The sequence below is a fragment of the Syngnathoides biaculeatus genome, chromosome 3, assembly GCF_019802595.1.
Source record: "Syngnathoides biaculeatus isolate LvHL_M chromosome 3, ASM1980259v1, whole genome shotgun sequence".
Classification (NCBI taxonomy): Eukaryota; Metazoa; Chordata; class Actinopteri; order Syngnathiformes; family Syngnathidae; genus Syngnathoides; species Syngnathoides biaculeatus.
Genome location: NC_084642.1, coordinates 27,058,600 through 27,180,495, shown reverse-complemented (window position 1 = coordinate 27,180,495; position 121,896 = coordinate 27,058,600). Strand labels below are relative to the sequence as shown.

The following is a 121,896-nucleotide window of genomic DNA, read 5'->3' as shown; positions in this document are numbered from 1 at the left end:
GGTGTGATTGTGAGTGTCTCCATGTGCCCTGTGATTGGCTGGCAACCAGTTCAGGGTGTAGCCCGCTTCTTGCCCATTGATAGCTGGGATAGGCTCCAGCACTCCCGCAACCCTCGGGAGGATAAGCGGCTTGGAAAATGAATAAATTAATGAATAAATAGTTTAAATAATAAAAACAGCCCATGAGGTGGATTTTTATTATAATTTGTCATCTCCCAGTCTGGATGCAAGGATGGCTCTTGTACAGTTATGCAGTTCAAACTTTGAAAGATGAAAGTTCAAAGAAATGTGTTTTATTTTACATGGGAAAAAAAAATCCAATAAAAGTAATCAGAGTATTGTGGCTATGACTGAAAACATGTTTGGAGTCCTGTCACCACTGGCCAGTTAACTGAATCAAAAGGTGCAGAAAGATTTTTCACATTCACGGGAAGCTGGACCTACGACAGTCATTGGAGTGCAGAAGAGGAAAAGTGCTTCAGTGGATCGAAGAATCAATGCAGCGTGCGGACACCTAAAAACCAAATCTGATGTGAGGGTGCTGAAATCACAGATTTGAGTAGACAGAAGAATCAACACAGCCATTAAAGTATACGGTTGCGCACCATTTCTGACTTACGCGCAGGTGAGAATATTGCTCGTAAAACATTAGCACAAGAGTTCAACTGTATTAATCTGAAAACAGTTCACAGGAAACAAATTAAACAACAAGTCCAACTTCTGCACAATCTGCTCACCCATGTCTCTCTCAACAGCTACTGTATGTTATTTACCTCTTTCAATTGTAACTACTTTTACACAAGAGTGTTGGGTTTTAAAGGTGCTCAGAGACTGCGGGTGGGTGGGAGAGTTGTCTTAGTGTTTATTTATTTATTTATTTTTATCAGTGGTCTTGTGAAGCACTTCATGTTTCTTTTTAAATGTTTTTATAATTTTAAATGTAACATCCTACATGAATACATTTTAATTGATTAAAGTCCAAGTGGCCAAATACAAGTATTTGTCAAAGTAAATTTCTGAAAGTGTCAGTTTTTTTTTTTTAATGCAAGCTTAATTATTATTATTATTTTTTATGCATACTGGTCATTTTTGTATGAGCAATTAAATGTACGAAAAAGTTTTTTTTTTCTAATTCATGTGAGTCTTCAAATGTGTTTTGTGGAAATACTACTAGTACTAACAACAGCTCCAACAGGGATAAAAGAATAAGCCTTTGAAATTCATGTATATGAAGCAGAAAGAATTTTCTTGATTCTGTCATTTTGCAGTAGAATTACAGAAAATGGATGTGGCTCAATATATTGAAACAACTCTGAATGACAACAATTCCTACTAATGCACTCATGATTTCATGTTAAACATTTGTATTTTAATTTTTGTTAAAGAGATGTGTGGTGTATTCTCCTTTCATTAAAATTATTGCATCATATGATAAGTTTTTAGCAGTTATAATATTTTTCTGATTTTAAATACATGTAACAATAGCATATAGCTCCACCCATAATATAGCAATTTGAGGAGCATGGTCCTCTAATATTCTTAAAGATACCGAATAAATGTTGCAAGACTAAGCACTACCTTTCAACAACAAGAAACCTTAAGAACCTGACTCACGGTGGTACTCGGGAATGCTGCTTGGGCGTTGCCTCATAAAAGCAAACAGTTGCTTTAGGGAAGTGACAAATAAATTTCATACAGATGTCTACCATTCTTAACTGTAAAACCTTTTTATTAAGATGCACTCCAAAGCCACAAAAACCTTTTGACATCTAAAGTCTCACATGTATAAAAAACGTATACAATGTGTTACAGTCATGAAATTATGGACTGCTCCAGAGGGAAAAAAAAAAAAAAAAAAATATATATATATATATATATATATATATATATATATATATATATATATATATTCTGCATGGTACAACATTTTGAACTGAGGAAAAATCTTTCATTATTTTTATCACACCACCTAATGATGGAAAATATACATTTTTACAATACAGGCCAATTAAAAAAATCTTTTACCAGTTTAATTACATTTTTGCTCCTGAACCTCAGCATACAGCGTCGGCACATCAGGGTTGCAGATGTCACCTTCATTTTTCACACATGATGGTATGCTGTCATCACATGAGGAATGAGCAATATTTCTTTTAATTTAGTTCATCTGTTCTCTTCGGAAACATTTCTTTTCTTGGATTTGTATACCGTGGGTCTCACATTTGAGGTTGAGATTCATATTTTGAACAACAACAATGACAATGACAAACAAAAACATCTATACACCAATCAATACATGCAGTAATGTTACAAGGCCATCATAATCTTCAAATTTAGAATTGTACTTGGAAAAATGAAAGAACTAATTAAAATTTTGATAAAATACTCATTATTTATGATTTATTTTACAAAGTCCCAGAGCCACAGCAAATTGATGAAAGATCCCAATGCTGCTCTACAGAGCCTTAAGGTGCAGACCCCTGATCAAGAAGAAACCGTCCGTTCAAATGTTTATCTGAAAGGTGTTTGATGGGATTGACTAAAGTATTACCCTCTGCAAAATTAAAGATTTTGATGATGTCATATCATAGAACACAATCAGCTACTGCCATCATCATTGGGATACATTTTTCATTTTGCATTTGTAACCACAAACATCTAATTTGCAACGAGATGAGACCAGACAGCATTAACTGTTTATCGATACAATGTAGTTTTTGTGGTGAAGAATAATTAGTGGCATCTAATATCACATTTCAGGTTGACGCTGAAATTGCTACATTGTAGCTGTCTTTTCTTCATGTAATCTAAATGGGCTCGCAATTAAAATGTGATTGGGGATTTGTGGAGTCATTGTTGAACAATAGAGCAATCATTTTTAAGATCTTTTTAATGAATTGTAGACTAAATATTAGCTGATAGGTGTGGTCTTCTCTATTCCCCCCTTATAAAACACCCCGTGAGTGTATAATTCTTTGACCTCCGCCTTCTCGGTCTCTTTGCTCTTGGCTCTCTGTCCCTCCTGACGAACATCCCTGAAGCTGCGCGGGGTCTTTGGTCAACCCATTCCCCTCCACTTTTTCTTTGTCTTATTGCCACCACGTGCACAAGCGACCCCGGACCATGATGTTTTGAGGCTTCAATCGTTTTTTTTTTTTTTTTTTTTTTTTTCCCAGCCTTGTTCTGTTGGCATAGCTCCAAGGAAAGAAAAAAAAAACTCGGCATCTCTGCCTGTTCCACCTGCAGTTAAGACCAAGAGCAGGGCCTGCAAGAAGTTGAAACGACAGGAAACATTATGAGCAGACCACAACCGGACAACATTTTTGCATCGCTTTTGTTTTACTTTTGTATGTCTTCATCTTCAGCTAAACCTGCCCCCTTTCTTCCCGAGAACACATTGAAACCTAATACTTTTAGTCCACCAACACATGGCTATTTTTCTTAACATATGTCCATTCTATTTCCATTATTATTCTTTTTTTTTTGTGGGTCCCTCCGAATATTAGCCATAGTTACCTCTTCTAGATTTAATTAAAATTTATATAACATTTCACTTCCTGGTTTCCATTCCAAACTCTTTATGTGTGATTGAGATTATTAGTGAAAGTGTCAAGGTCTACATTTTGGTTAGATTGGTTTTGTTTAATGTTTCTCATGTTCCATGATGTCCATCTCTTGTGTGGTTACTTTTGTTGGTCCATTGAGCGTTGGCCTCACAATTTTGAGGACCAGGGTGTAAATCCCAACCCCGCCTGTGTGGCGTTCGCATGTTCTCTCCGTGCCTGCGCGGGTTTTCTCCGGGCACTCCAGTTTCCTCCCACATCCCCAAAATATTTATCTATTGGAGACTCTAAATTACACCCAGGTATCATTGTGGTTGCGACTGTTGTCTGTCTCCATGTGCCCTGCAATTGGCTGGCAACCACTTCAGGATGTACCCCGCCTCCTGCCCGGTGATAGCTGGGATTGGCTCCAGCACTCCGGTGACACTTGTGAGGATAAGTGTCTCGTGGCTGGATAGAGTTTTTTTGATTCCTTAACTCCTGCGTTGACCACCTGCTTCCCTAAACTTGGATCCTCTGCGTCTTTGCCTTACTTTCCTGACCTTCACTCTCCCCAACCAAGAGAGAAACCACTGTAATCTTGATTTTAATTTAATTCATGAAACAGTCTTTAATTAATTAGATTGATAGAGGTTTGTCTTCATTTTTCCTAAAATTACTCTTATAAAAAGAGACATGGTGCCCTTTTATGAAACAAAGATTTGATTCTAATGTTAAATGTTATGTTGAGCGACAGCAGAAGGAAACACAGGTGCTTGCTTCTGACATTTTTTTTTACCAAATTTATCAACTGGAACACTTCACAAATTATCAATCTATTCAAACAAATCACAATTGTTTTCATCCATCCATTTTCTGAGTTGCGTAACCTCACAAGGGTCAGAAGAGTGCTGGAGCTTCTCCAAGCTGTCAATGGGCAAGTGGCAGGGTACACCCTGAACTGGTTGCCGGGCTATCGCAGGGCACATGGAGACAGACAACAGTCGAAACCATAATGACACCTGGGGGTAATTTAGAGTCTCCAATTAATACATGTTTTGGGGATGTGGGAGGAGAGAGTTCACGGAGAAAACCCACGCAGGCATGGGGAGGACATACAAACTCCATGCAGGTAGGGCCTGGACTTGAACTTTGAGGCCAACGTTCTAACCATTTGCACCACCGTGCCACCTTATGTTAAGCAATAAAATGAAGATCCCCTCATAAACAATACTAGCTTATTAAAGCACACCCTGGTCTTATTTTCCTTTCCACCACATCTCATAGAGGTTGCATCATAGTTTAATCAAGTATGGATTTAATGCATTTTAATAGACTTTATAGTCGAAAAAAAGTTTAAAAACAAATAGGAATGGAACACAGAAAACAAACAGCAACAATGTAGAATATCAGGCATTTTATGTTATTTATTTTTTCTTGACGCTGTTTTTTATATCTCACCTGTAATCTCTTTCATGTTAATGTCAGCTGAAAATAGAGTATTTTTTAGCAGAAATTGTTTGCACACATTACATACTTCACCCCCCCTGTTTTTAACTTTAGGCTATATTTGCTAAATATACTCAAAGAGTATATATCAATTGCTAGCAATATGTCTCCAGTCAGCATATTTGATATCTCCTTGAAAGCTTTTTTTTTCTTCTTTATTTCTGAAGTAATCGCTGAAGTCGGAAATACAAACCCCATATTCCGACAAAAACAATATTACATGCAATAAATTAAAGAAATGTTTACCACACACTGAGCCTTCAGCTACACCCCCTCTGTGACCTGATCATTTGGTCCACCAACCTTCATAAAGAAGTCTCTTGCAATAATACTGCGCTCCAGTCACAGCTCTGGGCAAACTGGAGACCCGAGTCAGCTTATTGACACCTGAAAACTATTTGATGTTTACAACAAATTAATAGAATTAAATTAAATTAATTGAATATTAAAATATTTGAACAGAGAGATTGCAGTTAAAAATCACAATAGAAATTTTTAAATTGGTGTTGACAATGATGACTCAGATGGGGGCTTTTGTTTTCCATTAAAAAATAAAGTGTTTATTGAAGTGGAAGTTTTGAACACTCTGTTATATACTATCGTCACTGGAAAGTGTACAATAGAGACGCTGTCTTCCATTTGCAAACTAACATGGCTGCAAATTGATAATGTATTCTACAACTCCCTCTCCATTTATGCTACATCAATTACTGTGCACATCTTTGATATACCTCCTGTAAATGAACTGAAGTCTCGGGACCCCTTTGATTGTGTAAAATGTGCTGCGTGTTCGCTGTTACACATCTTTTAGCTATGTCAGTCTCTCGGATGAAGGTTGCAGTTCTGGAATTGACCTGGGCTTGACTGTATTGAAATCACAAAGACCTTTCAACTGGTAAGCAAATTTCCTCCTTTTATACACATTCTACCCTAATGAATAACTTTAAGCAGGGGTGAAGGCGGGATGATGAAACTGGGGCAAAAAAAAAAAATATATATATATATATATTCATCCATTTTCTTAGCCGCTTATCCTCACAAGCGTCGCGAGATTGCTGGAGCCTATCCAAGCTGCCAAGGGGCAGGAGGTGGGGTACACCCTGAACTGGCTACCAGCCAATCGCAGGGCATATAGAAACAAACAGCCGCACTCACAATCACACCTAGGGGCAATTTAGAGAGTCCAATTAATATATATACACACAAACACTGTGTAAACAGTAAACACACACACCGACACGCACACACACAAACACAAGGTCCCAGCTAACTTGGGCAGGAAGTGGAGATGCAACCGTTGTTAAATGATGAACTAATTGTTACTAGTCACAGTTTTTGGTTAATTTTCACTGACCACACCCAACTCTGATAACATCCCGAACTGTTCAATCAAAAAATCACTTCCACAGAATCCACTGAGACTCCAAATTTAGAGCTTGCACCAGAGTCGCAGCTTTACAGTGTACAACAAAACATGTAACAACAGTGATTACAAGAGGAGTAAATAGTTGGAGTCAAGGGAGCAACAGACCGGAGTTGTCAAAATCGTCATCCCCTTCCTCAATACCATCTGCTTCCTTGGGCATGAGAGCAGTATGCTTTTGCCTTTCTTTTTTTAAAAATAAATTTAAAATTAATGTATTTCCAGAGTAGCCTACATTTCTCCCCACTTTGATGATACTCAGGGCATTCTGCTTTCATGTGAGATCAAGCAGATGTACCTAACGTTATGGCTAGTAAGTGTATATCATGAGTCATAACCAAATAAAATGTCCAGCCAGGAAACAAATGCAAAAAATAAACAAGTGTACTGCATAGCACAAACACAATTAGAGGACTAGGATTGGGTATTCATTTCCACTGTTGCAATGTAGTAAACATTAAATCTGCAGCATGTTTGTTCAATCCACAAGATTTCATCCAATTAAGTCATATGCTATTTTGAATATTTTCATGTACTCTTCAAAGTGAAAGAAGAGATGTGTACTGTAGACAATGAACCAAATCATTTCACATTTGCTTCCAGTGTATTATATTTAAATTAATAAAAGTAATAATGGAGACAAGTCTTTCTTGCTTGCTCACTCACTCAATTTTTGTCTTTCACCCTCACTCTCTCCCTCTTGTGTGCAAGTAACCCCCCCCCCCCCCACCTCCACAGTTGTTGCCCTCTTTTTCCACTAATAAGAGTTAGGTTGCATAGTTTCCAAAGCTTCTTCAAGCATGTGTAGCCTTTTTGGAGTTAGAAGTCTAGGCTGATCATGTTTGTGGGTCGCTCTAATTAGTTGCGTATCCCACAAGCAATCTCTCTGATGTGATAATGTGTGTTATGGATTGAGAATACACTAGTAAACAAGCTCATTGTGCTTGGTTTGTATAAAGAGGAAAAATGTGACAATAATTGACTACTTTTTGCAATACGAATTAAACAGGGAATTTGACTGCGGTAACAGGCTTTTACAGTTTCGTGTGGTATTGAAGTGAATGAAAAATGTCGTGAAGGTAATGTCACGACCACATATGAATTCTATCTTTAATTTCTTTAAAATATGTGACGCTAAGAGAAATCCAACAGATGTATTATAATATTACCTCCAGGTTTCCCCCAAAATCCACCAAAGGAGAGCATCTTCAGCTGTCTTCAGCCAGTGTTGCCCTTCTGTGCTGTGTTGGGATCCCCTGCGCATCTGCCACCTTTACAAATGATGACAAAAAAAAAACAGTCTGTGCAGCTTCTAAGTGCAAATGTAGATGGAAATCTACCTGAACATCTTTACAATCACTGTCTGCAATATTTGCACGAACAAGAATAGCACAGAATGAGGTGGACATTGTTTTGTTTTGTTTTATTTTCTAGTACTGCTTTGATATAATATGAATGAGTCAATGACAGTGTAGTGGTTTACTCGTTTGACTTGTGTGCAGGCTTCAAAGAGCTAGAGTTAATAGATATTTTTGTTCCTTCATAATGATCAACCTCAATTGCTCAGGATTTTTTATACATTGATACCTTGACTAGCTCCAATTTAGGAATGTTTCCAGTTGATTCATGGCTTGGTCATTTTACTTTATTTCTTTGGTTTGTGTTGCAAGCACAACAGATATGCACATTAGTCAAAGTTAATCAAAGTGAAGTCCTGCCCCACTGTGGGAAGCAGAACCTGGGCCTCAAGATGCCAACAAAGTGTCAATGATCAATATGTCCTGGAGTTCACATCAGTTATTGGAGTTAGCTAACGCCCGAATGCTGCATTCACACTGAGCACGATTTGGATGTTTTACATAGCTTGAAGAGATGTAAAGTCAATCCAAATGGTACAAAACACATGTGACATGAAGTGAATCAGGAGAAAGACCAAATATTTAATTACAGTGAAGAAAATAAGTATTTGAAATCATGGAGGGGTCTGAAATTGTCATCATAGGTGCATGTCCTGTGAGAGAGATAATCTAAAAAGAAAAATCCAGATACAACAATGTATGATTTTTTTAACGATTTATTTGTGTGATACAGCTGCAAATAAGTATTTGAACACCTATCAGCGAGAATTCTGACCCTCACAGATCTGTTAGTCCACCTCCACTCCATGTATCATCCTGAATCAGATGCAACTGTGTGAGGTCGTTAGCTGCATGAAGACACCTGTCCACACCATACAATCAGCAAGAGTCAAACTTGTAACATGGCCAAGACCAAAGAGCTGTCCAAAGACACCAGAGACAAAATTGTACAACCCCACATGGCTGGAAAGGACTACAGAGAAATTGTCAAGCAGCTTGGTGAAAAAAGGTCAACTGTTAGAGCATTTGTTAGAAAATGGAAGAAGCTAAACATGACAGTCATTCTCAATCAGAGGAGATCCCCATCCAAGATATCAACTTGTGGGGTCTCAATGATCCTTAGAAAGGTGAGGAATCAGCCCAGGACTACGCAACAGGAGTTGGTCAATGACCTGAAAAGAACTGGGACCACGGTTTGCAAAGTGACTCTTGGTAATGTACTAAGACGTCATGGTTTGACATGAATTGTTCCCCTGCTTAAACCAGCACATGTCAAGGCCCGCCTTAAGTTTGACAATGACCATTTGGATGATACAGAGGGTTCAAGGGAGAAAGTTTTGTGGTCAGATGAGACCAAAATTGAACTTTTTGGTCATAATTCCACTAACCGTGTTTGGAGGAAGACGAATGATGAGTTCCATCCCAAGAACACCATCCTAACTGTGAAGTATGGGGGTGGTAGCATCATGCTTTGGGGGTGTTTTTCTGCACATGGGACAGGACAACTGCACTGTGTTAAGGAGAGGATGACCGCAGCCATGTATCATGAGATTTTGGGGAACAACCTCTTTCCCTCAGTCAGATCATTGAAGATGGGTCGTGGCTGGGTCTTTCAACATAGTTTATATGGTTTATAATGACAGTGTGCTTATGCACTGCCCACCACCGGATTTTTTTTTTTCCCCGAAAGACATGCCTCTGTCGGAAAGCATTGCTGGCGAGCACACATAAGTGGGGACAAATGAAAAAAATTAAAAACCTGCAGACCAGTTGATTGTGAAAACTTGGAATGCACTTCCCATCATGTACCACACACTGCGGAATGTGAATATTGCTGTACTGACAATGCTTGGTTATAACTATGCATATGAAAAGTCTTTCTCACATTAAAAAAAAATATTAAGACAAACCTAGGTTCATGAATAACGGATGGAAGTCTCAAAAGCTGCATGAAGTTTCATTTAATGACATATGAAACAGACGACTAAGCCATCAGCAAAGAAGTCGCATTTAGGGTAAAAAAGTACTTTTGTCATCATTGGTTAGCAACAGCATAATGTTATTTAAATGAATTTAGAGATTTATAGTATTCTTAAAGTGTCGGTCTTACATAAAATACACAAATCCACTAGAATTTAGTTTGAAAAATATTGGATGGCTTCATTTTAAAATATTTGCGCTTTCAGCCTAAAAGGTTCCCGACCCCTGGTCTAAATTGTCCATAGGTACAGTATGAATGTGAGCATGGAAAAGAAAGAGAATAATGAGCCACAAGCTGTGACTAAAAGAGATTGGAAGCCACCTGCTGAAATTATAAAACCAGCACCACACTGAATGAGGACTGATCAGAACAAATAAATGTCTACAATCTGCACAAAAAGAGGTCTGTAACTATAATACAGTAGCACAAATGGGGAAAAAAACAAATGCCTTTTAAGTCATGTTTCAAATTTTGAGTTCAGATCAGACTATTTCTGTATTTATCTGTAGTGTACAAATGGGTGGGCTGCTAAATCCGTTCCATACATTTGGCCAAGGTCTGCCCAATTTTGGTTAACCTAAATGAGATTTTACATGTAGCCCATATTTGTAAGCAAACATGACTTTTTGTCCTCAAGGGCTACACTAGGTGTGGGACCAGACAAAGCACAGCTAAAATACCCCTATGACAGTATATGGTAATAGATTCAGGTTTCCCTTGTCTTGACATGAGTCACTGGAACCAGGCCTGGAGGTGGGGCTCAAAGGCGAGTGCCTGGTGGCCAAGCCTGCACCAATGGGGCGTGGCCGGGCACAGACCACAAGGGTAATGTAGGTCCACCTTCCCATGGGATCACCACCTGTGGGAGGGGCCATAGTAGTCAGGTGCAGTGTGTACAGGGAGGTGGCCCAAGCCAGGAACTTTGGTGATCCAATCGTTGGCTAGAGAAGCTGGCTATAGGGAAGTTTAATGTCACCTCTCTGGTACAGAAGGAGATATAGTCGGGTTCACCTCCACTCATGCCTTGGGCTCTTGTACTAATCCTCTTGATGGGTGGTGGACTATCTTCCAATCTGGAGTTGCCCACGGTGAGAGGCACCAAGCAGGTGTGGGTAAACTTGTTGCCACAGCCTGGTCATTGTGGTTCACCCCAGTGGATGAGAGGGTAGTTTCCTTTTGCCTTCAAGTAGGTGGACAGGTCCTGATTGTTGTTTGTGCCTATGTACCAAACAGCAGTTCAGATTAGAAACCGTTTTTAGAGTCCTTCGAGGGAGTGCTGAGGGTGTGATTCAATAGTTGAATCGGAACTGGTTTATGTACTGTTTTTTTAAATGAACCCAATTATCTATGAATAACCGGGTCCGAGCGTGGTGGAACAGTTGGCGGAAGGTGTCTGGTGTTCTATGTGACAGAAGAGTATCCACCATGATGAAGGGCAAAGTTTATAAAACAGTGGTGAGGTCAGCCATGGTTTACGGATTAGAGACGGTGGCCCTGAAGAAAAAAAAGAAGCAGAACTTGAGGTAGCAGAAATGAAGATGCTGAGGTTCTCGCTTGGTGTAAGCAGGTTAGGATGGAGCTGCCAGGCAAAAGAGCGAGAGGAAGACCAAAGAGAAGGTTGATGGATGTGGTGAGGGAAGACATGAGGACAGTTGGGGTTAGAGAGGAAGATGCAGGAGAAAGGGTAAGATGGAAAAAGATGACACGCTGTGGCGACCCCTAACGGGACAAGACGAAAGAAAAAGAAGAATCTATTACAAACATGTTTTTGAGGGCAAAGAAGGCAAGGCAAAACACGGAGGACCCAAGTGGAGAAGCAAGGAGGCTAAGGTAGGAGTGCACCAAAATCAAAAAATGTTTTAACTAAAAAAAAAGTCAAACATGGATCAAATAGGTTATGCTGAATCAATAAAAGTCCAAACATGTAAATAAAATAACAAAGAAACACCAGGGCACAAAGAAATCAGGAACTAAGACACGACTGGGGATAAAATGGATGACTTAGTCATATGACAATGACAATTAAACGACAAGAACTGAAAAAAAACAGGGAACTACTGTAAATACGTACCAATTGATGACGGGACAAGGAGGAACACTTGGAAAAGAGACATGTGGCTGAGCACCAAAGCCAGAAACCATGGGACCCGGGAAAACATTAAACAAAACAAAACACAACTTACCCAAAAGATAAATGAAGACTTCCACAATATTTTTCACAACATTAATCTGTGGATATATCATTGCACATTAGCACAGATGAATTGGTTTGATTCTGTCCTATTTCTAATGTATTGTAATTTTGCACTTAAATGTTTTCCTTTGTCATATACAGTGATTACAGAAGAAACGTTTGAAACGTTTAATTATAAAGGATTTCCTGCAGAGCGATCAGAAGTGCCAGGATGATAAAAATAAATCAGCAAGTACAAAAATCAATACAAATGTTCTTTGGCCTGACAGTTTTCAATGATGTTAAGAACAACTCGGGTTATAGCAGACAGCATTTTGTTTTAGCCCTGGATTTGATTGACAAATAATGGCCCTGCAGTCGTTGTTTTTCTTAGCTTGGCACACAGTGTGTAACAGATACCCATCTCACCGGCTTGTGGCATTGGAGAATAATTACCGAGGGCCGCCTGAGGTAAGGCCTGGCAGAGAGTTTGTTAGCAATGAGGGGGAAGGCTGTTGCAGAGATGCAGGGGAGAGTGGATAGCCTCACATTGTACAAGTGCACATTCAGGCAGACTAAACAGTTTTCCTAGCACAATCTCTTTTTGCATACCATGCCTCCCTCACAAGCTGTAGGCACAAAAACAAGGCTTTAATATATTTGACCATTTGTATTGAGGTTGATGTAAAAGGTACCACAAGCAACTTAATGTTAACCTATATTATTTTCAACCAACAGAAACAGTTGCGAATTTTTGTTTTAAATGGAGCACAAGAGGACAAGAGAAAATCAGAGAAAGTGAAGAGCTCATTTGTGATGTGTGACTGGTTTGTTTATTTTCCTCATTGAGTTAATTGGAAAAATTCAATTCATAGTTGCTTCATGGGTTTCCTTATTTTTGTTTGGAAAATGCAATATTTATATAGAGACTTGATCTCTTAATCTACATCCAATTTTGGTCTTCATATCTTGTTCTGTCACAGCACATGCAATTGCTATTTAATTTGATTATTTCTTAACTCAGCATGGGCTTCCCACACAGAATTCTCAAATATTTGTCTCTGTCGTATTGTCTTTTGTTATTTTGCGCTGTGGCATTTCTGAATTAAACTTACTATGGGATAAAAATGTTGAGCGAAAACATTTTTAAGTGCTTTTCCCAACATTAAAAACATATGTTGGAAAGCACTATCATAAACAACTGCAGGGATATCACATGCTGAATATAGAATTGTTCATGTACTCATAATGTACCAGAAACAGATATGTGCACAATTAACAGATATCGTAGCAACTCGAAAGAGAAAGTCTTGAACTAAAATTTGAAAGAAGCTAAGATGAGGTATCTTTATGATAAACTTTTCCATTCTCTCTCTACTGTATTGAAAAAGACTTCCTTCACTTGCAGCAAACTTTTGCTCTTGAGAATTTCAAAAAACAGAGGGATGTGGATAAGTATTTGTAGCATTACCGCTATGCTGTGAGGTAACACTATGCACGGACCCCATGAGGATGCTGGGAAACGGATTGCCAGGATCAAAGGGAACGTAGAACACAGCAGAAAGAGGGATCTCAGAGCTTAAAGGCTCATTAGCAATATTACAAAGGTAAGGCTTGGAATTAGGTGTCTGGGATGTAATGCTGAGACAGTTTTAATATAAAACCCAGGAAAGCATAGCTTATACATGTTTTACAGGCATAGGTAGGGGATTTGGCTGTAGTTAAAAAGCACTTGTCTTATGTCATGAAGCCTTTATGATTAGTCACACTGCAAAATGTTTTTGACCTTGAAACAATGTTGCATAACTCGATCCTGATTGTTGTAATTATCATATTACTTTAGTGTTACTCATTCCATAAACAGTGCAAGGAGTTACATGTGCACATTCCATACAAAATTTTACACTCCTTTAAAATGAGGGGAACAAAAGTCTTGTCATACTCTCCAGAGGCAAAGTTTACCCTTTGTTTCCAGTATACAGATGAATCCACTGTCACATCAAGATGCCAGGGGGTAATTTAACCATGCCAAAAAGTCCAATATGCCATAATACAGACACTTTGCCAAAAAAAAAATATCACAGTAAAGTTTATTTGTTTACATAATTCCATTCAAAAAGTTAAACATTCCTAGATTATGGATTCACGGCCTAAAAGTGTAAACTTTTTGAAGTATTTATTTGTTTATTTTACCTGATTTGGGGTATCAGCTCATAAAAGCCACAAAGTCAGAATTCCAAAAATTTGAACACAGTACTGTACAGTACGTGTTAAAAACTAACCATTCTGTGTAATATTCAACTGACACACTACATGTCTTAAAGGCGACATATAGACTTTTTTTTTCCAAAAATTACAATAGTGTGAAGAAAATAAAGAAACATCCATCAATTTTCTGAGCCGCTTGTCCTCACAAGGGTTCACACGCACTGGCCTATCCCAGCTATCATCGTGCAGGAGGTGGGGTACACCATGAACTGGTTGCCAGCCAATCGGAGGGCACATAGAGACAAACAACTGTTGCACTCACACTCACACCTACAGTAAGGGCAATTTAGAGACTCCAATTAATGCATGTTTTTGGGATGTGGGAGGAAACCGGAGTGCCCAGAAAAAAGGCATGCAGGCACGGAGAGAACATACAAAGTCCACACAGGCATGGCCGGGATTTGAAACCCGATCCTCAGAACTGTGAGGCCAACGATCTAACCAGTTCCACAACTGTGCCCCCCATGCACTGGACATTGCACCCCAAATCATGGCTCACTGTGGATATTTCACACTGGAACTCAAGCAGCTTGGGTTCTTTTCTTTCCCGTCTTGCACCAAACCCTTGGACCTTGACTCCTGAATGAAAGACAGACTTTATTTGAATCAGAAAAGAGAACCTTGGACCACTGATCAACAGTTCAGTCCTTTTTCTCCTTGTCCCAGTTGTCACGCCTTCTACGTTGGCTCAGACTCAAAAGTGGCTTAACCCGAAGAACTAGGAGTAGGATGTCTGAATGTGATGTTTTGTTTTAAAGGTGACTTCAGCCTCACACCATTCTTTCTAGATTTCTGCAAGATTCTTGAATCCTCTTTCTTTGAAAAACCACTGAAGCCCACTGTCATCTCTTTTGGTGGTGCATCTTCTGTCATTTTGTCCTTCCACTAGACTTTCCATTGATATGCTTATACACAGGTCTCTCTGAACAGCTAGCTTCCTCACGTATGACCTTTATGGTTTAGCGATCCTGTGTAGGGTATCATGGTCTTCTGGCCTGTTGTCAAGTATGTAGTCTTCCCTCATATTTAACTCAACTGAGACAGTTGAACCAAACTGCAGCAATTTATTGACACCTCAGGAAACCTGTGTAAGGGTTTTGGATTTAGTAGATGAGCAATTGCATTTCACTTTTGCTCCCTGTTACTTATCATTATGCAACACAAGTGCATAAAATTGTAAAATGTGTTTTAGTGTGAAAAAATATTTTCCCAAGTCGTGGCTAAATATGTGATAAGTGCTTAAAGTTCTCCAAAAAAGAGTGTCAAATTCAATAGGTGGGTTCATGACACTGAGCGTTTAGTTCAGACAGTAGGGTTATGTATTTAGGCAATTAAGGAATACTGTAATTCATATAAATCCTCCTCACTTCCATTGATCCATCTATCCATCCATACATCTATTCTCTGTAGCACTTATCCTCACTTGTGTCATGGGCATGGTGGAGCCTACCCCAGCTATGTTCGAGCAAGAGTTGGGACACACCCTGAACTGATCACCAGCCAATTAGAGGGAACACCCACATGACTTATTAAAGAAAGACTTTACCCAAAATTCACATGTACAATCAACCCTCCTGTATGAAGTAATATTATTATTACATATATTTTGGACATTAATTGAAAAAAAAATGAAAATAAAGAACATTTTTTAAATCCAAGCAAAATCAGGATATGTGCCAGCTTTCACAGCCAGACCCGGAAGAAACATCCTTGACCACGCCCCAGACATCGCCCGTGCTTAGCATTACAGACCATTCATTCTAGCTAGGCCAAGATGCTGACGTGTTGTGCACCAAACTGCAACAAAACTGAGAAAATGCACCCAAATTTGTCCTTGTTTAACCTCCCGTGGGGTCAACCTGACAGGATAAAGCTGTGGCTGTCACAGTTGAGGCTCGTTCATCAGCCAGGAAAATTTGCACGCATCTAACCACTACTGGTTATTAGCCACACTGCTATAGCCTCTTGTGCCGGTACAATATAAGCAACGATTGGCGGCATGGTGATGCAGCTGTAAAGCATTGGCCTCACAGTTATGAGGACCCGGGTTCAATGCCGGACCTCCCTTTGTGGAGTTTGCATGTTCTCCCCGTATCTGTGTGGGTGTATTCTGCCTCCTGCCCGTTGACAGCTGGGATAGGCTCCAACAATCCCAAAACCCTCGTGCGGATAAGCAGCTAAGAAAATCGATGGATGGATGTATACGTGTAATCACTTTAGGGAAGTCCCAATTTTTTTTTGCATTTTATGTACTACATATAAATAAACTGTTAAATAGTCCTACGCTGTACTCAGAAAATAAGGTCACATTTTTGATAAACTTTGGACATAGCAATCATGTGCTCACATAGCATTCACATAGCATTCCAAGACTGTTAAAAATGTGTATTCACTAATTCTCCAATGGATGTACAAGTGATCCTTTCATCAAACTGTCATGGATCATAAGCAAATTGATATGTAACACGTCTTCGTCCAAACAACTTCGTACCTATTATCTAGTATCAAGCATTTATGTTATGGGAACATGTTGGTTGTGATCCAAGTTCATTCCAATATGCTCCATTTTTGGTTTGACCTTTTCAAACTCACGACACCACTGGCATTCTGCCACAGTTGGCATTAGGTCATAAAGAGAACACAAACACCAGTGTTTAGAAATGAGCCTGTCTGGAAGATCGCCAAGGTCCATGTTATGTGATTGTGCTCCTCCATCAGCGTCACGCCCACTGTCCAACACGTCAAAGTTCCGCCCGTGTGTATTCTGGCTCAAACGCATAGGCTTGAACATTGTACATTGTTATTTTTGTTTTGTTTTCTCAATGGTGGGAGTAGTAATAACACGGAGCATCGACTCCCTGTCATACTCGCTTTATTAGCTCTTAGCACACAACACTTCCCGGTCGCTGTTAATCAACACTCGCCTCTCACCAAAATGCATGCGCAGTCCGTCTCACCCACACATCAACACACACGCCCACCTGCACCGAGCCCGCAACATATGGCTTCGTGATATCCTTCATAAACACCATCTCGTTCAGGGAACATTTTTTGAATGCTATTCACCACACACAATGGGACATACTGTACACTGTGTATCAGGGTGCTCAATTCGTCGATCGCGATCAACTGGTCTTGGTCAATTGTGTGACGGCGCGTGCGAAAAAAAAAAGACGTTACACGATCATCCACTTCGTCACTTGATTCAGGTGTGGCCAATACATCGAGCACACGCGCATAAAGGCGCGTTCTATCAAGCTGGCCTCCTATTTACGGCGATACGCACCTGAACTGTCCCACCCCCCTGCCGCCGGTCGATCACGAGAGGCTGGCTGCTTGAAATGTAGATCTTGGGGTAAAAAAGTCTGGCCACCCCTGCTGTATATTCTCTACATCTAAACCAACTCCTGAGAAAAGCATCAAACAAATCCCCGCGGTCCCTATAATGGAATTATTGTTCGTCATCGCCACGCTCCCTCTCCAACACGTCAAGTTCCGCTTGTGTGTATTCTGGCTCAATTGCATAGGCTTGAACATTGTACATTTTGCTATTTTTGTTTGTTTGTAATTATTTTTCACAAAAATCGGCCACAAAATGCCAGATAGTAGACGTTCTCTGTTCAGTGAAATGTATCTACAAGCAACAGGAACCGCTGCAGGCGTGACAAACGCTGATTGGCTGTCATTTCCAGCCGGGCTCATTGAATGTCTGTGCGAGAGAGGAATGTTGATAATATTTTTCCAACATAGAGATGTTTCTTGGTGAAAACCGTGGATTACTCCGGCATCAAAAGAAACATTGAACCCTCATCTACTAACTTTTAATGAGTGCTCCCATTCCTATTACCTTCGTCAAAGTCTTCCTTTAAATAAAAGGACTGACATGACTGTTATAATGCTATATGACAAAAATATGCTATGTTGGTGAACGGTATTGAGCTTTCTATGGCACTGCAGTCTTACCGAATGTTAGCTGTGTTCTGAATGTATGGTGGTGAGCATGAAAAGCCAGCTGTTCACATACCAATTTGATATGTTGGGAAAATTTGCATGGATTACAATGAGATCAGGCATGTATTGACAGCTTCCATATGCACTGTACATGCCCATGGGTGACACTCCATTGGAGTACGAGGTATTTAACATGTTGGAGTAAAAAGTGAGAGAGAAATAAGATTGCACCATCTGGATAGCAGCATCAGAATTCAGGGGAGGGTGATGAAGAATTTCATTCACCTTGTGGCTACACTTTGGAAGCAGAGCACTCATTAACGTCCGTTAACAAAATGCTGAGACATGACTTTGCAACTCATGGTTGTGTGTCGTTAGTATTTTTTATTTTACACACAAGAGGGTGTGAAACCTAGTCATAAAAAATGCACCACCCTGATCTATGTGTATTGTACACAAAGATCTATGTCATACATTTTAGCTCTGTAAAGAAAAAAAAATGTATTTTTGTAAAGGCAAACTTTCTGATCCAACTCTTGGAATGGAACTCAGGAATGTAAAGATGTACTGAAAGTGTCTGTTAATATAAGTCAAAGCACTTTGTATCTGAAAACCTCAGCAGAATGCTTTAAATAAAAACAAAAGTCTGAATACAGTCCATATAGTTTTCTGACAAATGTTCTGAGTATTCACAAACTATTTTAACTGAGAATGTTTTCAGTTTCATATGCAGAAAGCAAAAGGAATTTACACATTGTAGAATGTGTTTAAGCGCCAAAAAAGTTTGGTCGAACAGAAGAAACTGAAAAATTGAATGAATGGAAACCATTATTTGAAACAAATGTGATGATGATAAAATCATTGGACAAATAGAGGTTACTCTTTGAGACTTACAAAAGGGAAACATTTAAGCTCTGAGTCAGCACTAACAGCATGCTGCCCGAGGGGAAGATTACTTCCTATTCAAAACATTTTACAGCATGTTGTTGTAAGGATGTTTTTCACATATACATGAAAACAAAACTTGACCCGTGATACTCGTATGATTTGACTTATGCTGGCATTTCATTACACTTCAAGTCAAACGAGATGCAGAATGTTCCAAATCCCCATTCATCTTGCCTTGGCTGACTGCTACAACTGGATGAACCATACAAAATACAGTCAGTACTCCCAGTAACGGAAGATGTTGTCCCCCAAAAAAGAGCGTGGGTTGATTCATTTATAAAAACCAAACACTTTTGAAATCCAATAAATCTTTTGCTCACTCTTGTTTGGTGGCAAACTATCATATCCCCATTGCACGTGTTATTCAATTGTTAATACTCAAGCATAAGGTTATGTTATTTGTGCTCCATGATGGCCACACTCTCCTTGTTAACATGAGTCTCACGGTACATTTAGATACAATGCTACATGATTCATCTGTGAAGTCAGGGTCAGGCAACATATGCACTGTATTACCCAAGTGTGAAACCAAACACTTGAGATTTTCTGTCAATTCTGAAGCAGTTAAGATGATTCTTGAGCTGCCAAATGTTAACTCGAAAGTAGTGGCAATGCAGTAAAAAGAGAATCATTTCAGGTTCAAATTTAAAATTCAAATTTAAAAAAAACATAGATGATGTAAAACTTGTATACTGCATCTATCCTGAAGAGATCTGTACTAATATAAGGAAAATATTAAAACATTTATTCCTCAGTAAATAGGAAAATATGCATTAATCAATGTTTTCTGGTGAAATCATCCTGCATACGGTTTTATGCTAGGTAACATCTTAAAAACAGTACATCTAGACTTACATGAACATTTATCTAGAATAGATGAGTTAAGATTTATTCTCTTAAACAGTAGAAAAAAAAGATGGCCTCAAAATCATCATCCACTGGTGCAACAACATTCTACAAATGAGACTTAATACCCTGCACTTCTGACTTTGGTGGGAGGAGCATGGGATCAATACCCTCTCAGTGATGTTGTCGATACACGTATTTGCCCTGCGACTGACTGGTGACCAGTTCAGGGTGTGGTCTGCCTTTCACCCAATGCTAGCTGGTATAGACTCCAGCACTCCCGTGACTCTTGTTAGGTTAAGTGGCTTGGACAATGGACATGGACCCTGCACTTCTGGAAAAAAAAAGTACCATATCTAAAATGTTATTCAAGAAAAACGCTAAAACAACAGAGCAATTGTTGCAGTGGCTAAAAGAGATATGAATCTCAATTTCCTTTTCAATTTTCTGAATTGTATTCGAATCAGATGATCTATTTTTCTTTTTATGAGTCTTATCTCCTTCCTCCTTCATTTTTATATCATCATCCTTCCTCTTTACTTCCTTTCTTTGGTCCTCCTCCCTTTGTCCCTCCTTCCTTCAGCCTTTCATCTTCACTCCCTTTCCCTCCTCTCCATTTGTATTTTCATAAATCTTGCTCCTGTCCTCCCGCCATCCGTTAATTTTTCTTCTTCCTGTCCTTCCTTCCTTAATGCAATGCACCATAGATATGTGTGATAGTTTTTGTGCTTTAGATACTAAATGTAAGGTGAAGTATTTGATAGAATACCGTGAGATACATCACACAAGCAGAGAAATCTTTTTTTTTTTTTTTGGAAAGGTCAACATAATCATGTCTCCAATGGTCAGTTCGTTTAACAGACAACTATAACAGGAAAAGTAGTCTTATTGTATATGAAGAAAGGTGTTTAGGTCTTCTGTTGACTCACACAAAAACACAACACACAATTGATGTTCCAAAGGGTAAAGCCCAGTAATGAGAACATTTTCATCGATGGCCATTTTTCTTCATCCAAGAACATGAAGCATGTCCTCACTTCTTATGTGGAGCCACAGATGAAGTGAGTATGTTTTATTAAACATCAGCTCAGGTCAGTTGAGTGCCTTACTGTTAAATAAAAAATATATTTTTTTTTCAGTCACTTGTTAATCATATATATATATATATATATATATATATATATATATATATATATATACACAGTAAATGTTTATATTGCTATGATCTGTTATCAACTTTGTCCAGCAGTGGAGTCAGGCAGGGGGGTGGGACGGTTCAGGCGCGTATCGCCATAAATAGGAGGCCAGCTTGATAGAACGCGCCTTTATGCGCGTGTGCTCAATGTATTGGCCACACCTGAATCAAGTGACGAGGTGGATGATTGTGTAACGTCTTTTTTTTTCACACGCGCCGTCACACAATTGACCGAGACCAGTTGATCGAGATCGACGAATTGAGCACCCTGATATACAGTGTACAGTATGTCCCATTGTGTGTGGTGAATAGCATTCAAAAAATGTTCCCTGAACAAGATGGTGTTTACGAAGGATATCACGAAGCCATATGTTGCGGGTTCGGTGCAGGTGGGCGTGTGTGTTAATGTGTGGGTGAGACGGACTGCGCATGCGTTTTGGTGAGAGGCGAGTGTTGATTAACAGCGACCGGGAAGTGTTGTGTGCTAAGAGCTAATAAAGCGAGTATGACAGCGAGTCGATGCTCCGTGTTATTACTACTCCCACCATTGAGAAAACAAAACAAAAATAACAATGTACAATGTTCAAGCCTATGCGTTTGAGCCAGAATACACACAGGCAGAACTTTGACGTGTTGGACAGTGGGCGTGACACTGAAAGAGGTTAGCGAAGAAGAAGTGGGACACTGAGAAGACTGAGGAGAGGTGAAAGAAATACATTGAGATACAACATAGAGCAAAGTTAGAGGTGGCAAAGGCTAAACAAGATGCATATGATGACATGTACACCAAGTTGGGCCGAAAGAAGGCTAAAATGATCTCTCCAGGTTGGCCAGACAGAAGGATAGAGATGGGAAGGATATGCGGCAGGTAAGGGTAATTAAGGATAGAGATGGAAAGTGTTGACTGGTGCCAGTAGTGTGCTAAATAGATGGAAAGAATACTTTGAGAAGTTGATGAATGAAGAAAATGAGAGAGAAGGAAGAAGGTAGAAGTGGCAAGTGTGAAGGACCAGAAAGTGGCAAGTTAGAAAGGCATTAAAGAGGAGGAAAAATGGAAAGCCACTTGGTCCTGATTACATACCGGTGGAGGTATGGAAGCAATTTGGAGAGGTGGCTGTGGAGTTCTTGACCAACTTATTCAACAGAATACTAGCGGGAGAGAAGATGCCTGAAGTATGGAGGAAAAGTGTGCTAGTTCCCATTTTTTAAGAATAAAGGTGATTTGCACAGATGCATTATTTGTCTTGGGGATGCGAAATGAAAAGTACAGAGAAGGTCAGAAGGAGCTAATTGTGTCTTTGTGGAGCTAGAGAAAGCCCATGATAGAGTATCAAGAGAGGAACAGTGGTACTGCATTCTTAAGTCTGGTGTGGCAGAGAAATATGTTAGAATAGTGCAGGACATGTATGAGGGTAGCAGAACAGTGGTGAGGTGTGCTGTAGGTGTGAAAGAAGAATTTAAGGTGGAGGTGGGACTGCATCAGGGATCAGCTCTGATCCCCTTCCTGTTTGCTGTGGTAATGGATAGGCTGACAGATGAGATTAGACTGGACCATGATGTTCACAGATGATATCATGATATGCAGTGAAAGCAGGGAGCAGGTGGAGGAACAATTGGAAAGATGGAGGCATCCACTGGAAAGGAGAGGAATGAAGATTAGCCGAAGTAAAACAGAATATATGTCTGTGAATGAGAGAGGGGGGTGAAGCTTCAGGGAGGAGAGATAGGGAGGGTGGAATACTTGGGGTCAACAATCCAGTGGAATGGTGAGTGTGGTAAGGAAGTGAAGAAATGGGTCCAAGCAAGTTGGAACAGCTGGCGAAAGGTGTCTGGTGTGTTATGTGACAGAAGAGTCTCTGCGAGGATGAAGGGCAAAGTTTATAAAACAGTGGTGCCTGATGTACGGATTAGAGATGGTGGCACTGAAGAGACAACAGGAAGCAGAACTGGAGGTGGCAGAAATGAAGATGGTGAGGTTCTCACTTGGTGTGAGCAAGTTGGATAGGATTTGAAATGAGCTCATTAGAGGGACAGCCAAAGTTGGATGTTTTGGAGACAAGATTCGAGACTTCGATGGTTTGAACATGTCCAGAGGTGAGAGAGTGAGTATATTGGTAGAAGGGTGCTGAGGATGGAGCTGCCAGGCAAAAGAGCGAGAGGAAGACCAAAGAGAAGGTTGATGGATGTTGTGAGGGAACACATGAGGGCACTTGGTGTTCGAGAGGAGGAAGCAGGAGATAGGCTTAGAAGGAAAAAGATGACGCGCTATGGCGACCCCTAACGGGATAAGCCGAAGGGAAAAGAAGAAGTATGCCAGTCAGTCCGTTCACAAACATACTTAATATACGGCTGTAGAAACTTGTTTTTACTTGAGTCAAGATTATACTGTTTGAGTCCATACGGTAGTATATTAAAATAAGCATTAAATAATGACTTTGCTGACAAAGCATGTGCACACTTCCACATCAGGTGCAACTGAGTGACTTACAAATTGACATCCCAACATGGAACGTGGTGATTGGCTTATCATAAACTCTATATAGGGGTACCGAGGCTCATGTATAACAAACAACCCTTAGTCAAGTGACCTATATCCTTTCCTTTAGCTCACAGCTCTGATTAAACAAAATATTACAAAGAGAATAAAAAAATGGTTTTTTTTCTGACCACATTTCCCTCGTTATTACTCAAAATTCTGTAAGCAATCAATGAAAAAAACATTACCACACTGTAAGTAAATTGAAAAGTTAGAAAAGGTGTAAACATACCATAAAGTGTTATCTATAATGACCCTCTTTCTTTATTTATTTATTTCTAAATTGGGCATTGATTTGCTGGTCATTTTTCCGTGTCGGTTTCGGTAGTTTGGTGCTCACCGGAATGGCTGTGCATATCTGCCGTGACATCAAATACCCAGCAGGGGAGCCCAGTGTTAGATCACGGGGGACGTTCTGAGGGTCAGCAGATTGAGGAACACATGAGATTTCTCAATCAACTACTTGGCACTGCAGACCGCTTTCTCTGTATGCCTGGTTCATTGAGAATATTCAAGGGTGATAGTGACATGGATAAAATCCCATTATTTGGCAAAATTCTTGAAATCCTAACTGGAGAAAAGGGTGTGTGGTGTTTCATTGACTGAGAAATGTCTTTTTAACCTGGCAATCACAACTGTTGATGATATGATATGATCCATTTTGAACATACCAGAATATACATGGGATCATCTGCCACTCTACTCAAAAATGTTTGTGGTGACTGTGGACCACAGCAGATTTGGAACAGGGTGAAGTTCTAGCAATTGTGCTGGTGAAGGCTACTGCTGTTGTGTACTGAGTATCCTTAGATCTTAACCTTAATCCTTAGAGATGTCATTTTACATAGTGTGCCAAATGATGAGGCCAATAGCGCTGACGTTGGTTCTTCAACACGTGGGTGCCTTTTTGTGATCAATGTTCATGTAATCTTTGTATAAGGGCTGGGGAATTATAGGTTAGGATCCAATGTAGGTTCATCTATGTAAGGGAAGAATAATTTTGCAGAAATTTGGAGTTTGATTTCTTTGGTGGGACAGCCTGTTTGAATTGCTGCACTCAGTATTTGTAGGATTTCATCATCTGCTCTTTGCCTTCAGATTTCCTTCAGCCAGACTGTGGAGAAGTACTGTAGTTCACTGACATGACATCAAATGCGTCATTTTCACTAGGAGTCTAGGAGACCTGTGTTGGAGCCCTTGATAGAGTGTCTGCCAGATACATCTATGTTCCTGTCTAACATACACACCCGGTGTCATAGCATTGCTGCGTTAGGAAGACATCAGTTCCTTTTTAGTATTATTGCTATGGGGTGGTGTTCGATTTCCAGATTTTCAGAATTTTGGACACATCATATGAAGAGTTTGTTTTCAAAACGAGACATGGGCATTTTTTTCAGATTTACGAAACCGGCGCCAAAATTATCCAGCTCCGAATGGATAATTTTGGTGCGAGTTTCGTAAATCTGAAAAAAATGCCCATGTCTCGTTTTGAAAACAAACTCTTCATATACATAATCCTTGCACTTTGCACAAACACAACACCAAGGAGTTCCTTCTCAGTTTGAGTGTATAGTTTCTCTGTGTACATAAGACTACTGGACGTGATGCAAATGCCACTAGTCTGCCTTTTTGGATGCATGCAGCTCCAAGTTCATTGCATCATGTGTCACATTTATGTGTGATCAATGCATTGATGTTGCAGTAAGCTAAAACAGGTGCAACGGACAGACATTATTTGAAGTGGTCAAATAACTGCTGATGTTGTTCATATCATTAACATGCAGTTTCCTTGTCCGTTATTTGCCTCAGTGGTGTTGCAATATCACTGAATTTTCAGATGAACTTACCAAGATAGTTTATCATGCTGAGAAATGCTGTAGTGAAGTCACATCTGTGGGGACTGACATATCAGGGTTGCTAGATTTTTTTTTGAGGGGTCAGCTTTCAAAACATCCCTCATGAAGACGTTGCTTACAGAGTTCACTTGGTCCAGGTAAAATTTGCCGTTGGCTGGATTTAGTGTGAGTTTGACTTCTCTCACATAGTCAAACACTCCTTTTAGGTTGGTATTGTGTTCAGCTATACCATGGCCACCGCTGAATAACATTACTGTACTGTACTATGCTGACACCATGTAAAAGCTTGTTTCTGTGTGTGAGTCAAGCACCATACTGTGTTGAGTTCAAACTCTAGTTTGTTAAAAAAAAGCAAAAAAAAAAAAAAAAAAAAAACATGACCGTGCTCACATAACATGTGCACACTTGCGCATAAGGTGCAACTGACGGACTGATTGGCATCCCAACATGAAACATGGTGATTGACTTATATAAACTATGCATCGGGGTACAGTGGCTCATGTATAACAAACAACATTTAGCAAATAATCTACACTGGCTCGTCGTAAAGTGAAAATTATTGTCTTCTAATTTGAGCGGTTTGTCATGCACCACATCAAGTACTCTCTCTCACTCTCTTTAGACACCTTCCAGTTTGCATATCAGTCCAACTGATTAACCAAAGATGCCATCTTCATCACCCTCCAAACTGCCCTCACAAACCTAGACAGAACGCTGTCCATACACTTCAGCTTGGTGTTCATTTACCATCATCCCCCAACAACGGATTCACAGTGTGGACCAGCTGGGGCTCAACACATCAATGCGGAACTGACTGCAGGACTTTGTGACAGAGAGACTGCAGGCACTACAGCTTAGCAGTAACACATTCAGCACCACCAACCTGGACAGAGGGGATCCCCAAGGAAGTGTGTCCTCGCTTCACCCTGCTGGCCCATCACTGCACATCGACATATAGCTCCAACCTCTTCATCAAGCTTGTAGATGACGCATCTGTGATGGTCTCTTTAACAACGGCGATGAGACAGTCTACAGGAGTGAGGTGAGCCACATCGCCAACAAGCTCTCCCTGAATGTGGAGAAATTCAAGGATATTGTTATGGACTTCAGGAGAATGCACTCCCAGCATAATCCCCTGAATATCAACTGTGCTGTGGTGGAGAGGGTGCACATAACCAAATTCCTAAAATCCCACGGCACTGAAGACCTCTTATTAAGGAGCAACATTTCATCACTGCTCAAGAAATGTTACCAGTGTCTCTACTTCCTGAGCAAGCTGCTAAGAGGGAGAGGCCAAATGCCCATTATGTGCTTGTTCTACAGAGGGACCATAGACAGCATCCTTACCAACTGCATCACTGTGTGGTACAGAACCTGCACCATATCCTGCTGCAAGATTCTCCATCCTAAAGTGAGGGCAGATGTGAAGATCATTGGAACGTCTCTTCCCTCCCTGCAGGACATTTATAGCATCTGCCTCACCCCCAAGCTCTCTGCATGGCGGGAGATGTCATTGATCCATACCACACCCTCTTCAGTCTGCTGCCAAATCAGGGCGGCACGGTAGTTCAGCTGGAAAGTGTTGGCCTCACAGTTCTGAGATCCCGGGTTCGATCCCAGCCCTGCCTGTGTGGAGTTTGCATGTTCTCCACGTGCCTGTGTGGGTTTCCTCCCGGCACTCCGATTTCCTCTCATATCCCAAAAACATGCAACATTGATTGGACACTAAATTGCCCCTAAGTGTGATTGTGAGTGCGGGTGTTTATCTCGATGTGCCCTGCAATTGGCTGGCAACCAGTTCAGGGTGTGCCCTGCCTCCTTCCCGTTGACACCTGGGATAGGCTCCAGCACTCCCTCAACCCTCGTGAGGATAAGCGGCTAAGATACGAGATGGATGGATTTCAAAATCATGAAAACTCCCACTCAGACACTGTTGATGCATCCATTGAATGTGCTGAAACCATGCTCTGCTCAACTGTCCATCAAATACAGTACTCCTAACTACAAAACTGGAAAAATTGATGCTACTTCATTCGGCAACATACTTACAACTACACGTAATTACAGTAAGCCACAAAAATATATTTGCTTAAACTGTAATAAAATTTTCTTGCGACACATTTTATTTGCCCACACTCATCGTAAAATGGTGTTCTGATTGATATTGTATTTGTGAAATAAGGCACTCACACACACACACACCTCACCTTTTACTGTCACCCAAAATTAACATGACCGACAACTATCGGGCTTCTATAGCAAACATCATGTGACCAAACCCGGAAAAAAGGTAGCAGACTCACCGTGTATGTTGTATGATGGTTTAAAACCAAAGTTACTTAAACCTTATTCAAATTATCATGTACTCATGTACATGTGCTCAAGGTGGCCACCTGCTGTTGGAATGCCCTGAGTGAAAAGATGGCACATCAAATAAGTGAGGGGTTGACAAGAGTGGTTTAAGAGTGCGAGTGGCAATACATATACATGAGTAGAATTCTTGACAAGCCAGCGGGTTGCAGAAGTTTGGCCTAGGAACATGCTTACTTGGCGGCCACTTTGGTGAGGCAATATTCCCATCAAAAGAAATGCATTTACAATGAAAAAAATATAACTTGCTCATTTCTCAACCAATAATCACAAGGTTCATGCTTTTTCTCAACGGCAATGTGGAAACAGAGGACGAAAAAATGGGTGTTGCCAAGGTGAAAGGCAAAAGGAAATTCTTATTAATTGGAAGTAAGTTTCATAGACGTAAACTGCATGTATTTTTATGTGAATTTCGTATTTTGTTGGTTCATTTCCATGATCACAGTGATTTTTTTTGTGCAACTAATAAGTGCTTCATTTTGTGCGCAGATAAAATAGAAACCTGTTTTGAGCTGGAAAGAAACCATATTTTCATTTTCCAATTACAACGGGTTCCTTGAATTCCCATAGGAAACATGTGGGGTTCCGAACCTCCAACAAGGTTCAGAACCACTGACCTAGTTAGATGAAACAAATTCCAAATAAATCCTGCTGTCATTATTACACTTTGAGCAACCTCCCTGAAGAGAGAATCAGCATAAACCTGAAAAGTCTACTTCTTTTTGGACCTGCTTTCTCACCTTCTCCAACTAGGCAGGGTTTCCTTTTTTTAATTTTTTTTTTATTTTTTGTTTTTATTGTTAACGTCTGATTCATCCCTACTTCAAAATCTTGCTTGAGAATTCTGACAACATTGACGATTGAAAATAAACCTGTAACACATTTTGGCAAAGTGATTAATATTGCAAAAGGAGAAGCAGTTGCAGGTCCATCAAAAATGCACTGAATAATTAATCACGAAAGCTAAGTGCAAAATCAATCTATGCTCATAGTTACTTTTCAGGAAGTGAGTAGCCAGATTCTGAACATATGCACTGTAAAGTGTGCCTGGATTAGAGCGAAATTACCATGTAAGATTCCAAAGAAATTCGTCTGGCATGCAAGTTATACTGTATGTGGTGCCAAATCACAACACATATTATCCCCATATGCGGACTTTCTATATGGGGAATGCATACTGTATGATATACAGCATCTGAAATTACTATTTAACACATCACCACATTTTGTATTAAATATATTTCCAAAGCTGATATTGATGTGAAAATGTTACTAGAATTTTGAAACAACCCAAATATACCAGGTAAAACCTCAATTGGTTTCCAGCCAATAGCAGGGCAGATAAAAACAAACAACCATTCACACCTACAGGAAATGGAGTCTTCAATTATACTATTCAAGTTTTTGGAATGTGGGAGGAAACCTGAGTGCCCAGACAAAATTCATGCTGGCACGGGGAAAGCATGCAAATTCCATCCACACAGGCGGGGCCAGGATTTTAACCCCAGTCTTCAGAACTGTGAGACAGATGCTCTAACAATCCTCCATGCTGGCAAATGATTAGATGTACCCTCTAACAAATGCCATCATTATGTTTTGCAACAATTACTCTGTCTGTGATCGTCTTGAGGAAGATCTTTTCACGACCACAACATGGGGTTGAACCCAAATGCATAACCCAGGAGGCGCAGAGGCAGCTTGGGAAGCGTCTTTATTCAGTCCGGTGTCGAGAACGCAAAGGGCAATCCATGGAAGCAGCAGTAATGGAATCAGCAGGCGTATGAGGCAGGTCAGTAGGCAGGCAGGAGTTGGTACATGAGAGAGCAAGAACAGGATCAGGAAATTGCGGGAACAAGGCATAAGGCCAAACCGTACGTGTGGTCCTATATGTATCAGACGCGATTGCTTGAGACAAGGCGCAGGTGTGCGGCTCCGCTGATTGTGGCAGGTGCGTGCCACATCGGGGACCAGCACCTGCCAGGACAGGGACCGGCAGGGCCATGACAGGTATTTGCTCTTACCTATCATGAGATGTGTCTTGACACATACCTTCTGAGTGAGACCTATTTGTAGGCCGTCATTTAGGACTCAACACACAGCTATTAATATACACCTACTGGTAATTTCTGATTTTAATTGTTTTATTTTCTTTGCATGCGTGGATTACTTGGTGCCATGGTGGCTCAGCTGGAAAGTGTTGGCATCACAGTTCTGATGTCCTGGGTTTGATCCTGGACCCGCCGGTGTGGAGTTTGCATATTCTCCCTGTGCCTGCGTGGGTTTTCTCTGGGCACTCAGGTTTCCTCCCACATCCCAAAAACATGCAACATTGACTGGAGACTCTAAATTGCCCCTATGTGTGATTGTGAGTGTGGCTGTTTGCCTCCATGTGCCCTCCGATTAGCTGGCAACCAGTTCAGGGGTACCCCGCTTCCTGCCCATTGACATCTGCGATAGGCTCCAGCACTCCCTGCGACCCTTGTGAGGATAAGCGGCTAAGAAAATAAATGGATGGATGGATTGATTACTTGGGTCATTCCCAACATCTGGTGAAAGTTTCAGGTCTATAGCTCTTTTTCAAGTATATTTCATGAGAAAATTGTGAAGGGTCAATTATTTGGATGAAAGTATTGGATACGAAAATGATATTAGTAGTTATAATAGGAGTATTTATGATGGTAAAAATATAACATCCCGTACATATAATTGGTTCGATTACACAAAGCATTCTATTATTATCCTTATAAACATTTCAGGTATATTATCAGTAGATTTAAAGCTGAGAAGGAGCACGAGCGGCAGAAAGAGAGCGCGCGCGCGAGAGAGAGAGAGAGAGAGAGAGAGAGAGAGAGAGAGACAGAGAGAGAGAGAGAAAGAACTAGTGCCATTCTTTTGAAATTCCTTCAGATTAAACAGTCCAAACAATATCCAAATTTGGGAAAATGGTTTCAAAATACATACAGTATCCATTATGTTAATTTACTAAGTATAATTAACTGTGCTACAGAGTGTTGGCATGTGGTAGACCACAAAATAATTTGTGTTGGGCATACAAAGCACTAAATATGCCAGCAAAATACCAAGATACTGTAAAGTACAAGACAGCTGTATCAAAGATTCTACCTTTACAGGGTTGGTTTTAATCATTACACTGATACATGTATGCCATTAACAGCATCCTTTTTAACCATGCACAAAACCCCCGACACCCACTAATTCTACGGGGACATGATTAAGATGACAGGTATCTGTTACCTTGAAGCAGAGTAATACAATCTAGCTCCAGGCTTTATGTCACATTGTAATATATACAAAGCCCGGTGAATCTACCCTCTAGAAATCCCCCATGCCCTTTATCTGCCAATCCCATGACTTTCATTGGCTGACTTGAAGGATGATACCCCTAATGTTCATGACAAATTAATCCACCGGGGGAAACAAATGACAGTGAGCCCCCAGTGGGTCATCCTTTTGGCTAAGTATGTCATTTTACATTTGCAGGAATTCATGTGGAGACCTGCATTCAAAAGCAGGAGAGTTGAGCAAAGTGTGATAGTGCACTGGTAAATATTAAAACAATTGAAACTAAAATTATTTACCTGGGTGTATGACTTAAATGCCGATCAAGTTTTCTGTTTGAGAAGCTCCAAAGTGCTTGCAAAGATGCACATCATATCTTAGTAGAGTGCAATGGCCAAGAAGTACACTTTTGTCTTATCACTTTCCAATTCAGTGATTTCAAACAATGTATTCTGATGAAGATGGGATGCAATACAAAATTTTACTGTGTTATTGTCTTTAATGAAATTGACTGAAGTTTACTGTAATATCTGACTGACTGAGCCTTTGTTCACACTGCAGGTCAATTCTGATTTTTTTTGCCCAATGTGATATGTATGACCTATTTTTTACGTGTCAATGTGAGCAGCATTAAAATCCGACCCAGGCCTCTTTAAATGTAGATATATGAATCGGATATGTTTGTGCGGCCAGACGTTCGGGAGGAGTGTGTCCAAACTATACGTCATCAAAAGGCCACAAACGTCACAATTGTTCGACAAAACAGATGCCACAACAAAAAATCAAAAACAAAACAGTCTTTGGTGAATGGAAGAGAAGTGCTTAAAGAAAATGTAACTACATAAAACAAATATAAAAAAACTTTCAGGGTCCGGATTTGCGTGCATAAACACGCCACCTTGCAGTTGTGCACATGCGCAATGTAACATCCGGTTTTATACAAATGCATGTGACATCACAATTGTATTCTGTCCACAATAGAAGCCAATTTTGTCTTTGCAATGGGAATGACAGCACAAAAATATCAGCTATTTCACAGAAAAACAAAATGGGGATCATACCCTGCAGTCCTGTGTGACCTAGGACTATAAGGTACTTAGTCAATGGAGCATTTATAGTACCAAGTACTGTCTGTCTGTCTGTCTGTCTGTCTGTCTGTCTGTCTATCTATCTATCTATCTATCTATCTATCTATCTATCTATCCATTTTCTTAGCCGCTTATCCTCACAAAGGTCGCAGGAGTGCTGTTCCACTCTGAACTGGTTGTGTGTGTGTGTGTGTGTGTGTGTGTGTGTGTCTGCATGCGTGTGCATGTGTGTGTGTGTGTGTGAAAGTATTCGGCCTCTTTGAACTTTTCAGCCCTTCAGGCTTCAAACATAAAGATATAAAATTTATTTTTTTTGTCAAGAATCAACAAGTGGGACACAATCATGAAGTGGAACTAAATTTATTGGATATTTTATACTTTTTTAACAAATAAAAAAAGGAAAGGTGGAGTGTGCAATATCATTTGGCCCATTTACTTTCAGTGCAGCAAATAAACTCCAGAAGTTCAGTGAAGATCTCTGAATGATCCAATGTTGACTGATGATGATGAATAGAATCCACCTTTGTGTAATTAAGTCTCTGTATGAATGCAAAAATATTTCCCAAGCTTTAAATATCTCAAGGAGCACTCCGCAAGCAATCATACTGAAATGAAAGGAGTATCAGATCACTGCAAATCTACCAAGACCCAGGCGTCCCTCTAAACTTTCACCTCAAACAAGGAGAAAACTGATCAGAGATGCAGCCAAGAGGCCCATGATCACGCTGGATGAACTGCAGAGATCTGTAGCTGAGGTGGTAGTGTCTGTTCATAGGACAACAATCAGTCGTACACTGCACAGATCTGGCCTTTATGGAAGAGTGGCAAGAAGAATGTCACGATCAGAACGCAAGGTTGGACCCAAATGCACGACTTAGGAGACGTAGAGGCAGTTCGGGAAATGTCTATTCAGTCCAGTGTCAGGGATCAAACAGGCTGTCCATGGGAGCAGCAGTAACAAAGTCATCAGGTGTGAGAGGTTGGTCAGTGGGCAGGCAGGGGTCGGTACACGGGAGATCAGGAACGGAATCACAAGAGCGCAGGAACGAGCCATAAGTCAACGATCTGGCAAAGGCCAGACCGTACGAGGAGTCCTATTTGTATCTGTCATAATTACGGGGAACGAGGCACATGTGTGCGCCTCACTGATTGCTGCCGGTGTGTGCCATGTTGGGGACCGGCAAACCCAGGACAAGGACCGGCAGGACCATAACAGTACACCCCCCCCCCTTAATGGCTGGTCCCAGACAGCCCAGGCGCCACAGGGTGGGAGGTGTGAAAGTCCCTGATGAGGTTGTGATCGACCACGAACTTGGACGGGATACATGAACGTTCCTCGGGACCATAATTCTCCCACTACACCTACACCAGATACTGGATACCCATCCCCTGGCGGCGGGATGACAGGAGCCGGCGCACAGAGTAAAGTAAGCCTCCATCAACCATGCGGGGGGTGGGGGCGGAGGGGGATCGGCCGAAGGGACCAACAGGGATGGCCGAGCCAGCTTGACAAGTCTCACATGGAACTACGGGTGGACACACATTGTTCTGGGGAAGCTTCAGAGTGACCGCAACCGCGATATTCACCAACGAACCTGGGAGCTAGGTTGCAAGACTCCATCCGTAGTGGGAGGCCTTTCGTTGACAGGCAGAAGCACTGGCCTATTTCAGATGTTGGTGCCTTCCTCCTTCTGCGGTCCGCTGCGGCCTTGTAGGTGCATGCCATCCGCAGCAGCATCCTCCTGGAATGGGGCCATACATGTCGATGCAGAGGGAAGAGATTTGTGAGCGTACTCCACCCAGCAGGACTGCCGGCTCCAGATGCTGTGGTCACGAGAGGCCAAGCATCGAAGTCCTGTCTCCAAGTCCTGTTTGACCCATTCAGTCTGGCCATTGGACTCCGGATGTTGGCCCAAGGTCAGACTTGCCGTGGCCCCAATACTAGAGCAGAACTCCCTCCACAATCAGGAGATAAATTGAGGGCCCCTTTCCAACATCACATCGGGGGGCAAGCCGTGGTAACGGAAAACCTTATCCAACAGGATCTTGACTATCTGTTTTGCGGAGGGAATCTTCATCAGCGGAATGAAGTGGACCATTTTTGAGAATCAGTCCACCACCGTGAGGACGGCAGTGTGACCCTGCGAGCACAGGAGACCCGTCACAAAATCCAGGGATATATGGGACCATGGGTGCTAGGGAACGGACAACGGACGTAGCTCCCCAACAAGCCATTGACGAGAGGGTTTGTTGGCCGCACAAACCAGGCATGCGTTGACGAATTCTTGTATGTCCTTTCTGAGGTTAGGCCACCAAAAACGTTGCTCCACCACTGACTGGGTCTTGGATATGCCCAGACGACACATCGTCCAATTCGTGTTGGCCCAGTCGATCACCTGCCCCCTTGGTAGGGGCACGACAAACAGTCTGTTGGCAGGGCATCCGGCCAGGCTGGGAGTATTCTTCAGTGCCTCTTTTACAAGGGTCTTGATCTCCCATGTGAAGATTGAGATAAAGCAGGATTCAGGCAAAATCGGGTTGTGCCCAGCTTCAACCCGTTCCCCCTTGTATAAAAAGGCATCGGGCTTGCAGTTCTTGGTCCCTAGTCGGAAGGACATCGTGAATCGGAAACGGATAAAGAAGAGTGCCCACCTGGCTTGTTGGACATATAGCCTCTTGGCAGACTTGAGTTACTCGAGATTTTTGTGGTCCGCTAGTACCAGGAACTGAACCTGGGACCCTTCCAGCCAGTGTCTCCATTCCTCCATAGTGGTCTTGACTGCAAGCAACTCACAGTCTCTGACGTCATAGTTGCGGAGTCAACCTCTTGTAAAGGAAGGCACAGGCGTGTAGTCTCCCGTCCCTGGCGGTCTTCTGGGAGAGTACCGCCACTATCCCCGAGACCAATGTGTCCACCTCAACGACAAACTGTCTCTCTGGGTCAGCCAGGACGAGGACTGGTGCTGACGTAAAGGTGGCCTTGAGTTTGCTGAAGGCCAACTGGCAGAGTTGTGGGGACAGGTGAGGGCATGTAAGGGGGCAGCTATGGAGCTGAAGTTTCTGATGAACTTCCAATAAAAGTTAGCGAATCCGATGAACATTTCAACCTCCTTGCGGTTCGTGGGGGTGGACCACTGAAGAATGGATTCAACTTTGCTGGGGCCCATGGGGATCTCCGCCTCCGCCCGCCGTCAGTGACTCCTCCACATAGTCCCTCATGGTATGGTGTTCCAGGCCTGTAAGAGAAAACAGCCTCCAACGCGGGGGTGAGGTGCCAGGCAGTAATTCAATGGCACAATCATACGGCCGGTGAGGCAGTAGAGACTTAGCCTTTGCTTTAGAGGATACTTTTATTAAATCGGAATAGCAGGGAGGCACTAGCGACAAGTCCGAATCCTGTTGCGAGTCCCGTGGCGCGACCGGCAGGTCCCCCTTCTCAGGGGATGCGAAGCACACAATGCCACATTTCGAACCCCGTGATTTGATTTGACTAGAAGGCCAGTCAATGAGGGGTTAAGTTCTTTGAGCCAGGGTGTTCCCCAGAATGATGTCACTATTCTGGTAGTGCGTGTCAGGGAATGTCATGTCCATAGTTTGTGTACGGTGGGCTATACGACACAAAAACTTGTCGTTTGCCACATAAGCGTGCCGGAGTCGCTGTGTCTTAAATCTTTCCAGGCCCAATAAGTTGACTACTCATGGGTTCAGGAGGTTCGCGTCTGACCCTAAGTTGATAAACGCCGTAAGCTGTACATGACCATCAGTTAGCACTTAGAGAAACCTGAAGCAGGGACCGGGTCAAACCGCCCATTGTGTAGTTAACACTCACCGACGTGGATACCTTGAGTGTGGGTCATGCGGGCCTGACAGAACACCGTGCCACTAGGTGGCCCAATCACCCGCAATAATAAAACCAACCCTCTCGCCGGCATTGTTGCTGCAAGTTGGGGGAGCCATGGACCCCTCGACTTGCATGGGCTCCATCTCAACAGCCTAGACCAGTTAGCGCGCGGTCTGTGGTATGAGGTACGCGTCGACCCTCCCTTGTATTGCGAGCCTCTTGTCAATCCTCAGGGCAAGGGGGATGAGCGAAACCAGGTTTGTGGGCAGTTCCACTGTGACGAAGTGATCTTGAATCCCGGGCGAGAGCCCCTGATAGAACGTGTCGAGGAGTGCTCCCTCAATTCAATAGTGTAATCCACAACTTTATGTTGCCCTTGCAAGATCAAAGAAGCTGCCACCTCACATTCCGGGGAAGCGTATAGGAGTACCTGCATCATAACACACACAAGAGAGGTCCAGGTGTGGCAGCTATCAGAACCGCGGCTCCATTTGGCTGTGGCCCAGGCCTCTGCTCTCCCCGTCAGGTGGGATACCACAAAGCCTATCGGGAGTGGTCAATTGGTAAGGCACAGGGCTGCAATTGAAGAGTTTGTTTTCTAAACGAGACATAGGCATTTTTTTCAGATTTACAAAACTCGCGCCAAAATTATCCATTCGGAGCTGGATAATTTTGGCGCGAGTTTCGTAAATCTGAAAAAAATGCCTATGTCTCGTTTTGAAAAGAAACTCTTCAATTCAAAATGTTACATTACCCGTGTCTCCAGAGAACCGCTCGGGTCGGGAGAGTGGCGTACACACGGTCCACTGGGCGTCCGTGACCGGCAGTGGAGCGGGCGCAGACGAACTTGGGCTCGGGGCGGCGCTGGCTGTCATCGGACTGGCGTCGGCAGCACTGGACATGGGCGTGAACCACAAGTCCAGCCGAGCACATATCTCCTGTAACCTGTGATTAGTTACCTGGAGAGCGCCTTGCTGCTCGGCGATATGTCTGCCTTGGATCTGCAGGGACAGATGAATCGCAGCAGAGTTAGCTGGGTCCATGTTATGGCCAGATTGTTCTGTCACGACCAGAACACGGGGTTGGACCTAAATGGACGTAGAGGCAGTTCGGGAAATGTCTTCATTTAGTCCAGTGTCGGGGGATCAAGCAGGCAGTCCATGGTAGCAGCAGTATGAAGGTCGTCAGGTGTGAGAGGCAGGTCAGTGGGCAGGCAGGGGTCGGTACACGGGAGATCAGGAACGGAATCACAGGAGTGTGGGAATGAGGCATGAGGCCATGATCTAGCAAAGGCCAGACCGTACAAGGAGTCCTATTTGTATCTGCCAGAATTACGGTGAACGAGGCGCAGGTGTGCGCTTCACTTATTATTGCCGGTGTGTGCCGTGTTGGGGACCGGCACAACCAGGACAAGGACCGCCAGGGCCACGACAAAGAAAGCCATTTCTCAAAGATATAAATAAAAAGTCTCGTTTAAAGTTTGCCACAAGCCACCTGGGAGACACACCAAATGTGGAAGAAGGTGCTCTGGTCAGATGAAATCAAAATCGAACTTTTTGGCCACAATGCAAAACGATTTGTTTGGCATAAAAGCAACACAGCTCATCACCCTGAACACACCATCCCCACTGTCAAACATGGTGGTGGCAGCCTCATGTTTTGGGCCTGCTTTTCTTCAGTAGGGCCAGAGAAGATGGTTAAAATTGATGGGAAGATGAATGGAGCCAAATACAGGACCCTTCTGGAGGAAAACCATTTGGAGGCTGCAAAAGACCTGAGACAGGGACGGAGATTTATCTTCCAACAGGACAATGATCCAAAACATAAACCCAAATCTACACTGGAATGGTTCACAAATAAACATATCCAGGTGTTAAAATGACCAACTCAAAGTCCAGACCTGAATCCAATCGAGAATTTGTGGGCAATGGTGAAGACTTCTCTTCACAAACGCTCTCCATCCAACCTCACTGAGCTTGAGCTGTTTTGCAATGAAGAATGGGTAAGAATTTCAGTCTCTCAATGTGCAAAACAGATAGAGACATACCTCAAGAGACTTGCAGGTGTAATTGCAGAAAAAGGCAGCGCTATAAAGTATTAATGCAAGGGGGCCGAATAATAATGCACGCCCCACTTTTCAGGTTTTTATTTGTTAAAACAGTTTAAAATATCCAATAACTTTTGTTCCACTTCACGATTGTGTTCCACTTGTTGTTGCTTCTTGACAAAAATGTTTAATTTTATATCTTTATGTTTCAAGCCTGAAATGTGGCGAAAGGTTGAAAAGTTCAACGGGGCCGAATACTTTCACAAGGCACTGTATATACATGTATGCCATTGCCCTTTTTATTACCCTTCACTGACATTTTAGAGATTGTGGCTACATTTGAAGAATAAAATGTTGCCTCTATAACAACCAGGTTCTCCAACATGTACGACCTGTTCACCTGGCTCTGAACTCAGGCTAACTTATTTCCTTTTTCTGGGGTTTACCAGTAATCTCGTTTTACTGAGCTCTCAGGACCTTACCGTCTTGTTAGCACCAGTGCAAAGAACAAGTCCATTCATTATTTGGAGCCTGATGAATGACTTGGTCAGACAGCAAGGGAAAGCCAAGGTGTAAATGTTCAACCTCTCATAAATCACATTGACAGGCAAGTCTAGACCTTAACCTACATGTACTCAAGAGTGATGATCCTTTGTTTAGTTTTCCCTCGTCCTGTTGAAAATTATTTTACAATAGTTCTACAGGACTGCCTCTTTCTGCTATTAATAACATGTGTGAAACTTGGTGCACTAGAAATCTGAAAACTTAAGACATACTTTTGGAAGTCAGTTTTTAATTAAATTGACAATCTCATCAAGTGTTTCTAATGTTGATCTAAATAAACAGTGTTATCACTGGATAGTAGCAGAAAGCCTGTTGACAACAAGTTAGAAGGAAGGATTTGTGGACATGACTTTCTATCTGGCAGGTTTGGGATAAACATGGTGTGATATATTTCTTACTTTTGTAAATATCAGACATCTTTTTCCACAAGTGCATTTTACAATTTTGGGAGTGCAGCTGTGTAACCTTTCCACATTATCTATTTCAAAATGCCATCACACTTGTCAACATGACATCGTCGTAAGGTCAGCACCCCAATCTATCCTCCTCCTGAGGTTACCTGGTTTAGTTTTGTCTCAGTCTCGGAGGAAATTGGAAAATTCTACTCATTGACATCCAGATAGATTGACATCCAGAATGACTCATTTAGGGGGGGAAAAAAACTCCACTAGACTTTAGAAGCTTTTTTTATTTTAAATGCAAAGCAGCTTGGTTTAGAAAGTTCTTAACTAGCAGCCAAAGAACACAAGATGAAGTTTGTGATAGACATAAATTGTTGGAAATTAAATACAAACACCAAATACAAATTTAAAGTTCATTTTTAATTTTAATTGTCCAAATCGAAGAATACATCCAAATGGATATGACTGGAAAAAAGTAGTTAGTGTTAGCACTTCCAAGCACGCAATAAAGGACACAATAGATTTGTCAACTTATTGAAAACATATAAGAAAACTCACTTTACCTGTATTATGAATTAATACAATTTTCCCCAGGACAGCTATAACAAAATGTCAGCCTTCAAAAAGTCATTTTTATGCGCATTAGTGAAGGATTGCACTTTTTCTGCGGCCTAAGTGCCCCTTTTAATGTCTAGCGACCTAACTATACTTAACTTCATTACTGAAACAAATGGTTATGCAGTGTCTATGGGTACACACAGACCAAATTACCAAATCACACAAGTGCAAGTCATTCGGAAAAAGTGTCCCTCATCAAAAACAGAACATAATTACAATGACATGTACATTTACAGTCACATCAAACCAAGTTTTATGTCATAGCGAGTTGGACAAATGTGGCACATTGCGGACGTAATATGTCCATGCATATAGTAACTTTTATGCTACCTTGTTCCGTTAGCAGAAAGACAAAATAACTACGGGTGAATTATTTGTTCCACCTTTTTAATTGCAGGTCCAGCATACCCTTATTTGAAAATGAGGATCATGATTCAGAAGTGGGTAGTAAAAGGTTCACCGACAATTAGTACGTATGCTCCTGGATGGTCTTGGTGTCACCCAGACTGCCACATGCTTATACCCCGGGTGCACATCCACCCGGCCACTTTAATTGGACAGATGCTCAGTATTAACATTCATCTACGCATAGCCACCTCTGTGAGTATGATGGCTCTTTAACTGTGACAAATATGAGGCCAATTTATTGGTCTCCTTGGATAGTAAATAAAAGGTTAGATGCAGCACCAAAGCTTTAATTGCATTGTTGGGGAAAGGTGATTTCCAGCTATGGCAGCTCTGATGAGCTCACAAGAACAAACAGACAGTTTGTTTGCACACACGACGGAGATTACATTTTCCCAGCAGTTATATTTAATACCAACCAATATTGGAAGGACAGCTGGTTACTGGAACTTATAATGAAGTCAGAACTTAAAGTAGATTACTCAAGTTAGTCCTACCCAGTTTGCAAAACACATTTAACTATCAGTTAACCCTTGAGTGTCTCCAATCAAATCAGAGTCATCAAATCTCATAGTATATTATTACAGCATAGCAGTCCCATTGAGCACTGATTGCGTTTTACTTGGACAAATCAAGTAAATTGACCTGCAATTCATTGGCCATAAGTGCAGGGTGAGGGTTTGAGGCCAGTATAGGGTAAGGGTCGCCTTGAGGTGGTATAAAAAAGATGCATATAACAACCCAGCGATATTAAGTCACAGAGAAAAAAACACAATCATAAATGCATCGCTGGAACTGAAACTTTGCTGTGAAGTTTCTCATATCTAATCACAGTATGAATGAGGTTTGGAATCACAGACCTATTATCGAGCACTCAGCGTAAAATCAATCAAATTTTAGAATGATTGAGCATTGACTCCATATTCATTACCCATGTGTAATATAACTAAAAACGTAAATGAAAACAATTTCAAACTCTCCATTCAAACTTCATCTGTGTGTACGAGTGTCTGTGATCAGAGATCTGAGAGAAGTAAAATTAAGCAAGGCAAGATAACCAAAGATGACATCATGAAGCGCTAGAAGTGAAAACTCTCATGCAAAACTCTATAATTGGTGTCTTCGTTGTCATGAGGGCAGAAGACTACCAGAAGGATAGAGCACAACTGGGGATAGAGGCAATAAACAAGAGGGAGCAGATGGTCTACTTGAGAGGACAGACACTCCAACACATGTAACAAAGTGGACACCATAAAAGTGTGTGCGTCTATTTTTGCAACAGATCCCAGCCCAAATGTTTCAATGCAAAATGATGTTTTCCAGTTGTCACTGTATTCAAGACTTGTTTTAAAAGATTGAATTCATGTCAGAGGTCAGTTGTAATCAATCGAGCTCTAGCACTGTAATATGCACACTAGCAAAAGATTTAAGTTGCTTAACTTACATCCTGTCCAACAACATTCATGTAATGAGGCAAAAAAATAAAAAATAAACAGCTGTTTGACTTTTACAAATAAGCTTAAAAAAGGGTCCATTCCGTACCAAGTGTACATATAAAAGATTATCTCAACAGATTGGGTTTTAGGATAAATTGCCACAAAACCATTTAGATGGATAAGATAAATGGGTAAATTATGGATTTAGACAATTGAACTGGTTTCACACCTTGCTTTTTTTGCTCAGAATCCATTGATTGGATTTTAATGCCACGCCCCCGTTACCCATTCATTGCCATTTAAAATTATTTTGGTTTGTCACCACGACCAAACCAAACTTATTGTCCGTAAACTTTGATTAATGTCTTTACACTTCAATGAATAAATGCCACGTGTAGGGTAGCATCAATTAGAGTTAAACTAAAGTGGGCTATCAAAAGTGAATTTTGGCAGCAGCCACATATTGCAAGATGATTTAATATAATCTGCTCAAAACAGACTGCTCAAGTCTTTAACACATGATTTAGTATGTTCTTTTCAAGAAAAGAAAGGCTTAGAAAATGCATTGCAATAATAAATGGCACTTTTATGTTGAAGTCTTGATTGATTTTCCCTGGATCTACATCTAATTGTCTTCTTATCACCATCGTTATACAAGGTATTTAAACCTGTTGACAAATAAGGTTAAAATGCTTTCCTTATAATCCAATTTTCCCTGCTAAAACCACAGCTTGTCTAGTTCTATCTATAACGAAACTGTGTTACATATCAGTGGTGTGTAAAATTACTTCTAGCCGTTTGATACACCTCACCGTCCTGAAAAAAGCTTCTGTTTTGCAAGACAAGAGGTTGTAATTTCCCTGAGAGCAATTTCATGCATTTTGCTAGGCTTAACAAATTGTAGAAAGCTTATGGTGTGCACACTGTCAATAATATATTTTTGTCAGGGAAAAAGATTTCTCAACCCAATACAACAACAACATACTTGAATTGAGCAAAACCATCCAAATGTTCTAGGCAGGACACACTCTACTGCAATATGATTGGGCATATTGCATCTCAGTAGGAACGGAAATACGTTACTTCAGTGTGGCGGTGTTATTATGAATTCCACAGAGCCAAACCCACCCTAAGTCTAACAACGCTGATTGTTGTGATTTTGTAGAAATGTGACACAGATTTATGGAATGGTCTTTATGGAATTTATGGAATCTGCAAAGCCTGCCCTTCCTGTCTGGATGCATTAGGGTGTGTTCTGCCTGGATGCAGCAGTCTACCATATTCCAGCAGAGCGTGTCCTATTGAGAAATCAGTGGGATTCATAACAACTGTCATGGCATGGTAAGGTCACTGCCATGGGGGGCCCTTCCTGTCAGGGGTGTGGCCAAGCCACTCCTCTGGGCGGTGCCACCTCGGACAGCTCCCACAGCTGTGGACCATTTGGGACACTAATGAACTAAGTACTTAAGTGGTTACTGTGTCATTGGCATTTGCCAGTTCGTTGCTCATGCTTCACTGCATACTGGGACATACTGCTACTGTGCGTAAGTAAGTGTAGATCAATCTCTTGTCAGCGAGTCGGTGCCCTTTTAGTTTACCACGTCTTGTCATGTTTTTTCGTTTGCCTCATTGTCATTGGATCCCCTTTATGTTTCTGGACATTCATACTGGCCTAGCGTTTTTGTGCTTCTATTTGTGTTGGATGGCCTTTATGGTATTGACATGTTTTGGAATATTACCACTGCGAACATTATGCCTTTCCCTGGAAGTCCTGCATTTGGGTCTGCCCCCATGCCGATCGTCTATGACAATAATGGGTCGGGGACGGTGTCTTGCTCAAGGGCACCTCGACATTAGCCAAGAAGCTCAATGGTATACCTCCAACAACTATTTGCCATTTTTACATTTGTCCACGGTGGGAATTGAATCATGGACTTCCAGCTGCAAGGCCTGAATTTTGGGAAATATATTTTTTTAGTTATACAGTATATGTTATGCTACAGATAATTTAATGGAGTAAACCATTATTCAGCAAGATGTTTTTAACCTGTATTGAGAATATTGGACCACTGATATGCATTAGCACACATTAGATGGCACCGTAAATAACCAAGTAATTGTGTTTTATCAATGAAGTGATGAATGAAAATAAAAAAGTCCATTAGCAGGGGTGTCAAACACATTTTTGTAAAAGGCCACATTATAGTTACGGTTTCCCTCAGAGGGCTGTTCTGAAACCATAAAAATCTCAACTATAATCGGCTCATATTTTCAGACAAAATGTATGAAGTAGTTTTTCAAATAAAAAAATTAAGAGTCATCGGTTTGTCAACCATTGTTCATGCTTGGTAACTTAAAAATGTTTATAATATATAATATCTCAATGTTATCATTTATGATATGTAAAAGTAAGTAAGTAACTTTCTTTTGGCTTGTCCTTGTTAGGGGTTGCCACAGCTTGACATCTCACATGAACGCTCATATTTGTTTGGCACAGTTTTTACGCCAGATGCCCTTCCTGGCACAAACCCTGTAGGAGTGGAGGCCCCAGTGGGATACGAACTCACGACCGCTGGTTTACCAAACCAATGCTCTAACCACTGAGCTATGGGGCCTCCATCATGTATGATATGTGACAATTAAAAATTTTGGTACAAATTTTCACAAGAATGGAAGTTGACACTGATGATTTGCCGACGCAGGCCATATAAATTCATGTTGTAGGCAACATCTGACCGTCGGGCCATGAGTTTGACACCTGTACATGAATGGAAGGAAATTATCCAGTTTAAAGACTCCAGCCAACAAAGCACTCCACAAGATGTTTACAGTATCTAGGTTTGTTCTCCATATGACACCGCCCACAAGACATTTGCTGCTAGGTATGATACATGGATGGATGGATATCATCAAAACAACATGGAAAAGGTCAAGTTACCGGTTCTAAGTCATTGCTCATCTGGCGTAAGGCATGGCGGCAGGGGTCGTTCTTGTTGGTGAGAAGGATTTTCTAATCCCACTGGACAGCTACTACCTACATGAAGATGGGCAGCCCTCATACAATGAGGTGCTGCCCTGCCACGGTCTCCTTTCCTCATTGGGTGCATGCCTTCCTGCTTTGGACAGTTCGGGGTAGGCAGGATGGATGAGAACGGCCAACGACTGCTTGAGGTGTATGCAAAGCGCAACTTTTGAATCGCCAATTCCTTCTTCAAGACCAAGCCCCAGCATAAAGTCTCCATTAGACACCCACGTACGAAGCACTGGCACCAGCTGGACCTTGTCCTTGTTTGACGCTCTGCAATCAAAAATGTTTTTCACACATACTCTTTCCACAGCACAGACTACCGTACTACAGAATGTACATGCTCTGACAGCGTTGACTCAAATGGCTTGGCCACGTCCGCCGAATGCAAGATGGCCGCATCCCCAAAGAAATCCTGTGCGGCAAGCTTGTTGCTGAGGCAAGAGCAACCAACAAGACAGACAAGAGGGACCTGAAGGCCAACAACGTGAACCCAGAGACCTGTTAGAGCTTGGCAGACGACCGCTCAAAGTGGAGAGAGGACCCGATTCAGCACCTCAAAACGGGTGAAGCAATGCTGATGGAGGCTGTTGCAGAGAAGGGAGCTTTTAGAAAAGAGTGTAGCAACTCCAACAGACCACCGCCATCCTTCACATTTCACCTATGCCAAAGAGACCGTCACTCACGGATGGGTCTTCACAATTACAGAGGTCAAACATTTCCTGTAGATGTTCACCAGAATTGTACACACTGCAGGAGGGATTTTGGCTCACTCCTCCACACCTCGTGTAGTCCTGGGCTGATTCTGCACCTTTCTAAGGATCATTGAGACCCACAAGGTGATATCTTGCATGGGGCCCCACTCCGATTGAGATTGACCGTCAAAATTAGCTTTTTAGCTTTTAGCTAGCTTTTCTAATGTTTGCTCCAACAGTGGACGTTTTTTCACCAAGCTGCTTGGCAATTTCTCTGTAGCCCTTTCCAGCCATGTGGAGTTGTACAATTTTGTCTCTGGTGTCTTTGGACAGCTCTTTGGTCTTGGCCATGTTACAAGTTTGAGTCTTACTGATTGTATGGGGTGGACAGGTGTCGCTAATGACCCCACACAGGTGCATCTGATTCAGGATCGTACATGGAGTGGAGATGGAATTTTAAAGGCAAACTAACAGGTCTTTAAGGGTCAGAATTCTAGCTGATAGACAGGTGTTCAAATACTTATTTGTGGCTGTATCACACAAATAAACCGTTAAAAAGTCATACATTGTGATTTCTGGATTTTACTTTTTAGATTATCTCTCTCACAGTGGACATGCACCTATGATGATGATTTCAGACCCCTCCATGGTTTCTAAGTGGGAGAACTTGCAATATAGCATGGTGTTCAAATACTTATTTTCTTCTCTGTATATATATATTGGGGGGCTCCGTTGATCAGGGTCGATCAACACTGTATATATCCATCCATTCATTTCCTTTGTCGCTTATCCTCACAAGGGTCAGAGGAATGCTGGAGGCAATCCCAACTGTCAGGAGGCAGGGTTCACCCCGAACTGGTTGCAAGCCAATCGCAGAGCACATGAAGACAGACAATAGTCAAATTCACAATCACACCTAGGGGCAATTTAGAGTGTCCAATTAATGTTGAATGTTTTTTGGGATGTTGGAGGAAACTGGAATGCCTGACGAAAACCCAGGCAGCCACGGTGAGAACATAAAATCTACACGCGCAAGGCCGGGTTTGAACCCCCATCCTCAGAACGGTGAAGCCAATGCGCTAGAGCTACCCAGCACTCCTGTGACCCTCGTGACGATAAACGGCTCAGAAAATAGATCGATGGATGGATGTTTCTGCCAAATGTTAAATGAAAAGTGTAGACATACATTTTTAATTGGATATTGTTGGTCTTTAGATGTCAACCAAGATACCCAAATCAGTTTCTGAGTCCTTAGAGGCCAATTTTTAACATTCTGACAGGGCAAAAAAAAAGCATCTTGAAAAAAAAAAACAATAAAATTGACAGTGTTTGAGGGCATGCTCTGTATACGCTCTTCTCCTCGTCTTCCATTCTGGACATGGAAACGTCAATACAAGGTTGACTGGCTCACCCCCACATTATGTGAATTACAGTAATTAACACTAGAGGGGATTTAAGCTTTTCTGACTGATCTTGAACAATGAAAATGACTCACTTTTACAGTTGACTTACTGTACAATCCTTGCTGACAGCAGATGATGTTGATTTAATGAAGTTGATTCTTGAGGCAATTGTGACCAAGTGGTTGCATGTTCATGACAACAAAATGTATCTTTATTTTAATGTGCAGTTTAAGGAAGAGGCGCAAAACATTTGCTAAGTATGATCAGATAGATAGATAGATAGATAGATAGATAGATAGATAGATCAAAGGACAGTGCAACAGCCTTGCTACAGATACAGAAATTATTGCTTTGTGTGGAAATAACTTTGCATGGTGATTGAACAGATAACAGTCTTCAATATTTTGTGACAGGCATGGACTTCCACGTGAATGAGATACACAATTGAGTGGTTGTGCTTGGATAACTGAAGATGAACCTTAGAGCATGAGCCAGGAGTGCAATATCTCAGTAGGGGGTAGTGTGCCACGCAAGATGTCTCCATAAAAGGGGGACAAAATAACATTATGTTTTACAGTATTTAAAAAGTTGACAATTTGTTTGATTTTATCCATGCATCCATCCATCCATCAATCCTCACAAGGGTAGCGGGGAGTGCTGGAGCCTATCCCAGGTGTTAACGGGCAGGAGGCAGGGTGGATCCTGAACTGGTTGCCAGCCAATCGCAGGGCACATGGAGACAGACAACAGTCACACTCACAATCACACCTCAGGGTAATTTAGAGTGTCCAATTAATGTTGCATGTTTTTGGGATGTGGGAGGAAACCGGAGTGCCCGGAGAAAACCCACACAGGCACAGGGAGAACATTCAAACTCAACACAAGTGAGTCCGGGATTTAACCCGGGACTTCAGAACTGTGAGGCCAATGCTTTCCACCTTTATTTATAACATATTTCCTTTTAGAAACATGGACAGAATGCCCAGTGGGTGGGTTTGGAAGAATTGTACCAAACTGTATTAATATTCAGTTGAACAGTTCCTAAATTGTAGTGCTAAAGTGCTTATGTCCTTATGATTCAATGACATCAAGTAAATAACAAAGCTATTATTCTAACAAATGTAGTCATCACACTCACTCATCAAAGCTCACATTTTTTTATTGGGTCAGTAAGATAAACTGTGATTGATTGTCAACCAGTACAGGGTGTACCTCACTTCTTGCCCAAAATCAGCTGGGATAACTTACAGCACACTCACATCAGCATAAGCGCTGTCGAGAAAAAGATGGATAGATATTATTATAACAAAGATTCTTAAAGACAGTGAGAGAGTGAGTGTGCTGTGCATATGTGAATAATGTCCTCTCTTGCATATTTTGGTACAAGAGATGGTTTAGTGAATTAGTTGTTGACAGAAAACATGGTGAATACTTGATGTAGAGTTGCTGTTATTGAACTATAACCCTGTCTACTCAACTCGTGAGTTTGCAACTTTCCTCTTCACCGGTGTTTACAAGCTAACAGGAATGCCGCACTGCTAATGCTCACTGAATAAGTAAATGAAATTGAAAAAAAAAACACTCACACCCTTCTTTAGAAAAGCTATACTCAACTACAAACTCTTGAAATACAAAAAGGACCTCCGATGTCCTACCAGGAAATATTACGTTTTAGATCACAACTCTTATACCCTAAATAACACATGGTATGCCAAACCTATGCAGATTTGGGCTTTTCTGATCACTACTTAATACATTTAATACCAACATACAGCTAAAAACTTAAATTTGCCAAGCCTACGCTGAAAAGCTAAAGATACAACTTTAACACTGTCTAGATAGGAAATAGAACTTCTGAGGTGTCTAGACTGCACAGACTGGTGTGTCGTTGAAGATTCAGCTGGCAGCCTGGACGAATATACAAAGACTGTCACATCGTATATTAGTTTCTGTGAAGAGGTGTGTGTACCAACATGGTAATTTTGCACATTCAATAACAAACTGTCGCAAACTGGGAATTACAGTCCCTCAGGACCTGAAGTTGGAGATCAACATTGACTCCATCCTCAAAAAGGCCCAGCAAAGGACAAACTTCCTGCGGCTTCTGAGGAAGTATGGCCTACCACTGTCAGGAGTGTGGTGTACCACTGCCTTGCGTCCGCCTGCCCTTGGGAGCAGCATCTTCACCTACACCTCGATGATCCTAATTATGTCATGCATTTAAGCCTGGTTTCATCATCATTTGTAGCCAGTTTGATGCGTGAGTACACGGGCTTCTGGTGAATGTATGTGCTTCATTGTCACATCCCAGTGTTCCTGTGCCTCGTTGTTAAACTTTGTTTTGTCATGTACCGTGTTTTTTGCCTTGAAGTGATCCACCCTTGTTTCATGTTTTTTGGATCTTGCCTTCTGCCTCGCTTTTTTTGATACCCGTTGATTTTTTTTTAACTGTCTTCACGTGTACGGACCTCTGCCTGGATTAAACCATATTTCCACGTCCTTGCCTAGGAGTCTTGCATTTGGGACCTAACCCTTGTTCTTCCTCATGCTACAGAACCTGTTGAGGCTGTTCTACACACTAGTCATCAAATCTGTCCCATGTTTTTCCATCACTGTCTGGTTTGGTGCTGCGACAAAAAAGAAAAAACTCCAAATGCAACAGACAATTAAAAATGCGGAACACATTTTCGGTACCCCCTACCGACCCTTGGGAACATGCAGGCTGCCAGAACAAAGATAAGAGCATGCAAAATCCTCTTGGACCCGCCACATTCAGGTCATGACCTTATCCAGCTCTTTCCCTCTGGTAGGCTCTATTTAACAATGCAAGTTAAAACAAGCAGATAATTCAACAGGTCTTTTCTCCACACAAGTCATTTACTCTTTGTTGTCATCGTACACAGTATATTTGAATACAAAAGGGAGTTTCCTTTTTTTCTTGTGTCTCTTTTGAGATAAAACTGTAAATAGCTGATGTCCAATTAAGTAAGGTACTATATTTAAAAAAACGAAATAAAAAAACGTCACCTGCATGGGAGAGAGAACACATAATGCCCCGACCTGACGAATTTGGTGTTTCACAATTGCACATTCAAGTCCAAGTTCAAGTAATTTTATTGTGAGATGCATTATACATATGGCATTCAACATTCCTGAAATAACATTCCTCTCAGACCTGCGGTGTTGTAATAAACAACTAAAAAGTTAATAAAATAAACCAAAATCAAATAATTTGGTCTGTCTAAAATGTGTATATTGTGAATTATACTATAAACGTAAAAAAGATGGTCAATCTGACTAAATTAACAAGAAGTAACTGTAATTCCCATATATACAGTACATACATGCGTGGTATTGACATAATGAACAGCAATGTACACAGTTGAGTATTTTGGACAGTATATCAAATTACTGACGCCTATAAACAGTGTAACAGAATAATCAGAATAATCTATGTCAGACTACTCCAATGAAATCTTGTATTCAAATACCATAATACCACCACATCCCATTTCTTACAATCATTGAGCTCTATCTTGTCAACACAAAAGTGCCCTTATACACTTGTTACCTTATGTGTTGGTGGACACAGGTGCTCCAAGCAAAAAGAGACATTTATATTAGGCTTGCTTGAGGTATGTTCATGTACTTTTACGAACAATACAGATTGCAAGCAGGCACCAAAATGATACATAGCCTAGCAAGCTACTGCTAATGCTCGTTGTTGTGTGATTGCGTGTAAACAGAATGGCACTGTTGAACACATGACCTGACCAGAGCAGCGAATCTCAACCTTTTTGGAGCCAAGGCATATACATTATAGTTGAAAAATATCATGCCACACAAACAAACAAAAATGTCACAAAAAGTAGATTAATTGCTGTATATACTTACTGCCATTTAATAGAAGACCATTACTTTGTTCTGTCACTATATCTCACTGGCATAAATAGATGAACAAAGATTCAGTATTTATTGTAAATATATATATTTTTGAGCAATTAAGTAAACATTTATATCCATTAAATGAACATGTCATTTGAATACTCATTGCTCCAACTTGTGATCAGACGGGTGATTGGTTCTCGGTTTATTAAAATTGGTGATCGACCCCATAAATCCTGATCGTCTAAGGACTAATAATCCAACAACAAAATAGGGGCTAGTGAAAATGTTGAGTTGCTAGTAACTCTGGGAAACCAATAGACACCATGGCTGATGAGCAAAAAAGTTAAAATGTCAAACCCTGCTGACAGGGGAGCTCCAATGGACTCTACCAGGGCCACGGAAATGCCGCAAAGATCCACTGCATCCATATTTTATCCTTAAAAAGCCTTGAGAGAATGTGAAAAAAGCGAGGGACCCGATCAGAACAAGATGGGTCTGGAGGGAATGTAGCAGCATCTGTAGTGCCTTTTAGCCTCCGGGACTCAGCAACCCCTTCTCCCATCGGCCCATCACATATGCAGTGATAGACTGGGAAAACTTCACATGGCTTGAATATGGAGACAAACATGGCCAAAGTCCCATAGATGACTCTGTTTGGGAAAAACAGGGATGGCATGGCTGCTGGTAACATAACTTAAAGGTACACTCAGGGACCAATCCAGGGTTAAAGATATTTTTTAATTGAAAACATATGTGATGATCATTAATGGCTTCTCTTGTGCTACATCACTTTGTCAATGACATTGAAATCTTCTCTCTCCTCCATTCTGACACTTTTGAAGAATGTGTTTTAGTATTGAATAATACGTGTGTCTGTGTGACATATCTATGTGTGTCTGATTCACATCAACATCCACCTTTAGAGGACAACTTCTCTTTCATCTGCCCTCTCTAAGAATAATCACAATCAATGACATCCTTCACCCACAAAGCTTGCACTCATTTTTATGATCTACTTTCTTCTCTTACACATATTCTGAAAACTGGCCCTGCAAAAATATTACCTGCATGTTTCATAGAATAATCAATGCACTTCTGGTTTGTCTGCATACTAGTGATCTGTGATTTACTATGTATGACAAGTTTATAACACTGTGTAATATTTCATAGTTACCCTAAATTATTGAATATTGCTTTTTTCTTTTTAGGTGGTCACATTATTGGTGTCTTCATGAAATTCTGCACTGCTACAGTAGTTGCCTTCAGGGCACTGTACCAGAGACCTTCACTACTCAAATTCAAATTTTAGATGGCCACAAATCATTTTTTCAATGAGTCAAATACACATTTAGTGAAGTAGAGCAAGGCTGCGTTCCTTGCCCTAAAAAAAAAAAGAAAATTTCAATTTTATTCAATACGCCAACAAAAATATAATACAAATAACTAAAATGGCTTTTGCATGACAATAAATAATTGAATATATTAATAACATTACTCCCATCATAAATGCAAAACAACTATATCAGGAGGGGCTCTCTTTTTAAATAAAAACTGTCACGTCCCATCAGAACGATTGTAGAACCCAAATGCAGGACTCGGACGATGCAAGGTAGTTCAAGGAGAAACGTTTATTATATGCCGAGGTCGGGGATCGAGCAGGCAGTCCGGTGCAGCAGCGGTAGTTGGGACGTCGGGCGAAGAGAGCAGGTGACCGGCAGGCAGGAGTCGGTACACAGGAGAACGATCAAGGCAGGCAGAAGTATCAAAGGAGTCAGGCTTACAAGGTTGGTCGGAGAACGGACGAAGGTAGGTTCACACAGGTTGTCGATCAGGGATACGAGTGCTGGAACGGGACATGAAGCTCACCGAACGGGCGGGCACCAGTCGTCATCGGGGTGATATAAATACACAGACTAATCAGCCCGCATGAGACGCAGGTGTGCGCCTCAATCATGACAAAAACAAAGGAACCGCTTTGAAGAAAGAAATATATATTTGTACACCAAACTTCAAATGTGTGGCAGTGTATGTGTGTTCTTTTCTAAGAGAGAAATAATATTCTATCAAATATTGGTAAGTGGACCTGCACATAGAATAAATAATATTTAAAAACACTTTAAGGTTTTTCCAGGTTTTTTTTTTTTCTCACCCCACTCTACATGCCATTTTGGCCTCCAAATGTGATATGATTGGAACATCCATCCATCCATCCATCCATCCATCCACCCCAGCTGTCGTCGGACAGGAGGCAGGGTACACCCTGAACTGGTTACCAGCCAATCGCAGGGCACATAGAGGCAACCAACCAATCACATTCACAATCACACCGAGGGGCAATTTGGAGTCTTTAATTCATGCATATCTTTGGGATGTGGGAGGAAACCGGAGTGCTTGGAGAAAACCCATGCAGGCAGGGGCAGAACATGTAAACTTCACACAGGGGGAACCTGGGATTTGAATCTCGGTCCTCAGAACTGTGAGGCCAATGCTCTACAGCTGCTCCGCTGTGCCGCCTGATTGTGACATATATTCTTAGATTTAGGCCACATAAAATCTTGTTTAGGGCCACCAAAATCCTAGCGCCGCCGCTGATGCTGACACAAGCATTCACCACCATGAGTCAGCCCTTCCCTAATATGTAATTATTGAGTGCCATCAGGAGCTATTCGCCGCTCTTTCCACTACCTTGTCCACAATACCACTTCAGCATGCAGTCAGCCATCAATCTATGGCTATGACCCCCATCATTTCATCTGTGTATGCATGAAATGTTTTACATCTTTGCTTCTTGTAATGTGATTCTGTTGATTTCATCAAGCTGTTGTCTCCAACTCTCACTGGAGTGGTTCGCAGCTGAGTGTGAAGTGGCTGGGATGAAAATCACCATGGTCCTCGGTCGGAAAAGGGTGGCATCAAATATCCAGGTCAGGGATGAGATCCTGCCCCAAGTGGAGGAGTTCAAGTATCTTGGGGTCTTGTTCACAAGTGAGGGAGGAATGGAGCGGGAAATCAACAGGTGGATTGGTGCCGCGTTTGCAGTGTATCGGTAGTTTGAGGTAAAGAAGGAGCTAAGTCAAAAGGCAAAGCAGTCTATTTACTGGTCACTCTACATTCCTACCTTCACCTCTGGGTCATGACTGAAATAAAACAACAAGATCCTGGATACAAGCAGCCGAAATTGGTTTCTCATGCAATTCCATTTCCTTATTGGGGTTGCAAGTTGGATTTAGTTATTGAATAATAAAATAATAAAGGTCACCACAAATCATTATAGCTGAGTGGGCCCTGGACCACTTTGTACAGGAAAAGTGTACCCCCAAGGTAAAAAAAAAAAAAAAAAAAGGTTAAGAACCCCTGTGTAAAACACTCTAATAACAATTAATTCATGGGTAATGCCAACAAGGCATTTAAAGTATACTACATGTTGCTACTCACTTTGTCATTATAACACACAATATTCCGCAGATTGAGTAAAAGTTTCTGCTTCAAGCCAAGACGTCACTACCCATGCACAAGTGACAGCTCGAATAACAAATCAATCAACAAGTCAATCCACCACTCGGGTTTCCTCCCACATTCCAAAAAACATGTATTGATTGGAGACTCTAAATTGCCCCTATATGGGATAGTGACTGTTGCCTGTCTCCATGTGCCCTGTGGTTGTCTTGCAACCAGTTCAGGGTGTAACCTGCCACCTGCCCGATGACAGCTGGGATAGGCTCCAACACTCCCGGAACCTTCGTGAGGATAATCAGCTCAGAAAATCAATGGATATTTGGAATAACACGGGTGACTTTTCTATAGGCTGTCTGTGTATCGAGACAAGTCGTGGTCATCGCATGCTGACCCAGAAAAATATTTTTTAATTTGCTGCCTAGCTCACATAAACAATGAATGGGCTGGTGACGACGCATTTCACTGTGGCAAGTAAAGCGTGGCTTACAACCATATTGCTACTTCTAGAATATCTATTCATCTCCTCTTGAAAAGGTCATAACAGTTCAGGGGCCACAAATAGGTATTCGACAGAATGCAAATTTAGTCCCCCTGATCTATAGCATGGTTTCAAACCACAGCCTCTCCCTTCCCAAATCCATTTTCCCACTGTCCTTTCATCATTGGGAACACGATCATAAAAGTTCTTCCCCCTTACTACAAAAGCAAATAAAATTCTGTATTATAACTCAAGAATATTTCGAGCTTCTTCAGACTTTCTTTCTTTTCCTGATATTTTTTTTAATCACTCACTGAACAAAATTCTAACTTTTATGAGAATAGAAATCAATACATTTGATTCTATTTCTATATATTTAACAAGAATGGGATTACTCTGAATGTACTAAAATGCATTCCGGTAATGTCAGCTACTTTGTCTGTCACTGTGCTGCAATGGGAAATTCTGAGGCCTTAATAATGGTAAAGGCCATGTTGCACTTTCATCTTTTCACACAAAATGATTGGCAGCATGAAGAGGGCCATGGTGCACATGTGGAATGTTTTTGAAAGCATAACATTGGTCTTGAAATGCAAGATTAAAAAAGGATAGATAATCTACAGTACAAAGGATCTATGCCAGCAGTCGGCAACCCGCGGCTCCGGAGCCTCATGCGGCTCTTTCATCCTTATAATGCGGCTCTGATTGGCTTGGGAAAATAAATTACTATTTTTTTTTTTGTATTTAATTGAAGTGCGTTTTATTTGTGTTAGTTTTTATATTATTTTAGTTCTAAATTTGAAGATTGTGATCTTGAAATATTAAAATATTAATTAAATTATTTGATTTTATTTTTTCGTCGCTCAAAATAGACGTCACACTGCGGAAGCGGGTATACCCGCTGAAACGCCGTCTATTTTGAGCGACTTTCAAGCCCGGCAAAGCCAATGGAGAAACATGCTGCGGTAAAGTAGTAGAAGTTTTTTTTTTCTTCATTTTAGATGTGCGGCTCCCAGTGTTTTCTTTTCCGTGGAAACCGGGTTCAAATGGCTCTTTCGGTGTCAAAGGTTGCCGACCGCTGAGCTATGCCAATAAATAAAATAAATGATCGACAGTGAGGCACTTAAGCACTTGAGTCCACAATCAAAATATTTAGACGGGCCACAATACACAGCTGGCGCAGCTGCAGGGCTTTGGCTTCATAGTTCTGAGGTCTGGGGTTCAAATCCCGGCGCCCCCTGCATGGGTTTTCTCCTGGCAATTAGGTTTCCTGCCACATCACCCCCCCCCCCCACACACACACACACACACACACACACACACAAAACATGCATTAATTGGACACTCTAAATTACTCCTTAGTGTGATTGTGAGTGCGACTGTTGGCTGGCAACCAGTTCAGGGTTATACCCTGCCACTTGTCCGACGACAGCTGGGGTGGGCTTTTATTCGGGCTTCTGTCACTTTCCATGACAGTTTGCTAGCATACTAATTATGTATAGATAAATCCACAATAACTCACATTTATATTGAACAATGAAATAATAAATGCTGTAGAATAATCTGTTTTAATCAAACACAGCTTCATAAGGAAAGCACATCAAGCAAACGTTTACTATATAAAAATCCACTATTAACACTTTAGTAAATCTTCTAAACAGACATATCGTCAAAATAAGAACATTCATATTTCAAAAGATTTGTGACTGCTCATATTTCCTTCAATTTCTCAGTCTTGCACTTCCCTTTTTGCATTTATTTTGGCCTCACTTCCCTTATCAACATTATACCATTATGCGTGACAAAATGCCTGAAACGCATAGTACCATGCTTATTTGCATCTCATTTTATTCCCATTCAGTAAATTGTGATTATTCAACATATTTCTTTTCATAATTGAATTTCATTCAGTGGAAAAGGGTGAACTGACTCAGTGAGACTGTTTAGCCTGGGTGTGTATGTGTGTGGCTGTGAGTGACAGGCTGAGTGTGGGGGCTGAGCGATGGTGGGGGATTTGTGAGATAGGCAGTTACTGGCGATCTAAAAAGAGGTGCAAGGACATAAGCTGTTTGTTTTGCCCCGTGAATTGGGAGATGGCCAACTGCTTAAATGTCACATGATTGTAACAATAACTCTGATGAGACAGCTCATCTGAAAAGCCAACAGCTGTGGCTCGGTGTGTGTATGTGTGTGTGAGTATTGGCACATGTTGAAGTCCTCCAATAATTTGTTATCCTAACTCTAGTGCAGGTAACAAGTAGGATTTTGAGGGGGCAGGACGTTGGGCAATTTTACAATTTAATAAAGCAGAAAATGAGAGTCTTAATGTGGGGAAGAAATCAAATGACAAACCACATTCCCAAAAGCAGAACAGATGGCCTAAATCCAATACATCAGATTTGTTTGCATCCCCATTATCAACAGCTGCAGAGGATATTACAACTTAAAATGCATGGTCATCGACAACCAGATTTTTTCCTATCTCCCAACTGTATAATCAATATATATACGCAATATATGATAAAAATCATACTTTTTTCGGAAGATATTATGCTCAGTTTTGATTAATGCTGTTAAATGGAGGGTCAATTAAGCATTTTTTTTGCCATTGTGGTTGTAGTTTTTAGTGTTGGAGAACTACAGTACATCGCTTTACAAAGATAACTGGTGTTAATGTTTTCATCTCATGTAGCGAAATAAATTAACCAAACAAGAAATCTCTCTCTTGATGCATTGCAGTTCTATACTTCACCAACAAAAGTTTATTAAACCAGCCAGCAGCTCACCAAGGGAGGCAAACAAACACCACTGAATGATTCAATCAGGTTGCACAGTATACAGGGTTCTGATGCTAGTTTTTATTGGTTACTGAGGAACTCTTGGGCTGTGGTTCCAAATCATATCGCAGGTGAATATCATTGCATGAACACAAACTCAGATGTGAGCTCCAGACTGCCTCTGCTGCAACTATCAAGATAACAATATAAATATAATGTTTCACCCAAAGTCAGCTGTAAGCGCCAACATACATGCGACCCTTGGAAGGCTAAGTCAGACACTCACATTCACATGTCATGCCCAGAGATAAAAAGTTCTGGGTGTGGTCCACCAGTCATGCCCACAGATATAAAGATATGGGTGTGATTAGGGATGGAATCTTAAGACTTTAAAATAACTTACTGAGTTGTTATACCCAAGTATGTAGTTGTTACCTAAAACCATAATGATAATTTATTGACACTGCACAGACTGAGACAGACATTTTGAAAGAGGTCAATAGAAATTCAATTTCAAAACTAAATATTCATGTAATCAAATTATTTTATTTCATCATGATGTATTGTTATAATCTCATGTAATTTACAGCACTATCTATTGTCAATCCATTGATGAAATCTAGCAGTGTATGATCTATATCTTCCTAAAGTATGTAGAGGGGAAAAGTTTTCAACTTCAAGATCAGGCGGTACCACGGGGGAAAATGACCGTTCGCATTTACATATATGGACAGACTAGTCTAACATTAGAACTTAGATCAAGTCAAAGTAAATCACAATCTCATACTTATTATAGTTACATATTTAAATATTACCTGTTTTATATCCCAGAAATAATTTCAATGTAACTCAGGGGTGCCCAGATTCCCCCCCTCCCAAGATCTGCTTTTCAAGCAGCGAGTCATTTTTTTTTTTTTTGGGGGGGGGGGGTGCGCGCCGTCACACGATCAACCAAAACTGCCATTGACGCATTGAGCACCCCTGGTGTAACTGAATTTCCCTTGACATGGCTCATGATGTTGATGACTTTCGACGTAAATGCGCTCGCAGTACGTGATGCAACTCGGAACATGTGCTTTTGACATCACTTCTGTACATAGTACAGTTAACTAGCATTTCCTGTTTCCAGGTGAATACTAATTGTTTAGGAGCAGGCTTGTTTAGTTAACAACGTTTATGAAATAAACAGGTAAATTAATGTCAAGACTTCACAAAATAAGCTACATCTCTCATTATCTATTTTTTCTACTCATAAAGAATTTCACACAGGAGATTTTTCGTACTCGACTGTGCAGATTTGCGAGTGCGATGGCGTGCGGACGCGAACGCACTCATCAAATGCGAGTGACTAATAAGTGATTCAGAAAATGGATTGATGGATGAATGGATGTGGTTAAAAAGTCATTACAAATGTTATTGTGAGTTTTTCAGCTGCTAAAATTATTGCATGAAAGTATGTATTCATGCCATCAACGAATGGGGCTATCATTCCTAGCATCCCCTGAAAGGCCTCAGGATGCATCCTGGAGAAATTTGCAATGGATACATGATCAAGATCTTGAAACCTGGTGACAAAGCACCGTCTTTATCGTATAAAAATAGGGGAATTCATCCACAGTCTCTCCTTTTCTCTCGGACTTCCCTTCTTTGTATTCTAAGCCGACAGTGTTTCAAAATGTTGTTACCTGATAAGAGTGCAGGGGTTGCATATTTTATGTTGTAGCAAGTTGAAAGGTGTGCAAGGATCACTTGCAAACTGTAATTTGTTTCGGATTTTCCGGTTCTGTCCAGTTCAGCCCCAGCCCTCTGTGTTTGGCGGGCTTCTAAACGCACAATACTACCATCCTCAGCTCAAATTAAATTAAAGCTTTTCAATAGCATACAATTGTTTAAGAACAAAACACACATTTTTTTCTGTACTGTGTGAATATTGTTGCTGTGACAATTTCCCTCCATCCACCACAAAGAAAGAAACACAGGTCGGATCAGGGATGGCTTTTCAAACTATACTTTGGCCAATTGAACTGTACCAATGCATGGAAATTTTCCTTAACTGTATGTTTCTTTCTTCCTCGTACGTGAGTTTTGTTCAAGGTCAGTGAACTCAATAATATCTTTCCTCAGTTGGAAAAAACTGTTTCAGCTCTAGTCATTTTAAATTAGATTAGAACAGATTAGATGTTAAACAACAACTTTAATTTGTTTCAGTGACCAAGTTTCCATCTCAGTTTGCTCGTATATCAAATACATTTTCCACATTGACATGAATTGAAATGCCATTCTGGTCCATTCCCCATTTTGTTTGAATGTTTGTCCTGTTAAAAAAAAATAGCTTTTGCATTGTGGCTATCCTTGTCAACATTCAAGGGCATTACAATATGCCATAGCCTACTCAAAACTGAAATTTCGTCTCACAACACAAACAAACAACAGGGTTCGTACACTTCCAGAGAATCAAAATCCATGAATTTTCCATGACTCTATTCAAAATTCCATGACTAATATTGGATTGACTAATTGTGGTAGACAGCAATATTTCACCTATAGCATGGTATGTTTCCGCTGAAATAATAAGTGCCAAAGCTTACCAATCTAGTAGGCGCATCACAATGACTGTGAAATGTATGGTTATTAAAAATATAAACTATAATTGTATCAAAGTGTATAAAAATATGGTTGATAAGAAGCTCATTGGGTTTGGGTGTAATCAGCAGGGACATGGGCATGATTTTACAAAGCCATTCACCTTTGAGTTTGCTTATCCTAGGCAGTAGAGCACGCTCGTAATTGGATTCTTATCTGCTGTGTTATAAGGTAAGAGTACTCTGCAGTTACGAACGCTCCATGCAAGCAAGCCATGGGCTTCAAACTTGCCTACAACCCAGACTAATAGAGCAACATGGTGTAAAAGCCACTGCACATGGAGTCGTCACCAATAATTATACAGTGTAGTGAAGTCCAGTCTTAATTGATTAGAGGGTGAGATAGATAACGCTAGAGAGCAGGATTTTGATTTGTTATGCTGAATTTGAATCTGAAATCTGTTATGAAGGGAAATATATATATATAGCAGTATTTGTAATCTGTCAAATTTTATCCAAACAAGCAGAAGTAGCAGTAACGGCAGGCTTACAGGGTTGGTCAGGGGACAGGCGTTGGTCGGTACACGGGAGGTAGACGTCAGGAGTACGGACGTGTGGGAATGAGGCATGAGAGGCAACGATCTGGTGAAGGACCAGTCGTCCCCAGGGTCCTAAATATACCGGATTCAATCAGTCGTGATGAGGCGTAGTTGTGCGCCTCCTGATTAGCTGGCCACGCCCAGCCCGGGCTGGAAGGCAGGGGCATGACAGTACCCCCCCGGGCGATGAACTGCGGTCCTCTGTCCGAAACGATATCCACTGGGAACCTGTGGTAGCGAACGACCTCGTCCAGCAACAATGGGGCTCTCTGCTTAGCAGATGGGATCTTCGGGGCCGGCTCGAAGTCGACCATCTTAGAGAACCACTCCACTATAGAGAGTACCAATGTGTACCCTTGGGAGGGCGGTAACCCAGTGACGAAGTCCAGCACGATCTGCGACCACGGGCGGGAGGGAATCGACAGAGGCTGCAGCTCTCCAACAGGGCGCAGGCAGGATGTCTTGTTTACTGCACACACGGGGCAGGCGTTGACAAACTCTCTCACATCCTTATTCACGTTGGGCCACCAGAACCGTTGTTTGATCACAGGGCGCGTCTTCGCCATGCCCAGGTTTTATTGGTGTGGGCCCAGTTGATGACTGATAAGTGTTCAGCCGCTTCGCGGTACTCAGGTGTTCGAGGTTCTTATGATCGGTGATGACCACGAACGGGACTTGCGAACCCTCCAACCAGTGCTGCCACTCCTCCATTGCCGTCCGTCTTGACCGCCAGCAGCTCCGTTCCGCCGGGGTCAACCTCCTCGACAGGAAGGTGCACGGATGGTTTCTTCCGTCCTTGGTACTCCTCTGCGACAAGATGGCTCCGATCCCCGAGTCCGACGCGTGCACCTCGACCACGACCTCGCAATCCGGGTCCGGCACTATGAGGAGAGGCGCTGCGGTGAAACTTGCCTTGAGCTTGTCGAAGGCCTCCTGACAGGTCCTGGTCCACTCGAAGGTGTTGCGTGTGGATGTGAGAGCGTGCAGAGGGGCGGCAATGGAACTAAAGTTCAGTCTAAACTTTCTGTAGAAGTTCGCAAAGCCGATGAACCTCTGCAAGTCCTTCGTGCTGGCGGGAGTGGGCCACCAAAGCACCGCGTCGACCTTCCGGGGATCCATTTGAATCTCCCCTTCCGCCAGGATGAACCCCAGGATGGACACGGAGGCTGAGTGGAATTCCCATTTCTCCATTTTTACAAACAGCTGATTCTGCAGAAGCCACTGAAGCACCTCTCTGACCTGTCGGAAGTGGGAGATCAGGTCCGACGAAAAGATCAGGATGTCATCGAGGCACACAAACATTTTATTCAGATACTCCCGAAACACGTTGTTGATAAAGTTGTGGAAGACTGCCGGAGCATTCGTCAGTTCGAATGGCATCACTAAATATTCATAATGTCCTGTGGGGGTGTTGAATTCCATCTTCCATTCATCTGCCTCCCGGATCCGCACCAGATGGTAAGCACTACGCAGGTCCAACTTGGTGAAGATCCGGGCTCCTTGACGAAGTTCAAACGCCGTTGCGATCAGAGGCAGTGAGTAACTGTTCTTTACTGTGATGTCATTGAGTCCTCAGTCGTCGATGCAGGGCCGTAGCGTGGTGTCCTTTTTCTTGACAAAGAAGAACCCTGCACTGGCTGGTGAGGACGACGGGCTAATGAGACCGGCTGCCAGCGACTCCTCGACGTACTCCCTCATGGCCGAGTGCTCCGGTCCTGTTAACAAGAATACTTTCCCTCGAGGGGATGAGGTGCCTTGAAGAAGCTCGATGGCGCAATCATACGGCCGATGCGGTGGCAGGGATTTCACTTTCGTTTCATGTTAGATAGGTTAATGAGTTTACCGCATGGAGAAGATTTCACTGTATGAATGTCCCAAGGTGCTAGTCACCACCGGTACAACTCATTTTCTAACCACGTGTCGTTAAATCGTCACTTTCCCGGCATTTCTGTAACTGGAAGCTTAGTTTGTTTCACTGAGCTCAGGTGCACACTACCTCCACGCTTGGATGAACTGAACAAAATGACGTCACTTCGAGAAATTTTGAGAAACCCATGATATTCCCTGACCCAAGCCAAATATTTTTTATATTTACTGTACTTCGCAAGATCTAGAAAATGCAACATTTCTTCCGATGATAATCCCGAAATCCCCTGACCCATACGAACCCTGAAATAAAAAAGATCAAGCAACCAATGGTTGCATCTTTAAAAACATAAATCGGGGTATTCTTAAGTCAACGTATCAGAGTATCGATACAGTTCATGATTAGTGACAATGTGATGACCACCCATATTACAAGTGTCCAGTTCTCTGTGTTTAATTAATTTACACTGAAAGCAAACAGACAGATATGTGTGAACATGAGCAAACAAGGAGGCAAAGAGACCATGCAGAAAAAATGGGGAAAAATAAATTGGCATACTGCAGTAAAACAAGTGGCTGAGAGAGAAGCAAAGCATTAGATTGACAGAGCAAATCATGTACTCCAGTTGTTAAACTGCTGGGCTGGTGAGCTGATTGATGCCTGCCGTGCAGATTGAGTCGGTGAGGTGAATCATCAATGAGTAGTAGGCTGTAGCTTACTGGACGAGTGCCACACCGATAACACGATGCAGCCAAACAAAGTGCAGTTCTTTGGAGGAAATATGTTTGAAAACTGTCAAGTGCATTTGCCCCTAAGCTTTTGTTGGAGCGAGACTGAAGTGTAGATTCAAATGTACGAACCCTTCTGGTTTGTTTATTTATGCATGTGACAATCGCAAGAGGCGCTAATATATATGTTGCCCCCAGCACAACAGCATTTTTTTTCTGCACTGATAAAAATTGCACACTCACTGACAAGCCAAAAACACAAGTTTTCATTAGTTCCACATTTATTCTTAACTTTGTTACATTTTAGAGTATATCTTGTGCTACACCCTCAAATATTGATAAAAAAATAAATTGCTGCAACCATGGACAAAAGAATAAGAGCTTTCAGTTCATATTAGAACCAGATTTTGTTCCCTATGCCAAGCATTCAAAGTTTTTACCTGAGTTGCCACTACAATACAGTATGCCCTTTCTCATTCGTGGATTTTGCTTTGGAAGTTTTTTTTTTTAAAATGTACCATATTTTCACGACCGTAGAGGTCTCAAATGCTCTTCTAAATACATGAGGCAAGGCATTAAACATGGTGCCTTACCTTATGTGCAGACTGTGTTCCAACATCAGGAAATGTTCTTGTGTCACTTGTCTAACAAAGTACATTTAAGCACACTGGCTACATTGTTAGCATGCTTGCTAACACATGTTTTAGCATGAGTGCAATCTATCATATGATAGCACTCATGAGGTAGTGAGGAACAATTGCATCTCATGCCTGTCAGCAGAAGAAGCTTACAATGCCCTACAGACTGCTTGTGTAGGCATATAATTACTAACGATGTACACACTCACGGTGTCACTTTAAAGCTAAAATTATCACACCACAGAAAACAGATTAGCATGACTAGTAAATACTAAATAAAACAAATAAAAGAATGACTCAAGAAGTAATTGGCACAAAACATGCAGTTTAAAGGCTATTTACCTCCTTCCAGCATGCTTTGAGTCAACGCTGGCAACTGATAGGCTGGATGAGTATCTGGACACTTTATATCCTGTATCCGGTTCTGTGAAGAGGTGCGTGGACCAAAAAATTCATTGCACTCATTCAACAAAAACAAGTCATGGTTCACTGTCAAACTCAAGTACTTTGCCAAGCTACAAAGGAAGCATATTGAAAAGGGGATAGAGGCCTGTATAATTGCGCTGGAAATCAATTGACTAAAGAAAGAAGAGATTATTCAGTAAATTTAGAAAAACGGTTTACCACTAACGACTAGATATCCGTCTAGCATGCATTATAACCGATAATCAATCACAAGCGACCATCCTCCTAAGATGACAACAATAAAGGACTAGCCAACAACCTTAACACCTTATGTTGCTGAAAATGATGCTTTCACGCTCCACTCAGAGCTATCAAGATGGCGTCCTCTGCTGATCTATTAGCATGGTATGGAAGTTGGTGGGGGTCGAAGTTGGGGGAGGTGGGGTTTGATGTGCTTGAGAACCAGCTTCTCAAAGAACTTCATGATGACAGGCGCAACTGGTCAGTAGTCAGAGAGGCTATCAAAGGGTTTCATTTGACTATGACTAGTTGGGCCAGTGAGAGGTTGAAGGTCTTTCAGAAGATACTGGACAGCTGGTGAGCACATGCTCTGAGCACCTTGACTGGTACCCGGTCTGGGCCAGCAGCCTTCCTGGGGTTGATCGGCATAAGCACACGGTTCATGTTGTGCTCCTGTACCATGAGTGGGGAGTTCTTGGAACGTGGTGGGGGTGAGGAGAGTGCTGAAGCAGCTGAGGGTCGGTGGATGGTGCAAAATAAGAAAAGAAGCTCCTGTTGAGCTCTTCTGCTTGTGACTCACTTGTGTCTCCTAGTGTCACACCAAAGCCTCTGAAATTTGTGAGGCTCTGTAAACCCTTCCACACCTCCCAAGCTCCGTTGCTGGCACGATGGGACTCTATCCTCCTTTGTAGTTTGTTTCGTTCTTTTTTCATTTTTTTCATTTTCATTTTTCATTTCGAACCATACTGTAATGAGCTTTGTCACCTGACCTGAACGCAGGCCCTGAGGAGTGAGTGGATCTGGGTTTCTGGTTTGAAAAAAAAAACCTTGCGTTTTTCTTCCCACACACAGTTTCTAGACAGAACATGATATAGTCCAGTACAGCCCCTGTATATCTGTCCAGCTCCTGTTGTAGAAATAGTTCCCGGTCTGTGTGTTGGAAGCAGTCCTGATGTTCACTGAGTGCAGGTTGTTACAGTTTTTGTGGTGGACCTAGATCTGCATCTGAGAGGGGTGTATGAAAGGATGAGCAGCAAGGAGATGTAGTCTGACTCACCAATGTGGGGGAGAGGTGTGGTTCTAGAGTCAAGCTTAATGTTGGAGTATACATTTTTGAAAGTGTTTCTACCTTTGTCGGACATTTAACATCATGGTGGAATTTCACGAGTACAGAGTTCAGATTAGTTATGCTAAAGTACCCAGCTCTAATGTGAAGGCCTTCAGGGTGGGCTCACTGCTGTTAATTAATTACGTTCAGCAGAAGAAAGAGCGCAGCATTAGCTTCTACCAGAGTCCTCAGTCCGATCCCAGCCTTGCAGAGTGTGGCCTGCGAGCTGCACAATAGCATCGGGAATGTCCGGGTGAAGCCAGTTCTCCGTTATGATGAGGACGCAGTAGTCATGAACACACCATCTATAAGTAAGTTGTAATTCCAGATTGTTCATTTTAAGTAAGTATTGGATTCTTTCATTGGTGAGGTACATGCTTGGAAGTGGTGGTACGTGCGGATTGTTCTTTAACCTTAGCAGGAGGCCGGCCTGATTGAGACGATATATGAACATGCATGGGAGGCATGGAGGAAGAGAGAGGGTACAGGGAGAAGTGATAGTGAAAGTGGAGGACTTTAAATACTTGAAGTAAACAGTCCAGATAATTGTGAGTGTGGTAGGGAAGCAGGTTGGAATGGATGGAGGAAGGTGTCGAGTATATTACATGACAAAAGAGCCTGTCAAGATGAAGGGCAAAGTTTATAAGGCAGTGGTGACGCCAGGCTTGATGTACAAATTAGAGAAAGTTGTACTGAAGAGAACACAGGAAGCAGAGCTGCAGGTGGCACAAATTAAGAGGGACTGCCAAGGACAGACGTTTTGGATTAGATGTTTTGGAGAGAAATTTAAAAAGCATATTTTGATGCATTGGAAATAACAGTGAACATATTGGTAGAAGGATGATGAGGATGAAGCTGCCAGGCAAGAATGCTAGAGGAAGACGAAAGAGAAGGTTGATAGATGTAGTGAGGGAAGACATGAGGGCTGTTGGTGTTCGAGAGGAGGATGGAGGAAATGCGTTTACGTGGAAAAGGGTGACATACTGTATTGACCCTTAACAGGACTTGTTGAAAGGAAAAGAAGAATATTTTTTTGCCAACTCTTTATGTTTACTCTAAAATAACTGTTGACACACATGATGATTTTAAAAAAAAAAGGACGACTTTCTTTTGTAGTATAGATAAAACAATTGTGGCCCAATTCAGAGTTGCCCATCCCTGATCTTGGCTATTCAAACTTGAGAAGACAGCCCCTCTTATTTAAAATCCGGCCCATACTTTAGGTTTAAGAGGTAAAGCCATGGATCACTGTCAGTTTTGTATCAAACATATCGCTCACTGTGAACTGCGCATATCCAGAAATGATTTCCCTGACAATATAACAGAATAGTAGAAAAGTGATCGACATACTGATTTCGCCAAGAATCTTTTACTTGTGTCCAGGGAATTGGAAATGTGCTAACCACGCTGAAAACCCAATCTCGCTTTTCATAATCATCCCTGAGACTCCCCCTCCCATTTCCAAATGTAGGAGTGACATTAAGCCCCAAAGCAGCAGGATTGGCCTCGGTGAGACGTGCACCCCATCAAACTTGAGCCTTTCTGAAACCACCCCCCCCCACCCCCGACTCACACACTCAATTTTATTTCTGATCCGTTAAACATAATTCCAAATATTTGCAGCTGAAGGCGACACAGTGGTGGACTGTTCAGCAGATCAACATCACAGTTCTGAGGATCGAGGTTCAAATCCTGGCACCACCTGTGTAGCATTTACTAGCACATAAAATTGTAAAAAAAAAAATGCAATTATTATTATTTTTTTTTTACAAAAAGCGGGTGTTGCTAGTTACTGCTGCCTCCAAGCTGTATACATGCACAATTGCACACTACTGACGTGCTCTCTGCCCAGACATTGTGTTGCGCGCCAAAAATAAAAATTCAATGCTTAGTGAAATTATAACATACAACATACAATGTATTTTTTGTGTAATCAAAAGAAAATGTTGACATTTTCATTGTAAATTTGCAAAAACACAAATAGTTCTTCATGAAAGTGTTCTGATGTGAATGTAATGTGTTTTCTTTTAAGGATAATATTAAAGTCGTCACCTATAATAATTCTTGAATCAGCTGACAAATTGGTCATATATGAAAAAAAGTGTGCAAATAAAAGCTGGATCGTCAAAATTAGGGGTGTATACATCCACAAATGTGTAGGTTTTGGTAAATATAATTGAACTAACTATTGAATATTAGCCTTCTGAGTCAATTATTGTGCTATTTAGTATAGTCTATTTTGAATGAGTATTGAAACTCCCCTTTGTCATGTTTCATTGTTTCCTTGATGAGTGATGCGGTGAGTGATTGGTGCCTTGCATCCTCACCCCCCTCATAGAGAGTTTAAACAAAATTTTGGGGCTAGCCTCAGTGAGAACAGTTAGAATATCAGCGCGTGTCTCTATTATTAATATGGTGTCCAATTTAGTGTCAATTACCAAGTCATCTATGGCAATTATTTTGTTTAGGAAAGAGCACAAAATCAGTAGAGCAAAATTGATGCTTGTGCCAAATGTGCATTAATCAGGACCAGTTGTGATATGAGCATATACCAAGCAACTCTCACCTCCCTCTCACCGCAGCTTTAATTGATGTTGTGTAGAGGGTGACTGGACGTTATGACAGGGAAGCATAAATGTGGAAAGTCGTGGGGGCTAGTGGTAAATGAGGATGATACTGATGTGTTGATATGTTGTAAATTTACTGATGGTCAAAGTGAGAATGCATTGGAGGAACGTAGAGTGAGTACCATGCTCTGTGATAACATACAGGATCCTGTAAGTTTTAGGAGGAGACAATTTGGTTTGTTGAGGATATTGGTGAAATTGTCCACATAGGGCATGGGTGCCCAGACTTTTTTACCTCAAGATATACTTTTCAAGCAGCCAGCCTCTTGCGATCTACTGACGGGGGAGGGGGAACACATGCACACATCGGCACAATTGCCTTTGAGGATCCAAAAGACTAAATAGAAAGTAAATAGAAGGACAGCTTGCTAGAATCTGCCTTAATGTTCATGCGATCGACATATCTGCCACACCTGTAATAAGCAACGAGATGGATGACAGACTGACTTTTTTTTTTGGCACGCCATCACGCGATCGACCAAAACTGCCTCAGCAATAGACGAGTCGATCACGACCGACACATTGAGCACCCCTGACATACAGGATGTCTCAGTTGCAGCAGTAACCTTTGAGCCATATCTGGCGTTGTCTGATGTGGCTAAACTTTTCATACCCCAAACAAAGTCTCCTGATATTATTGCCTTACTATTTGAGTCCAGAATGGTGCTAATGAAGGAGGAATAGTTACCTTCAAATTTTAAACATGTTCCAATGTGAGCAACTACGCCAGTGACATATGAACACTGTGACTGCATGTGAATTATGTTGTTGCTGATATCCTGAAGAAGTGCACTTGGGTGAGAGGATTTGTTGCCTCTGCTGATCTCCACATTGAACCATAGAGGTCCCAACAACAATCATGGGGACTTTGTTGTCAGGAGTGCACCACCAACGTTGCCTTGTGTCAATCGGGATGCCCTCTTGCCAATGACATGGGAGGTTACATTCCCACTGCCGCCCGTTCGTGCCTCCCTGGAGCCAGGGTGTTCCAGTGATGTGGCAATGTTGTGAAGCAGATGAGATACACCGTTGAAACAGTGGAAACATTGGCACCGATGTATGGTGTCCGTGCTGTACAGTGGGAGCTCCGGGTAGCAAAGCGAAACACTGCGAGGGCGATGGCAGGAGCAATATATGAGTGCGCTGTGTGCACAAAATTGGTGGAGGCAAAGAAGCCAGTTGTGCTGGGGGGGGGTCAGGATTTCTCAGTGGGTGGAGAGTAATCGTCTCGGGCCAGAGGGGTGAATCTGTTATTCGAATGGATGTGGTGTATGGGAGAAGAGCAGCCAGCTCTTATGCCGTAAGCAATGACCATCACCCAGGATTAATGCGCAGATGGGATGGAGAGGTCCATACCATTCCCTTGGAAAATGCGGTGATAGCTATCGGAGTAGCTGTCTGGAGGTGTGGTGGCTGTGGCTTCAGGTCACGGGGGATTACAAGTGACCGTGTCCATCACTTCCTAAGCCTCACAGATTTGATATAAATTGGAGATTAGTCCTTCCAGCTCAGAGACTTTCTTCACAAGGCAGGAGCAATCGCCGCAGAACAAAGAGGTGACTGGCGCAATGATTGTAGGGTCAAGAACCGCCTGCCCCAAAGTCATAGCCTAGCCACCAGCTAACAATTGAGTGAACTTTCAGCTTGCATCCAAATCCATGTTCAGTTTGTGTTCCAAAAAATGTGCAGGAGTACCCCTGGAGGTAAGCATGAAGTCATTTAGGAGCTATTCTTGGCCACTGAACATTCCAGTCAACCTCCATTGTCATGTCTGGTGGCCACGACATTGGCATCTTGCACATATGTGAAGGCACCATTAATTCTGAGAGGTACCAACAGGTTTTGGAGCAATATACTGTATGCTGCCATCCAAGCAATGTCTTTTTCAGGCACATCCCTCCTCATTTCAGCAAGGCAATTCCAAGCCACATTCTGCACATTACAACTGCAGCTTCGTACTCAAAGACTGGAGGTACTAGGCTGGCCTGACAGTAATCCAACATCCAACAATTCCAAGGTAACTAATGGGAGTTAGTTAGTTAGTACTTACACTCCCAATTGTCTCCAGTTACACTAAATGTTGGAGTGTATCTAAGAGGCAACATGTTGCAGAAGATTAAAAAAAAAAACTTATACACGCTGGGAAGAAATACTTAGCTATTTGACGTCTGTTCACCAAGACTCACCACCTTATTATTGTACTATTATTATACTTGGCCAATAAAGCTGATTTTGATAAAGGTGATTATCTTGTTGAATACATGAATTGGTAGTTAACATCTCTAATGCACAAAAACAATCACAGGCGATGAATGCTATGAAAAAAAACAACAAAAGCCTGTATTCCATAAACTTTAAGGTTGTTTGTATCACAGTTGATTGAAGACTAATGGTCCTGGAATTGAGATTGTGAAGAAATAGGATTACTCACATATGACTAACCTCCATTTATTAAAAATTAAACTTTCAGATATTTACAACTCTTCTTAAATATTGTTTTTGAAGTGTTGACTTACTGCTGAAAGTTTCATTCTTGCTTTGCTATCATGCACTGTGTATGAGTAAAATCTATCCATCCATCCATTATCTACCACTTTTCCGGGTCGGGTCGCGGGGGAAGTAGCTTCAGCAGAGATACCCAGACTTCCCTTTCCCCAGCCACTTCTTCCAGCTTTTCTTCCAGACATAGTCTCTCCACCGTGTCCTGGGTTGTCCTAGGGGTCTCTTTCCGATGGGAGATGCCCGGAATACCTCACAAGGGAGGTGTCCAGGAGGCATCCAAATCAGATGCCCCAGCCAGCTCATCTGGCTCCTCCCAATGCGGAGGAGTAGCGGCTCGACACTGAGCCCCTCCCATATGACTGAGCTTCTCAGTCTTTCTCTAAGGGAGAGCCCGGACGCCCTGCGGAGGAAACTCATTTTGGCCGCTTGTATCTGGGATCTTGTTCTTTCAGTCATGACCCACAGCTCATGCCCATAGGTGAGGGTTGGAACGTAGATTGACTGGTAAATTGAGAGCTCCGCCTTTCGACTTAGCTCCCTCTTCACCACAACGGACCGATACAAAGTCTGCATCATCGCAGACGCTGCACCGATCCGTCAGTCGATCTCCTGCTCCATTCTTCCCTCAGTCGTGAACAAGACCCGAAGATACTTAAACTCCTCCGCTTGGGGAAGGATCTCATCCCCGACCTGGAGAGGGCACGCCATCCTTTTTCGACTGAGGACCATTGTCTCGGATTTGGAGGTGCTGATTCTCATCCCAGCCGCTTCACACTCGGCTGCGAATCCTTCCAGTGAGAGGTGGAGATCACGGCTTGATGAAGACAACAGAATGAGTGACAAAAAAATATAGATATATTCTAATTGTTGTTAGAAACGGTTGGTACTTTCATTTGTATTGAGTTGAACAGTAATTATCAGCACTTTTTTCTGATTTATTCCTCTGTATAGACATTTCTTCGGTCAATTTTTTTCATATAACTTGTAATCTGTAATGGCATCTCTCAGAAAGGATCCATAGGAGCAAATAATCATGTTATTCCATGACTAGTGGCTTACAGCTTCGAAGGTAGGTACAACTCAGTGCCCTCAAACGAGTGATGATAGGAGTGTTGGCACTGCCACCAATAAAAGAGCCTCCTGAGGAATTTTGATTAGCATACGCTGTAGGCAGCAGAATGACCCCTGTATCCCATGGGATATCAGGCGAAAAAAAAAATATTTTTTTTTGTGAGTGATGACATCAGAATATTCAGATAATAATCTGTGAAATATGTAGGTTGGTTATTCACATAGTTTGCCTCATAGGCAAAGGTTCTGGGTTCAAATGTGTTCTCAGATATTTTTGTGTGGGATTTTCATACTCAGAGTTCTATGCTTGTTAGTTTTTGTCTGGTACTTATGTTACCTCTCATTACCTCATTGCACTTTAATTGTCAAGTCTTCATAAACAAAAGGTGAGAATGTCGATCCCTATGATTGAGTGGGTATAAGTCCACCCCAAAGTCTGCTGGGGTAGACAAAACTTCACCTGTGATCCTGACCTGTGACCCTGACCATACATATATATTCATATATATCCATCCATCCATTTTCTTAGCCGCTTATCCTAACAAGGGTCGCGGGAGTACTGAAGCCTATTACAGATGTCAACGTGTGGGAGGCAGGGTACACCGTGAACTGGTTGCCAGCCAATCGCAGGGCACATCGACACAAACAGATGCACTCACAATCACACCTTGGGGCAATTTAGAGTGTCCAATTAATGTTGCATGTTTTTGGGATGGTGCCGCCATATATAACACAACACTCCTATCATCATATATATATATATATATATATATATATATATTGATATATATATATATATGATATATATATATATATATATATATATTATATATATATATATTGATATATATTGATATATATATATATATATATATATATATATATTGATATATATATATATATATGATATATATATATATTTATATATATACATGCATGTGTATGTGTGTGAGAGGGTCGCACGCTGTGAGTACTTAAGAATGCAATAATAAGTAATTGTTTTCTTTTTAAAAAGTTATTGATACAGAACATAAATGATGTTGTGTGAGGACTTTGGCAAGGTGCTAGAGAAAGGACTGTAAGCAGGGACGAATCCAGTGGAAGGCCAGAGTTGTGAGATAACATTCATGCATGTCCCGCAGGACGCTTTGTGTAGTCTACTCTCTTTAAAGACAACAGAATATTCTATTGAAACTATATTAATTTTTAATTCTAAATGGCACTCCCTGGCTGTTTCCTCTTGTTTTTTCAAGTGAGTGAGTTGATATCCCTTTATTGTTCCCATGTAGCTTTTATTATCTGGGGGAATTGTGTTATGATGCCTCTTGTGTGCTGACTTTCCTTTCTTTGCCTCTTCTCTCCACTCCCTTTGTTCTCTATTCTTTGGTTTCTTCAGGCAGGTTCTTGCTCATGTTATTCATGCACTTGCAGCTTGACTATAACCATATTATACCCAAGAGATTTTTCAGTTGATTACAAGGAATATAGCAGCACGGTTCCCCAAGAAATAGTCACAACGCGAGTTATTGCATTTTTTTTTACAAGTTGAAAACGTTTGCTGAATGACACAATTGCCTGTTTATTTTTGAAAGTTGTCACATAGGAGCACCTCTGAGGCACCAGGGTTTTTCACAGTATGATGAGAAAATTATCCTTTTTCTCCTTGGCCGAGGATGATGTTAATTCTTTGACTTAATGAGATATAATTCCAGGAGTAGCAGGTGTGTGCAGAAACAGGTGCTGCTCTGCGATACTGTCAGAAATGCATGTCCCTCATCTCTCTGTAAGAAACTTGTCTACCAGCTGCTGCAACCTTCTGAAGTGAGAACTAAGAGGTTTTAATTACGAGTGAGTGTGTCATTAATTACGTATGTCATTTACACTCATATCACTGTCTGACTGAATTCCATATTATTTCTTGGCTCCTCTTTTTCCCATTCCGCCCTTTGGCCAGCTGAGAATGCCTGAAAATGTAGGTATATTGCACTGTGGGAAAAAGAGTGAAATTTTTTAATTTCATGTACCACTCAATCCATTCATGTCACAATACATGGGTGTATAAATTTAAATACACACGCATATATGCAACCATCAAGATATTATATTTTCAGTGGGATACATCTATTTAATGTAATGACGTTACATCTATATCTGTCTTGGCCACAACAATCTGTTTCAGGTTTCCACGCAGTGTTGTGACCTCATCATCTCACATGCACAAAAGGGACAAATTGAATTAGTTGGCGAAATGAACCGAGATGTATTTCATATGAAATCTCTGTCTTCATTGTTCCCCAAGTCACTGAAGAAACTCACCTCTGCACGTCCAGGGTCCAATCCCGGACCCGTCTGTGTGGAGTTTGCATGTTTTCCCCGTGCCTGCGTGGGTTTCCTCTGGGCACTCCGGTTTCCTCCCACATTCCAAAAACATGCGACATTAACTGGACACTCTAAATTGCCCCTAGTTGTGATTGTGCGTGTTTGTCTCAATGTGCTCTGCGATTGGCTGGCAACCAGTTTAGGGTGACCCCGCCTCCTGCCCTTTGACAGCTGGGATAGGGTTAAGGACTCCCCGCGACCCTCGTGAGGATACATGGCAAAGAAAATGGGTTGGAAAACTGTGTCAAACAAATATGAGCACTCATGTGAGATGTCACGCTATGGCGACCCCTAACGGGACAAGTCAAAAGAAACTTACCATATCTATCTATCTATCTATCTATATCTATCTATCTATCTATCTATCTATCTATCTATCTATCTATCTATCTATCTATTAGCTGGGATAGGTTCTAACATTCCTACAATCCTTGTGAGGATAAGCTGCAAATAAGTATTTGAACACCTGAGAAAACCACTGTTAATATTTGGTACAGTAGCCTTTGTTTGCAAATACAGAAGGCAAACGTTTCCTGAAGTTGTTTACCAGGTTTGCACACACTGCAGGAGGGATTTTGGCCCACTCCTACACTCAGATCTTCTCTAGATCAGACAGGTCTCTTGGCTGTTACTGAGAAACACAGAGTTTCAGCTCCCTCCAAAGATTTTCTATTGGGTTTAGGTCTGTAGACTGGCTAGGCCATGCCAGGACCTTGATATGCTTCTTATGGAGCCACTCCTTGGTTTTCCTGGCTGTGTGCTTCGGGTCATTTCATGTTGAAAGACCCAGCACGACCCATCTTCAATGCTCTGACTGAGGGAAAGAGGTGTGCAAGCCATCACCTTATCGTGGTGGGGGGGTTTGCGTGTTCCAAAGATTCTAAGAGCTAAGTTGTTGGGGCTTTACACCCCCGCTAGGGTCACCCAGGTGAGGGACCAGACAATGGATCCCAAACAATCCCCTATCTTCTTCTTCTTCTTTCAGCTTGTCCCGTTAGGGGTCACCACAGCGTGTCATCTTTTTCCATCTAAGCCCATCACGTGCATCCTCCTCTCTAACACCCACTGTCCTCATGTCTTCTCTCACAACATCCATCAAACTTTTCTTTGGTCTTCCTAATGCTCTTTTGCCTGGCAGCTCCATCCTCAGTACCCTTCTACCAATATACTCACTCTCTCTGAACATGTCCAAATCATCGAAGTCTGCTCTCCCGAATCTTGTCTCCAAAACATCCAACTTTGGCGGTCCCTCTATTGAGCTCATTTCTAATCATATCCAACCTGCTCACTCCGAGCGAGAACCTCAACATCTTAATTTCTGCTACCTCCAGTTCGGCTTCCTGTTGTTACTTCAGTGCCACCGTCTCCAATCCGTACATCATGGCCGACCTCACCGCTGTTTTGTAAACTTTGCCCTTCATCCTACTCTTCTGTCACATAGAAAAACCAGACACCTTCCGCCAACTGTTCCATCCTACTTGGGCCCGTTTCTTCACTTCCTTACCACACTCACCATTGCTCTGTATTGTTGACCCCAATTATTTGAAGTTGTTCACCCTTGCTATCTCTTCTCCCTGGAGTTTCACTCTTCCTCCTCCGCTCCTCTCATACACGCACATATATTCTGTTTTACTTCGGCTAATCTTCATTCCTCTAATCTCCAGTGCGTGCCTCCATCTTTCTAATAGTAAACAATAAACAATTGACTATGATGACTTATAATTAAAAAAATGGAGTTTCCCTTGCCCAGACACATGTCACCGGGGATCCTTCTGGAGCTAGGCCTGGAAGTGGGACATGAAGCTGTGTGCCTGGTGGCCTACACCCATGGGGCTGGGCACAGCACAAAAGGGTAACATAGGTCCCCCCTGCCTATGGACTCACTACATCTGGGTGGGACCATAGGTGTCGGGTGAAATGCGAGCTGGGCAGTGGCCAAAGGCAGGGACCTCGGCGATCCGATCTTCGGCTACGGGAGTTGGTTTGAGGGTTGTGAAATGTCACCTCTATGGGAGGGAAGGAGCCTGAGCTGGTGTGTGAGGTCAAGAAGTTCTGACTGACTCATTTCCAAACATGGCTCAGGCTCTGGTACCAGTCCTCTTGAGAGGGGTTGGACTCTACCACTCCGAAGTTGTACACAGTGAGAGGCGCCAAGCAAATGTGGTTATATTCATTGCCCCCCGACTCGGTGCCTGTACGTTGGGGTTCACCCCATTTGATGAGAGATTACCCTCCCTCCAACTTTGAACCTGTGAAAACAGACCGTTCCATTGGGATTGACTTGTACATCTTTTATAGTCGCTTTGAGTCCATATTCTTAAAGTCTGCTGTGCTTCAAAGTATTATCCATCAACAAACAAGTTGCATTTGATTTTTGAATGAGATTATATTTAGTTTTCTTTCATGCAATGTCTTCTTTTCTTGGGAGCCATGTTCAAGCCTCACCTTGCTCACTTGGTTTTCTTTTCCACCTGTGGTCGTTAACCTTGTTCCTTGTGTCTACCAATCAGTTCTTTCGAGCCACATGTCTTATGCAGATATACCACGTTGTCTTGTCAGTTTGCTTATTTTTAGTTCGCTATTTTCTATCAGTCTGTGATGGATCATTGTAATTGTCTCTTACAAATCCAGAGTTTTGTAGTGTATTCCTATATTTAATAATTTGATTTTTTTTTAACTTTAAGTATATTTGGATTCGACAGCACGGTGGCGCAGATCTAGAGCATTGGCCTCACAATTCTTAGGAGTGAGGTTCAAATCCCGCCCACATGTGGAGTTTGCATGTTCTTCCCGTGTTTGCGTAGGTTTTCTCTGGGCACTCTGGTTTCCTCCCACATCCCAAAACATGCATTCATCTTGAGACTAAAACAGTGGTTGGGAACCTTTTCGACTGTGAGACCCATAAAGGCCAAATATTTTAAAATGTAATTTCATAAGAGCCATACAGTATTTCAAAACCTAAGTACAGGTGTATTCGCGCATTTATGTAAGACCAACACTTTTAGAGTACAATAAGTCTCTGAATTATTTTAAATAATATCATTCCGCTGTTGCTCACCAATGATGACAAAAGCACTTCTTACCATTTATGTGACATCTGGTGCTGCACGGTTTTGCTGATGGCTTTGGAGTCTCTTTCATACAACGTCAGATTAAGCTTAACACAGGCGTTGAGACTTCCATCCGTTCATTGTGAACGTAATTCAATTTGATTTCCCATCATGCTGATACGATGGTGAACAGTTCTTGCCGACAAAGGCATGTCTTTTATTCATTTGATTATCTTGTCTTTTAGCGAAGGTGGCAAAATATTTTTGGTAACAAGTACGAATGCTTTGGCATACTCCCCATCTGTGAATTTAAACACACAGCAGAACCCTCCCTCTCCACAAAGGCTCTCCAATCTTGATGAAAACTTCAGCACTCATATTTTTTTCTTAGAGCGACCTTTTTCAAAAGTGTTTCCATAATAAGTCACTCTGACTTGATCGGCGTCAGACCATTCTGCGCCTGTGGACATCGACTGCCAAATTAAACCACGGCATCCCCACAATGACAAACGGTGTAATTTGCGTTGCCTCCCACACCAAACTACGGCAACCCCACTTGAACAAATCTTCGCTGTACGACAGAAATCAGATGTACAGTATGTCATTATGAGAGCTCCGTGAGCCATATGCAACCACCAAAAGAGCCAGGTGTGGCTCGTGATCTATAGGTTCCCGACCCCTGCTCTAAAATGTCCGTAGGTGTGATTGTGAGTGTGACTGTTATCTGTCTCCATGTGCCCTCCGATTAACTGGCAACCGGTTCCCCCTTCCTCCACCTTGATAGCAGCCGGGATAGGCTCCAGCACTGCCGTGACCCAAGTGAGGATAAGCAGCTCAGAAAATGGATGGATATTTGGATTATCCCATGTGCATTGTTTGCCTTTTTATTTGTAAATTTTAATATATATATATATATATATATATATATATTATATATATATATATATATATATATATATATATACACACAATATATTAATTCTTGACAGTTCAGTATTATACTTCTTGGAATTCCTTAGTTTGTGGTTTCTGGGAGATGGTTGCGGAAATTACAGTGTGTCAAGATAAAACATGGGATTGGTTGGTGACGAGCTCAGGTCGTAATTCCTGCCTCTTGCCTGAAGATAGCTAGGATATACTCCAGCTCCCCTGCAATGCTTGTGAGGATAAGCGGAAAGAAAGATGAATGATTGAAAAATAAATGAAATTGTTTAAATTGTGGGCCCCGAATCGATGAAAGTTTAACTTTTTGAATGCCACTTTGACAATGAATGGACTTCTCCATGACATTCACATTTTATGACAAGGCCCTGTATATACTGTAGCTATAGCATAACTACACACTTGGGAGATTCTGAAAATTTGACTTTTAATTAGGATCTAAACTTTCTCTTGTATGTTTCATGGTTGCTTTCTCTGTACCGAGTTGTTTCTCCATGGTCTCACCCCACTGTTTCTGCCTAACCTGCTCCAGCCTAGAAACCACTGGAGGCTTCCTCAGGTAGACACGAGTGCTTGTTTGTTTTTCCGGAGAGAGCAAAAACCGAGTGTAATGCAACATTTCACTTGATGCCACAAATGTGCCTCTGCACCTTAGAGTAGTTTACTTCATGTTTTACAGTACCCCCCCCCCTTTTTTTTTCTTTGGCTTTTACCAGAGCTGAAGATGTTAACTTTTATTTTTTTTCCTCATTTTCGGTGATTTTTCGACTTAGCTTTAACCTCTCTATTGTGGAAAGCACATACAGAATAGTGAGGTTTAAAAAAATAAATTACAATGGCTTAGAATGCAATTTTATTTCTACAGATACAGTATCTGCCTCTTGATATGTATATTTCGGGAGTGCAGGAGGCGGGGTACACCCAAAAGTGGTTGCTAACCAATCGCAGGGCAAATAGAGACAAAAAGCTGCACTCACAATCACACCTAGGGGCAAATAAGTGTCCAATTAATGTTGTATGTTTTTGGGATGTGGGAGGAAACTGGAGTCCCCGGAGAAAACTACATAGGCACGAGGACAACATGCAAACTCCACACAGGCGGGTCCATAATTGAACCCAGGACCTGAGAACTGTGAGGCCAACGCTATCCAGCTCCTCCACCGTGTCACTACTAGAGTCATTCCTTTCACAAACAGCTCATTACACTAGTTTTCAGTTAACGTCTGCATGAATCACTACATACGTACCAGTACCTCACTCTTTAGTGGAACATGAACAAAGTTCAACAAACGAATGACTGGTGGTCAATGGATTTTGGATGAAGAAGTGCTACGAATAAATCATTTTGCTCACGGATAACGAACGAAGACATTCAATTAACATATCACTTGTGCCTAACACCACATTTAGTTGACCATCAGTTCATCAGTAAATCTGATGCAATAGTACATTAACTTCAGTCGTACATTCGGCTCGTCCCTCCTCCAGCTGCACAGGGCTGTCTGATGGTGGGTTCTCAATGGTCATTCGCCGAAGTGAGTGAGTGAGTAGGTGAGTGAGTGAGTGACTACTCTCCCAAATTGCTAATCACATGCAAGTACATTGTGTCAAGTCCCCTGCCTGCACTTCATTGAAAGATTCAGGTGACAAAACACTACAGCAGTTCCGTTTCTGGTCCTAGCTGACTCTCACAGCAGCGGCCAAGCTTAACAAATGAAACATAAACTAATTTAATACAGCATGTTCAATGAAACGATTTTTTTTAAGAAATGTTTGCAAAAAAAAAAAAAAACAACACAAACTGACACCTAAGGACAGTTTAGATTGTTCAGTGAAATCCTTGTTTTTGGCGTATAGAATGAAATCGAGATACCTGGATAAATCCCATTCATTCGCTCATTCAAACTCTTAACCTTAAAAGTGAGGATGCTGAAGTCTCTTACACCGTGACTCCCTCAATATAAGACCAAGATTTCTAAAGATAAGTATTTACAAAAAATACATACAGTACTTATGTTACCAGCAATTTCTAGAACAGTATTCTTGATGTATTCTTAACCGTACACCTGCTGATTTTTACAATTACAGAAAAGGCTTCGTAAATGAGTGAGCAGCAGTCGGTTATGACGGCAGTGTTATTTCTGATGACATCACTTCAATAATGGAATGCCTGTGCGCATTACTGCTGTCTAGTTCCAAATGGCTTTATGATGACTGCGCCACACGCCACAGTTAGACTGTAATGGTAGTCAATTTGTTTGAAAAATAAACCATAACTGCAGCAATTCTTGGTTTATGCTTCTCATTTATGTATGTGAGCACACACACATCACTTTCAAATTCTGAGACGTGCATCCATGTAGAGATTGCATTTTGATTTTAGACCTAAACCTGAACCAAGCGTAGACATGGTCTAAATGTGTTTATTTTCATCACTTGTAATAAACAACCTGTGATATTTTGAGTAGTCTTGGCAAGTGACAATCTTAATTTCCTCCTGCGATCACTTTTCTTGTATGCAACCTGCTGGTTGACACTGTAACACTGAATTCAGTAGCCACTCCGATACACACGTCCACAATCAACGTCTAGTTTAAACCTTCGCAAAGGTGAAATACTGTTTTTGAATTGTGAGGTGATAGCTTATTCTCATGATGTCACTCTGCAGGAAGGAGCTAGTCTATTGTTTAAATATATGTTCTCAATTAACTAAGAAATGTATGAGTCGACTTTGTAAATTTTGCCATTCAGTTTCTTGTAATAGAACAGCAAGTTGTGCAACTGTATGTATTTTTGGTTCGTTCTAAAATTTCACCTGAAAGACAAATATACAAAAAAATTCGTTACTTTCTGGGCATAATATTATTTGTAGTGAAGTTCAACATCATTGCAAACTGCATCCCAAAAAACATTTTGGTAAATTGATGTCTTTGTGTGTTCATCAAAACTCTTTGTCTCAAATTATTTGTCAAGACAGAAAAGCAGTTTTACCTGTATATTAATTCAACCACCAATAATCTGAATATTTTTATGTAATGCCATTGCAAAGACCATGTGATGACTAAGAATCACTCACTCGTGAATCTGTTCCCCATATTCTGTGCAATGCTTCTTTTTCTGTTTTTTCTCTCGATGCTGGTGATAAGCTTGACTTGCTGATAAATGTATTTGTTCCAACATTGGAAAACAACAACAAAAATATGGCCTTTAATTGCAGATTTCATGCATACACCATATATCGTAGCCCATTCATCCACCGACCTAATTTAGAACAAGGGCTTTTAAGGAAGAACACCCCAACGATATCAGAGGACAGAAAACTCATAAAAATCACTTTAGAGCATGGCCTTGATTGAAAATTAGGTTGAGATGGTAGCGTAATTATGTTAGCATGCAAAGCAAAATGGGCCTAATGGGCATATAATCCATATCCATTGTGCTACAAGAACATTTTGCATTGTTAGTGATTAGCATGCAGCATCATTAACAGACCCAAAAATCAACCCCCTCTGCATACAACACAACACAAAGTAGGAATACAGAGAAGTTGCTCAGGCATTTTTCATAGCTTTTCGGGGGACATGTCCAATGCATCTGATCAAAAATTGGAACCTGATATCACAATAATAAAAGTGCTTCTGTCCACACATACTGTACAAGTAAAGTTCATGTATGCAGCTGGCATCAGCATAAATGCTGGGATGTCCTTGAGAAGGTTTAGCTTGTATGGATACTTTCCTATTTGATCAATATATGAGTTTCAGAGCTGAAGATCATTTTAAAATCGGAAAAATTGCAACCCTTACTATTTGTGATGACACAGTCCAGACCTCAGCTACAAAGTCACATTTATTACACAATGCAAAAGCCATCCAACAGCCTAATAATTCTGAATGTCATTGGAATAGAAAAAAATAGGTCATAGGCATATAAGAATGTGATTATATTGAGTTACTGTCCAAACAAATGAAAATTTTAACCCATTTTAGCAGACTTCCAATCTATTAACATTTATTTTTTTTAATAACATTCTGCTAACTGATAGGGCACAGGGGGCTGTTAGCCAGAAAAGGCTTCCTGCATAAGGTTGGAGGCTTGACTTCCAATTACCTTGGGGATTTATTTATTGATATTGTGCCTCTAAAAGTCCCCTATTAATATAACAGTGAGTATGTGTGCTTTTATTCTGTTTGTGTAGAACGGTACATGCTGGAGATTCGTCTCCCAATCAATATAATTTTAATGGAAGCAAAAGGGCCTCAGGCAAAATTCATTCTAAAATATAGATTGTAATTCAGTATGTGGACATTTTTTCTTTGGGTTGAAGAGCAAGTATGTACTTCTAGTCTTGAAGGACAGACACCTTGTCAGACTGGACAAACATATCTAAAAATACTTCTGCTTTCTCATTCTTGTCTTTCCTCTCATCAATCAATCAAATATCTCAAACAGCTCAATTTTCCTTTTTGATATGAAAATGTAGTCATATTGGTAAGATTCAGTTTTACTGGTCAATACATTGCAAGGCTGGACTGAGATAAAAAAAAAAAAAAAAAAACACTGCTTTTTATGCTTCACATCAGCTCCTAATAAGTAGCAGAGCACGACTGACGAAGTAATTATGTGTATTCGAACAAAAAGCTATTTTACTTCTCTGCCAAACAAGACTATAATTAGTGTAACATCCACTGTATGTTATGTATAATGTATCCATATATGGCCTCTTCTCTCACAACTGCTATCTCTAACCAATGGGTTTACGAGACAGCTGAAAGAATACATCAGTGTTCCCTTGATTATAAATTTTTTGTGGTGCGTCCTCGATCCTTACTCCTCACTTATTGTTTTACCTCAATAATATGATGACTTACAAGTTGCGGTGATAGCAAGGTCATCAGTTAAAGTTGCGGTTGTGATTTGGGATGAAATCTCAAGACTTTAAAATAATTTACTGGATTAAGATAACATATTTGTACGTAACCAAAATAGAAAAACATTTCTAACGTAGAAAATATAATTTCAACTGATATTAGTAGAACATGATACAAAGCGGTATTTAAAATTTTACATCAATAAAAATTCATGATCTGACAATCTTTATCTGAAGAAAAGTTAAATGCACAGGCCTGTCAAGGAATAAACATGAACGGTCTATACCCGCAATGTTTTGAAAATCCCGATAAACATTCTAAAATAGATATTCTAATGAAAAATACATATAACATTATTCACTTCATTGTCTATACGAAAAAAGAAATGTGAGCGGAGAGCGCGTCATCCATGCGCAAAGTTGCAGAAGTGTCATTCTACGATATCCAAGTGGTCGCCATATTGGCTGCATCCTCTGTCCGTGACGTCACCCGGACATTCGCCAATGAAAATATGCGGTACACCCTACTATGGCAGACGAACACGCCCCTTCTTACACGGAAGCTCTTTTCGAAAAGGAGAACACCACACAACCAAGTGAAGTTACCAGGGCAATATTACATTATTGTTTCGAGCCATATTCAGATAATATGCGATCACGGCCAAACCGCCTCCCCGTCCGATCCCCATCCGCGGTGGAGATGAGCCATCGCAGCTCATCGCAGCCGGCCATTGTGGCTCATTTTCAGCGCCGAGGTGGCTGATCACGGAGCCGAGCCGTGGTGGTTTAGGGGGTTGTTCATAGCCGCCGCAGAACGGGATGAACTACACTGTCAATCCGGGGCGCTTGACAGTGTTGTCGTCGCATGCAGCTGAGTGAGGCATTGTCAGCTGCATTCTTCAGAGCCGCCGCGGTCCACAAGCCCGACGCGCAGCCTTCGTTGGTGAAGCGACGCAGCAGCCCGACGCCGTCTGACGCGCACATCAACACATTTGGTACACGGATCTTTTGTTATGGTATGAGAGACCGATTACGTGGTCTGCCCTAAACTATTATTTTTTTTAGTAGCTGTATACACACCTACTTGTCATTTGGAACCCACAAAGCTCTTGTCCTCTGCACCCGTGCAATCCATTTTTCACAACGAACCGGGTCGCTTGGAAACTTATGAAGGGTAAATCCATCCTCCCAAGTGTTCAAGCAATGTCCAGCAATGCAACGAGACAGCATTTTGGCTAACACGAAGGAACAACGAGCTCCCGAATTAAAATTCTAATTAATCGAAAAAAAATAATCGAAACAAACGAATCCAGTTGGGGGAACTTCTGTCCTTTACGTCACTTCCTGCTTCTTCTCCAAAACAAATCGCTCGAGAGGATTTTCATGGCGGCAGTTACAAAAAGCTGTATACGTCAAAATCATGTTTTGTGGTCAAAAAACACATGGGCCCATATTGGCTGCCGTTTTTCATTAATAACATACTAAAAATCATCCATTTCATGACAGTGGCTCTTTAACATCATCTGGGCCTTTTTAAGAATTGAGATGATGTTGGTCTCCCACTTCAGGTCCTGAGAAATTGTGAATCACAGGACCTTGGAGGTCTTGACAGTTGACACAGGACAGTTGCAAAAAAAGTGCCCTGAAGTCCATTATCATCTAACCATGTTGACCTTATTCAGATCGAGATTCTGTTGCTATACTTTCTGTTGATACGCAGACTCGTCACCATCTTTGATGAGGTAAGTTGACTGGTGTTATCTGTACACGTCAGGAGTCTCCACACTTGGTTCCGTTGAGTTGAAGTTGTTTGTGTAGATAGAAGCAGAGACCCCTTGGTGTGCCAAGTATGAGAAAAATAAAATTCATTGATAATCTGATCCCTCAGTTTAATAATAGGTACCCTCATTTTTGTAATCTGTACCCACAGTTTATTAAACATAAGCCTAAATGTAGTCATCTGTACCCTCCGTTTAGTAAATTGTATGTTTAATAATCAATTACCCTCACTTTACCAATCTGTACCCTCAGTTTAGCAAAATATCTGGGGCTCAGTATGTCTACAGTATGTATCTTTATCTGTCAAGTAAAGTAAATTCTATTTGGACAATATATCCATCAGTCTAACACTAATCCTCATAAAAGGTCAGGGGAGTGCTGGAGCATATCCCATCACACTTCAGGGGAAAGGAAGACTACACCCCGAACTGGTTCCAGTCAATTGCAGGGCACATTTCAACACCTTCACTGAGCAGGAATTGATCTCACGATGCCTGCACCCAAGTCAGGTGTGTGTGCCATTACACCATCAGTGATGCTGTTATCTTCCAAATGGTTTGAATTCTGTGAATAAACTCTCATGTCTTTCTATCTCCAGCATCTCATTGTTTCAACTGAGAGCGAATAATAATGCTGTAGTTGGAGGGGGTTGATCATTATACAATTGTACTAGCAGGACCGACTACAAATAGTCTGTTTGTTTTCACTTTCTGTGCTTTTAAACATTCTCTCACTCTAGTCATGCTATCATGACAACCTTTTTATCCGCAACATGTTTTGACTTTAGTCTAGACTTTTCTGGCAAATAGCAGCCCCCAGAGGGGTCCTAGTTGAGTTAAGTCCTCACCGGAGAAGTGGAAGTTTGCAAACAGACAAATACGTCTGTGACGGATCAGGAAAAGGAAACAGTGTATAGGGAGCCCCAGATCTTTGTTACACTGAAGGTTTAGATTACTGAATGGAGGGTACTGATTAGTTCACAGAGGCTATGTATTAAGAAACTGAGGGTACGAATTACTGAATTGAGGGAACAGAGTATCCATTTTGTGAGCTGCCTATCCTCACAAGGATTGTGGGAGTGCTGGAGCCAATCGCAGCTATCTTGGGGCAGGAGGTGGGATACACTCTGAACCGGTTGCCAGCCAATCGCAGAGCTTATATAATCAACCATTCATATTCGTATTCATACCTCCGGGCAATTTAGAAGCTTCAATTTACCTACCAACCATGTTTTGGTGATGTGGGAGGAAACCGGAGTGCCTGGAGAAAATCCATGTCTACGCAGGGGGAACATGCAAAGTACACACAGACAGGTCCAGGATTTGAACCCCGGACCATAGAACAGTGAGGCAGATGCTCCAACCAACCTGGAAATGATCAATGAATTGTATCTTTTTCATACCTTGGCCCCAGGGGTCTCCGTAGGTAGAGAGCAATCTTGGGGGGCCCCAGTGTTGTGAAAGTGTGAGAATCCCTTTTCCGTTTGTGTTGATGCTAATTTGTTTCATTATTTTATCCATCCATCCATTTTCTCAGCCGATTATCCTCACAAGGGTCGCGGGGAGTATTGGAGCCTATCCCACCTGTCAACGGGCAGGAGGTAGGGTACACCTTGAACTGGTCACCTGTCAGTCGCAGGGCACATATAGACAAGGACAACCATTCACACCGTCACTGATGGGAAATTGACCCACACTGCCTGGACCAAAGTCAGGGGAATGTACCACTCCACCCTCAGTGACCAAGTATAATACTGGCCCAATCTGACAGTGAATGCTTATGGCGTGTTATCACTATGTACTGTAAGTAGGGAAAGTGCTTAACATTGCTTAGTGTCACAAAACTGAGATTGATCATCACACAAATTTATGTGGACATATAGGCTTATGCCCACTTCGACCTCTGAAAATATTAGAATAATTGCACCAATATTTTGTATTTGATGCACGTTGAGCATTTTCCTAAATTTTCCTAATTGTCGCTTAATGACACAAATCTCCAGTCAATTGTCAACAAAATTTATGTGGACATATGTTCACTTCAACCTCATAAACGAGAACAATCAATTTTATGGATGTTAAGGCTGCAACACACTGTGCGACGCAGCTGAACCCGTAATGATTTACGTGATTTAGCAATTGTTTTCATGACTGTTCGATCAGTAAGCAGTCACGACCTATCGGAACGGAGGTAGGACGCAAATGCAGGAGTCGAGAGACAGGTGTAATTCGGGAAAAACGTTTATTATTCCAAGGTCGGGGATCGGGAAGGCAGTCAGGTGCAGCAGCGGTAGTCGGGACGTTGGGCGTAGAGAGCAGGTCAGCGGGCAGGCAGGAGTCGGTACACGGGAGAACTTTCAAAGCAGGCAGGAGTATCAAGGGAGTCAGGCTTACGGTGTCGATCAGAGAACGGGCGGTAGTGTGAATCTGTTCCCCTTGATTTTGAAAACTTGAGTGTTTTGAACTGAACTTTTTTTCTAGCCTGAGGCTTGATATTAAAAGTAAAATGGTGAAATTCGGATGAAATATTTCAATGTTTAGGGGTTCCTCATCGCGATGGAAATCTCAACATTGCATCAGTCAAATTGACACATTAAAGCCATGTCATTCAAATGAACATCCATCATTCAAAACATACACCCTGAAATGTACCTACAGAACGCTGCAATAGTAAAATATTTCATTTTTCTCAGTTTGTCTACAGTGTACAAATGCAAATACCAATTTTCAATTTCGGTTTTCATTTTCTTCCGTTGGTTTGGTACAGCTTTCCTGTCATTTTCCACAACTTGCAAAATATTTTGGTTGTTTTTTTTTATTTTAGTGGATTTTAGAAATTCGGCAGCTGGTTTTACACCTCTCTCGGTGCTGTCGTTAGTCAACCTCAGGTTTCGGACGACAGATTGGTGTGATCTTCATGAAGAAAATCAGTGTCTATATCAAGTAATTCAAAGAATTTCCACGAATCGTATGTTCAGAGTCAAAACGGGGGAAAATTGGTTTCCTGCAACCAACTCTCGTTATGTGGTTTCTTTGGTAATGAGATAATTATTTCCACTATTTCACGTTTCTCTGTCTTGTCGAGACTGTCACTGAAGAGACTGAGCGGAATCATTTCTGGCACCAAGTACCAGTAGTGATTCATGAACCCCTTCAAAATGGCATTAGCTATCACTGGATCAATATTCACAAATTGTCAAATTTTTTGCCAATTGTAAATCATTGATCGGCGCTTCCGAGCTAATTGGACACACGAACCGCCACGGTACATAAATGTGCGTCACAAAAGTCACAAATCTTGCTACTTTATCCATGACAGACTTCGATAAGAGTCTATCCTTCAAATCGGTGACAGAATTTCTTAAAAGAATCATTTTGATCGCATACAAAAGTTTCGCCATCCAGCGAGCTTTGCCGCACCGGGTTTCTGAAAGTTGGATGTATTGTCCTCTCCTAGGTTAACTAAAACCAAGTCTAGCAGTTCTCGGTAGTCGCCTCGCGGTAACAAGTTCACAGCAGCCGAGTTAGGGTCACCAGTGCCTGTCTTGATGGTTAACAGAAGTTCAATTACATGATGTCGCTGCTGTCTCTCGTCAGCTCAGCAGTCAAATCCAGTTCGGAGTACCTGTCCCTGAATTTCGTAAACACTGACACGTCTTTGCTTTTCGATACTTCCACACCCAGAGCATCCCAACCCTTTGTGAGTAAGATTTCGCCCACATGTGTTCGACAGGCGCACCACAACAGAGCTTTCTCAAGGTTTTCCTGGATGCAAATGCAGCCAGCTGTGAGATGTCCCGTATTAGCACTGGTGGTTTCAAATACCATAGCTGAAATATTTCCACTACAGTTCCATTTCTCCGCTAGATCGAGCGTAGCTTTAGAAAGAAGATCTCCAGATCTTTCCGAAGACTTTACAGGAAGGGCAGGAACACCGAGCAATTTGATCCCACCCACGCCCGAAATCAACACGTATTTATCAGGTAACGTCCCCATTAGTTTGCCATCCCAATGAATTGCTGCTGGTCGGGGAGGAACCCAGTCCGTCTGGATTCTCTCAGGAATGTTGGTGGCCGCGTCCTTCCGGTACCAGCAGGGCTGCACAGGGTTCAAGTTTACTGCAGATGTAGTGCCATCAAATGAGCTGATGAGAGATTCTACGGTTGCCGCTAGCGCAGTAGGAGAAATCTTGTTCCTCATTGCCATTGAAACTAATTTCAGTGATTTCAGTACATCAAACGGGATGTGTATATCTGAACCACTATTCTTCAGTCTTCTATGGGGAAGTCTAGTCAATGTTGATGGAGCGAATTCGTCTGAATCATCTGTTTCGGATGACTCGACCAGCTCCTTATTCACTTCTGTCTGAAGCTGCCATTGCCGTTCTCTCTCAATGCGCATGGTGTTTTGCTCGGCGACTTTCTTCTCGGTTGTGGCCAAGTTTGAATCAATGCCTCCCATCACGTTCGTCCTGGTCTCCATCATGTTTTTCAGGAATAGGCGGTCTTCTTCATTCGAAATATGATCGAAGACATCACGTGGCCACAATGGAAATTTGAAATCTTCGATGCGTTTAAGAGGTCTTCCTGACAATTGTCGATCTTTCGGAATTTTCATGAGCGCTTGCATATCAGCGTATAACGATTCAACCTTCTCCGACATCTTGTTTTCCGCAACTGTTGGTATCCTCGATTTCTGGTAAAAAAAAATCACGACTTCCTGAACGACAGATTTTGCGGCTTCCCTGTTAGGCTTGGCGGCGTCTTGTCTTTGGAATTCCTCTTTTGCAGCAATGAATGACAGAAGAATATGTTTTCTGGAAGGAAGTTTGGCTCCTTTGATGGCTTTATCATCCGCGGTTGGGACGGTCCCAAGCAAAAAATACCGAGGGTCTTTCTGTTTCGCAGAAGCCATGTTGACAGTTCAATGACTTTGCGTTACCTGAGAGGTAAACACCAACTAGGACTGAGAGGTCAACCTGCTCAAGGATTTCATGAGTACTTCTGAATGTTCCAGGGAATGTCCTGACGTTCTCGACGCCACTATTCGACTATTCGCTACCAAAATCTGAAATTTTCGAAAAATTTGATCTCCATGAGGAACCCCTAAACACGATTTGATTTTGTTCAAATTTAAAACGCAGCTCTTACATGATGAACCTCACCTCCAGAGAAAAATGTGTTGAGATTCACCTTAACGGGGGGTGGTCGGTACACACGGGTTGTCGATCAGAGATACGGGAGTGCAGGAACAGGGCACGAGTTGCGACGATCTGGCGCCGGACGGGTCGTCCCCACAGTCCTATATACACCGGGGCCAATCAGCCAGGATGAGGCGCAGGTGTGCGCCTCCCAATCAGCACGGTCACCTGCACAGCCGGGGCTGGACCGGTAGGACCATGACATCAGCCACTGTTTTTGACTTTGAATTGTCAGTTCACACTGTCACAACATTGCAGCTTACAACCAATCAAAATGCACATATTCTTTCATTCACATTGAAAATATATTTCCAGATTTTAAAATAGTGAGACACCAAACAGCTGCCGTACAACCCAAACCCAATATTGGGCACATGTAAAGTGTCATATATTGTGTTTTGAATCAATATGTTGCTATATTTGTAATTTGTAATAGGCCTGTGCATATATATAGCTTCAAACGCCTAGACAACATCACTGTTCAGGGCACTCATATATCCAATCATTGTGGGCGGCATGATCTCTCTATATGCTCGTTATAGAAAAAGCTTAATATCACTTAATGTATGTATACATCATATAAAAATGTATGTATACATCACCACTTATCCCCACTTTAACCTCTGAAAATATCAGAATGATTGGCCCAATACTTTGCATTTTATGGACCTTCAAGTCGTTTCTTCTATATTGAGGATTGTCTCAGGAAGTCAAAGCTCTGGTGGTTGAATGCCGAGAACAGACGCCAGTGATACTTTGGGACAGAAAAAGAACACATAAACTCTAAGTAACCTAAGTATTTGTTTATTTTGCTGGTGAATTCTCAAATGCCCAATGGGAAGCAAGCTCCAATTACACCTGTAGGATAAAAGCAGAACATGTTTTCATAATTGTCAGAAGTCAAATTTGAAATCATGATTAAAATTGAATGTCTACTTCTTGTCTATAAATGGTTTTGTTTAAATGGTGAGCTGTTATTAACCCACTGTATCTGCACTAATAAGTTATGCAAGAAAACTAATCGCTCCTTGTAGACCTTTAATCAATATTAACTTTTCATCTCCATAGTAAAAACAAACACAAACACAGACACACAAATGCACATATAATAGACAGCTCTCCCACTTAGAAGTCATGGAGGAGTGTGAAATTTTCATCTCAGGTGCAGATGGCCACTGTGAGAGAGATAATCTAAATAGAAAAATCCAGAAATCACAGTGTATGATTTTTTAACAATTTATTTGTGTGATACAATAACTATTTGAACACCTGTCTATCAGCTAGACCCACAAAGACCTGTTAGTCAGCCTTTAAAAGTCCACCTCCACTCCATGTATTATCCTGAATCAAATGAAACTTGTGTGAGGTCGTTAGCTGCATGAAGACACCTGTCCACCCCATAAAATCAGTAAAACTCAAATTTGTGACATCACCAAGACCAAAAAGCTGTCCAAAGCTGGAAAGGGCTACGGAGAAATTGCTAAGCAGCTTGGTGAAAAAGGTCCACTGTTGGAGCAATCATTAGAAAATGGAAGAAAATAAACATGATGGTTAATCTCAATTGGATTGAAGCCCCATGCTAGATATCACCTCATGAGGTCTAAATGATCGTTAGAAAAGTGAGGAATCAGCGCAGGACTACATGACAGGACTTGGTCAATGACCTGAATAGAGCTAGGACCACTGTTTCAAAGGTGACTGTTGGTAATACATATCAGACCTCATGGTTTGAAATCATGAATGGCACGAAAGGTTCCCCTGCTTAAACCAGCATGTGTCAAGGCCTGTCTTAAATTTGCCAATGACCATTTGGATGATACAGAGGAGTCATGGGAGAAAGGTTTGTGGTCAGATGAGACCAAAATGGAACTTTTTGGTTATAATTCCACGAACTGTGTTTGGAGGAAGACGAATGATGAGTTCCATCCCAAGAACACCATCCTAACTGTGAAGCATGGGGGTGGTAGCAAAATGCTTTGGGGGTGTTTTTCTGCACATGGGACAGGACGACAGCAATGTATTAAGGAGAGGATGACCGTGGACATATATTGTGAGATTTTGGGGAACAACCTCTTTCCCTCAGTCAGAGCATTGAAGATGGGTCGTGGCTGGGTCTTTTAACATGACAATGACCCAAAGCACACAGGCAGGAACACCAAGAAGTGGTTGTCGTGTGGCCCAGCCAGTCTCCAGACCCAGACCAAATAGAAATTATTTGGAGGGAGCTGAAACTCCAAGTTTCTCAATGACAGCCCAGAAACCTGTCTGATTTAGAGAAGATCTGTGTGGAGGATTGGGCCAAAATCCCTCCTTTAGTGTGTGCAAAGCTGGTGAACAACTAGAGAAAATGTTTGACCTCTGTAATTGCAAACAAAGGCTACTGTACCAAATATTAACATTGGTTTTCTCAGGTGTTCAAAAACCTATTTGCAGCTGTATCACACAAATGAATCGTTGAAAAAACATACATTGTGATTTTTGGATTTTTCTTTTTAGATTATGGCTCTCACAGTGGACATGCACCTACGATGAAAATTTCAGATCCCTCCATGATTTCTAAGTGGGAGAACTTGCAATACAGCATGGTGTTCAAATACTTATTTTCTTCACTGTGTATATATATATATCCCTCCATTCATCCAAGTCGCTTATCCTCACAAGGATCAAGGGAGTGCTCGAGCCTATCCCAGCTATCTCCGGGCAAAAGTCAGACGACACCCTGAACTGGTCGCCACTCAGTCGCAGGCACATCATTAATATATATATATATATATGATATAAAATATATGTTGGTGGAATAATAACATATTGATGTTTTTCAATGGGAGGGGATCTAGTTAAAAAGTACTTTTTTTAAGTTTTATTTTATTTTAAACACCAGAACTCCCAGGATTTTCTAACCCCATTAGGCCTACCAGAGGCCTGACATCTTCATCATTAACAATTTGCTGCCTTTCTTTTTTTACATATTACGGCCTGCACAGTGCAAAGCATGCTTGAGTGTGAGATGTGAGGATTGAAAGCAAATGCAGTGCAGCTCAGCCTTTGGATGGTCAACATCATGACAACCAATACATCTTTTGGGATCCTGCAAGCTAATTCAAAACATCCATCCATTCATTTTCTGTAACCGCTTGTTACCACTATCCTCTTGTTTTTTTCCATTGGCATCCTGGAGAATATCGCCGCTAACTCTGGGCGAGGGGCAGGCTACACTCAGAAATGGTTGCCTAGCAATCACAGGGGACAATTAAACAAATAGACATTTATGGATACATTCAGACGGGATTTAAAGTGTTCAATTAACCTATCATGCATGTAATTGGGATGGGCGAGGAAACCGGAGTACCCGGAGAAAACTCACGCAGGCACGAGGAGAACATGTAAACTCCACACAGGCAAGGCTGGATTTGAACCCAGGTCCTCAGAATTTGCTTTCACAGGCTATTTTATAGAAAAGACTTTATTATTCAGAATTTTTATGAAAGTGGTGTCGTGACTTTGCAACAGAGAACGATGTGTACAAAAGAGGAAAAAAAATTCTTGTATTCTATTTTTGCCTTCTTTTTTCTTCTGCTGTCTAGGAGAACAAGGAGGTGCAAAAGTAAAAATAAATACTAATTTTGACAATTTATTTTTTCCTCATCAGTATTGCACAAGTGCATTACGAATACAACACTTGACGATATATTGTCATTTTAAACTTCACTGTATTTATTATTGAGCAAATTTGGAAAATGGTTAAAAAATGAAGTAAACTAAGAAAAATGGGATGAATTCGATTTACTCATAAAATTACAGTTTATGGCCATGCTACCCCGAGGATGCTCAATTTTGCCAGCTCTTAGAAGCTAAGCTAAGTTTGGCCCTGGTTAGTATTTGGATGGGAGATCACCTGGGAATACCAGGTGCTGTAAGTTTCGCTCTCCGGCTAAATGCAGAGGGGTTGTGTCAAGAATGGCATCCGGTGTAAAAACTGTGCCGAACAAATATGCATGCACCTAAGACGATGCGCTGTGGCGACCCCTGATGGGACAAGCTGAAAGGAAAAGAAGAAGACTCATAACATTACTGCTAAATTCAGAGCATTAAACGCTTGGCCATGTAAAGTGCTTTCTGCTCTTTGTGATGTGAAATAAAATTTGAAAGCTCTTGGGCTGCAGTCTACACATAAAAGGTTTTGCTTGCTAATTATATATAATAATAATATAATAATATTTAAAAAGCAGTTGGATGCATATAGTTTTAGTTTTTGAATGACAACTGTTAAAATTAACGACACATTGCATAGCAGTTCATTCAGCATTATAGATACATGCATGCTTTATCATTATACCTGTCTGTGGGAGCCTTCCCTCTCCAACTAAGCAATAGAACATCAGAGTTCACTCATGAATGTGTTGTGGGCGGGGGTGTATAGTGATAACAAGCTATACTTGGGTGAGAATCAGAATCCTCTTCATTTGCCAAGTATGTCTAAAACACACAAACAACTTGTCTCTGGTAGGTGGAGCCGTTTTCATACAACAATAGATAACCATTCATCCATCCATTTTCAAAGCTGCTTATCCTCACAAGGGTTGCGGGAGTGCTGGAGCCTATCCAAGCTGTCATTGGGCCGGAGGCGGGACACAGCCTGAACCAGTTGTCAGCCAATCACAGGGCACATAGAGACAAACAGTCACACTCACAATCACACCTAGGGGCAATTTAGAGAGTCCAATTAATGTTGGATATTATTGGGATGTGGGAGAAAACCAGAGTGCCTGGAGAAACCCACACAGAACGGGGAGTACATACAAACTCCACATAGGCGGGGCTGGGATTTGAACCCCCGACCTCAGAACTGTGATGCCAACGCTCAAACCAGTTGCCCCATTGTGCCGGCCCAATAGACAACCATTTTGGAAAATGCGACATAAAAATAAAGTCACTACAGAGAGTCCCTTGGCAATAAAAGTTTACCACTAATGCTGATACAGGGTTGCAAATAATGCAGAGTACTCTAGCATTTCAATGGCAACAGGGTGAAACTGTTGGAATGTCTGGTGGCTTTAGTTTGAATTGCTTTTTCATACCTACCTGAGGGCAGGTATTGGGATAGCTGGTGTCGAGGATGTGAAGGATCCAACAGAATTTTGCATATTCTTGTCTTAGTTCTGGCAGCATCTATCCTCAAACCTTCTATCTCCTCTGGATGTGTCGAAACCATGAAAGTTTGCTCTCTCAAACTTTGCCTGAATCCATCCACTCATTTTCCAAGCCGATTATCCTAGGGTTGCCAAGCCATCTAACTTTGTCTTGTCCTCTAATGAGCTCATTTCTAATCCTATCCAACGAGCTCACATACATGTGTTCCAAAAACGATTTTTATTGAAGACTCTTACCATCGATATTTACAAAAACATTGTTATGGTATGTGATGGTACCACACCAGTGGAGCATTTAGCTTGCACATCTGTGTCACAATTTTAGATGCATTGAAACTTTCTAATTTCAAAGTTGTGATTTAGCCATGCAGCCATTCCTGACCTCCAGGGCTGGCATTATCACAAAAGAAAAGCAGAAGAGAATCTTTTTTTTTTTTTTTTGTCTTGTCTTTTTAACAGTGCAACACAGAACATCAAGTAAACCAACCTAAGCTCCCCATGGAAAGAAAAAAAATCAATGTTTCTTTGTTAGGGAAAAAAAATGACAATTAAAATGTACTACACCATCAGCAGCCCACAAAGAGCAGAGGTTAATGTGTTGCTCTGTTCCATGCTGTAAAACGATTCTTCAAAATGTTCAAAACAGTTATGCAGTATTAGGCAAAGAGCCAAACAAACCCTCAGGGACACATAGGGCTGCTTCAAGTTTCATGACCTCCTACATCATGCACAATAAATGATGTATTCAATGCAGAGAGTATGGAATGCAATTCACTTCTTCGAGTATGAAGAAATACTTTGAATGGTCTTTCATAACCAATTGTTCAATAGACTTCAACTCATATAGGACGAAATGAGTTATTTAATATTCAAGCAATTTCAATGATTTTATTTCAATTTCATGCCCTTTAACGCCTTGAACATACCGTTGTAACTCATCATTATTAGTACTCCTTCATTTTTTGCATAAGCTGCATATTATTTTTCAGAAATAAATGGAAGTATGATAAATTTATGTCAGGATCTTTTTCATTGGAGGTCAAAAGTAATTTCACGAAGGAAACGGTGTTTTTTCCACTTATATAATGAAAAGAAAAAAATACAAACAGGATGTTTGCACCACTCAATATTTTAGGTGCACCCTTTGGGAGCCATGACAGCTTACAAATATTTATTGTATCTGTCTGCAAGTGTTTTGCACTTCTCCAGTGGTATTTCCTCCATCTTGTTCTTTGCATTGTTTTCCCAGGCTCTTGTATAATTGGATAATTGTCACATTTCATGATACTTGTGATACAGTCAAGGTCACTAGTACCAAAGAGAGCAAATCATTCCCACGGCATTAGGGGTCCTCTACCATACGTGACGTGTAGCAGGGTGTTCTTTTCCTTAATGGCTTTAAACATAAACAAAGCTGCTGGGTATTGCTAAAAACCTCCTGTTTTATTAGTCCATAAAATGTTGTTGATCATTTGCTATCTTGAAGCATGAAACACATGTTTAAGTTCACTATGGTAAAATGGATTTCACTTGATTCATTTATACCCTGTAATTGAATGGCAACCAGTTCAGGGTGCACCCCAGTCACATTGCCTGAGCATAGATGGGATAGGCTTTGCAGCATAATAGCGAAAAGCTGTTTCACCATGTTTGCCTTGGACTCTGCGGGCCACTATTTGACCTGAGTCTGTCGATCTCTGACCTCTACTGGGTTTGTATTTTGTAAGCATTTCTTTCATGTATTTGTGACCTACCCCAATTTGGTATTAATAGACCTGTAGCAGCACTTTAAAATCTATTCTGAAGCTGAGTGGAACCCAGTGCAAGAACTTGAGAATTGGCGTTATATGCTCTGACCTCTTTGTTCTGGTCAGAACCCGAGCTGCAGCATTCTGAATGAGCTGCAGTCATTTGATGCTGTTTGGAGAGTCCAGTCAGAACACCATTACAGTGGTCAAGTCGACTTGAGAAAAAAGGATGGATAAGCTATTCCTGGTCTGCTTGATGCATACGTCTTCATTCTACATATGTTCTCCAGATGGTAAAAGGCAGTTTTTGTGATTGATTTGATATGGCTGATGAAATTCAGTTTGGAATCTGTCAGAACACCAAGATTTCTGAATTGCTGTTTGCTTTTAAAAGATAGAGAGTCCAGGTATTTAAGAACAGCAATCCTTTTTTATTTATTGCCAAAAACAATTATCTCAGTTTTGTTGTGGTTTAGTTGAAGGAAATTTTGGCACATCCAGGTATTTATCTGCTATATACAGTGGCGCAACACCTCAATTAAACTATAGTCATCTGGAGACACTGGTACATGTGTCATCTGCAAAGCTATGATAGCCAAAAATTAAGTTCTGGAAAATTTGACCCAAGGGTACCATATAAAGCCTGAACAGGTGGGTCCGAGAACTGACCTGAAGTGAACAATTGGTAATTTGTTGCAAATCAGCTAGCAATGATTTTGCAATAGCTTTAAAAATATCAGGTATTAAGTCAAGACAGCTCATTGATGGTTTCAGCAGCTAAACAGTTTTCTCTAGAGTTTTTTGGTCAACTGTATCAGCAAGACAATGCCACACAACATTCTGCGTGTGTTACAACAGTGTGGCTTCACAGTAAAAGAATCCGGGTAATAGACTTGCTTTCAGTAGAAACATGTCTCCAATAGAAAACCTGTGGCACATTATCAAGCGTAAAATATTACAATGGAAATCCAGGACTGTTAAAAGACTGTACATCAAGCTGTACATCAAGCAAGAATGCAAAAGAATCCCACCTACAAAGCCTTAACAATTAGTATCCTCAGTTTCCAAATGTTTATTGAATGTTGTTGAAGGTGTGTGTTTCTTTCGGCTTGTCTCTTTCAGGGTCGCCACAGCATGTCAACTCAGATGAACGAAAAGGTGATATAACACAGTTGTAAACATGACCCTGCACCAGCTTTTTGAGAACATAGTGCAGCCATTAAGGAATTTGTCTCCGGCAGTCAGTGCCGCCGTGGTACGACATTTAGAAGAAAGAACAAACAAACTAACAGGAACAAAGAACAATAAACATTCAAATAATAGGAACTATTCCTTATGAGCTACAGATGTGCAAGATGCAAAGTGTTCTTCATTTCAAGCAGTGAGGAGTGTGTCAACACCCCAGATTGTATTCATATAATATTATCCTTTTAATATTATACAGAGTGCTCTTACCTGTTCTTGGTTCACTGTTATAGACCATTGCAATGACAATTGTGCAAAGGGGGCAGTTCAAAGTGAATAGAGTGGAGTACCCTGTAATCCTTATTCCTTAAACAAGCATTGTTTGCATTTGAAAACAAGTTGACTCTTTATCGTGAATATTGAAAAGGCTGAAGGTATGCATCTGAGCAGTCGGTCACTCATCTAAAAAACATCAAGCCCAACCTGCTGTCATGGTTAACGGATGGAAGCCTTGATGAATCCTAACTTCACCACGTATCAAACCGACGACAAAGCCATCACCAAAACCATTCATCACCAGGTGTTCCATTCATGCTAAGAACTATTTATTTGTTATTGGTTAGCTCAGAATATCATTATTAAATTTAATACATTCAAATAAAAATAGCTATTAGCTTAATATAATAAAAACTAATATATTTGTACGTGGCGGCACAATGTCGCAGCTGTAGAGTTTTGGCCTCACAGTTCTGAGGACCGGAGTTCAAATCCTGGCCCCTCCTGTGTGGAGTTTGTATGTTCTCCCTCCGCCTGTGTGGCTCTTCTCTGGGCACTCCGGTTTCCTCTCACATTCTAAAGACGTGCATTCATTTGAGACTCTAAATTGCTCCTAGGTGTGATTGTGAGTGCAACTGTTCTCTGTCCCTGTGTGCCCTGCAATTAGCTGGCAACCAGTTCAGGATGTATCCTGAAAGTGAGGATAAGCAGCTGAGAAAATGGATGGATGGATGGATGGATGGATGGATGGATGGATGGATGGATGGATGGATGGATGGATGGATGGATGGATGGATGGCTTTCCAGGCTCTCTTGGCCAGAAGGTTTCCCGACCCCTGTGTTGTTGAGCCAGTATTCTGGGTTAGTTTGTAAAGGTGCAGCTAAACTATAAACTAAATTGTGTTCCAGACATTGTAGGGGTAGTATTATTAGTATCAGTGATATTAGGATTATTATCAGTAATTAGGAACAGCTCCCAATATCATTACAAACAAATAAATATGATGCCACACCGTTTTGGCAATCACAATGCAGGTAAAAAAAAAAAAACAATCGAATCCCCAAAAGAAAAAGCTGTGGAAGGCACATCTAGTACCCATAAAGATAACTACGTATAGTTATTTTAATAGTGACAACATTGACTGAACCCAACGTAAATCCCACACCATCCCACACATTGACGAGAAATGAGCACAAATCATTGTAATATTAGCTGACTCAGTTGTATCCAACTATCCAACAACACACCCTGAGATGAGCATATTAATAATTGGCAATGGGCATGGCTTAATGCTAGCATGTTAATTTGGCTGACTAACCCACACGGACTGGACTCTTAAACTGTATGATACGAGCACAGAACATTCATTTTCTTTTGTGTCATCAACTCAGGGTTAAGAACATCAGTGGTAAGGCAACAAAGACTTATTAAGCAACAAGAAACTTATTTAACTGGATTTCTGGGATCATACTGAAGTTCAAAACTGTAAACGGAATTGTGCGTAACTATAAATCAACATCCATAACAATGACAATGAATGTGACCTCAAGTTACTTAATTATTGAGAGGGCTAAGTCTTTAAAACAGCTGCTCCAAAATATGCATAAGTAGCTAACCACACCAGTGGGTCCTGGGTGACAGGATGGGTGTAGACATGACCACTCACCCTCTCATCAGGTGACCTAATGCACTCATCATCACTACTGTGGACCTTGGTCAACCGTCTAATTGGCCACAAAGCCTTGGCCAGCTTGGGGTCAAAGACCATGACCAATGTTTTTTTTTTTTTTTTTATAAGCCCCAGGGGACCAGAATACCATGTAGAAAGATACTCCCTGATGTACCTGGACCAGGATTGGTCAGGGAGCACCTGGTATCACTGTCATTGCTTACAATTCACTATCTCTGTCTCAGGATACACAAATCGAGGGAGTGATCCGTCTGATCACCTCATCGGCAGACTTTTTGGAGTCACGGGGTCAGCATCGGTCAGTTAGGACATACCATTGGTCAGTTATAACGTAGGCCCAAGCGTTTGGAGCTAAGGATAAACTGTACTTCCAGGAGGACAGTGAGCATGAGAGCCTCAAAGAGAGGTTGGGCTCTACACAGGTATACATGGCGGTCTTCAAGGAGAGGATTGTACATTCCCATACCCACCAAAGTGAGAGGCCACAGGGGGATTTCAGCTGACGTACAAGCTGTTGCTGTAGAGTAGGAGTCATGTTGGTGAAGGCCTCTTGAAGTTCATACTCTCCATCCCTGAAGTTGGTCTCCCGGTGGGACCACAACAATGCTGGGGCTCCATGTATGGCTATAAACATAGAGCCATCAGGTAAGCATAAACACCCATGCTTCTCAGAAAGTTCTGGTGGACTGCCAAGATTGTTATAACAATATACAATTAATTTCTCACAATTTCTCCCAATGTCTGGCCAACTTGACCAACATTGGTTTAAAACAGGCTGTCTTGAACAGTCCAAGGCAGACAGCTGGTAGTGATGTCATTTTAGGTTTGATGGCAGATCTATCCAGTAACAGAATTCAGGACAGGAGTGCTGGTCACTGCAGACTGGTTCTCTTCCTTTGATGATCTAGAACAACCTCTGTAACTCAGCATATACCCGCTCTAGACAACAATGCTAATGATTACTAATGTATTTCTGGATGAGTACCTGGGTACCTCACTGTGATGGGTCCAGAGCAATTGGATGACAGATGGAGTCAGTAAGGCCCCCTATAGGCCATAGCCGACCACCTAATCTTATTAGGCCACAGGATCTAGGTAGTTCAGGTTATAATGTATGCCAGCAGCTCTTCGATGAGACAGGACACATCAGGAAATGAATGTTGTAGCGCATGGAGCAACACTGGTATCTTGGCTTGCTAATACTCTTCAGCACTTGGAAAGGAATTGGAGGAGCGTTGTCCAAGGAGCGTGATGCTCTGGATTGACTTCTGCCACGTCATACACTCAGCAACTGGGGCTTGTGGGCAAGATAACTGTCAGGGCACAGAAGGTAGCTTTGCGGATCTCTGACAGCTCTTCAGGTGACTTTGTATTAGACTTTGCCACCCAGGCATTGGGGTCTTGAAGGAGGAAGGTAGGTCCCTGTGACCATATAATCAATTTGATTTGATTTCTCCTACGGTAAACAATATATTTGCACCTGCTTTGTGACCAATGTTGTTGTTCACTGCTTGATGTGAGCCACCGTACATTTCCAGGGTCATTTAACTCTTGAGAAACTGAACATTGCCGTGAAAAAAAAACAAGGCACATTTTTGTGTGTAGGCACCTTTGGTACATGAGCCTCGATGAGAAGGTCATCTATGCTCAAGTAGATTCTACTATTGTAATGGTCTTCTGACTGGACTTCACAAGCAGTATTAAACAGCTCCAGGTAATTTAGAATACTGCATCTTGGATTCTGACCAGAACAAAGAGGTAAGAGCATATTACTCCAATTCTAAAGTATTTATACTGGTTTCCAGTTAGCATTGGAATAGATTTTAAAGTTCTGGTACTGGTCTATAATTCATTAAATGGTTTAGGTCATTTACTTCTGTATTTTCTGAGCCGCTTATCCTGACAACAGGCACGGAGGTGCTGGAGCCCATCCCAGCTATCTTTGGGCAGTAGGCGAGGTACACCCTGAACTTGCTGCTAACCAATCACAGTGGTTTCGGTCCTGAATACACCAAAGAATGACTAATGGAATATAAACCTAGTAGGGCTTAGAGATCAACAGACAGAAATTGTACGGCAGAGTCAAAAGCAAACATTATGAAGCCGCATTTAGCAGTAAGGGTGCAGACAAATGGAATAAGTTGCCAGCAGAAGTGACGTCATTCCAAAGTGTGACTGTTTTTAATTTTTTTAAGCCTTTTAAGTTGTTTTTTTCATGTTTCTTCTTTATTGTTATGCTTTTCACTGTATGTATATTTGTTGTTTTAAATGTTTATAAGCTGTTTTTTCTTTGTTTTTGAATGCTTTTAAACATCCAAAGCACATTGCGTTACCTTGTGTATAAAATGTACTAAAGCTTTTTAGCTTTGCTTTGCTTAACTGTTTCCACACAATAAATCACATATGGCAGTAACAGCAAACAGTAACAGCACATCTTGCCTTTCAAGCTATCAATATGAGACTTCCAATTTAGATTATCATCGATTATTACACCAAGGAATTTATTTTCATACATGCTTTGTATTTCAGTGAAATTGACCATGATTTTTGCCTGTTTTCTGAGTCAGTCCAATGCAAACGGGAATGAGGGGAGACAACCCAGGACACTCCGGGGACGACACAGGACACGAAGCCTGAGAACACTGGATGAAGCTGGACGAAGTTGCTGGAGAGAAGGAAGTCTGGGCTTTCCTGTTAAAGCTACTGCTCATGAAAACCACCCTTAGATACGTGAAGTATGTGAATGGAAAGTGCAAAATGGACAATGAGTGCGACGGGTGCTTGTTTACTTTGAACATTCAGTAGTACCTTGGCTTAAATTTTACCACATATTCGTGACACATCAATTAACTTCTCTCAGTCCAATTCAAACAGATGACAGGGGTATTGTCTGAGCACCTCAATCATTTCCTAAAACTAGAAGGAAAAACAAAACTATTTTGGGGGGGTTAAAATATTATCCATCCATCCATTTTCTTTGCCGCTTATCCTCACGAGGGTCACGGGGAGTGCTGGAGCCTATCTCAGCTGTCAACGGGCAGGAGGCAGGGAATATCCCGAAATGGTTTCCAGCCAATCGCAGGGCACATGTAGACAAACACCCACACTCATAATCACACCTAGGGGCAATTTAGAGTGTCCAATTAATGTTGCATGTTTTTAGGATGTGGCAGGAAACCAGAGTGGCCGGAGGAAACCCATGCAGGCACGGGGAGAACATGCAAACGGCACACAGGCAGGTCCGGGATTGAACCCGGGACCTCAGAACTGTGAGGCCGATGCTTTACCAGCTGATCCACCATGCTTCTTCTTCTTTTCCTTTCGGCTTGTCCCGTTAGGGGTCGCCACAGCGTGTCATCTTTTGCCATCTTAGCCTATCTCCTGCATCTTCCTCTCTAACCCCAACTGCCCTCATGTCTTCCCTCACCACATCCATAAACCTTCTCTTTGGTCTTCCTCTCGCTCTTTTGCCTGGCAGCTCCATCCTCAGCACCCTACCACCAATATACTCACTCTCTCGCCTCTGAACATGTCCAAAATATCAAAGTCTGCTCTCTCGAACCTTGTCAGCAAAACATCCAACTTTGGCTGTCCCTCTAATGAGCTCATTTCTAATCCTATCCAACCTGGTCACTCCGAACGAGAATCTCAACATCTTCATTTCTGCCACCTCCAGTTCAGCTTCCTGTTGTTTCTTCAGTGCCACTGTCTCTAATCCGTACATCATGGCCGGCCTCACCACTGTTTTGTAAACTTTGCCCTTCATCCTATCAGACACTCTTCTGTCACATAACACACCAGACACCTTTCGCCAGCTGTTCCAACCTGCTTGGACCCGTTTCTTCACTTCCTGACCACACTCTCAATTGCTCTGTATTGTTGACCCCAAGTATTTGAAGTCGTCCACCCTCGCTATCTCTTCTCCCTGTAGCCTCACTCTTCCCCCTCTACTTTTCTCATTCACGCACATATATTGTGTTTTACTTCGGCTAATCTTCATTCCTCTCCTTTCCAGTGCATGTCTCCATCTTTCCAATTGTTCCTCTGCATGCTCCCTGCTTTCACTGCATATGACAATATCATCTGCGAACATCATGGTCCAAGGGGATTCCAGTGTAACCTCATCTGTCAGCCTATCCATTAGCACTGCAAACAGGAAGGGGCTCAGAGCTGATCCCTGATGCAGTCCCACCTCCACCTTAAATTCCTCTGTCACACCTAAGGCACACCTCACCATTGTTCTGCTGCCATCATACATGTCCTGTACTATTTTAACATACTTCTCTGCCACACCAGACTTACACATGCAGTACCACAGTTCCTCTCTTGGTACTCTGTCATAGGCTTTCTCTAGATCCACAAAGACACAATGTAGCTCCTTCTGACCTTCTCTGTACTTTTCCACGAGCATCCTCAAGGCAAATAATGCATCTGTGGTACTCTTTCTAGGCATGAAACCATACTGTTGCTCGCAGATACTTACTTCTGTCCTGAGTCTAGCCTCCACTACTCTTTCCCATAACTTCATTGTGTGGCTCATCAACTTTATTCCTCTATAGTTCCCACAGCTCTGAACATCCCCTTTGTTCTTAAAAATGGGAACTAGAACACTTTTCCTCCATTCTTCAGGCATCTTTTCGCCCGCTAGGATTCTGTTGAATAAGTTGGTCAAAAACTCCACAGCCATCTCTCCAAATTGCTTCCATACCTCTACCGGTATGTCATCAGGACCAACTGCCTTTCCATTTTTCATCCTTTGTAGTGCCTTTCTGACTTCCCCCTTAGTAATCATTTCCACTTCCTGGTCCTTCACACTTGCCTCTTCAACTCTTCCTTCTCTCTCATTTTCTTCATTCATCAAATTCTCAAAGTATTCTTTCCATCTATTTAGTACACTACCGGCACCAGTCAACACATTTCCATCTCTATCCTTAATCACCCTGACCTGCTGCACATCCTTCCCATCTCTATCCCTCTGTCTGGCCAACCTGTAGAGATCCTTTTCTCCTTCTTTCGTGTCCAACCTGGTATACATGTCTTCATATGCCTCTTGTTTAGCCTTTGCCACCTCTACCTTTGTCCTACGTCGCATCTCGATGTACTCCTTTCGCCTCTCCTCAGTCCTCTCAGTATCCCACTTCTTCTTCGCTAATCTCTTTCCTTGTATGACTCCCTGTATTTTGGGGTTCCACCACCAAGTCTCCTTCTCCCCTTTCCTACCAGATGACACACCAAGTACTCTCCTGCCTGTCTCTCTGATCACCTTGGCTGTCGTCGTCCAGTCTTCCGGGAGCTTCTGCTTTCCATCGAGAGCCTGTCTCACCTCTTTCCGAAGGGCCGCACAACATTCTTCCTTTCTCAGCTTCCACCACATGGTTCTCAGCTCTACCTTTGTCTTCTTGATCTTCCTACCCACCACCAGAATCATCCTACATACTACCATCCTATGCTGTCGAGCTACACTCTCCCCTACCACTACTTTACAGTCAGTAACCTCCTTCAGATTACATCGTCTGCACAAAATATAATCTACCTGCGTGGTTCTACCGCCGCTCTTGTAGGTCACTATATGTTCCTCCCTCTTTTGGAAATAAGTGTTCACTACAGCCATCTCCATCCTTTTTGCAAAGTCCACCACCATCTGCCCTTCAAAGTTCCTTTCCTGGATGCCGTACTTACCCATCACTTCTTCATCGCCCCTGTTTCCTTTACCAATATGTCCATTAGAATCTGCACCAATCACAACTCTCTCGCTGTCTGGGATGCTCAGAACTACTTCATCTAGTTCCTTCCAGAATTTCTCTTTCAACTCTAGGTCACATCCTACCTGTCTCATCACTCGATCTGATACTCTTTTCACCTCCAAGACATTTTTAGCCAGCTCTTCCTTTAAAATAACCCCTACTCCATTTCTCTTCCCATCTACTCCGTGGTAGAATAATTTAAACCCTGCTCCCAAACTTCTAGCCTTACTACCTTTCCACCTGCTCTCTTGGATGCACAGAATATCAACCTTTCTCCTAATCATCATGTCAACCAACTCCTGTCCTTTTCCTGTCATAGTCCCAACATTCAAAGTCCCTACACTCAGTTGTAGGCTCTGTGCATTCCTCTTTTTCTTCTGACGCTGGATCCGGTTTCCTCCTCTTCTTTGTCTTCGACCCACAGTAGCTGAATTTCCACCGACGCCCTGCAGGTTAGCAGTGCCGGGGGCGGGCGTTGTTAACCCGGGCCACGACCGATCCGGTATGGGATTCTTTAGATGAACGCTCATATTTGTTTGGCACAGTTTTTACGCCGGATGCCCTTCCTGACGCAACCCTCTGCATTTATCCGGGCTTGGGACCGGCCTACAGATTGCACTGGTTTGTGCCCCCATAGGGCTGCATTGCTGATCCACCATGCTGCCTTAAAATATTATTTTACAACTGAAGTCATCCAAGGAAAGGGATTAGCCAAAAAAGAAGTGGGACATGGAGAGGACGGAGGAGAGGCAGAAAGAATACATTGAAATGCAACGTAGGGCAAAAGTAGAGGTGGCAAAGACTAAACAAGAGGAATATGACGACTTGTACACCAGGTTGGATACAAAAGAGGGACAAAAGGACCCCTACAGGTAGGCTAGACAGAGGAATAAAGATGGGAGGGGTGTACAGCAATTAAAGGTGATTCAGGATTGCGATGGAAATATGTTGACTGGTGCCAGTAGTGTGCTAAGTAGATGGAAAGAATACTTTGAGAAGTTAATGAATGAAGAGAATGGGAGAGAAGGTAGAGTTGAAGAGGCAAGCGTGAATGACCAAGAAGTGGCAATGATTACTAACGGGGAAGTCAAAAAGGCACTACAAAGGATGAAAAATGGAAAGGCAGTTGGTCCTGATGACATACCAGTGGAGGTATGGAAGCAATTTGGAGATGTGGCTGTGGAGTTTTTGAACAACTTATTCAATCGAATATTTGCAGCAGAGAAGATGCCAGAAGAATGGAGGAAAAGTGTGCTAGTCCCCATTTTTTAGAACAAAGGTGATGTTCAGAGCTGTGGAAACTATAGAGGAATAAAGATGATGAGCCACACAATGAAGTTCTGGGAAAGAGTAGTGAAGGCTAGACTCAGGACAGAAGTAAGTATCTGTGAGCAACTGCATCGTTTCATGCCGAGAAAGAAGATGCATGAGATACGCTTAGATGGAAGAAGAGGACACGCTGTGGCGTGCCCTAATGGGACAAGCCGAAAGGAAAGAAGAAGAAGAATGAAGATTTGATACTTCTTCAAGTTGTTTAAAATGACAGTTTAAGAAAACATTTGTTTGAGCTCTCAAATTTCAAGGGCACTTTTACCCCCTCGAATTGTTTTGAAATGCCTACGGCCTGTCGCTAATGGGAGTAACGTCATGCACAGTGCGATCGCAACATTTATGATTCACTGGTGAAGACTCCAGACCTCCTCTTTCATCTATAACAACTTTACCGATCAAAGAGCATTTATGAATCGATGTTTTCGGTTTGATCTTTTTGGTTTTTATTAATTGTTTTTGTGACTCTGGCCTCTAAGAAGCAATTTATGCCCTTTGTATGTTCAACATACTATATATATAATGACTGACGTGAACACATTCACTTTCATTGATGGCTTTAGAAGCCAAATATCCACGTTAATTGGGAGGGCTGCACTTATTAAAATGCTACCATTAATATCAAACCCTTTATTCAGTGTATTTGATTTTTTTTACTTTTTTTGTGTGTCCTATTCGGGTGTTAGATCAAACAGGATTGTGAATCTACATCCTCTTTATGCCCGCACAGTTTAACGGTGTCACAGTGGAGTTTTTGGGTTCCTCTGGGATTTCTTCACATTTAAATTGAAATTGTATTCAGGCTCATAGTTGATCAGTCGAACAGAACAGAATTTCCAGAGGGGTGAGAGTGGAAAAAAGGACAAAGACAAGACAAAGCTCTAACTGTAAAACGAACAAGAAACGTAAATCATACTATATCTCCTACAAGGAAAAATTATACATGGATGTTGCATGAAAATGTAGCACTACACCATGTGAAGGAAAAACAGGACAAGATAGGACACGACAAGGACAGGAGAAGACGCATGCAAGACAAGGCTCATGAACCCGCTTGTACAACTGGAATGACTAGGTGAATTATAGAAATCTATAGGACGAAAATATTAGTGGAGTGATATATACGCTCTTCAAGCCCAAGTGTCATCCCTATAAACATTCTAAAATAGATATTGTCATGAAAAATACAAATAACATTATTCACTTCAATGTCTATACAAAAAAATAAATATGAGCGGAGAGCGCGTTATCCATGCGCAAAGTTGCAGAAGTGTCATTGTACGATATCCAAATGGTCGCCATATTGGCTGCATCCTCAGTATGTGACGTCACCCAAAGATTCGCCAATGAAAACACATGGTGCAGCCTAACTATGGGAGACAAACGCGCTCCTTCTGACACGGAAGCTCTTTTTGGAAAGGAGAAGACCACACAACCGAGTGAAGTAACCGGGGCAATATTACACTATTCTTTCGAGCCCTCGGGGCAATATTACACGATTATTTCGAGCCACATTCAGATGATATGTGATCACGGCCAAACCGCATCCCTGTGTGATCCACTTCTGCGGTGGAGATGAGCCATCACGGCTCATCGCAGCCGGCCGGTGTGGCTTATGACACAGCCGAGACGTGCTGCTTTAGGGGGTTGTTCACAGACGCTGCAGCACGCGATGAACAACACAGTCGACCCGGAGCGCTTTACTGCGCACATGCGGCTGAGTGAGGCATTCTCAGCTGGGTTCTTCAGAGCCGCCCCCGGCCGCAAAGCCTTCGCAGGAGCCGTGAACGCCGAACGCCGGTGTGGCTCATTTTCGGCGTTGAGGTGGCATTAAAGGGAACCGAGCCGTGCTGCTTTTAGGGGGATGTTCATACCCGCCGCAGTACTCAAAGATCACGGCTCATTGCAGGCGGCCGGTGTGGCTTATGACAGAGCCAAGACGTGCTGCTTCACGGGGTTGTTCACAGACGCTGCAGCACGCGATGAACAACACAGTCGACCCGGGGCGCATTACTGCGCGCACGTGGCTGGGTTCTTCAGATTCGCGCAGCAGCCCGATGCCGTCTAACGCGCACATCGACATATTTCGTATGCGGATCTCTTGTTATGTCATGAGAGACCGATTACGTGGTCCACCCCAAACTATAATTTTTTTAGTCTCTGTACACACACCTACCTGTCATTTGTAACCCACGAAGCTCTTCGTCCATTTTTCACAACAAACCGGGTCTCTTGCAAACTTATGAAGGGTAAATCCATTCTCCGAGTCTTCAAGTAATGTCCAGCAATGCAATAAGCCGGCATTTTCTAATGGAAACAAATGAGTCCAGTTGGGAGCACCGCTGTCCTTTACATCACTTCTTGCTTCTTCTTGAAAACAAATCCCTCGAGAGGATTTTCATGGTGGGAGTTACAAAAAGCTGGATACATCAAAATCATGTTTTGTGGTGAAAAAACACATGGGCCCATATTGGCTGATGTTTTTTCGGTAATAACGTACTAAAAATCATCCATTTCATGACAGTCGTCTTTTCATTTATACATGAGTTATTTGTTGCACTAGTCCCACACCCAATGAAAGAATCCCTGGGGTGTTCCTACAGAGACATGCAAGTGAATTCACACATTGTGCATGTAAAAAGACTGACAGAAATGTCCTATAATTGCTGTGTCCGCAATGTGGAGGCAAATGACCTCATCCAATGAATCGAGGATGCAAACCGGAACCAGATCACTGCCTGAGAGAAATCCTGTGGACAGGACACCTCCCACACTAGGGTGGTTTGCCTGAACCCCAAGGCACCCAAACAAGTGGCCACCAGGCAGTAGCCGCAGGGCCCGATGACACCCCTGCAGTCACACCCCCTCCACCATTGCCCTGCATGACCCCCACACCCCTGGAGAACAGGAAGCCCCCCACCACCTGCAGCCCCTGCAATGTGGTCAGTCCCAGCCCAGCCTGCGGATGGGAGAATGTCCCTTGTTTGTTGGAAAGGGGGGCAGATCTTTTCAGGAGCTGTGGAGAGGAGGGTCCGTCGGGATCTTTACTGTCAGATTCAGGAGGACCAGTATTGTTTTTGTCCAAGACCATGGAACAGTGGAGCAGCTCTACACCCTCGGCAGGATCCTCTTAGATGCAGGGCATTTCACACCAACAGTACATATGTTTTGTGGACTTAGAGAAGGCGTTCAACAGTCTCACTTGAGGAGTACTATTGGGGGTGCTTTGGGAGTATGGGATACAGACCCCCCTGATACAGTCTGTTCGGTCCCTGTACAACCTGTGTCAGGGTTTCATCTGCTGTGGCAACAGAACTCATTTACGGTGAGGGTTGGACTCCACCAAGGCTCACCTTTGTCACAAGTTCTGTTCATAACTTTCATGGACAGAAAGTCTAGGGGGAGGCGAGCCATAGATGAAATCTGGTTTGGTGTCCTCTGTATTTCACGTCTCCTTTTTGCAGATGATGTGTTTCTGTTGACTTCATCAATCAATGATCCCCAAATCATACTGGAGTGGTTTGCACCTGAGAGTGAAGCTCCTGGGATGAAAATCAGTACCTCAAAATCTCCATCGGAAAAGTTTGGCATGCCCTCTTTGGGTCAGGGCAGAGATCCTGCTCCGAATTGATTAATTCAAGTATCCTGGGCTCTTGATCATGAGTGAGCAAAGAATAGAATGGGAGCTTGACATGCAGATCAGTGCAGCATTTGCGTTGATGGAGAATTTGTAATCATCTGTTGTGGTAAAGAAGGGGCTAAGCCAAAAGGCAAAGCTCTCAATTGCCCCATCAATCATCGTTCTTAACCACTCCTATGGTTACAAGGTATGGGTCGTGACCAAAAGAACAAGATCCCGGATTAAATGAGCCAAAATGAGTTTCCTCTGCAGGGTGTCCGGGCTTTCCCTTGGAGATAGGGTTAGAAACTTGGTCATTCGGAAGGAACTCAGAGTAGAGCTGCTGCTCCTACACATTTACAGGACCCAGATGAGGTTGCTGGGGCATCTGATACAGATACCTCTTGGTGAGGTCTTCCAGGTCTTCCTAACCCTAACCTGGTCCCATTGCGAGAAGACCCCAGGGATGACCCAGGGCATGCTGGAGACACTCCCAACTAGCCCGGGATCCCCCCCAGAAGAGCTGGATGAAATTGCTGGGAGAGGGAAGTCTGGGCTGACTTCAAATAACTGGAAGAAAACATGAATGGATGCATGAATGTTGAAAACACGTTGGTTATGTCATATGAGTGTCCACTGCAGGGGCCCATGGCAACTACTTCTGTTTGACAACTACTAATACTATCATAATAATGTCAAATGTTATTTTTTTTATGTCAATGCGAACTTCAATCTCTCTGTTAGTTGATAAAAGTGAATGAGTTAGGAACGGATGAAACTTTCTTAAAATAAAGATGAAAATAAATCTTAGCTGGTGAGTGAAGAAAAATAAAATAATGTGGGTACATAAGTAATTTTTAATCTACAGTGAAAACATTTTAATTATTTTACCTCTGTTTATTTTATTTTATTTGTTCATTTATTTTTTGTTGTCATCCATCGGAGAGAAGTCCTGAAATTGAAATATGGTGTAAAGGTTGCGTTTTCAGATTAATGAAAACCCAGCACCATTTTTGCAGTGTGCATCTGGCCAGATAGAAAGCACCTTGACACACAAAGAAAAACAGACTGTGTCACTTCACACGGGAGCAGAGAAAAGTTGTGACAGGTCATCTCCAAGCACACTAATGTCAGCCAGGCACACTGGCCTCAGTTTGATGGAATAGTCGCACAATGTGAAAAGACAGGTGACTTTTAATGTTCACTCATCAATCAGTGCAGCAGACCACAATGTGCTCAGCTTTGTTGTTTGTTGATGAATTTCAGAGGGAGCCATTCAAGCCTGTCAGACAACTGCAGAGCGCATTCATGGATTCTAAAGAAGTCCACTTTTAAGACATTGTAGTTGGAATTTTTGCAAAGTCACATTTGAAATAGCCCTGCTAACTATGATGCAAAGAGTTATTCTTATAGTTTCTCTCAAAATGGAATTCGGAAAGTGGAGACTGAAACTACATTCAGAGGAAGGGGTTAGTACCCCTTCTAATCCAGTCAGCCACTCTTGCTCATTAATTTTAGATCCTGCTCACCCCAATTGGCTCACAAGGTAGCACAAAAATCGTCACTTATTCCATAGTACAAATTTTTAAAAAGGATGTCTTCACAAGCAAACTCCCCCGATATTGGCTCAGGAGAAGGTTTAGACTTGTTTTCTGGTGAAATATTTGATTGCAGCCACATTTTGGCACACCAACATTCTGGCCCTACCTAGAAGGCAGAAAGCATAATGTTCACACACACACACGCACGCATACACACACACACACGCACACGCATGCCCACACACACACACACGCACGCATACACATGCACGCATACACACGCACGCATACACACGCACGCGCACACATGAAAAAAGAAGAGCACTTCTATGTGTTCTGCGGTGTAATGTTTACCAATATTGAAAATCTGGATGTTTTAAAAAATACAATAAGCAGTGAAAATATTGACTGGAAATGTTTAAAGGTTTTATTATATAAAAAAAAAAAAAAGATCTTGGAAGCACCTCCTTGAGGAAAGCTGCTCTAGCAGGGTCATGTCATGTCAAGGGATTTACGAGTAGATTGCTATTTATACCCACCTATACCTCTCAAAATATCCGAACAATCGGTATTTATGATGGTATCGACCCGTTATCACATCAGCATAGTCACAGATCCCATATGAAGGAAATGGTTTCCAGATTAATTTCCGCATTAAGACACCACTTTTGTCAGCTAATTCAGTATTCATTACACCACAAATGCCTCTAATTAGATTTCCCAACAGAGTTACGAAAGATCACAATGTTTTTGTAGATGACAATGTGTGACAAACGCAGACGTTGGCTGCCTCTGCCATAACGTCGGACAGTGAGGGCATTGATCTCCCGGCCAAAAGTGTGTTTTAAATCCCTGCTAACAGTAAGTGCATTTTACCTGTTTTCGACTTGTCTCAATCACATGATTTTGGTTATTATCAAGAAAATCAACAGTTTCAAAAGAAATTTAGGATACGAAAGGAAAAAAATGGCACCGGATTCCACCGAACGTAAAAATCCCATACTGTATCTTGGTTTGAAAGCGGCGCAATAGAGCTGCTCTCACATTGGGTACTGCCAGAGCATCTTCCTGGGTTCTCGTTGGCTAGGAGGGATGTCAGGCTTTAGCCATGCTGCACTTCCTGTCTCTTGGTTTGTGTGGCGCGATAGAGCAGCTACCCCCATTGGCTAGCAGGTAGCATCTTCCTGGCATCAAATCCCTCCAATGGCTAAGAGTGACGTCACTTTTTTTTTGCGGGGGGGGCGTCAATCTTTACCCGTGACACACTTCTTGTATTTTCATCACCGAATCCATTGTCACACGCTTGCGAACACACGTACTGTACAACTTCTTTGTGAATTTATTCATGTTTTTTAACCATGAGCCCCAAGAAATTGATGGCCAGAGCCAGAGAGAATACGAGGTGAGTTGTTCTGTTCATCAAAACAACACAAGAAATCAGAACGGATTAGGCTATTTACATGTAAAGTGTGTTTCTACTTACGAAAGTTTGACCTTACGAAACGACTTCCGGAGGGAATCAATCTTGTATGTAAAGGTACCACTGTACCCCCCTCTCAACGGATGCATCCTCCCAGGGTTCCCGAAATGAGTTACATAGGAGCCGTCCAAGTGCAGGTCGACACAGGCTTGCAAAGTTAGCTGAATCTTTAAGTACTTTGGAATTTTTAATTGGACAGAAGAGGGATTGATGATTTTGGTAAAGAAGAAAGGACCAATGAAATGTGAAGTGATCTTATGTGGCTGAAGTGGGAGGTTGTGGGAGGAAAGCTGAACAGATTGACCCATCTTGTATTCAGACTTTGGAGGGCAATGACGGTGTGTGAGCTGCTTGTTAGGTGCTGCAGACCAGCTCAATGCCGCCTGTACTTCCTCCCACACTGCCAGGACTCTCTAGAACCTGTAGGGTTGAAACTGCCAAAGCCTACCCACCGCCTTGCAGAATTCCTTCCTGACCTGAGAAGAAAATTGAGGACCTCGATTGGGAAATATGTCAATGTGAATTCCATATAGTTTGAAGAGATGCAAGAAAACAAAGTCTTTTTATCAGATTCGGGACTCCAGCAACTGCACCACAGGATAGGTTTACCTCTCTGCATCTGGACTGAAAATGTATTGCGCCTTTTATTGAATATCATAGGATTAAGTTGGGATTTCTAATCAAAGAGTTAACTGAGTTCATTCTATACTTATACTTATTTCCATGTTCAGACGTAATGATCTGTATTTTATTTTATTTTTTTACTTTTTGGATCTGCTTTTGCATTTGTTTTGTTGAGATTTGCTTTTGTTTCATCTTATCTGGAGGATTTTGTTTCCTGTCTCCTGTTTGTACTCTACCTGTCCACTCGTCAAGTCGCTATCACAGTGCAGTCATCAGCCCTTCTCCTTGAGTGAGGCAAGCTCAGGTCAGCTCTCTCCATCTGCTCATATCTTGACCAGGTGTGCCTCATCTTGTTAGTCTGTATGTAATGAACTCTCTGTTTTTGTGCACACAGTCTCCGGTCATTGTCACATTTCCTGTCGCCCGTGGTGGTGAGTCTGTACCTTGTGTTCTTTGTTCACATCGTATCTATTGATGTGTAGATTTTTGATGAATTATGTTTTTGGATCCCTTTACGCTAGACCTTTGTTTGTTTTTTTTGAAAATAAATACCCATTTATTTCCTTGCTCCTCCTCGCCTTCCCTGCTTGGGTCCATTTACACTCTATCCTTCACTCCACTTGTTTTTAATTAATCCAGTTTGCATGTCTTTGATATTCGGGAGAATAAAGTGGAGTGGATGTCTACGAGACGAGACTATACACACACACACACACGCGAACACTCTCGAGGGATATGATAACACTAACAAAGGAAGGCCTGAAGATATTTGGGGTTGCTGATTCTTTCTGCCTTTTTAAGCTTGATTTGCTCATTCAGGCTAATTAGATGACAGTACCGAAGAAAGTCCTACAAGTTCTGATGAATGGAAATACAGCTTTTATAGCTACCTCAACATTTTTATAATTAATGTCACATACGAGACTCTCCTCTTCTCAACACAACTAAAATGTAGTTTGTCACTTTTGTCAAAATATTGAATTTCAGTATTTAAACCAGTTTTAGGTGGCAAATACGCCATAAAAGTAAAAAACAAAATACATTGAGGTGAAATCGTCCTATACTATTATTGGTCAGGGGTGCGTCGATCGCGATCAACTGGTCGATTGTGAGGCAGTCTTGGTCGATTGCGGTATGGCGTGTCCCCCCCAAAAAAGATGTCAGCCAATGTTCCCTCTAAACTGCACACGTGCGCAATTGTGGACCGCTGATGCAGTCTCTTCGCAGACATTCTGTGTTGCACACAACAACATCAACAAAAATCCAATGCAAATTGAAAGTATAACATACAGCTATTCAGTTTGTGGCATTTTGCAATGTGATTCAATGAGTGAGGGATGACTGGTTATTACATCCAATGCCACAATATATAGATCTACTGTAAAAAATGAAAAGAAGAACCCACTGGTTTCTTTTAGGCAGCACACGGAACTTTCTCTCACTATGACCGCTGCTCCGCCACACTCTCTTTTTCCAAGTTTAACTTACACCCCCCGCCCCACAGTACTTATCCAGTACAGTACTTACGCAGCCCATCAATGTGTTTTATAATGACAGCGTCCACCACCGCTGCTTTAGTTAGCAACACAGTGTGGGCAACGTGGAGCAAATACAAGCTACACATGCTGCTTATGTTTACTTTTGATATTAATGAAATTAATGAAAGTTAAAAAAGAAATGCTGCTTTTTTAAGATGCAATGACTGTCGGTGTATGTGAATATTCAAAGAAAAAGTGGTGAAACTGGATGAGATTTTCTCTTTTCCGAGTGGGAATGGTCTGGTCTGAAGCCAAAGTAGAAAGAGCAGCATGAGATGGTGTAAATGATGGTTTAAAATTCCATCTTGGCACAGCCTGATCCAGGATCAAACGACAGACAATAGAGTGCACAAAAAGCTAATTCTGTATTTTAAATATAGGAGGCAACATAACATTAACCTTAAAATGGTTAGGAAGCATCATCCTCATACATCCTCCTGTATGCGGGGCATGATCTCATGACGAAACAAAACATGTAGAATGGTCCACTCATGGGTACATTTATCTGAAACTGGTAGACCACTAAACATTTTTTTTTCTTAATTTCACACTTGTTGAGTGAGCAAGCTTTCCAGAAGGCACCACTTTGCAAAAAGAAAGTCAGTTTTTGATTGCTGTCAGTCTGTCAGTGTTTTGCTTATCGGCTGTTAGTTTTCAATGCTTCAATAAACAGCCACAACAAGGAGAAAATGGAGAGGAGATGATAATCAACTGTAGTTTTCCAAGGTAATGCTTGGTTTATTTCAAAACGTTAACAGTTATTTCAGTGTGCCCTGCGATTGACTGGCGACTAGTTCATGGTGGAGTTCGTCTTTCGCCCGAAGTTGGCTGGGATAGGCTCCAGCATTCCCGTGACCCTTGTAGGGATAAGCGGGCTGAGAAATGGAATGGAACTATTTCTGTCACTTATATAATCTTTTTAAAGTTACATGGCAATTAAAGGTAAAGCAAGCACAACTCATCAAACAGCTAGCTAGTTGGGAGTGTAACCTCACTCAGGACTCACTGATGCTCCCTTGGTCTCTGCCCAAAGAAACGCTACCAGCTCTCTACGTATTTACCAAATGAAATGTTACCATTTTTATGGTGTAATTTTTAGAATGTACAAGAAACTAAAATATAAGAGCGGTGACCAAATTACCTAACGACCCAGTGAGAACGATGAGGTCATGGTCTTTTCCTACATCGTTGCCGAGTGGAAATTTTGTAGCACAGCCACAAAGCCGTTTGTGTAGTGGACACAACCATTATAGTTTACATTTAATTGTTTCAGAGAAAACTCTCCCTTTAGGGAAGGCCACTGTGTGTTCCGACAAGGCTCAGAGGACGAAGGTCATAAAAACAAACAGACAAAAAAAAAAAAAAAACATGCAGTGCACATTTGCAATTGCTTGAGAGACTATTAGTTCTGCCTCTGCAGTTTCTGATTACCTATTCTTGTTGAACTATGCCCGGTTGGAAAATAGTAATTAAAATTAAATTTGAAGCATTAGATGGGGCCAGAGAGAATTGACTTTTCAGAAAATCATTTTAATAAGATTCTACAGTGAGGTCATACAAGCAATTTAAACATATACAATATGATAAAAGGCGTTCTTAAACTGGAAATCCAATTTTTACTTAAACCTGTTGACCATAACACATAGTTGCATTTCTAGGTTAAACATTTTATAGTTCAGTATAGTTTTGTAATAGCATTGTAATTGCGCAAAAACTTGATCATCCATCCATTTTCTGACCCGCTTATCTTCACAAGGGTCGTAGGAGTGCTGGAGCTTATCTGAGCTAACTTCAAGCAGAAAGTGTGATGCACCTTGAACGTGTTGTGAGCCAATCGCAGAATACCTATTCGCATTCATATTCGCACCTATGGGCAATTTCGAGTTTTCAGTTAATCTACCATGCATTTTTTTAGATGTTGAAGCAATGCAGAATGCCCAGAGAAAACTCTCATAGGCACAGGAGAACATGCAAACTCCATACAGGTGGTGAACCCTGGTCCTCAGAACTGTGAGGCAGATGCTCTAACCAGTTGCAACACCATGCCGCCTCGAACTTGATCAAAAATTTTAATAATAATTAATAAAAAAAAGATGAGAATTCCCAAAATGGTCAAAGGATCATAAAGAGTAAATAGACCTCTAACTTGATGATAGGGAATTTAGATTACCTGTCTTCTTACATGTCTATAGGTATTGGACAATGGACTTTACAAAAAAAAGTGACAAGTTGGTGTCTTTGGCTTTCAACATTATAGTACATCATAAATTATTTACATTTGATTATGGACTGTACATCTTTTCACATTTCTTTCAGAGTGATTCTGCATCAGATATGATATGACGTATATTGCAGTATGACACTTCACTTTTGGTACAAACTCTTAAATAATTAGCTCGTCAATTTTGCAGCAGCACAGCCTTTATCTTAGTTTTATGAATGTTTGAAACCTTTGCAAGCAGAAGCATCCGGATGTCAACTTAGATGTTGATCCTAAGGGACTTCTTTGTTTTTCATTGAGCTTCTGCCACTGGTTCATTCCATTATTAAAAACCCTCAATGGTACTTTATGGTTCCAGTATCACACATTATGTTTCAGCTATATTTCTAAAACAAAATTTGGAATATATTGATATGCCAAAAAAACAAAACAAAAAGGTAATGGTGCTAGGGGAATTTAGATGACGTTGAGGTTTTCAGTCCTACACCAAAACTAATTTGCTGTGGTTTAACCATTACTTGAATGATTTGATTTTAAAATTTTAACTTACATGTATTCCTGCCACTAATTTCCCTCCCCGCCGTTGAGAAAAACAAAAACAGTTTTTCTTTGCAGTCTCTGTAATATACCTGGCTAGCTGAGCAAGTGCATAATAATGCAGCACATTTCACTGTCAGTACCACTAACAACATTGTTACATTTGAAATAGCAGCTAATGAAATTACATCTTACTGAAAACAATCACAGCACTGGTAAATGCCCCTTGTTGACTGCACCATACCAAACACTGATCAGGACATGTTTGCATTTTTTTTCTTTTGTTTTGTGAGCATTATGTGTCATTTATTTATTTTATATTATATGGTAATAGATTGGAAAGGATCATTTACACCGAAGCAAGGAAATGTACACTCACAAAGTGCTATCAACAGAGGGGTAAATGAACATTGTACCACTCAGACAAAGTGGGACTCTTGTGCATTCACAAATCAGAAGACTATAGTTTGATTTGATCAGTTGATTTAAGCTTTGGATTTTGTCATAAGCCAGCAGCACGGGGGCGGACCATAATGCAGGACTCTGAGGCAAGGGCATGATCTTAAGAGTGATTTTATTCCAGAAGGAAGTCGAATACAAATCGCCACCAAAACAGGTGGAAGCACAAAAATGCTAGGCAACAGGCAAGATCAAAAAACGTGCACAAGGTCCGACACCTATGAGGCAAACTAAGAAACATGGACAAGACATGGTCAAACTAAAAAGGTGCAGGCTCGCTGTGACAAAGGGTTGCTCTACAGTAAACTTGCAACTTATGCACAGTAGCTGAGTAACCCAGGATACGGTGAAGCATATGCAAAGAACTGGCAAATGCCGGTGACACATTCACCACTTAAGTGCTTGGTCAATTAGTTTTCTAAATGCAACACAGCTGAGTGGGATCTACAAACCCAACTGTTAACTAAATTTGGCAAAAAAAAAAAAAAAAAATAAAAACATGCCCTGCCCTCTGACTGACTGCCGACTAGTTCAGGGTGCAGTCCGCCTTTGGCCCGAAGCTAGGTAGGATAGGCTCTAGCTCTCCTGTGACCCTTGTGAGGATAAACGGCTTTGTTAATGGATGAAAAAACAACAGTTCTTACTCAAAATATTATGGGTTGTTGCATGTGAGATAATACAAAATGACTATCGAGTACAAAGCCTCACATTGTTTTCCACTTTCACTCTCTGCTGCTGCACCTCTCGCAGTAAACAGCACAACCACACCCATGCCCATTCAAAAAACATTCGTGCATGTTTTTGTATTAGCTTAACACTGAGAATGTTTCATTTTTGCATTCAATATCTATCTCTCACCTGACATCTCGCCTGCATTTAGGCTCTCGGTGAGGCTTCAAGACCCCAGTATGTATAAGCGTCAAAGAAAATGGATGGATGAAATATTTTATTTATTTTGCTACATTGCATTGCCAATGGTCAATATAAGGATCTTCTTTTCCTTCGGCTTAGTGTGTCATCCTTTTCCACATAAGCCTACATCCTGCATCCTACTCTCTATCACCAACTGCCCTCATGTCTTCCCGCTCTGCATCTATTAACTGTTTCTTTAGTCTTATTTTAGCTCTCTTGTCTGGGAGCTCCATCCTCATGACTCTTCTCCCATTATACTCACCATCCCTCCTCTGGACATGTCTAAACCATCAAAGTCTGATCACTCTAACTTTGTCTCCAAAACATCTAACTTTCTTGATACCTCTTAATATGCTGCTGATGACTTCATCCTACCTCGTCACTCCTTCAGCAAACTTCAACATCTTTGTTCACACCACGTCGAGCTCTGCTTCCGGTTGTCTCTAATCCGTACATCACGACTGGTTTTACCACTGTCTTATAAACTAAATTTATAAATGTGTTGAGCAAACTTTAAAGCCTGCATGCCCTTCGTGATGAAACAGTTGGAATTGGCTTGTGACCCCCACAGGGTTGCATAAATCTTCTGATAAAGTATGTGCTTGAATCATTATGCTAACTTAACCCAACTTAAACCCAATTGAACAACTTTGGAGAGACCTGAAAATGGTCATCCACCAAAGTTCACCATCCAGGCTAACAGAACTGGAGAGGATCTGCTAGGAGGAATGGCAGCGGATGCCCAAATGTGTTGCATCATTCCCAAAAAGGCTCATGTCTGTATAAATTCAAAAGGGTGCTTTGACTTAATGCTCAGCAAAATGTCCGAGTAATATTTCAATTTTTCTTTTTTAATTAATCTGCAAAATGTCAATAATTCACTTTTAATCGGTCAATATGGGGTACTGTGCATATATTAATGAGGACAAAAGGAATTTAAATGATTTTAGGAAAGGTGGGACGGCGGGACAGCTATAAAGTGTTAGCCTCACAGTTCTGAGTTTGAGGGTTCGATCCTGGCCCCACCTGTGTGAAGTTTGCATGAGCTCCCCGTGCCAGCATGGGTTTTCTCTGGGCACTCCGGTTTCCGCCCACATCCCAAAAACATGCAACATTAATTGGACACTCTAAATTGCCCCTAGGTGTGATTGTGAGTGTGACTGTTTGTCTCAATGTGCCCTGCGATTGGCTGGCAACCAGTTCAAGGTGTACCCTGCTCCTGCCCGTGGACAGCTGGGATAGGCTTTAGCACTCTCCGCGACCCTTGTGAGGATAAGCAGCTAAGAAAAGGGATGGATAGAGGAATTTTAGCAAATCACTGGAATATAACAGGAAAAAATTAAGGGGTTGTGAATATTTACCATACCCACTGTATATAGAGTACATCCAGATGGAATTGTAAAAATCTTACTGAAATAAAGTAAAGTTGAGTTGAGTATTACAGTAATAAGGCAGAATCATTTGTATATTTACCTTCATGTCAGTAGAATCAATTATTTCTCGCATCCTAATTCATAGAGACTTGATGACTGAATGCATCTCAACATACAAGGTCAACACTAGGGTTCGGGTTGGTGCTCTGTTTTCTCTGTCCATATTTTATGTTGCTTATTCATTTTAGTGTATTCAAAAGAAAATCAATATTTTGAAGGAAACTGTAGTTGTATGGCGGCACTGTGGAGCAGCTGTAGAGCACTGGCCTCACACTTCTGACGACCGGGTTTCAAATCCTGGCCTCTCCCTGTGTGGAGTTCGCACGTTCTCACCATGCCTACATGTGTTTTCTGTAGGCCCTCTGGTTTCCTCCCACATCCCTAAAAAACATTCGATAATTGGAGACTATAAATTGCCCTTTGGTGTGATTTTGAGTGTGATTGT

General features: G+C 41.7%; 2 long non-coding RNA genes across 3 annotated transcripts in view; one reads left to right on the top strand and one right to left on the bottom strand.

Moving 5' to 3' along the window:
- Nucleotides 1-251: 251 nt before the first annotated feature.
- Nucleotides 252-63,927, bottom strand: LOC133498237 (uncharacterized). 2 transcript variants are annotated; one of them, XR_009794246.1, is made up of 3 exons: nucleotides 63,748-63,927; nucleotides 7,644-7,745; nucleotides 252-514 (listed from the first exon to the last, which is right to left on the bottom strand). It is a non-coding gene; the product is annotated as an uncharacterized LOC133498237 (long non-coding RNA). The 2 variants fall into 2 exon arrangements; XR_009794247.1 differs by lacking the exon at nucleotides 252-514 and adding an exon at nucleotides 3,166-3,265.
- A 50,793-nt stretch (nucleotides 63,928-114,720) lies between these two features.
- LOC133498204 (uncharacterized) overlaps nucleotides 114,721-121,896 on the top strand; it is a 17,471-nt gene continuing 10,295 nt past the window's right edge. The window contains exon 1 of the long non-coding RNA XR_009794228.1: nucleotides 114,721-114,782. This is a non-coding gene — a long non-coding RNA (uncharacterized LOC133498204). The remainder of the gene's footprint in view (nucleotides 114,783-121,896) is intronic.